This window comes from Eschrichtius robustus, chromosome 5, assembly GCF_028021215.1.
Source record: "Eschrichtius robustus isolate mEscRob2 chromosome 5, mEscRob2.pri, whole genome shotgun sequence".
Classification (NCBI taxonomy): Eukaryota; Metazoa; Chordata; class Mammalia; order Artiodactyla; family Eschrichtiidae; genus Eschrichtius; species Eschrichtius robustus.
In genome coordinates, this window is record NC_090828.1 from 70,830,577 (window position 1) to 70,968,921 (window position 138,345).

At 34.8% G+C, this 138,345-nt stretch overlaps 1 protein-coding gene across 1 annotated transcript; it reads right to left on the reverse strand.

The window, feature by feature from the left end:
- Positions 1-3,097: 3,097 nt before the first annotated feature.
- On the reverse strand, positions 3,098-93,804 carry PSMD14 (proteasome 26S subunit, non-ATPase 14). Its single transcript, XM_068545008.1, has 12 exons — positions 93,505-93,804; positions 87,033-87,167; positions 84,699-84,750; positions 42,449-42,520; positions 42,101-42,220; positions 39,945-40,015; positions 38,799-38,949; positions 24,856-24,963; positions 18,577-18,651; positions 15,584-15,709; positions 5,957-6,019; positions 3,098-3,513 (listed from the first exon to the last, which is right to left on the reverse strand). The coding sequence occupies exons 3-12, from the start codon at positions 84,744-84,746 to the stop codon at positions 3,415-3,417; spliced, it is 933 nt and encodes a 310-aa protein (XP_068401109.1). The 5' UTR covers positions 84,747-84,750; positions 87,033-87,167; positions 93,505-93,804; the 3' UTR covers positions 3,098-3,414.
- Between the last annotated feature and the right edge of the window lie 44,541 nt (positions 93,805-138,345).

Below are 138,345 nucleotides of genomic sequence, written 5' to 3' on the forward strand. Positions count from 1 at the left end.
GGCTCCCCGGCACCCTGGCGGTCCCGAGAGGGAGCCGCCCGCAGACCCCGGGAGCGCGGGGCGAGCGGCCGCTGGCGCGGACCCCGGGGGCACACACTCTTTCCCTGACGGAGGCTCGGCCTGGGCGCCTCCGCCCGGTGGAGCTCGTACCTTCCTCCGAGAGAGTGCATCTGCCTTCCTCGGGCCCCGCCGCTCCCTCAGGGAGAGCGGCGCCGGGGACATTGGGTGGGTCTGGCGCTTCGCAGAGAGGGGCTAACCCGACTCGACCTGCGCCTAGGCGGGCGCATTTTGAGAGCGCCGCCTCTGGGGGCCGAGCGGCCAGCGCTGAGCCCGTGCTGCGCCCCCGCGGCGGGCGGGCGCCTTGGCCGCAGAGGGCACCAGCCGTGTTAAGGCCCGGCGAGGGCGGCCCAGGGCCGGAAGGGTTGGTGACCAGATGTCCCGGACTGGGAAAAACAAATACAGCCAGACCCCATTTTCCTTTCGAAAGCAAATCTCAGCTCGTGGCCAGGAAGCTTCACTAACAAGCAGGGCCTTAACTGTTGAGGCGTTGGGGTGTGGGGGGAGGGGACAGTAGCTATGACATTATTGGACGCTTGGTTTTCTTTGCCTTTTACCTTTCACCGCCATTTCTCCCGAGAGCCTTTGGCCTGGTTTTGGCTACTCTTGCTTTCCCCTTTCTTCCATCATTCACTTCTTTGTCCCCGAATGCCTTTCTCTCCACCGCCTCCGAAGTTACCCACCTCACCCCCTCCTCGGTGGGACAGAGCCTTCAGTGCGTCGCAGAAAGGAGAGACTCTACCTGGGCTCTTATTCGGGTTTTGTTATTCCCGGTACCCTGAACTGGCTTTTTAAAAAATGAAGAATGCTAAAAATGACATGTTAAAGTAGAGGAAAGGGAGAGTGCCTCCTCCTCAGAGTTTCTAAGGAATTGGATTAGGAGATAAATGTGCACTCTCACTTAGATTACCAGTACTGAATTCAGGGATTCCTCATATACAGGCTACGTCTTTAACATATATGCTCAAGAAGGAAAACAGGCTTTTCTCAGAATCAGCACATCAGCTCTTGAATCATACTTCTGTAGAGCTGGTCTTCTCAAACTTTAAAAGTGCTTATGCACCACACCAGGATTCTTGATTCGGATTCAGCAGGTCTGTATTTCTAATGAGCTCCCAGAAGACTCAGGTGCTCCTGGTCCAGGCAGATGGCACTGAATAGTGAGGCTGGAGCTTTTGATGCCCCCATACTAGTCTAAGTGGAAAGCAGGAACATCTCTGTATTTAGAGGCAAGAGTTTTGGTTCTAGTGCTGCTTTAGTGCTGCAGAGACCAGTAAAGATGCTCACACACACACACACACACACACACAACCCCTGAAGTGGCTTACTGAGCTTGTGATTAAATAAGTTGTTTCAGTGCCTGCCTGGGCCTGGGTTATCAGGCTGCTGCTAAAATAGCTGTGCATTCCAAGAGAAAGGTGTTCACTGAGCCTTCTTAAGGCATCCTCATTTTGATTGACTCCACATCTACAAAACTGTAGGTTTTTGCTAGGAGGGATTCTGGTAAGATTTTGAAATTGGGAACGTCTCCAACATGAACCAAGTGGGAGAACATGGTATGTGACTGTGGGAAGTCCCGGAAGATGAGGTGATCAAATAAGAAGAGCAAAAGGCAGGCCTTGTGTAAGCCTTCTCAGTCACTTTACTCACTCAGGAGCTATTTTTCAGGGGACTAAAGTGAAAGAAAAAAAAAAAAAGTAGTTTCCAATGGAATGTTGAGAATAACCCTTGTATTATTGAGGCCTTCTTCTGCGGGCATATTGTACAAAAAAAATCTTGACTAAGCTTTTCACAGTATCTGTGAAAGAAGTCACAGAACCTGATTTATGTAAAGGGGAAAATCATGTATTAAAAAAAAACCAAAACACTTGCACACAAGTTTAAATCAGGCAAAAGGAAAATTTCTACGAACTTCAACTCATATTTTAATTGTAAATGGTTAGCTGTTGTAATCCCAACAATTAAATTAATACATATTACAAGTCCTACATAAAATATACCATCACTATATTTAAAAGAAGAAACCACAGGACAATCAAGAAATGCTCAGAATACCTTATTCCACCGAAAAAAGAGACTGTGAAACATAGTGGGAATTTAAGCCACTTCCACTTTTAGTTTCTGGTAGCTTTTCATTAGGCAACCAAGAACAGCCTAGAATTATTCAAATAGGAGAGTAATTTGGTTCACCACATTATTCCTACTACCTCTATCAGAGACTAAATCTCAATTCTAAATCCCCAAGTAAATTCCCTCTTTAATGAAGCCTTAGAAACATTCTTACCATATTTTCACAAAGGGAGAGACAGAATTAAATCTTTGTCTCCATGTGTTTTGCACATTCTCTGGTGTACCCAGTATGGTGCTGTACCATGAGTGAGTACTTATGTACATCAGGTTAGAAAGAGGCTGAGGGACGAGGTCATCTATGAAAACTGCCATTAGTCAAATTTTTGTCTTTATCAGAAAACTGGGTACTTCTAAGTTAATTTAAGAAAGATGAGAGAAAACAATAACAAAATTATTGCTTATGTGCTCATGATATTAAATTCACATTATGGCTACGTTTCTCGTTTTGCTTTGAGGACACTGCACACCTTCTATGGCTGTCTCAGCTGAAAGTCTAGTGAAGTTTTGCAACAGGCAATTCCCAGACAATCGCAACACTGTTGGTGGAATGTACTCTTTAAAAAAAAAAAAAAATCATCAAAGTCTAAATTTAAATTGCCTCCCTTTTCTCCTTATATGTACCCCTCTGAAATACTGAAAGTATAATCTGTTAACAAGATATTGAGTATTCAATATTAACTTGTGACAAATACTTTTAATAAAATATGTCAACATTTTTCTGGGTTACTCACTAATGAGGTAGCCACTCATTAATGGCAGTCATTTTACATTTGTGAAGTTTTGTTATCACACTGATGTTTTATGTGTTATCTTAAATTACAAAGGAAAACATATCTTGGTGTGAGATTTCTAGTGCACTGTCAAATGTTATTCTGTCAATTCCACCCAGTGCCAAAAAGACCTCAGGAGACACAGACTGTAAATGTATTTTATTTTGTAAGCAACAATCAAAATATATTTGTGTTACTGATTTCTTCAAATATTAAATGGGATCTTAACAAAATTTGTCCACTTTGATGTATTCTTATACAACTTTGGAATCTGCAAAGACCCTGACTAAAGAAACAGAAGTAATTGCACAACGGAGACTGAAGGTGTTACAGTGCTGCAAATGATGCCAGATGTCTTACATTTAACCAAATACACCTTCAGAGGTCCCTTGATTTTGAGCATTAGGAACAAGAGGACTATACACTGAAAGTATCACTAAGAGCTTTTTGCATTGCTTTATTTAAATACAACAGTATCCAACATAGCTGCTAAACACTGGACAATATTTGAAGTCATAAGTACATCCACATGTTCCTCCAAATGACGTTTGGGGTCCTAAAAGAAAAAAGGAATAAGGAAAGAAAAAGAAAAAAGAACCATATTACTGGTAGATGAATTATTTAGATTTTTTTTTCAGTAGCTGATGAAATTGGTAAAGAAAGCCAAAACTAAATTTATATATATTTTACAATTTAACTTTCCCAATATATTGTTACATTTTCAGGATTTCTAAATCTGTTAAAATGTTAAGGAGCTGATAAAATAAAGATCGATTTACACAATCAATGTTATGACTCTGCAGCAGAAATGATAAAGTGTCACAAGGAATTCTATACAGTCCGAAATCATCTGATTTTTAAAAAAAAGCATAAGCATTTTATCTGTGTGTATAAGCCTGATTATGTGTGTATATTTTCTGCCATTCATATATACTGAATGTCTGAGGGGGTACTTTACTCAAAGCAGACATACCAAAAGGAAAGAGTTCAATGTGAATTCTCATCACTTCCTCTGTAATTTTAATTTAATTCCTATATAATTTTAATATTTCAGGAATAGTGCTTTAAATGATTCAGGAAATATTCTTGGATCAAAAGTCACTGTTAGTAATTTAAAAATTTAAATACAATTTGGATCAATTCTAAAATGTTAAGAATAAATATTTTGTGTAGCTATTTTGAAAAAATGTATCACAGAAAAGAATATAGGTACAATCCGTTAACTTAAACCTGATCAAATCTGTATTTGAAACATGCGAGTTAAAAACAAGACTTAAAATTGCATTGTAATAAAGGAAGTTAAGTTTAAATGCTTAATATACATTTATGTTTAAGGCTGAGCTGATTGAAATATTGCAGCTAAATTTGAAAGCTTTGAAATAAAGGATAGATATTGCACACAATAAAAAACTTTCAATTAAACCATTATTTTCTTATATGTATTGCTAAAATACCAAGACTCCTAACTTTAAACAAATGTTCACCACTGAAATTACTTCTTGGCTGTTCTTTTCTAAACTACAATTTCAATACGCTTGATTTCTTTAAAATACCCAGAGATACAACACGCTACAAATAATTTCAAATAACTAGACCACAACATTAAATTTTCTTTATTTCAGAAATAAGCCTTAGGACATTTTAGGTGACAGAGACTAAGAAAGACTGACAGGAGAAAAAGATATTGGTCTGATTCCATCATAGGCAGTTTTGCTTTTGCCACACAGGAGGCCAAACTAGTGAAGTACTATATTTTTAAAAAATGATTCTGATGATTATTAAACTTTGCCAATTATATATATTTTCAGTTTCACTTTTAATTTCTTTGCTGCTAACTGTTAAATAGAATCTACATCAAGAAACTATAGCATCAGAGTCATTTATTCAAAAAATAGTTACTGAATGCTAGGCTCCAAGTTGGTGATCTAATATTACATATTAGACTAAAATAAGTAGTGGGAAAAGACAACAAGGGTGACTGTATCACACAGGATGAGAGAATAAGATGAATTATATCTCATTTTCGGTTTTGGAGGGTTCCTCTTGTTATTGAAACTGTAATATTCAGAATGCAGTGAGATTTGACTTCACCAATTATGATATTTAAGTCAGACCTTTGCCCCTACTGCTCTATTGAAGAAACTAGTTTTGCGGTGAATTGGTAACACACTTCCCTCAGTTATCTACATTACTTCTTGTGGCAGCTGGGTGATTCTTAGAGATTTCCCATCCAAGAATGGTCCTGGCCCAAACCTACATAGCTTGTGAGATGTGATGGGATCAGAGCATATGGTAGGATGGCTGAAAGCAAAGACAGCTTAGTGTCTTGCATCTGAAATATCAAGATTCTGCCAACATCAGCAATATGATAACCATGTTCCATGAAATGAAAAAATGTAATCAACATTCTTTAAAAAACAGTCTAATTAATCTGTAGATTCTTTTAATTGGTTGGTGTGTTCCCCCCAACCTTCAGAAAAATAGGAACTAAAATATATATTTCATCTTGGGAAAAGTGAAAGAGCAAATACTTAAAACCTTTTCTCTTCACTCAGTAGAATCCAACAGGGCTCTAAGCTTTCTCAGGAATATTACCTATATATTGAAGCCTACATGTTGATAAACTATATCATTTTTAAAACTGTTACATATGAAATAAACCTACCATTCTATTATCTTCATGGACAATATTATTTCAAGTAAAAATAGTGCTTGGAAAATGAACTCAGGACACAAGTTTCCTACTTTATTTCTACAAAATTGTTTTCACTAAAGATAGTATCTCACAGGTATATTGTGATTTACTTCTCTATAGATGGCAAAAAGAATCTGACATCAAATAATTCAGGGACCTTTAAAATTAGAATCACATTTACATGACAGAAGAAAAACGTACAGTGAACAGACAGGGAAAAAAAATCACACAGGCTCCAAAATACTTTTAACTCTACAAGAGTATGTTATTATGTGACTGCATAACCTATTACAGTACACCTCACCTGCTTGCCAACATTCTTTATTGCCAGCTGTTCAGGTGTCATCTTATCTTCTTCTTCTACAGCCTGTCAATGAAACACAAAGGACAGAGTTTCAAATTCTAAATGTACTTTTCCCACTGCAGAATAATCATCAAAGATAATGATGATCATAATTTTCATTCACAGAACCTTTTATTCAAGTAATTTATTGCACAAAAAAGCAATTTTGCTAATCTTCAGAACAGCCTTCAGGGTAATAAAAACTATAACCACCATCATTTTGAAAACAGACTTAAGAAATTTGTAAAAGACATTGAAAATATCAAATTGGACCACCAAATGGAAGTGGTAACCATTTGAAAACTGTTATGGAATTATCTGAGGGATGGCTAAACTGGAGGATGGAAGAAACTAAGGGAGCTGCTTGTGGCACTGGGGTACTAACTAGTCCTATTCTGTCTTCTTTTTCTTTTCCTACTTTCACTATGGTTCTCCCCCAACTTCCTATTATCTTTGTCTCCTTTTTCTTGTCAACCAAACTGTGCATACCCAGTATCTAACTATCAGTAACACTTAGGATCAAAGGACCTGCTACTGACTTTTGATCCACAGTTAACAAATCATATAGTGTAATCCCTTAATACCTTCACATATTTAAATCTCTAAAAGTAATAGATGTACTCAGAAAAAATTCTCACTTCTCCACATGAATGATCTTTAATAATCATGAAGAAATAGAGTAATCTGAAGTTTTCAACATCAAAAAAATTACTTGAAATAAATGCCAAATCAAATAAAAATTAAATCAACCAAACCATATATACAAACCACTTTCTACTATTTTCAAAGCCAGCTACAAACTTTTATGTGTATGATCATAAATTTTCTAGCAGAATAATTTTGAAGTAATTACAGCATTTAGATTAGCTACCAGTATTGCCCTCTACCCTAATAATGGCACCACTGTGTAACGTCTTTATTGAGAATTCTAAGTTTAAGCAACTTCTTTCTTAACAGCTTTGGGTATGCTACTGCCTGAAGCTAGGACTCTGCATCAGGAGAACTCCTGGTCTATGATTTATTCACAGCATTTGATAAATGGAAAATGAAGAAAATTTAAGTATCACCAATCTTAAGAAGTAATACCATAGCACTTAATATGGTTACAAAGGGGGTGAGAGGACAGGGGCAGAAAGCAGGAAGCCAAAATCCCAGTGAGGGTTAGATTTGGATACTCTAAACTTAATCATCTCGCAGCTGCCAAATTTCTTCATGTGTGAACAATGAACACGTAGGAAATGCAATCATCAGACATTTCACATAAACTGGGAAGTTTGGCTGCATTTCACACATTCTTAATAGTTTTGTAAACAGAGAACTTGAAAATGAGCAAAGATGGCAAGTATCTAATTTTATAAACGGACAAACTATCTGGAGAATTTTCCGCAGTAGAATCTGCCTAAAGAGAAAAGACAGTGAATAAGTATTGTATCTACTGATTATTACAGGATACTTATTTACAACACATCATTAGGAAATACATTTATGACTCATAAAACTAAAAAAGGGAAAATAAGTTAATAACACTCCAAATCTAGAATTCCCTAGACAGAGAATATATTCATTTTCAGAGTCAGATGTCACTCCTATTATTCGCAGCTAGTTAAAAAAGTATCTTCTAACTGGGAAATTGCTTCTCCTACTATCTCAGTGTTTTACATATACGGAAACACTGGCAACGCATAAAAAGTTTGTCTTTCTAAATTACTTTTACAGATCATGACACTATACCTTACCAACCTGAAAACATATTAGATAAATGGAACAATTCACGTTAAGTCTGTACTCTATATCCATTCAGTGTTAGTTGTTCTATGCACACGCCAACAATAGTACTTTACAGTATTGGAAGGAGGTAAGGGTTTTGGAATTTGGCTCAAAATACCAGTCCATGTACAAAATAGTTATTATGGAGTATTTTGGAGTGTTGCAAATATCAAAGATGGCAGACATGCAAAGATGAAAGTAAAAAAGCACTTAAAGCATTGATCTTATTTGAAAGGTTAAACAGAATATAAAAAGCTCTAACTCAATCTTAAAAATCTTTTATATCATTTAACCACTTCACCAATTAGTTTTTCCATTTCCTATAATTAAAAGAGAGAGTTCACAAACTCTTTGAGAAGTGCAGATGGTAAAAAGTACTCCCAGCCATAGATGCCATCTGGAAAATGAGGAGCAGCTGTAGATTTAGGCATATACTAAGGTTGCAAACCCCCATGACAAAAGAGTAAGCACATCTCTTACATTCTGAGATAGACCAGATCATCACATTAAACCCCTAAATATTTTCTCCATCTAGCTAAGTTACCTTTATCTCATCTATCATCTGGGCAAGACCAGTTTGCCTTCATTCATAGCTCTAATCTGGCTAGTCACCAGGAAAAATTAAGAAATGGTAGCAGCAGAAACAAATGAAATTCAGGCACAGGCAGTGTCCTTACTAGGGGAACTTCTGTGTTTATGGCAACTTCTGTGATTTGGCATCAAATTTTGCTTTTGCATTCGTGCTCTTCGGTTTACTCAACCAACAAAAAAGCACTGAAAATGTTTGTGGCTATTCACACTAGAAACGTTTTTAACAGTTTATCAACAAAGACCCCCAGATGGCTATCCCATCATGCACGGTCTGCACAGTTCTAAGAAATTCCTGGAATTTGGTCTGTTATGTTATCATAATCCCCTCAGATGTACCCCCTATCTTAAAGAGGCTTTTACTAAAGCCATTAACCTCATTATCTTTTTCCTGGTAATGGTCAAATTTCTCAAATGGAAAACCTGTGTTTCAAATTTTACCATTTTATTTACCCTTTAACAAACATGGATTGGACCCTTAGCACTTCATGAATACTCTTTTAAGGATCTCCACCTGGCAAATTCCAATGGACTCAGTTTACTTGAACTTTCTGAACACCTTTTCCAATACCCCTTTTCTCTTCTAATCCTTTAACCTCTGCTTTCATGACACCATGTCTCTTATTTCACTTTATATGTCACATCTATTCCATTCCTTGGGCTTCTTTTTTTCCCTTTGATATGTTTGCGGTGTTCACTCTTAACATGCCATGCTTCCATTTAAGCACATGCTTTGTAAAAGCACCTATATGGTATATTTTTTCACCATTAAACAATCTCTGCATAAACTGCTAGTGAATGTAATACAGGCATTTTAGTTCTTTCTTGATTTTCATAAAAAGTCAATGCATTGACTATATAACTGAAAATCACATTATGGGTTATGGGTATAGAGAATAAGTTTAAAGAAATGCCTTTTATAAAACATACTTGGGAAAGCAAAATTAACAAACATGAAACAATTAGAAAACTATCTGAGAAAGTATTACATGTGTGAATATGGAGAACAAAAAGATGGGTTTCCTACAACCGTCAGTAATTAAACATTAACATGTACATATTAATTTACTGAATCCTTAAAACATCCCAGTGAAGTAATCTACATTTTACATAAAGAAATTAGGCACTATCTCCTATATGTTAATTCCAGCAATACTTCTACTATAAATTTTTTTTCTAACTCTTCTTTTGAAAGTACTTATAACACTCTAGTACATTCTATGTATGTCCTCAACAGTAGAATTTTCATCATTTTATACATTCAGTAAATAACTATTAAGTACTCACTATGAGTAAGACAGTTCTTGCTCTTCAAGAACCTTGCATTTGGGCTTTACTTTACCTGCCTGTAAATCTCAAATTATAATGCAATATGAAATATACAAAAAAGGAGTGTGCCCAACGAATGATGGGGACACTATATAGCCATACAGCCAATAAGCAATGAAACTGTGACTTAAATATAGTCTTATCTATCTCCAAAGACCTCAAAGCAACATTCATGGTAATTCGGGAAATCATTACTTTTTAATGACACATCCTGAATAAAGCCAAACCCATGATTTATTAAGTGACCCTGAATACGTAAATTCTTTCTAAAAATATTATAAGGAATCCAATTTTAAAATGTAATTATATAAAATAGAGATATAAAATAAAGATCATGTGTGTGCCCATACAAGTGTGTGTATGTATAATAGAAACTGTAGTTTAGACAGTTGAAAAAAATTTCTATGGCAGAGTCTACTGCTAGTTGCCTACCTAATACACATCTCTTTCTTCTTTTATAATATAGCTCTAATTTTATTAAAGGCAGTAAAAGACCATATAGCCTTTCTCAAAGCAAAGTATGTCCACTTGATTAAGTTCTGCCAATGAGATATAATCAGAAGTGCTGGGTGGGACTTATACAAAGGATCCTGAAAAGGAATTGATTTAGCTGAGAGGTCTCTCTCTTTTGCCCTTGCATTTCTTCCTGTTGCTTGGAACTCAGATGGGATGGCTAAAGCTTTAGCAATCACCATGAATCATGAGGAGATCTAAACGATGGAAGCCAATACAAGGAAAGTGGAGCAAAAGACGGAGATATCTGGGTATGCGAATGTAATAACTTCAAAGTTTCACATGGCCTTGAATTGCAAGAGATATACATTCCTATCCTGTTTAAGCCATTGCTACCTCAAGCTAACACAATCTTAGATATAAATAACACCTGCTTAGTGCAAAAACTAAAAAGAATCCAGGATTTACGTAAAGTATAAAATTCCCCCACCTTCCACCTGAGAGGTGACACTGTTAACAGCATAATACGTTGAGATATATGTGAGACAGAGGTATCATTGAAAAATGGAGGGAAGGTAACATAGCAGGGACTTTTCATATTGTTACACAATTTTGTTTTATACACATAACATCAACTTTTAAATATTTCTCTAAGTTGGTACTTGTAGAATTTCATTCTTCATAATAAATCCTTAAAAGAGAACATGTTGGCTTAGAGTTATATGCACTTAAAATTTAAAGATAAAATGGGAGATGGCCTTCAAAAATGTCATATATCACTTTTTTATTTTCCCACTAGTGGCGCATTCTCCCAAAGCATTTTTTATAATTTGAAAAGAAAAAAAAAAAAAATCTACTTATACTTTTAACTTTTTTCTTTGAATACTTAATAAGGTTGAACTCTTTTTCATGTTTATATGCCATTCATCTTCAGTGAATTTTCCAGCTCTGTTGTCCAATTTATTATCGTTTCTTTATATTTTATAGGAATTCTTTGTCTGTTATGTACTTTTTGGATACTAGCCTTTTCTGTGTTATAGGTACAAATATTTTCTGCCAGTCTGACTCCTAATAAGCATTCAATAAATGTTATTTTTATTGCAGGTGAACTTTACTGTCAAGTTATCAAAATTTAAAAGCTCACTGATATTCTTACTAGCACTAAAGTAACCTTTGGGAAGCTTGACCACAGCTTTACAAATACGAAGTCTTCCTTTTTGGAAACGGGAATTTATTCACAAATGTTTTTAGTATTTTTCAAAGAAGTCACATATACATATTTATACATTTACATTTTTATGGTAGTTATTCCTAAATACTTTGTAATTTTGGATGCTTCTGTGAACTGATTTGCCTTTTATATTTTTCAACTGGTTTCAGCTTATGTAACTGCATGGCTACGTAATTCTCAATCATGATAGTTCTAATAGTACTCTAGTTTCATGTATTTCTATGCTTGGTTGCAAACATATCCTATCATACTTAAATAATGATAATCTGGCCTGGTTTCCCAATATTTATATCTTATTTTGTTTTTCTTATCTTATTGCACTAGCACAAAACAAGACCTTCTTATTTAATACAGCTACTTTAATAAACCAAATGTAATCATATAATTACATATTTTATATGTAATTACATAAAAGTTGCATCCAAACCTTCTTTCAGGTTACTAAGTAGGCAGTTTTCTACCTGAAAAGTAAACTGTCAGATCTCTGAATTTACAGGGCTACATGCTTGAAAACAAAGCAAATTTTTATATGTCTATGCTATTTTTAAAAAAGTCTTTTACAATTCATTTTTTCTCTGGCAGATTCATTTACAAATATCCAATCAAATGTTATCAATATTAAAATATTGATGCATCTTGGCACAAATAAACTAGGAGATTTGGAATAAAAGAGTTGTGGGTGCTAAAGTTCAGTAACTAGAGAAATCAATGACTAATAATCAAGCAGAACCTCTGCGTAGACTTCAGACTTGAAATTAAAAAGTTGGCACAAAGGAATTTAATTATTTTCTAACCTTCTTTCACTTTAGGAGCTAACTGGCACCTAACAGTAATTACCTTAGTTTAAAACACCAACCAATTAAAAAGAATACTATGAAGAACTGGTTGTATGGGCCTTTCTTTTTATATTTTAAGTGTTACTAAAAACTCCACCACATTCTCTTTCAATCACAGAGGGAATTACAGTCCCAAATTTGGACTCCTTCATATCACAGCTTATACATTGTTTTCACTTTATAACCAAACCTTACAAATTTTTGAGTACTTCAGAGATTTTTTAAAACTGTAAAATAGCAAAAACTTCTGTGGATGGGCAGCAGTAACCATAAATAGGTTATTTCCTGGCAGTAGTACCAATAAGAATTTACTTAAACTTGTAATGTTACAGAGAAATGAAAACCATTCCTACAGTCTGCTGAATAATAACTTAAATTTCTTTAAAGGTTAATTTATAAAAGGTTAACTGTTTTAAATATGATAAACTATTTTTTTCTCTTTAATCTCCACAGCACGAAAACATACACTAGAAAGATTAATATATATATATATATATATATATATATATATATATATATATATATATATATATATATATATATTACCTACAATCCAGAAGAAATGGGAATTTCCAGCTGGAACACTACATATAAATCAGGGCATGCTCTTCAAAACCATACCTAATTCTGCTGGAATTTAGCTTGTATGGGCCCATCAACATTTTTTCAAAGCTCAATTCTCTCAAAAGACTTGTTAACACCTGGCAAATCTTATACACTGTCTCTTGGTTAATATTTATTCTGTAAGATGTGCTTAATTTAAAAAGTAAAATATTACTTTTTTGGTGTGACAACCAATATCAACTTTAACTGTCTCCAAAAGCTCTAGCCCCCACCATTAATTTTTAGTCCCACATAGTAAACTGCTTGTTTCAACTCTTTTTTTTTTTTTTGGCCGAGCCATGATTTTGATTTTGGGATCTTAGTTCCCCGACCAGGGGTTGAACCAGCACCCTCGGCAGTGAAAGTGCAGAGTCCTAACCACTGGACCGCCAGGGAATTCCCTGCTTGTTTAATCTCTTTATCTTCTTCCTCAATCTTTCTACTTCTACTTAAATTGGAAATGTTAATGGTACCAACATACTTCTAGTCACCTAGGCGGGAGACCTTTAACTCATCTTTGATTCCTTCTTCTTTTACTTTATCTATCCAACTGGCACCACGTTTTATTTTATTAGTTTATTGATATCTCCCTTCCCACTGCCACCACAGTAATTCAGACACTTAGTACCTTTTGTTTGGGTAATAGCAAGCTCCTCCTAAATATAGAATCTCCATTTCAAATCTCCTCTTACAACACTCTTTCTTCTATAGCCTTGTCAAATTATGTTTCTAAAGTCAGGTTCTGGGTATACCATGCCCTTGATCAAAAATAACTCTATCCTGATTTTCCAAACTCTGTTACTTGACTTCAGTAACTTTAAAATTCTTTATTCCCCACTATTCACCCTTTTATGTACACCCTTCTCATGTACTCTAGCCAAACACAGTTTCCTAAAGATGCCCTTGCTCTTCTGTCTCCTAGTCTTGCTCACGATGTTCAGTTGGCCTAGGGTAACATTTCTTTGTACGTCCAAATCTTATTCATGCTTTAAGGTCTAGTTCAAATGTTATTCTCTAAAGACAGCATCCTGGGTCTGTACCAGCTGAAAGCAAAAGCCTTTGAACTTCTACAGGACTTCACATGAACTTCTCTATGGCAGTGTTCTCTAACTTCTAACTTGAATGAGTATACAGATCTCTTGGAAATCTTGTTAAAATGTTGATTCTGATTTAGTAAGTCAAAGACCTGCATTTCTAACAAGATCCCAAGTGATACTGATGCAGCTGGTCTGTGGACAATCTGAATACTAAGGTGTTATCAAACACACGGATTTTGGTCAAGTACTCTGGTTATGAACTTTTCTTAACGCCCCTGTTTTCCTAAAAATGAAGGAAGGATCCCTGTTTTCCACTGCAAATTGTACAGAAGATATTCAATAAATATCTGTAAGCATAACACTGTATAGTATGTATACATGTTTTACAAATTGCAGGTTTTCAACCCATTAATAGGTTGCAAACGATATGTCTATGTATATAATACGTATGTATATAACTGAAACAGTATGAAATTGAGTCAAATGAGAAAGAAAATAGAATATAACCACTTGTAATAAGGGTAAATATTGCTTCATAAAACTTTTGTTGCAATATATATACACACATACATATACATTTGCAGGTACTGGGTCAAATGTAAAATCTACTCTTTATATGGGTTTTGGTCAAGAAAGTTGAAAAATACATGTTATGAGTTGAATCATGTCCCCCCTAAAAGGATACATTGAAATCATAACCCTGGTTAGAGATTAGAGTTATGCTGCCACAAGCCAAGGAATGCCTGGGGACCAAGAGAAGCTAGAAAAGAAAAAGAAGGATCCTCCCCACTAGAGGCTTCACAGGGAGCATGGCCCTACCAATACCTTGATTTTGGACTTCTAGCTTCAGAATTGTGAGGGAATAAATTTGTTGTTTTAAGTCACCCATTATATGGTAGTTTGTGATGGCAATGCTAGGAAATTGATATAATACAGAAGATACATTTTAGTCTTGGTCAAGTATTCTCTTAATTTCAGAACTGTAAAAGAACATAAATCTATGAACAAAATGTTATCATGGCCACATATACTTTAGCATACAATAAATATTTTCAGGAGATTGTGAAAAATATAACTTTTTTTACATCCTCATATGAAGTGGTCTCCCTTTGCTACTCTTTACATCATCCTGTTTATTGTCTTCACAGCACTAATTACAATGTATTATGTTGTGTTTATTTGTTTACTTTCTGTTTCCCCTACCAGAAAATAAATTCCATGAGGATAGGTCTTATTTTTTACCATATCCCCAGCACCTGGCGCATAGCAGGTTTTCAATAAATACGTATTAAATGAAAAACAGAGAAGCTCATAAAATAAGTTATATGTTATCAAGTATTAAATGCTGTTGTTGTTGTTCACATCTCCTTGTTCCTCCTTCCCTTCCAAAAAAAAGTCCTCTGAATAGTGAAGAGATTTCAATTGTAAAGCTATTTACAACAGGGGTTGGCAAACTATAGGCCACGGGTCAAATCTAGCCAACTGCCTGTTTTAGTAAATAATGTTTTACTAGGACATAGCCTCACTCATCCCTTTACATATTGTCTATGGCTACTTTTACACTATAACGGCAGAGTTGAGTAGTTGCAACAGACTGGATGGCTTATAAAGCCTAAAATATTTACTATCTGGTCTACAAAATAGGCCACTCTACTCTTAACTATTTATGTTTATACAATGCCTGATATCTAATCATATATATTCCAAAGATTATAAGAAATAAATGTTGAAAGTAAGTTTTCACCTTATTGTAATTTTTGGCTAATTCCAACATCTCTTTTACCACTGATTCATTGTGTTTACAGTGTTCACTGTAGTCCTGAAGTGTCAAACCTTCCATCCAACTCTTCTTATGCAAATTTAACAACATCTAAAAAATATAAAGAAAAATTAATTATTTTCCTGTATTGAGGAAATTTCCTTTATTTGTCTTGAGAAACAACTTTACAAACAACTTTTGGAATTAATGAATTTAAGTTTAATTTTATTAATTTAAATAAACTCTAATAAGTATCCTCCTAAATTTATATTAATAAAATCTAAGGAATACTCCAACTCATGGCCTTTGCATTTGCTGTCCCTTTGCCTCAAAGGCTATTTTTCTTATCTTTGTATGGCTTACATTTCTCACTTCCTTAGAGATAGCTGCCATTCCTCACCACTATATAAAAAAGCCACCCCCTACTATCTAAACATCTTTCTTTCCTTAACTTGCTTTATTATTTTTATAACACTATAAACAGCTGAAATTTTTGTTTTCTTGTTTAGTGTATTTCTCTCCCATTAAAAAGAAATCAAGGCAAGGACTCTGCTGTTTATTTCAAGATCACCAAGGTCTAGATTCTAGAATCTAGATCATAATCTAATCATAGCAAATACTAAATAAGCATATGTTGAATGAATGAAACTACTATGTTACACACAGGATTTCTAATAGTTCATATAGCCCAGCTCTCAAATGCCAAGATAAGGAGGTAAATGCCTCCATTTACTGAATGACTGTGTCAATCTTTCTGAGTCCCTGTTTACATATCTATGAAATGAAGGCTTGTATTAGATAATCTTTAAGTTTTCTTCAAATTCTAATATTCCATCTTTAATTTAAAAAATTTAAACTTCTTTATACCAGAATGAAAAGTCATAAAACTGGGAAGGAAATCACAGATTCATCCACTTTGGAATCACATCAGCAAACTGGGATCAGACCCTATTAGTAGTGATCATGGAACTAAACACCTTAGTTCATTATTTCTCAAACTGGACTCCTAGTTCTGAATACATATTCTTCGGAGTTCATAAGTTTTCAAGTTCAGAGTCTTAAGACAGTTTTTCTTAAAAGTTCTACTCTATAAATAATGTCCTTCAGTTGAGGATAATCATTGAATAAGAAGAGTTTTCTAAATGATTGATACAATTATGCAATGTGAAAAATAAATGGTACCTACAGAATGACTATTGTTCTTTTGCTATGAGAACCAGTATACTTTAAGTGAGATCCACAAGCTATGAGGATCTAAAGACATAGTCGGAAGTGTATGAGTTTAGTTTAGAACAATTATTTGTTTAGAGGTTTGCAGCTAAAAGCGGTACAAAGTTTTCCTTATGCTGGAGAATAAGCTGCATGTTAAAATCACCTATGAGAATTTTCAAGACACACAAGATCTATATTCCTCCATGCCCCTCCTAGGGCCCATGGAGGCAAGAGTAGTTTGGAAAAAAACTGGAAAACTCCTGCACATGTAACCCGAATTTCTTGGATTGCTTCCCATCTTCGCCAGTGACAGTGTTTTAGAAAATACATCCTCGGGAAATTTTGGTGCAGCTGCAACTACCTATGCTATAAAGCTACCTATAATTAAGTGTTGAGAATTGGATTTTTCTAGACTTCAAAAGCAAACAAAGAAAGTTCCCACAGAGCAGCAGAATAATTCTACCATGCCTGGACAAAGATTGGATTGGGCCCCTCAGGTAACACTTGGAGTTAAGTATACAGGTTGGTGAGATAAGAGTAAAGGCAGGGCTTTGGGTATCAAGAAAGCACCTGAACTGAGCTATACTAGGAACATAAATATAATATTAATTAATTTATGTAAGTATTTATATGTGTGTTTTTTATACCAAGGATGGTGGCTAAGTTTATGGGGTACCATAAAGGAAAAAAGGAAAAAAAGAAAAAGAAAATTTGATGTAATTAGATGGATATTTCCAAATAGTTGGGTGTCAGACTGATAAAGTATTTATGTATCTGAATGAATTTTTCAGTTTATGTCTGAGTGGTACCCTTTTAGCCCACAGCCTGTACCTATTCTACATAAAATTAAAATAAGTGTTGAAAATGTACTTCAAGCTATCAACTAAATCTACCACAGCTGATATGAACTTTGGGACGAAAGCAAGCAGATGGAAGAGAACTTTATGGCTCTGTGTCTCCCCTCAGGTCAAGGAAAAACTGGTCCCCTGCAGCCCCTCACTCAAAACCATGCTCAAGCACCCAGGACCTTTGAGTGAGTTTACTGGTGGCTCTGAACTTTTAAAACAATTGTTTATCAGACTTCAGAAAATCTTATACAGCACATTCTCCCCACAATATATAAATAAGACTGAAAATGGAGATGATCTGGTGGAAAGAGGGAGTAGTATGGAGAGCCCTCTTACTCCACCTCCCATACACCATATGCACTAGAATCCCTTCTAAGGTAACTTTGTGGGGAACACTTTCAACTAGTAAGAAAGGTCTTGTTTACTACTGATTATTTATGTTTGGATTTCAGAGTGCATGTAGAAATCAAAACTTAGGGGCTGTCAATAGTACTCATGTTCTTTCAAATTTTTTTAAGTCTTTCTCAGAGAGAAATACAAGAAGCTTATTTGGAGGATGACTAATTGTAATAATAAAGAAAAAAAGCAGTTCAGATTGTAATTTCAAAAAACAATAGGCAGACTTAAATATTTCGAATTAGTTGAGAGAAAAGATTTTTATAGTTGATCATAAAACCAAACTGGAATGTTTGTTTCCTACTTCCTCTCCTGCTTTAGCGCCTACCAATAAGGTAAAATATCTCTCAATTTGTCCAATAAAATATTCCTTTATTTTATGCTATAATTCATCAGGAATGAAAAAATATTTGAAAGCATCAATGAAAGAGGTCAACAATTTAAATTCAAATATACCAGGTAAAAGTTTAAATTGTTTGAAATAGATTTTTTTCCACCTCTAAGATAAAAATTTAAGCTTACCTTCTGTTCCAGTTCATTTTTCCGATAGTTAATAGTAATGGAGTAATAATGTCTGTTTAGTCCATGAATTAATGCCTATATAGACAATGATTAGAAGAAGGACAAATTAGTATTTTTCATCTAATAAAATAAATACAACTGTTTGAAACTGTTGACATATCCTGTAGACCTTTACCATCTTCTAAAAATAACTTTTTATCCTAAATAAATATTAAACTATTTTTTTCTCAGCTACAAGTTTAGAAGTGAGATTTAGAGGTGCAGGGCACACATTCTTTAAAATATGACATAGAGCTGCACAAATTCAAGTTTTAGTAGCCTTGCTCAGAGTCAGAGATATGATTTGACCTCATCATAATCTAACCTATAAATTAATTATTCATAATTTATAAATAATACATAACTTATTAAGTCTGATTTTATGATTATCTACACAGGGGGCTCTTTCTTATTTCAGAAGAAAAGCCTAAAAAGCCATAATAATATAATTATTCCTTCACCCACAATATTAATCTGGAGTTTCCATTTTTCGTAATTCAGTTCTAATATATTAAAAATAACTGTGTCTGCATATGTCTCCAAATTAACGAAATGGAGTTTGTTTTTTACTGGGTCCAGTGACAGGCAATCTCACTAAGCAGAATTTTTTCCACTGTACTTGATCGCCAAGACAAACCGTCAAATCATCATAAAGACTGAAGCTAATGGCATGGCTTTATTAAGAAACAATAATCCTGCATGTGCTGGAATCCATTCAGAGCTGCTCAAATGTCTAACTCTAGCTACACAGGTTCAAATGAGGTCCAGAACAGTTTCTGTGGACCCCTCTATCAGCCTTCTAAGACATTAAAGTACAGAAATACACCTTGGACATATCTTCAAGTACAAAAACAAAAAGGGCTTTGAGGTTAACGCTCAGGAATCTAAAGATACAGCTAACTAAAACAACCACCACACTAATAACTGGATTTTTACAATGTAGTCTTAAGGTGTTGAGGTAGAAGAAGAAGGGGTGGAAAGGAAACATTTGATGAGCACCTGCACCTGCTTTACACAATAAGTCTTCTAATCTTCACAACAACCCAGTAAGGTAGGCTGGTTCCATTTGTATTTTGACAGATGAGGAAATAAGACACAAATCTCAATTTGTCCTAGTTTACACCTAGTAAAAGGCAAAGCTGGGATTTGAACCCAAGTTTTTCTGACTCCAAAGCCCATGTTTTTTTCTATCATATTATGCTACAATGTATCTTAGGAAATTCTTAAATTAAGTCTTTGTACTTCAGGGATCAGAATGAAAACAAAGCATAGTCTTATTTTTAAACTTTGCTAGCAAAAATCGCCCCACCAAATACTAACCCATTTTAGGTATATACTATAACAATCCATTCTTATATTCCTAACATCTGCTATAATAAAATGGTTGCTATATGCAATTAAAGTACTAGGAGTACCTATTAAATCCTTATTCATTTCAATAATAATCAGGAATAGTGAATTAAATTTCAGTGCCTGGATACGCTGTACTGCATGGGTCAAAAAGTGGAGCTAATCAGTGCCTCCCTTAATCTGTACTCACCTTTATGCAAATGAGGAAGTGCATCCTCTGGGTGGAAGAATTAGAAAAAGGTGCCCAGTGCTCCAAGCAAACTCAGCCTGGCTGGAGAGCGAAGTTTACGCTAGATTTCAGGGGCCAACTGCCCTCTCATCCAAGCACCTTTATGCAGTGCTCCAACTATATAATTCTACATAGTGGCCATAAAGCTAATAACAGGTATGGTCAAGAGATACAGAAGTCAGAGAAATGGGCACACAGATAGGTCCACATTTTGGAGATTAACTGTACTGCTGAAATATACAGTTTGGAACTTGAAGGCACTACCTACTTGATTTTCAATTACATTATTTAGGTGAAAGTAGTACAACTAACAGGCAGCATAAAAGATTAGCAGGGACAATAATAAAACAAATATAAATTTAAATCAAATGGTATCCTCAAGCCATTTCCCAATTTCACTTACTCACTTGCTGTGTGCCCCCAAGTACATTCATCCCAAATCATAGGTAAACTGGCAATGTACAGTCCTCCTTCCATATAAACCCAAAGGCACAGGCTCTTTTATTTAGCTCAGTGAAAAATAAATTCTCTCAAATTCCCCATTCTAGTTGACATTGAATTACAAGTTGTGGCAGCATACACCAAATATAAGATTAGCTTTACCAAGGGGGAGACTAGCCTTTTGACAGGGTCAAATTGCAAATTAAGCATAACATACTAGCAAATGCCATAGTATGTCAGGCAGACAAAGAAGTTACATAATCAGGAAATTTCTCAAAACATCAATACTTAACTTTTAAATTTACACCTAACAAACATATGATGAATTTAGGAAAATTTAGGCAATTCTTCATTAAAACAGGATATTGTCCTGAAGCTCATTCATTAATTATTTGAAATCTGCAACAGTTTCTCATAGAAGCACTGTTAAAAAGCATGGTTCTATTCTATAGTGTTTATATTGTGGGCTAAATAATATTTCAGTGGCTGACCTGGGAAGCTAGCCACCTTTTAGAGCACTGTTTCTGGGACAATACTTTTTGGAATTACTAACAGGACTTAGCTTATTGGCTTCTTGGATATCCTGACCCTTGTTTTCTTTGCTCAAAGGCTGCCAACCTTTCAAATAAGGAAGTTCTTCCTAGGTTGGTACTATCAGTCTAAGATGCTATTTATTCTAGACAAAGAGTGGTTTGAAGGAGGAACTAGACAAAGCAGAGTTTTGAGATCCCACTGATTAACTTCCAGGTTATTTCTATGTTTCTTTAAGCTAATCTTTAGAGTAGAGCTTTATAATTTTGTTGGTATGACAAACTCAAAGAAAAGCACACAAATAATCATTACGGTGAAATAATACTTCATTGGCATTGTCCAGACTACTGAGAAGAGGTTAGAAGTTATAACTCCATTTGCTCACTGCTGTGGAAAAGCAGGCATATTATAAAGTACACAGCTTATGATATGTAATAACCTATTTATAGGTTCTTGATAGGTTAAAAAAGTTTCATGCTCTTAAAAAAGGCATATTTACTTAGATCTAAAGGTATATCTGTTTGCCTTATTTTACATTGATAAACTGAAAATGTGGTGCTAAATATTATCCAGGAAATCATACTTCAAAATGAATCTTTCTTTATATAAATATAATAGCTCTGAAAAGAAACAAAACATGTGCTTTGTTCCCTTTAGGGTGGAGAACTGGGTCACAAATGGCAAAAGAAGAAAAGAATTTTTGCTAAATACCTTTTGAATTTTGAGCTGTATATATACATTATCTATGCCAAAATTAATGAATTAATGAAACTTCCAAATATAGTATAAAAGAATGAGGAGCTCTGGTTATGTACTAGTTCCTACAGTAACTCAGTGGATAACCTAGGCAAATCACAAACTTGCTGGGCCTCAGTTTTCCTCACCTACAAAATCATCACAATGGTTCCTTCTAGTACAACTATTTTATAACTGTTTAACAACTACCAAAAACAATGTTTTTCAAATAATTTAACTCTGTTAGACAATGCAGTTGTACTCAGGGCTACACTTAGAGGCTCATAACCCTAGTATAATGCATCTATGCATCAACAGTTACTAAATTTCCATTCAGTTGACAACCAATCTTCATATACACCGTGGCCCTTAAGGATCTGAAATGTTGTTGAACAATTTTTAGTGGAATAGTTTTACATTTTTAGTTACTAAAATAAATGCTTGCTAACTCTCAATTCTATACATTTGACAATAACGGTCAAATGTTCCAAGTACAAAATAATACAAAGTCACATATATTAATAGAAAAGTCTATAGTACAGGCATTACACTTTTCCCTCTCTATCAGGATTATTAATGACTTCTCATTTAAAACATGAAAGTTCACATAAACTTTGTCTATTAGCTTTGTCTTGTGGCAGATACTTCAACATTGTTATTAGTGCTTTAAAAATAACATTTTCTAAAAGCAATATATGTTTCATTGTAGAAAGTTTGAGAAATATGGAGAAGGAAAAACAAGAAAAAAAATTCAGTAATCCTACAACCCAAAGGTAATCAATACTAATATCATATTGTAAATATATAGGCACAGTTTATAAAATATATATTTTCAAAAAGGAGAACTTGCATATGTGATTTTATAATCTTTTTCTTAACATATTTTGAACTTTCCTCAATATATTAAATAGTAGTCTACAGTATAACCCTAATATTGCCCCCCTACTTTAAGTATGATAGTAAAAAAATCAGTGTTAGAAAAGCATTAGTAACCACCCACATGAGTGCTGATGGTACCTGTTAGGTTCCTATTCCTACCAGTAATAAGCGGGTTTAGGAACAAGATCCCTCTAAATACAAACTAACTTTCCTTCAAAATAAAAGGCATGGCCTTTCTGAAAGGCTTCTGATCCCTGAGGTAAAGATTCTGCTAACACATCTTAAAATTCTATTATGAATATCACCATTCACTTCAAGCTCTTCTGGGTTGCTTTCATTCTAGCTTGTCTTAGAAAACTAAGAAATTGTTTTAAGGTGTGCCTTTGTTCTGTCACTTTTTGGCTTGATCCCATTTGAGTGTTTCAGTATTGGAATTGTCTCAAAACTGTAAAGCACCCAGATAAATGTCCTCCTGATGGGCGCTATAAAAACTGTGAAATAAATATATATACAGATTTTAACTGGAAGCCAAAACAAACTAAAATGAAGTGGAAAACAATGATGCTGTAGCTGTTATATACACAGGTCCTTTTAACTTGGGTTTGGAACCTGCTTCATAAAGTTCACCTTAAATTACAGACTATAAGGTAAAAATACAAACCGGACTGATGTAGAAAGAAACAGATTTTAATTATTTAATTAACTCAAATTTTAAGGTTAAAAACCAGTGCTTAAATGTAAAAGATGAAATCTGCAACAGGTGGCTGTTGACTTGCAATTAGTAAAAACTTCTGGCAGAAACACACCATGCAGTAATCACAATGATCTTAGACTGAGATGCTACTTAACAAAAAAAATAATATTTGCAAAAAAATAATGAAGCAGTATGATGCTATGGGGGTTATAAGAAAGGTCATTATCACAGGCTAAACAGGTCCAATAATATATTCTCTTGGAACATGCAAGCATGGGCTTGTCTGTACCCAATCAAAAACACTAGTAGCTTATTTCATACTCACTATACTTTGCAGTTTTCCCTGGCTTCTAAGTAACTTTTTCAAAAGGAACACACCTCAATCCTTTGAAAAACTTTTTCACTTTGATGAAGATTTCAGATGAGTGACTGCTGAAAAAGTAGGCATCTAAAAGTATAAAGTTATCAAAGTATAACCAAGCTTAACCATGGTTAAGTGTCAAAGCCACAACTCCCCAAAGACAATTATATGACAGAGCAAGGTTTCAGAAGGGGAGCAGCAATAGCTACTATGATGTCTCTGTACTATGTGTTCTATTTAACCAAACACGGTATTTCTGTCCTTTTAATTAATCTTCAGAGAAGCAATTAACTATATAGACACAGGTTATGGTGCATTTAAAAACACATTTAAAATAATTTTTGCAGACAATAAAGATCTGTATAAAAACAATGAAGCATGTGGATGATACAAAGAAAACATTAATCACTCAGGAGAATATTAAGTGTCTGAATAACTGTAATAATGGTGGTTGACATCACTAGAAAGAACAAGATATAAACTCTAATCAAAAGAAATATGTAGTTGTGTTTTGTATGATTTGTTTTAAAAGTAGGGATTAATCCAAAAAAAGAAAAAAGAAAAAGGTAAAAATATTTAAGTACTATTTAGGAACTGCTTCTGGGGACCTCTTAAAGTATACAACAATTTACCATTATTTACTACTATAAGAAATATCTACTAACCAAATCAATAATCATACCATGATACCTAATGCACTCCACCTAAAACCCCTATCAGTCCTTTACTACAGTGTTAGCCGTGCAAAGCTGTAAGGTACTCTCAAGATTAAGGCTCTACTATGCCCCCCCAAAAAGGTGTCCTCAAACTATGTTAGGAAAGTTTAAAGACTTCACTGAAAGCAGACTCATATGTGAGCAAATCTAACTTTTGCAACACTATTTCCATAATCTCCTTTTAAAGCACAAGAAAAATTGCAAAACAAATTAAAATGCTAAGTATTGGATCTTAAAATGGTCATTTATAACAGGCTTTTAAAATGTAAAACAGTTTTAACACATTATCAAATACAGGCATTACCTGGATAGATGGCTTGTTTAGGTGACCCAGATTTGAGGTTGTTTGTCTTGGTTCATGTCCTAAGACCATCATATTAGCATTGATCAATCTGAAGGCATCAATAACAACCTGTAAAAAAACAAGGTGTCAGGTCATTTCTTTTTTAAAAAGCAAGTGATGGTGCCAAGCAACACTGGACAAGGCATGATCAACTTGCATCTGTTTCTGGCCTATTTCCAGAAAATCATTTAATTATAATATTAATAAAAAAGAACCTCCTGCTGACTGCGCCATCAGCACACCACCCTCTATCTTGTAATGTAAGGTGACACCAATTATTGCAATTTTCATGAAGCAGTAAAGGGAAATATTAACTTTGCATCTTTATTATTGAAATACGTCATTACTAAACTTACACCAAACAGCCTTCATTGGTGTGCATATGTCTGTCACCTAAATTTTACCTAATCAAAATGAATGACAAAGAGAAACTAAAACTGAAAGTGAGCACAAGCTAAGGGACCACATCTAAAGCCCAGCCCTGTCACATCAATTATACCACCACAGTACTTGAAATGACAACAAAATTACAACCAGCAAGGCACTTGCTCCATGTATTCTCTTCTAGTCAGATACCTTTTACTTCTTGTGACTATAAAAGACTTTGTACCTTGTCTGATGGCCTTAAATGTCCAAGCCACTGTCAAGAATACGAGGCACAATACAAGAAAACCAAGGTCATCCGTGCTTTAAGCCAGGAACATGGTGTAGAATGATACAGCCCTAAGTTCATAGTAAAGAAATAGCAATAGGTATCCTCTTTTTGCCTAGGTGTATTCAAAATTTCTGTAGAGAAACACTTCAAATTCTTACATGATACAAATCATCTCTTAGCTCATATATTAAGAGATTTAACAAGAATCACATACTATCTGAATGCTTTTCTCTGTTCATTATCATGGATTTGAAAGAACTTGTTAAAGCTTTTAAATGTTGTTAAGTTTTATGTAAAGAACCGGGGATCTTAAGACAGATGCCTCTTTCAGGGAATGTAAATCAATTACCTAGAGAATAAACTCAATACATTCTTCACATAAAAATATCTTAAAGCAGGGTAATAAAGTTATTTCTAGATTTGCCTTTAAAAGTGCTAAACAACTGAGATTTATCAATGTTTTAAAAGCTATTGTCAACTAGACTGTTTCTCATTTGTATAATTATTGTTTGAGGATACTAAGGGATTAAAAAAAATTTATTTCCAAAATAAGCCAACTGGAATCTAATCAAGTCTGAAAAATCTGTAATAAGTATTACTAAATGCTATATGCTAAAGAATAAGATTTAAAGAAAGAAAGAAAGGAAAAATCACCCTTTCTAAAAAGCTGCCATGAAGGGTCAATGGTACTAATGAATACAAACTTACACCAAAGCACTATGACAAGTGACTCAATCTAAGGGCCTCCATCTACTCTGGCAATCCCCACCCCCGCCCCAAAACTTTGAATTTTGCTTTTATTTCTAACAGTTTGAATTTCCCCAAAGATTCCTCTTGCCTTAAAATAAAACCAAGTATCCCCAGAACATGCACGATTTAATACTTTGTGAAAACTTTTTTCTTTTTATACAGTAACTATAATCGACTTAACTTGTACAATTATGTATAAATAAATATGGCCTAGGTTTATACCTCTTGCTTATACTTAAATTTTTTTCTAATCACATTTTCATAAAGTAATAAGTACTACTATTAAACATGCTTTAATCAGATATTATCATAAATAATTTCAAACAATTATTTAAAAACATATAAAAGTAAAATTTTCTAAAATTTTCTACTAAAAAGCACATAAAAATAAGATAAAATGTAGGCTAAAGAAGGGAAAAGAGACCATTTTGATAGACAGATGTACAACTTAAATAAATACAAAATTAAGAATTGCTTCCCTAACCAATAGCAGTAAATATTTAAGAGCAAAGCATCATTTTGGTCCAATTGTTTTTAGAATACTTGGATTCCATTTAAAGATTTCAGTATCATTTGTAGAAAAAGAACACTTCTACAAAACTATGAAAATTCCACAATATATCACAAAATATCTTTTTTATAATGAATGCTTTCAAACTAGAACAGGAGACCAGCTATTTTACACAAAAAAAATCTCTGTAATACTTCTCTGGAATATTATTAACAGGTGTGAAACTTCGTAAAAGGGAAATGAAAATACCAGCTAAAGAGATATCATGATCAATTAAAAACAATCTGAAATTTAGAAATTTTAATTCTATTTAAAATTAAGAGAAAAATCCAAGAATTTAATATACTGTTCAACTAGTAAATGATGGCCTATACGAAATGAAATGTTTAGAATGACGATTTCTGAGCAGCAACATGAAAGCCAATAGAAAATGAACACTTTACACCAAGATTAAAGGAATTTGCTGCCATCACTATAGCAACTGTCTTAAGGAAACTAACATGTTCAACAACCTGCAGACCAAAATTAGATTTAGTACACAATAAAAATATAAATATGGCAATATAGTCTACATTTTAATTTCTGTACAATTTTATAATTGCTTTTTGTGCTGTAAGAATAAGTGGGTTTCTCCTTTAGAGCAGCCTATCAAAATAGACTCATTAATGTCCAGTGCACTAATGAGCAATGGGTGAAGAAGGTGTTAATTATGCCACAGTAAGATTCAAGAAAAAGCCTTGGTGAGCACTTGGAGGTGTGTATAAGCTGAAGGCGTTTCTCCATGCTTATGTATTTACAGCATGATGCAACAGAATGACAGCAAAGTGGTCACTCCATGGATGAGAACAGAAATCTTAGATACAATATACTGAACAAAGAACCCCCAAGGATTAATTAAGGTATGGGAGGGGGGCAGGGGAAAAATTCATTTTTTTGAGCTACATGAATTTTCTAAATGGTTTATTTTAAAGTATATATACATTAAACCAGTTCAGCTTATGTCTTATAAGGTTATAAATCCAAAAAGTAATTTAGCCAAAAAACTTTGCACAAAAACTACCTCCTTAATATGTACTAACAAAAACTTCCAAGCTAAAGTATGACGAATATTTTCAGGAATATGAAGCTAGACTTTTATATTTCCTTTCCATGATGCAGTCCTACGCACCACATTGAATCTCTATTCACCAGCCTGACCATTTAATTTTTTCTGGTACAAGTGCCTTGAGACTTTTCAGAGGTCACTGCAACAGTAGACAGCTTATAACAAAACCATTAGCAGTTTGGCTAGCTTAGGGAAACCTCTTACTTTCCTTTTTTGTTTATTATCACTGCATGAATCTGCAGCATATGATAGTTTATAATTTCTCAGGCTTGTTAAATTCATGTTAAAGGTCTGTTTTCTTGTTGAATAAATTTTGTTCATATAACGCTGCCTATTTCATACACTCAGTCTTTAATAGCACCTTTGGTCTATGCGCAACTCACAGATCAAAACAGAGGACTAAAATAGGGGTTGATGATGCTATTTACATGTGTGATTCCTGCTGTCTTCTTGTTAGTAGCTTTAATATAATAGAAGACCTTGTCTGTTTTGTAATTAACACATCTTTACTGGAGAGATATTTGGAAGTGATTGCTGTGAATATACTGGTTAGTAAAATAAACACAATCACACACCACTTTCTGTTATCAGACAAATTTGTGAATTGTACACATTATACCCCAGATCAACAAACTGTGATATAACAGCCAAGTAGAAGACACATATTTATATAACCCTTTATTTTTCTGAAAATATGTATTCACTCTGACCTTGCAAATATAATTAGCTTGTGGGATGTGCAGATTTCAGTACCATGGTTGCTTTACTAATTGCAACTCTTGGAAATAGATACTAAATATTTGGAAGCTGCCAATACAAAATAAAAACTGCATCTTTTTTGTACATCTGTCTTAGCTTATAAAAGCAAAATAGTTTTAAAAACAATACTGTGTTCCACATTTATTCCAAGCACACCCAAGGGTCAAAGACCTATCATTTCATTTTAACAACGAATCTGGTTTAGGACACAAAACTGTAATTATTTTCAAATTCGGTTTAATCCATAATTTTTTGGCTTCTTTCATGAGTATGGTACAGTTTATCCAACATGCTATTTATTTTTAAATTCATGTTTTCATATCAACTGCTAGGTCACTGAAAGACTAGACTAAATTTCTAAAGCACCAATGTATGGTTCCCAAATTTTACACTCAAAGGAGACTAATTTTTAAGTAAAGCTTGTAAAATTAATTTAATACAAAGGTGTTTGAAAGAAAAATGCACAAGCACTTCTGGCAGTAGATACTGTAATTCATAATTTCTCTCCCTCCCTACCCCCCTCTCTTTTTTTGTTTAACAGTAGCTGCCTTTGGCATTCCCAGCTGCCCTTATATTGAAGTCAATGACTATGGGAAGTGTTTATATATAAAGTGAGCTGGAAGAAAAAAAGCCTGAAAAAAAAATTCAGACCTCAAAATCAATGTCAAACATCAAGAAAAGAAAAAAGTTACAATTCAGTGACCAGTTAGGTTACATATTTAAACACATATAAACCCACCACCATAAAAAATAAGTCTCTAAATGACTATAAAAATGCTAGGTGTGGAAATCAAATACCCTTTATCACCTAGAAATGACCTGTTATCAGCTGCTTAGGTTGTTTCTAGATTCTTTAAAAATTAAGGGTGCACGTGACCTGGGAAGTACTGCTGGGGTTTGTGACCCGTTCATTACTTCTGCTGCCGTGCACTGCCAGGCATCTATAAGAGAAAAACATCTTATGTCTCTTGTAAGCCCACAGCATAAAAAATTCAAAGAAATCTTACTTTTTATGCCATTTCCAATGAAAAGCACTAAGAACTAAAACTGACTCATGCCAAATGCATATCACTGAATTGCTGTGATTTCTTAGTCTCAACTTTGCAACATGGAAATTATTTATAAAATGTCAATTTTAGCTCTGGAAAAGAAATTCCTATGTGTATGTACATTTTCTTTCTTCATCCTTGGAGAATTGCTTATTGTAGCTAGAGATCTGTAGTACAACTTCAATATATTGGGAGAAAAGGGGATGGAGTATAACTAGCATAATGTACTTTTTTTTGACAAGTGAAGACATGCATCAAAATTCAAACAGTAAAGCCACCGTTCTGGATATATATACTTTAATAAAAACAAATCGATCTCTAAAAACTAGTATGGTGAAAGGTAATTAAACATTTTTAGATTCATGAAACTTTCTAAAAAGAATATAGTTATGTCATAAAATAAATTTAGCAAAATTTTTACAGTGTATGCATGTACTCAGTATGGTATAGGTATTTAAATGCTTAAGACACTCTGCAGTCAGAAGCCTGCCTAAGTTAGAATTCTGGTTCTAACACTTGCTAGTTATTGAGCTAAGATAACTGTTATTTAACTTCTCAATGTCTCCATTTGCTCATGAATGACACCATTTAATGATAAGATTAAATGAAATAATATGTGTGTACCTACCACTATAGTTCTTAGTGTTTTTAACTGTGGCGCTCATGGACTTGCCTAGCTCAGATCTCCTTTCAGTAGAACCTACTGTAGAGAGCATAGCTGACTCACAAACTCCAGATGCTACACTTTTGGATCCTCTGGGGGTTCACCCCAGGTCAAACCTCCCTTGGGCTACTCCCAGCCAATGTCTGAGCACAGCAGGGGTACTAAAAACCTAGCCATTCCTGCCAAATAAGGGCTTCTTCTAAAGGACAACTGTCTCAAGGACTCCCCAACAGCATGGCTGAAACTTTCTTAGGAACATGCTGCAGTCTGATGCCCTTCCTACCCAATCCTACTTTCTCTTTCTCCTTCCGCACAGTCAGACAGATTGAATCCCATTTTGGCGTTTGCTTCTTGTAGCACTCAACCTGACCAGTAAACTAAGCAGAATACTGCTACTGCAATACAGTGTTAAAGTTAGAAAAAAGCCACCCCCAAAATCAAATCAGAATTATAAATTTGGTATCCACAGACATTTGGCATATGAAAATACCAACAGGAAATTAGGGAGAGACCTTTAAAGACATATTTCCCTAGGAAAATTCCTAAATAAAATAAAGAAAAAATGTAACAGTTATACTGAATATTATCTCTTTTAAAAAATGACAATATGCCTAGAATTTTGATACTCCTCTATGATAGGTATTACTAGAATTATGTGACGAATAAACAGTGAACTTAAAAACTGAACTCTTCAGGGACTATTAATGAGCTACAAGATACTAGCATCTTTGGGTCACTGGTCAGATAACCAAACTCAGACTACCAATCCTATCTGGTGGCTACCCTGTCAGCCAACACAAAATGAGCAAGTGACTTCAGATTCCCCTCTAGTAGACAAACGAAAGCAACACAATTGGTATGCTTATTGACAGTCCCACATAAAGTAAAGGAATAAAAGGCTCTAGAGACTAAGGGCTAGGGCTCACCCATGTTAGAAAGGCAGTAAGGAGGGGCTAAGGGAAATAAAAGACTTACATACATTTCTTGTGCTTTAACATTACCTTCAAAGAAAAATACAAATATATCCTTCAGACTGCCATCTCTCAAAAAATATAGTCATTTTCGTAGGAAAAATATGCAAAGGTCAGTTACTTTGCTATGTATGACTTTTACATATTTTTATTGGGCTGGTTAAAATATCATATAGAAATTATATTGTCTAATACTCAACAACCAAGAGGTAGGTATTAATATTCTCAATTTATGGATAAGGAAACTGAGGTTCCGAGGACTTGAATAAAGTAAGTGAGATGACAACCAGTAAGTGACACCACTATCATTTGTACACACACAGCATGCCAAAGCCAGTACTCTTCATCACCAAGCTATTTGATGTAACAGCTATCCTAACACAAAAGCAAGAAAAGATCACTCTTAGATTCAGTTACTTCACAGCAAGGTTTGTGTTTTATTCACCACTGAATATCCATTCCCCAGCAGAGTACCTGGGGCACCTAATATGGTGCAGAATAAATATCTATTAAAATGAAAAGCTCCAAGAAAGCAGTTTTGGTTATGTTTTTTTGGGCCACACTGCGCTGCATATGGGATCTTAGTTCCCTGACCAGGGATCTAACCCACACCCCCTGCAGTGGAAGCACGGAGTCTTAACCTCTAGGCAGACAGTGAAGTCCCTTTGGTACCTGTTTTATATAAAGTTTTACCATTGAATGCCCCCACAAATTCATTACCTATAAAAATCTAATCACTAGCTTTACAAAATATATACTTCCCATTTCCTTATCACCGCTCAGTTTTGAATTCATGAAACACTCAAATATCACAAAGCACTGACTTGTTTTTAATTAGGAATAAAAACTGCATACAGAAAAGCTATTTGGAATGTAAAAAGTGGCAGTGGGCACCTACTGAAAAGCTTACTAGTAGTCTAAGAATAATTACTGATTATTAGAATAATAATCAACTATGACTTAAAAGAAAATTTACTACCATAATCAATTCTACCCTCTTCAGGAAATTACAGTGATAACAGACTAAACCCGCCAAAACGAAGTCCCAGGCCCAGAAACATCCTCACGATCAACAAGGGTTAATGTCAAATCATTTGAATATGATCTTAAACAATTAATATACATGGGCTACGCAAAGGCCTTTTATACAAAGTCATAGTTTCCATTTTCCGGTACAACACTGGCATTAAGGACAGGGAGGAGATCTTACTCTCCTGTGTGTCCATTGTATGCCTGGCACACAGTAATGATCAATAAATGTCTGTTGAATGAATGACCAGGGATCATTAGATTGGGGAAAGAAAAGCATTCAAGAGGCAAAAGGGTCAATAAATAATATTCTTATAGATAATGGGACATTGTTTTAAAGGTTTTCCTATATCTTTACAGAAACCGCTGAATTCAAACTAATTTGAAGCAGATGTCTATCACTCAAATGTATAGCAATTACTAAACAATAATAAATTCGCTCAGAAATTATATTACTAATACAGAAGCTCTAAATTAAAAGAACAAAACTAAGAACTGTTAGTTCTATATCAGATTTATGCTTCTTAGAATTTTAAACATAAAATTGCTTTAAAATTCTTAGCTGACAATTTCTGATTATATCAGCTAAATTAATGTTATAAACTCTTAAGTCTATCAGGAATAGTACATGCATATTAGCACCTAAAATATTTTCTTAGACATCCTCACAGATTATGTCTAAGAGTGTTATAAAACTTCAAATTGATACTAGGAGTAAAAAACAGGACGCAAACAGAAGATAATATAGTAACTAACCTTGTTCCAAGAGTTGGGTGAGTATGCTCCCAGAGCTATATATTAGGAACGGAAATAGAATTTTTATGTGTCCTATTTTCTATTTTTCTCTTTCAGTCTGAAAAACTAGGCAAAGGAAAGGTATGTGTATGTATACAATTTGAGATCAGAATTATTCAGCCCCAATTAACCTTTATGGGATACTGATTAACAGAAAATCTTATGAATGACAGCTATTCTAAATATCTTCCACTACCTTTGGAAGACAAATGACATGATAAACTTGAACTCTAGCTCTGATTACACAAGGTTCGGATTCATCAAGGTTAATGTCTATGAACAAACTGGCTCACTGACCTTGTCAATCTCATGTTTCACTCATTTAATAAGTGATCACCACTAATGTATACAAATTACTTACTAAACCTCACAAAATTAGCTGCAGTTTTCTTTCTAAAAGTCTGAATTGGTAACAGCTGACCAGTGAAACATTCATTCCTGATTTTACCTTATAAACATTTATTTTTAAAAAACTACTTTTTGCAGACACTGCATCAATTCCAAGATATGGAAACATTTCTCCCTTAAAAGAAGCTCCAATCTTGTGAGAGAGACAACATAGAGACAGGTGAATGAAACACAAAATGGTTTTAATCACATCAATCACTTCAAAGGCCAGAATTTTAAAGTAATATATTCATTTTCTTTTTCATCAGCATGCCCCAAAGAAATATGTTGGAAAAATAGTAAGTGCTCAATAAAAAAATCAGCTGAATCAGAAGAGTATTCCTAAATTAGTCTGAACGTACAAAATATAAACGGGAAAGTTTTCATTTCTTTTGTAATTATTACCTTCATCTTCCTAAAGTGAGCAAGTTAGTAATTAATTTATAGACTTGTTCTTAACAACATTTTCAGAAATACTCACATTCTATTTTTTTAAATATGCTAGTTGTTTTTCCTGTTAAGTATCAATTATTTTAATCTTCAGAATAATAAAGTGATATTTATTGCACACCTTCTATATGCATGTGCACTGTAATGATTATATATATCACTTCATAATATTCATAATATAATACTATGAGATAGTTACTAAAATCCCTGTTTTATAGATGAGAAAACCGAAGCTCAAGAAGATTAGGTAAGTTGCTCAAGGTCATGCTATAAAGAAGAGATAAAAATTGGATTCTAATACAGGCCTGATCCCAAAGTCTGTGCTCTTTACTTTATGCCCAGCCTTTATGGTATATAATTTTTAATAACAATAAGAAAATGTTAAAACAAAACTATTAGTGGAGTAGTTTAAAGTCTCCACCATCTTAAAACTTTCGAATACAAAATTTCTTGGGTAAGTAAAATATTTTCCCTTACCTTGAAAAAGACATGACCTTCTAGATATCTGAAAATAAAAGGTAAGCTCCTATAACATTCATTCCCTAATTCTTTCCTCCTATATTTGTAGTTACTCTTCAGAGTCCTACCTTTTCTGTAAAACGCTGATTAAAAGACAACAATAACAGAGTGATGTCCTTAAAATTCAGTCCAAGCTTCATTTACTTTGTGCAGTCTACACTGATTTCTGCCTACTTTTAATCTGCATTTACTATGTTTGCTATACAAGTACTATTTTACTGCATATTGACACATAAAAGGTTCTAAATAAGTATTTGTTGAATTATTTGTCACTAGCAACCAATTTAATACTTAGTTACAGAAACAAAGCAGTATCAGTATAATTTGTATTATGTCAGTATGCAGTGTAGGATTACCAGCACATAACTAGCAGAATGTTATCTGGCTCACTAGTGACACTAAATGTATATGACTTATCTTCTCAAAAAGACTAAGACCATTTTTTATTTAATTTGTATCCCCAAATCATTAGCATACAGGCATATCAGCTGTACTTAAGAAATACCTGATGATGAGTTGATCTGAAACTAAACACCACATTTTCAGAAGCCCATTGAATATTTCCAATCAAAGTAAATAAAAAATCTTCAAGAAAATCCAGCCAGTGTGAAGATTTATTTGGGATAAAGGGTTTTTAGTGATTGTTTTGTTTTCAAAATAGAGAACAGACACAAAGATTGTTTGGAGTTAGCAGGTAACATGTGAACATTTTACTAACAGGAATCCTGACAAGAAAATTAGTTCTCAAAAGTAGTCATAGTTGTAGGCCAGTTTTCTGACTTTGCACAAAGTGACTGTTCTTTTTGCCCTAATGAAGAAGTATAGTCATATTACAAGTTGAATTTACTTCTAAATTTGTTGCTGGATTAAGTCCAGTTGTAGGCTGAATATACAGGATAACAAAACATTAAGCAAGAGGTTGCCACCATGCCACTTGAGAACTGAAGTTTAAAATATTTTAATGCGTGTTTTCTTTACAAGTAAACTAAAACAGAATCTTAAAAACTATTTCACTGGTAAGTTTTGAGTGGAGTTCACTGGTAATTTCTATAAGCTTACACTCCATTTAAATTACAAATGTTATTATCATTGATTTTTCACCTGTATCATTTTTAAACATTTCCAGGATTATGTGATATACAGAGTGATATGGATTCTTTATCATATAGCACATTTTATTTTTTATGTTGGTCTCAATGTTTGGTCCTAGGGATGTCACAAAAGCTGACAGACATGAGTCTGTCTAAGCTGTTTTTAATTAATAGAAAAATACTATATGAGAAAATCAATTAATATATAATACCTACTAAAAATAGTACACAGAACTCTCGAGAACTCTGAGAAAATGTGCAGCTCCTTCCTCTTGACTTATGTTGAAGGGAATGACATCTACACACGTAAATAAGAAAAGGCCCTGCAATGACTTTGGTACTCATTTTCCATTCCTGAGTTATTCTAATTACATTGTTCATAACTGTCTAATATTAAAGAGCCAGTAAACAGCTTGAGTTCTGAAATTTTATAGACCTAGATTTGTATCCTTGTTCTGCTGCTTAATACATAATTGTATGATTTTGGGCAAAGTAATCTTTTTGACCCTAAATTTTTATACCCTTTCATTGACAAATGGAATAATAGAACCTATTCCCAGAATTACCGAAAAGAATAAATGAGACAAGTTCAAATGATTATTGCCATAATACCTGGCGCACAGCAATAATTCCATAAAGATACAGTCAAGTCACTATAAAAGGAAACCAAACAGTTTGAATCAACTGAGATTACAAAGAAAGAATCCATTTTTACCTAATCACTCAAAAAAACAGAGATAATACTGGGACTTACAAACATGAAAATATAAAAATATACAGGAAAGAGGTATTAAAAGAACAGACACCCACTTAAATCCTTTATATAGAGATTGTCATTTAACTCTTGATCTAATCATTGCCTTACTAAATATTTTGACAGCTTTGATAAATCATGTGCAGGGAAGGGGAAGGGAGAGTCCTATGTTATTCTTCATTTTCCTGTAAGTTTATATTCTTAAGTATAATGATTTAACTAGAACACTCTAGCCATGGATTTACTAACATTTAATTTAATTCAGTTTTGAGACACTGAAAGAACTATAAATTATAACCAAACTCAGACACCTTATAAATGAAGTTACATTATTGACAAAAAAAGGGATCCTTATTTGAGGTGATATAATTGTATAAATCTCGTTAGGTACAACAAGTGATGCGAATCATCAGTGATAGATGCTTATACTAAATTTTTTCCAAAAAATTTTTTTCATGACATAGAAAACTAGACAGTGATACATGTAATTTCCTAAAGTAATTTTTGAGATATATTTTTAAATATTACATTTTACCACATGACAACAGAGTCATGTGATACAAGTATATTTTTTAATGAAATGCATTCTTTGAATCATGGTTAATTAGAAACAAACAATGCAAACTCCACAGTTATATAATACCTAAACTAGGTTTGGAAACTAAAACTGCCATTTAAAATACTATAAACAAGATAACCAAAATACATATTCATTTATTTACATTCTATTTTGAAAATGCTTTCTTTCATTGTATTTAAGTTTATATTTTCCTTTTCAAAGCAGCCACCATCACATGAGTTAAGTATCATAAAAAGTCACACCAAAACTACAAAACAGAATTCTAATTATGTTTAAAATTAAGCTTCAATCATTAGTAGTATATATTGTGGCGTGGGAATTTAATCAGATAATTCTATTATGTTTCTAAAATAATAATTATTACTTAAATGAGTTACTTATTGTTTACTTTTTTATAAGGTATCTTAATTATCAGAGGATTAAACTTAAATATTATACTGTACTTTAATTCATAAAACTAACAAAAGTCAAAGATTTTCAACTCCTTTTATCTATATCAGTTAAATAACAATACACTTAGTAAAAAAGAAAGTAAATAAATTGAAATGTCATTATATAGCAAGCCTCAGAAGTTATGCATTCAGAACTGCCTAGTATATCAGTTTCTATTATTGTTTTTGTGGCTAGTTTCTGCCTCTAAAGAGCTAAATCACATCTAATAGGATCATGATTTAGAAAAGACCTCAATTTTTATTCATCATAATAATATAATGTCAGAAAGTGTTCAAATTCATGACAGATAAAAACTCCATGTTTAAACAGCCATATTTAGTCTGAGCTGGTGAGCAGATGTAAATGTAATCTGCAATACTATCAAACTCCAGGTCTGATAGATAGCAAGCTAATATTTATTTTTAAGGGCTCCAAAAATTATTTGTAAAAGCTGCATAAAAAGGATTCCATAAATGTACTGTGATTTTATTTTAACAATTATTCTACACTACAATGGACGTACATGCTCAAACAAGACACCTCAGCAGTATTTTAAAGCAGTAACCACCTAGCCAATTTCTGTATGTTCTGTAGTTTTTCTAATCCACTCTCCCTGTGGTTGAGCAAAATCGAATTGCCTCTCACATTTGCAGACAGCTCTGTGAAGGTGATAATAGAGCTGCTCCCTGCTGTCATGAGGCAGGAAATAGGAAAATGGCATATGGGGCTAGAAAGAAAGAAAGAAAAAAAAAAAAAAAAAAAGAAAGAAAGAAAGAAAAAAGAAAAAAAAGAAGGAAAAAAGAACTAAACAAGGACAAAAGATTTCAACAAAGAACAACTATAACCCAATATGCTTTGCAAGTTAATCTCTTTTCAGAATCATTTAGCATATCTAATCATTCATCTGTGTCCTCACTCCAAAAATGCAAACGGTTGATACCAAGTGTTTGGGGCAAGTTTTCACTGTCTAAAATATTTGGAACCTACAACTGCAGAATATGTCCTGCACAATGTCTGCAAACAGAGCTCTTTAGATTTTTTAAATGTTGTGCCGATCCCAAATTCACCATTTTAAAATAAAAGAAGGTAGAGCAATGTTTATTAAAATATTAATAAAATGTGTATAGAAGGCTTTCAGTATGATTTAACATTCCTAAATCTATGAAAGAAAAAAAAATTAAAGATAAACATTTATAATTAGACTAATTAAAGTAGAAACAAATCTCTAAATAGGTAAATTGCTAATAATAATACCAAGACACATTTATTATCTTGTACAGTTTTTTGTTTGGTTGGTTTTTTGTGTAATTAAGAAACATGCTTTAAACAAAACAGATTTTTATGTAATGTATCTGTAAACAGAATGTGGCAGGAGATGCTAATAAAGATAGAATCCACTCTACCTTTCCTTTTACACTCTGAATGGGATCCACAACCACTGCCACAGCTCTCTCCGACAAGGCTTCAAAGCTCTGCTGAGTGTTGATATCCACACCAGAAAGCCAACAACCAAAGCCAGGGTGACTGTGATACCAACCAACAACCATCTCAGGCCTGAAACAAAGAGGGCGTTCAGCCGTTCAGAACAGAACAAGTAATACATTTATGATATGAAAAGAAACAACACACTAACGGGGTATAAATTAAGAAGAGATGAAAAACACACAGGTGTGAAAAAGCACCATTAGAAACACTGAAATCATACACCATATTATCCAGAAAACATGGAAACGAAAAAGTGTGACAAAGGAGTGCTATCATTAACAGATGCACATTAGCAGTGGTAGATAAGGCTTTCAGTTTTTCACCTTGTTACCACACTTTCTCAGAGCCAGTTTTTACCCTTTCAGCATTCAAGTAAATATCTACTCTTTAACTCCTTAGCTCTGGGAGTTGGATTTTCCAGGCAGAGTACATTTTTAACAATGGACACCAGGATCCACTGTTGTGAAAGGATTAAATATCAATTAAACCAGCAGTAGAACTAGGAACTCAGTCAAAAACCAATTTGCACTGTTCTGCTCAGCTGCTGAGCCTTTTGCTAACATTAATTTTGAAGTTTTTTCCACAGTAGAAGAATTTGAGCAAGAGAATGACAACTATTGAGAGATTTAATCTGGGGTAAAAAACTTGAACAATATTTGGATTCTACTTTCCCTGTCTTTAAAACTCAATATGACTACAAATATAATTAAATATTCAGAATTTTATTTAGCTGCAACTCTCAAATTTTGGAACATACAAGCTCTTTCAATTATAAGTGACTAGAGAGTAACTCCATATGCTAAACGGTGGGAAGCTACAGTCCAAATTTACTATGTAACAGTTGAGAATTTTAACATGAGGCAGTTTTCTAACTGGCAAATTTCTATGATTCTAGAGGAAAGAGATACTAGATAGGTGGTGCAGAGCACTGACAGTGATACTTTTACATTAATTACGTGGCTTTTTTTTCCCTAAGAATGATATTCACGAACATGTAAAATTCTGAGATACATTTCTGAAAATATTTCCCATCATTCCATTATATGATCATTTGAAATACTTACCTTCCTGTCTGCTTCAACATATCCAACATCTTGGCTTGGAACACTGGATCGACTGCCTCCACACTGACACCCTGATTTAGAAAGAAAGGAAAATGATTAGCTTCTATAACAATGAGAAAAAATTTATATTACAAGGTAAACGAACAAAAAGCTACTGCCTAAAAACCTGTGTATATTATTTTGGGATACCAAAATAATTTAATAGGTTTTGATACCCATATTTGACACCTACTCATGTCATTCAATTATAAACCATACATCAATAAAACTTTTTAAATTGCCAAGTACCAAGAAAACAAAAAAATTGCCAAGTACCATACTGCTGTTAGCTAATGAGTTAAGATAATTTTTAGGCTCCTTTAAAAGAGTTTATGGCCATGACTAATGTGTGTGTGTATATATACACACACCAGAAATACCAAATAAGTGAACCAACTATTTTGTGGTTAGATCGGTCTAGGCAAGCATACTTCCTAACATCATCCTCTGATAACTGATAAGCACTAGGCCTCTTCCATCTCATCCAAAGTTCTACAACTATTCTGCTATTATAATAATCAACAGTTCAAGTCGGTTTTTTTTTTTTTCTTCAGTAATGTAAACACCTTGAGGAAGGAAAATAATAGTTTCCCAGAGTTATTTTTATTTGTTTTTTGGTTGGCTGAGTTAGGAGGGGAGGATGTTCAGTGCTTTAGTTAGGACTACTTGGTAGATTAGGCAATTGGAGGGGAATATATACATTTGAATATTACCTCAAGTATAACAGCATTCTCAAAATATTCCCCACAAGAGGCAATGTGCAACCAAGTCTTTTAAATGCTGCATTATTTTGCTAGTTCAACCAAAAGAAAATTCTAGGACATGGAAGAATTAAAGGCATTCATATTATCTCTCCAGTGACAGATCACTGCCATTATAGCTCCCTCAAGGTCTTCCTCTAACATGAGGAATTTAAGTCTAATCTACTTAAACAAACCAGTTAACATAAGCACTTCTTCCCACCAAAATAAACAGTATTTTGAATTCTAATTGAGAGTGCATCCTCAAGAACAGGGGTACACAATCTACTGCCTACAGGCTAAGAATGTTTTTTAACATTTTTAAAGGGTGGTTAAAAAAACAACAACAACAAAACAAGAATATGAGACAGAGACATATGTCTTTACAGAAAAAGTCTGCTAACTCTTGGGCTAGAAGAAAAATTTTCCAACTCTACTACACAGAATGAACATGGGGAATCAAATATTCTATTTTATATTGTCAAACAAGCACTTGTAGTGCAAGGAAATAAAGGATATTAAAACTTAAGAACCCTTTACTATAATGGATATCCACGTAAGGACATTCATCAGACAAATATACGTATTATATTTTCTTAGGCAAGCAGATGAGAAAGATATATGTGTTATTTTTTGGAAGGTAAGTAAATGGTTATTGTTTTTTGGCCATCAAAAAAAAGTCTAAATACACACCTATCTACAAGTCCAATGCATTAAACAAAACAGCAAAACAAAACAAAAAATTCCCACAAAGAACAATGCATTCTAAATGCATTAAAGTAGAGGACTTTCAAAATGTGTATGCAGTATGGTTCGTCTATTAACAAATTACCATGCAAAAAGGCAAAAAGAACTAAAGTTTGTCATGGTTTTTTGAGTTTTTTTAAACTTAACATTTTGAATAGGAAAAGCTTAAGAGTCATTTATCACCATATACAGAACATTTTAAAAAGGGCGATATTTCAAAACAATAAAAACAAAACATGAGGACTAGATAATGTAGGTGAGTTGAAACTCTAATTAAGAGTGTCTCTGAAATCTTTTGAACCATGTGTTCAAACTAATCAAACTAGTATCCTACTATTTTAAGGTAACTAACTTATAAATCCAGTACACTATGCTAGTTAAAGCTGAAAGAACAAGTAAAGGGATTAAATGTTAGCATCACTCAATTTGTGGATCTACAGGGAATTCATAATGCATTTAAAAGATCAATGATTTGATTCAATACAGTCTAAAAGTTTCTATCATTAATCTTATAATGAATTTTTCTATCAGGAAGAGAAAATTACAATATGATGAGAGTTATTTTGCACAGGAAAAGAAAAGAGAAAAGTAATACGTTTACTTGCATCAGGCAACCATAAAAGTACTCACTGTTCCTGACTGTGGCATAGCAAACACGTCAATCACTCTGACGGTGTAATCATCAACAAATTCTCCAAGCATCAGACCCATAACTTCCATTGGAACCCCAGCACGACCATGTTTTAACATCTGTAAAGAGGAAGATATATAGACACAAAGCTTTGAGATCTTTGGACCCCCCCCCCCTTTTTTTAATTAATAACTTAATTGTGTTTCAGTGGAAATAAAACACTCTATTTTATACATGCACCTAAAACAACAGCTTATGTGTGAGAGGGTTAACGTGAAAAATATTCCAAAGTAAAAGAGAGAAAGCAGCTGAACTCTCTAAAGCAAGTAACTCCATTCAACACTTACTTTTAACAGTGCCAGGGAAGAGATATAGACTTGTTCTGCTGTGTCCACTGCAGGAGCATCTGTAGGTGGCCCCTAGGAACAAGCACACAAATCATTATAAACACAAAGAACTTATTAGTTTAAAATTAAAGTTACAAGTTATTTAAACATGATTTTTTTAAAGAGTTTAGGGGAAACATGTTAAGTATTCAGCTACAACACAAACAATCAGAACAAACTTGTAAATATCAAACCTGTAGAAAACATCAAACTTAGTACTCAGGTAAGTGTCCAATGGACACAATGCTTGAATCTTTCAGGGATGCTAATTTACTTCCACTACAAAATAACTATAATGCACCAATTAGCTATGTTTCTTACCCCAATGTGAATGTAAACTGGTTAACTGAAGGACCAACACAAACAGTAAATTCTCTGAGCCTGATTTTCAGCTAAAGACAGCATGTAGATTAGGGCTATGGGATCTCTGCAGAAACTTAGGTATGGGGGGGCGAGGGGCGGAGAAGACTTCTAATCCCTAGGTTAAAGAGCTGTGAACATGCTCTGCACTTCACCTGATGAAGTTGTTCCCCTCCCCTATACAACATCAAATTTAACACAACTGCCCCAGATGTGAACAAACTGGTTGAGACTGGTGTAGCTAACATGAAAATACTTCCAAATCCTGACAACTACCTTTAAAACAAATATTACTATTAATCTTATTACAGCCTAAGAAGATACTATGTTTCTCCCTAAGGATTCTACCTTCTTCATCAAAAGCACCAAACCACTTTTTACTGTAACATTTTGCTACACAAAGTAATTTACATATAGTCCTTACCCTCAAGATGACTACAGTCTTATAAATTTAATTCTGCCCCAGGCAGTGCATATAGAAAGCTTCTTGTTTTTTAATACTGAGCAGTCTGGGAAACTAAAATGAGATGTGACTTTTAATTGCCAGGTCCTGTTTTGCTTAAAGTTCCCTTTCCTTAACAATAACTCTATTACAATTACAGAATGAACATGTTAGCTATCTAAATTGTAAGTCAATATTCTATCTTGCTTTTATGGATTTGCTTATTACTAAAATTAAAAAATTGCTTTACTCATTACATTTCACACTTATAGGTCTGTGTGTACTTTGTGCTTCTTGTCTGTTTATATCCCAAGTTCTGTGATTTTTTTTGGTTTTGTTTTGTTTAAAAGCTCATAATACTTACTGGAAGCACTGAGTATAAAAAGTTCTAGAATAAGTTTTCTCTAAATATAAGCATCACATACAAAAATAACCTCTATTTCCTTATACACAAAGTGGTGAGAAAAATAAAATCCTTCAAATTTTATGTTTAAAAATACATGTCAGATAACATATTTTAAAAAGAACCGAATTCTTCATTATTATCATTATTATCACCTAATGCAGCTTTACTGCTTGCCTTTCAAATAGATATGAAAATTCTAAGGTAAGCTAAAGTGTTATCATGCCAAAACATTCATTGAGGTCACCACATAAAACAAGATAATTTTGTTGATATGATAATTTTATTCATCTAATTAAGAAAGTTTAAGAAAAAAAGAGAAGAAATAGTAAATTAGTTGTCACAAGATGTTTTTTGGGAAATAATACTCTAAGGTCAGGATAATGAACACTGTATTCATAAAAGTTATTTCCTGATTCAGAGCAACTTTAAAAATGCCCATGACAAAAGAAGTTAAAACTGGTATCTAGGCTACAGTTATTAATACAGCCTTTCTCAACTTGCCAGGAAATACTTAATAAGAAAAAAAAAAAAAAAAAGAATAGGGAAATAAAACATCACATCATCACCAAAATGCATTACTGACAAAGTTCAGAAAATATTTCTGCCATCAATGAAAGAAGAAACACTCTGTTTTGTTCAGCATTATCCTAGCAAAGTGCCTGGCACATAGAACTCACTAAGTATTGGTTGAAAAAAAAAAGAATGAACAAGTTAAGGTAGTACAAGCCAATGGAACAGGAAGGGAAAATACCCACCAGTTACCCTGGGAGAGAGAACAAGCCATATGCAAGTAAGTACAAAGATCGCTAGCTCCTCTCTCACTATGTTCTTCTGGTTCAGAAACATACTAACAGAAAACCATGTAGCTGGCTTCTCTATTGTTGCTTTTTGAGACAGTAACCAGTGATATTTCCTGTTACCCTTCTCACTCTATTACTACTCTGTTTCTTGATCTAGTTAGAATAAACTTCCCAGAAAACAACTTGACAAGAAGTAGAGAAGGATTTGTAGCAGTGAACTGCAACCTAAAGAAAAAAAAAAAAAAAAGAGTAACCCATGTAAAACACTGTCTATGGGACATGTGTTAAGGATCTCTGGAGCAGATGCTATCACTTTTCTATCATCATGCTCACCTGTTCAGAATAGCACACAACCAGGCAATGAAGGTGAAGAAAACTCCATTAAATACCTTGGAAACTGAACTAAAACAGTTATGTAAGACCCAGTACAGCTGTAGATCAAAGATGACCTGAGTTGAGAAAAATGTGGAGCTATGGACAATTTACATACATTGCCTTTCAGCAAACACTCCTGAGGAATAGCATTCAGATAATTCAAAGAGAGGAAAGTCATTTAAAAATAGGAATCATATACAAAATTCTGGAAAACTATTTGGCACCAGGAGAATACAAGACGATTTCTTATCTTTGAAATAGAACGTTGGAGGATAGACCAAGATGAAAAGATGAAAAATAGTTAAGAATTAAAGTTACACTGGAGTAAACAAGGGTAAAAACACTATGACAAGTTTAATTCAGTGATATAGAACATAAACTTTTGAAGATGTCTTAGAATGTACAGTAAAAAAGTTACAGATGAAAACTATTAAAAATACAATACTAGAGGATAAAGGAAGGAGATGTAAGCTAAGAAATACAGTTGATCCTAAGAATAAAATAAGAAATGGAAAGCATCAAAAAGACAAAGGTGAAGAAAACTTTCCTGAATGAAAAAAAATTCAACTTTTGCATCACTAAATGTCAGGCAATAATCAATGAAGAAAAGTGTTATATACCTTGTAAAGTCTTAGGTAAATCTTAACTACATGAATAAAGCAAAATTTCTAAAACCATACAAATAGAAAAACTACATAACCTGAAGAAAAAATGCAACTCAGTTGACTTTGGATTTCTTTGCAACATTAAATGGCAGGAAACAATGAAACAAAGTTTCAGACTTTTAAGAGAGAAACCCTGTGGAGTCAAAAACATTACACTCCACTAAAAAAAATGTCTGAAGGCCCACAAATATATTACTAAATACACAAGGGCTCAGAAAATATGATTCCATGTATCGTCCTTCAAAGAACTTTTTGAATAAATGATCCACTTGAGACCCCACAAATCAAAAACAGAAAATTAAAAATGGAAAAGCCATTATATAAAACAATTTGTTAAGACCACTGAAAGCAGTTAAAAACAGAGAGAGCTAAATAACATAAATAACCAGGGTTCAAAACCACAGATATCACCCAATAACTATATAGGGCGATGGAGAGAAATGAAGTATACAAAACTCTCTGTTTGACATATAGGAGGGGAAAAAAGAGATCTGTTTAAGTGTTGACTTAGACTATTACAGAAATATGGATTTGAGAGTCTTTTGAACAAATTTAAAATAACCACAATAAACATTAAAACTGAATATACACCTTACCAAATCTCTGGAGAAGAAAAAGCTAACACAACACTGACAATAAAAAACAGGGAACAAAGAAGGGAACAAAACAAAAATAGCAAACAACATAAGGTAAGACCAAATATATTGGTAATGAAAAAATATAAATGAGATAAAGTCCCTTGTTAAAGGCCTTTTATAATGGGTTTAAAATGGAAATTCATGTATATGTTGCTTACAAATAAGAATTAAAACAAAACAAAAGGATTGGTGAGATTTGTCAGTGACATAACTATTTCTTTTTTGCAAAAGAAGCCACAATGGCCACTATATTTTACTTACCTTGCCTTTCTTCAGTGATGTATTACATTAATAGATTTCCTAGTATTAAATCACCTTTCTATTTCCAGGATAAATTGTTCAAGTTTGATTTACTATTTTTATATTAAATTTTTAAATATATTTATATATAATTTGTATTTATATTATTATATATATTATTTTTATGTAAGTGAGATTGACCTGGCATTTTCTTTTTTTCTGTTAAATTTGTCAGGTTGTGATATCATTATGCTAGATGTATAAAATGAATTGGAAAGTTTTACAACTTCCCATTTTCTATGTTCTAATAAAATGTATATATACTAAATTATCCATGTCTTAAAATTTAAATTTGGACAAGTTCACTAATGAAACATTTGGCTCTGAAGCTGATTTTGGAGCTAATTTTTATAACATTTGCAGTGGTATTACTAAATTCAGGTTAACTGTCTTGAAACTAGATGGAATATTATATTGTTCCAGAAAGTTTCATTTCATTTATATTCAAAGTTATCACCATAGAATCGAACATATTCTATTTTATCTTTTCTTTTTTAACTGTTCAATATGGAAAACATTTAAAACTAAATTTGTTTCTCCATATCACATTATCACTACCCAGACAGATCAATGATTTACATTTTTTTTTTTAAATTAATTAATTTATTTATTTGGCTGCACCAGGTCTTAGTTGTGGCATGTGGGATCTAGTTCCCTGACCAGGGATCGAACCCAGGCCCCCTGCATTGGGAGCGTAGAGTCTTAACCACTGGACCACCAGGGAAGTCCCAATGATTTACATTTTTAAAAACTCAAATCATAACCAAAACCATGATAAAAATATTGGTGAAGGGAACACCTCCTAATTCATTCTATGAGGCCAGCATTACCCTGATACCAAAACCAAAGACACTACAAGAAAAGAAAACTACAGACAGACCAGTATCTCTTATGAACATCGATGCAAAAATCCTTACAAAATACTAACAAACAGAACTCAGTAGCATATTCAAAGGACTACCTATACACATGACTGAGTGGGATTAAAACTTGCAAGGCAAGGATGGGTCAACAAACAAAAACTGGCCAATGTAATACACCACATCAACAGAATGAAGGGGGAAAAAAAAAACCACATGACCATCTCAATTGATGCAGAAAAAGCATTTGACAAAATTCAACACTCTTTCATGAAAAAAACACTCAACAAACTAGGTATAGAAGAAAACTACCTCAACATAATAAAAGCCATAGATGAAAAATCCACAGCGAACATAATATCCCATGTTGGTGAAAGACTGAAAGCATTTCCTCTAAGATGGGGAACAAGGCAAGGATGCCTGCTTTCACCACTTCTATCCAACATAGTACTGGAAGTTCTAGCCAGAGCAATTAGGCAAGAAAGAGAAATAAAAGGCACTCAACTTAGAAAGGAAAATTACCTCTGTTTGCAGATGATATGATCTTATACAAAGAAAAGCCTAAAGAATCCACAAAAAGGACATTAGATCTAATAAGTGAATTCAGTAAAGTAGCAGGATACAAAGGCAACATTCAAAAAACCATGCATTTCTACATACAAATAATGAACAATCTGAAAAAGAAATTACAAAAATAATTTCATTTACAATAGCATCAAAAAGAATAAAATACTTGGAATTAAACAAGAAGATGAAAGTCTTGTACAATCAAAACCACAAAATATTGCTGCAAGAAATTAAAGAAGACATAAATAAATGGAAACACACCCCATGTTCATGGACTGGAAGACTTAATATTGTTCAAATGTCAAAACTACTCAAAGTGATCTACGGATTCAAAGCAATCTCTGTCAAAATTTCAATGACAACTTTTGCAGAAACAGAAAACCCATCCTAAAATTCATATGGAATCTCAAGGGACCCTGAACAGCCGAACAATCTTGAAAAAGAACAGAACTGGAGGACTCAGACTTCCTGATTTCAAAATTACTACAAAGCTACAGTAATCAAAACAATGTGGTATTGGCATAAAAACAGACATACAGACCAATGGAACTGAACAGAGCTCAGAAATAAACCCTTGCATATATGGTCAAACGATTTTTTAATAAGAGTGTCAAGGGTGCCAAGACAATGTTTGTAAATTATACACCCAAAATACATAGCGAACTCCTAAAACAACCAAAAACCTGATTTAAAAATAGGCAAAGGATTTGAATAGATATTTCTCCAAAGAAGATATATAAATGGGCAGTAAGCACATGAAAAGATGCTCAACATCACTAATCATTAGAGATATGCAAATCAAAACTACAAGGAGATACCACCTTACACCTATTAGTATGGCTACTAATAAAAAACAAAACAAAACAGAAAACAAGTATTGGCAAGGATGTGAAGAAATGGAAAACCTCGTGCACTGCTGGTGGGAATATAAAATGGTACAGCCACTGTGAAAAACAGTATGGTGGTTTCTCAAAAAGTTAAAAATAGAATACTGTAAGATCTGGCAATTCAACTTCTGGGTATATAACCACCCAGAAATGAAAGCAGGTTCTCAAAGAGATGTCTGTGCACCAATGTTCACAGCAACATTATTCACAAGAGCTAAAAAGTGGAAGCAACCCAAGTGTCCACCAATGGATGAATGGATAAGCAAAATGTGGTATACTCATACACCATGGAATATTATTCAGTCTTAAAAAGGAAGGAAATTCTGCAATATGCTACAACATGGATGAACCTTGAGGACACTATGCTAAGTCAAATAGGCAATCAAAAAAGACAAACACTGTATGATTCCACTTATATGATGAAGTACTTAGAGCAGTCAAAAATCATAAAGACAGAAAATATAATGATGGCTGCTAGGGGCTGCATGGAGGGGAGTATGGAAAGTTACTGTTTACTAATGGATAATATTTCAGTATAAATAAATAACTAAATAACTAAATAAATAAATTTGATCTGGGCGAGGAAATACATTCTAGGTACAAACCCAACTGAACAAAAAAATATATATAAAACTGACAACATAATCTAAAATTTCTGAATACAGGCATACCTTGGAGATACTATGAGTTCAATTCCAGACCACTCCAATATAGTGAATATTACAATAATGCAAGTCACATGAATTTTTTGGTTTCTCAGTGCATATAAAAGTTATGTTTACACTATACTGTAGTCTACTAAGTGTGCAATAGCATTATGTTTAAAAAAACAAGGTACATACCTTAATTTAAAAATACTTTAGTGCTAAAAAAATGCTGACCATCATCTGAGCCTTCAGTGAGTCATAATCTTTTTGCTGGTGGAGGGTTTGAAATATTGAGAATTACCAAAACATGACACAGAGACACAAAGTGAGCAAATGCTGTTAGAAAAATGGCACCAACAGACTTGCTGGATGCAGGGTTGCCACAAACCTTCAATTTGTAAAAAAACAATTATCTGCAAAGCACAATAAAGTGAAGCTCAATAAAACGAGGTATACCTGTACTAAAAAAGTTAAAAGGAAAAAAAAAAAAAACCTGAAAAAATAGTTGCCCCATTTATGACAAAAAGTCAATACCCAAGTTAATGAAATACTAAAATCTTAATGGAAACATGGGCAAAGAATATAAAGCAACTAATTACATAAGAAATAATGAAATAAATATGAAAAATATTCAACCTCACTAGTTGACCTCCTTTAATTAAGAAATGTCAATTAACACATTAAGACATTGTTGTTGCTGTTGTTTTCCTATCAAACAAGCTTTACAATGCCCAATTTTGGAGCGGGTGTGATAAAAGAGACACTCTCAGCACTACTGGTGGAAATGTGAATTAGTACAAACTATCAGAAAAGCAACTGAGCAATGTATATCAAGAGCCTTACAACTGTACAAACTTTTTAACCCACTTCTGCACTCCTAGAAATTATTTAAGTAAATAAACAGAGATGTTTGCTTGAACCAGAATATTCATGATAGTTCTTTTAATAATGCAGATAAACCTAAGAACAAATAACAACCAATAATTTAAAAATATTGTTGAAAGCTCCTTTCTCTGAGATCTCAGATGGCTCTAGCCATCTTAATCAGCAATATTACCTTAAGTTGAAAGTACCCTAGCCTGCTGCTATATTGAATATTTTTAACTTACAATATTGAAGGAACCTTCCCTTAATTTAAAAAGAAAGCTAATAAAAAGGAGTATGGCTGTGAAGTACATTCACATGGAGGCAGATTCCTCTCCCATCCTGAAGACCATGATAACAAACAGAGGTAAATTAGGAACTAACCTATAAGACACCACACAAGTTTCAACATTTACCAGTGCAAAGTATTTTAGAGCACTGCACCATGAGGTCTTTTTATGGTTGGCTCCTGACTGCATGTAAAGGATTCTCCTTCAGAGTTCTTCACTCTCAGAATCTGAGCTACCAAGTATGGAAAAGTGACTTAAAGTCATGATATATAGGAAATATTCAAAAGAACTTTATAAAGCTTGGAAAAGACAAGGTACAAAACAACTATCTTCAAATATATGAAAAGCTGTCAGACAAAGTTCAGACTAATAGCTCTCAAAGTGCAGTCCCTAAACCAGATGCACCAGCACCACCTGGGAATTTGTTATAAACGCACATTCCTACTGAATCAGAAATTCTGGGGGCAGAGCCCAGAAATCCTGGTTTTTAGAAAGCCCTCCAGGTGATTCTGATGCTTGCTAAAATTTGAGAACCACTGATTTAGACTATACAGTTTGTAGAACTATGGACTAATGGAATGAAGCTATGGGGAGACTGGATTTGGGTTCAATGTAAGAAAAATCTTGTATTGGTCCAAGCTATCTAAAGAAGAGCTCCAGTTAATGAGTTCCCTGTAACTGGAGTTATTCAAACGTAAGTGGTTCATATTGGGGAAAATGTTACAGAGGGGTTTGAATATTTGATGACTAATTAAATCAGATGATTTTTTTTTAAGGGTTCCCTCCTCACTTAGTAATACTACCAATCATATTATTTCCTAAGGGAGACATCTCAAATTAAACATCTTCAAAAATCAAACTCACCATGTTTCTCTACAAACTAACCTTCCCAACTTATAATTATCTTGAGTCTCAAACTACAAACCTAGGCAAAATTTTCATTTACTCTCCTTCAGTCCTTATAGTCAATATATCACCAAGTTTCATCAATTCTTTGTTATTCTGCAGTGTGACAGAGATTTTTAAAATACTCATTTTTGGGAAAAGAGTTTCAAGAAAATACCATCCATAGAGTTCACTCCTAGGTTAAGTAAGTTTGGAATATAATGAATATCCACCCTACCCCCCAAATTTATGATGTATGTTAGGATATTAGAGGCTCTAAGAAAAATCCTGGAGTGGAAAAAATCTGTTTATCTTTGTTTAACCTGATGTTTTCCAATTCATTCCATGGTCCACATGGTCTTCTCAGAGAAAATCTGGACTTTCTTTTTCAGGCTCTGAAAAAATTTATCATTTTTTCAAATGTGAGGCAGAGATCAAGACCAGGCTCCAAATAATATTTAAGTATTTATCATGTGCCTAGTACTACAGCTACATGGTTAAATGAAGGCTTCAAGAAGCTTATAATGTAAATGGAAAGGCAGACGAAACACACATTGGCACAGATCATCAGGACTGAAATGTAATTTCTGACTTCTAGCAATGTGGCCTTTCCACTACAGCATACCATCCCTTTTTCATATGCCCAAATATACTTTTATTCTGGAAGCTTAGTTCCTTTCCACTGTTTACAATTTTAGAATCCTCTTCCACCTGGAGCCATTTCCTACTAAAGAAAATGGAAATAAGTCTTGGGATGCTCTTCCTACCCAAAAGCAGTTAGTATGCCCACTAAGAACGGGGAACACTTCTGGTCCTCCCTTTATTTTCTGAAGTCTAGATGGGCACAGGGGGCTTGGCAGACCAAAAGGCACTACTGAATTTACTTATAACATAGTACGTACACTACTATGAAAACAAAAATATGCCTTTTTATTAAAATATACTGTAGGAAACAAGTCACACAACATTTGGGGCTTTTTTTTTTTAAATCACAGCATTCAAATGATAGAAAAATAATAAGGCAAGCACAGTTCACAAACATATCACCTTATTCAAATAATTAAATCATGGTTGTACATATGTAAGCACACCAAATTATTTGAGTATTACTTTAATGTATTTTAAAGAACTGAGTAAATATGCACAACAACAAAAGTAGGACACTAGTTCATTACAGAAGCAGAGATATCAAGTAAGAATTTTCAAGATACTTGAGGTGCAAGATGGCTATACCCTAGGCAAATAAAGATATCGAGGTATAGCTCTATATCAAATGTTAAATAACTTAAGAAAAAAAACGTGTGAGTCAGGGGATTCAAGGTGGAGAAATGTACAGAGTAGGAGCAGTCAGGGTAATGAAGTGGTAATGGGCACAGAAAGGGACTTCCAGGATTGGGAGGTGCCACCCAGGAAAAGAGATTTAGGATGGTTTTTATTCCTCACCCACAGAAAGTTTCCACGTCCCTTTACCCCTGCCCTCATGTCTCATATTTACAATCCTATGACTTTAATGAGAAACAAAAGATTTCACAAGTAGAAAGTGATACAAACTTTAATGTTAGATTTAAATCAACTACTGTTAGTCTATGTTTACATTCAACTAAAATGGACATATGGTGATCACATACAATGACAAATTACATGTGTTCCATTCACAGGATGAAAAAAATTTGAATAAATGTACAGAATTTGAATTACTTTCAAATATCTTTCATTTATTGAGAATTTATTATGTTTAAGAAACTAAAAAAAAAAGAAACTAAGCTAAATGCTGGGTAAACTAAAGTAAAAAACTATACAGTGATATAAATCAAATGAAAACCTGGGCCCAAATATTTTTTGAATTTCAAAAATTGGCTTAGGCTGTTACTATTCTAAAAAATAAACAATGAAGAAAATGTTTCTTTCTGATGTTTAATCAACAGCATAGCTCTAAAATTACCAATTTACATGGTGTTTGAACTAGTCAAGTTAACTCTGTTGACCTTATAACTATCTAACCACAATAAACAAGTACAGAAAGTCATTTTTTTTAAAAGATTGAACATGATGTAACTTAAACTCCAAGGTTCTTTAAAAACAACTATGAGAATAACTGAAGGTACTTTTATAACTAAAGTGGTATTAAGCAAAAGAAAAAATAAAATAAAAAACTAAAGAAAATTGGTCTGTATTTCACAAAAAGCACACACACACATCACTGACAACAAATAAGTAAAATAAGAAATATCTGAATGTTCTACAACTTTATAGTCTACTGTTAAAACTTAAATGAATGTAACAATTTGAAAACTGGAATATGATTTAGTTATATATTTCTGTAAAAAAACATGGAACTAAAATGCACATACCCCTCATACAAATAAGAAACTGAAATAATTACTTTTGCTATATAAACCCACAATGCTCAAATCCTATAGGCACAACTTTGAAATCACTTAAGTAAGTTTGACTCTTTAAAATAAGTTTGTTTAAAATGAGGTAGGGGGGAATCCATACCTTTAAACTGACTAAGAGTATAAGTTAGCTATCTAACAGAACTGCAGGGTAAAATAGGTGAGCCATAGGCACAAGCAGTGTGACTGACCTTTATACGTACATGAAAATCTACCTAACCAGTGATATAATACCTATTAGGGACCCCACAAGGGCATCAAACTTACCCCTGTACGAGTTTTATCTGTCACATTTAGTAAAACAGAAATTATCATCCAGGTCCACAAATTTTAAATGTGGTAAAATTAAATGAGACATGAGTTGTTTTTTTGTGTTTTTGTAGGTTTCCCCCCCCCCCCCATTTAGAAGGTTAAAATCTGATCCAGCATAAAAGGCTGTGACTTTTACTTGGGCAGCCCTTGTTGACTAAGTGTTAAAAAAAAAGGCATTTGCCATTATAACAGGATAAAAACTAATGCCTCAAAGTGTTACCTACTCAGGCCTTTTAACAAATATGTTAACACTATTAGTTATATTACTCCACCTTTCTCTTTGTGTGAACTGGTATCAATTATTTAGCCAATTTTATAATGTTATTAAAGTACCTGCTGATTAAACATGAACCAAAGTGTCACTTAAAAAGAAATGTAAAATAAGTAGTATCACTGAACTGCAACACTCCAAAAAAACCCAAAAATATAAAGTTACCTTAGGAAATGACATAAAGCATTTCAAAATTTATTAAAAAGTTATTCTAGGATTAAAATATTACCTGGACTTATTTATTTTTATAATGGCTGTTTTAAGGTGTGTATTTGGTCCTGCATTATAGAATTATTTTTAGAGGTCTGTTAAAATATTTTTCAACAAAGAGAAAACAAGTTTTATTAACAAATGAAGGTGACTATATTTTTAAAAACAAAATAAAACCTAAACATATAATATATTGGAAAACTGACAGAAAATAATTCTTAATTTATGGTATGCAACATAACCCTCGACAAATTCTGTCAAAAAATTTAAAATTTGATAAAACCACCACCACCTTCAGTTTCCTCAGTTAATAACCCCTGAAGGGGAAAAAAAAAACCTGAACAGAAAATAAGCAAATTCAAACATTCACAAATAACTACCACTGTACTGTTTATCTCTTACCCAGCAAGGTAAGAAACAATGTTTTAATACTTTAATTTTGTGAGTATTAAACGACTAGTGTGAAAAACAAGCTGCATGTAAACTATTTCTACTGTCTAAGCTTCAATGACTAGCTGAGGCAACCTGTAATAGGAGGTGTTAATTGGCAATAGGAGTACAAGTCAGAAGCATGTTCCCCATAGTCCTAACCCAGCAAGGCTAGGTCATTAAAGTGGAAATGAATTCTTTCATGTCGACTTAACCCTTTCAATGCATGCTTTCAGCTGTTTTCTCTCAATTAATTTTAAAAACTTGTTACTTTTTAGAGTTAAAAAAAAAAGTTCCAAATAAAGGTCCTTTGGCTGACAGTTCCAATGACTACATTATTCCAGAAGAGAAGAACAGAGCAAGTTAATTGCATGGTAATACTGCAACTCTCCCCTCTGAAAAACATATAAACTAAATGTATTCTTATTTTAACACTGAAAAAAGATATAGGATATAGTGTTTAAAAATAGCTCAGAACCATTTAGCCACATAGGGTTTTGATTTACATTTCTGTTTAAGATCCAAGGACTACTTCATGATGATAACTTAACCACCTTAACCCTGGGATAGAGTAGTAATAATTTTTTTATTTCCACAATGTCCATACAAGAATCCCCATTAGGAAAATGTTTTGGAACATATATGAGATAAACACCTTTCTAATTAAGTTTCATTATTCTGATAAGGTGCACAGTCACAGCATATCCTGATGACTGGTTGCCAAAAAGCCAAAATTCCTTTTATAGCATGATCTCAGAGGTTTCCAGATGGCACATTAATTCTTTAAAAAAAAAAAAAAAAAGAGAGACAAAAAGAAGGAAAGAAGAATAAGAATAGAAATGTTAAAATAATGATGCATTACTTTTGAAATGCCTTATTTATAAATACTAATATTCCCATATGAGCATTAGAGATATTTAAAACTCAACTATATAAATAATATTCTAAATATTACAATTTAAAAAATTAACATACATATGCTACACCTTTCATCGTTGAGTAATCTTGGAAGTATCTCCTTTAATAAAAATATTATCAGAGGACTTCCCTGGTGGTGCAGTGGTTAAGAATCCGCCTGCTAATGCAGGGGATACGGGTTCGAGCCCTGGTCCAGGAAGATCCCACATGCCACGGAGCAACTAAGCCCGAGCACCACAACCACTGAGCCTGCGCTCTAGAGCCACGAGCCACGAGCCACAACTACTGAAGCCTGCGCGCCTAGAGCCCCTGCTCCGCAAGGAGAGAAGCCACCGCAATGAGAAGCCCACGCACCGCAACGAAGAGTAGCCCCCGCTCGCCACAACTAGAAGAAGCCCACGCGCAGCAACGAAGACCCAACGCAGCCAAAAAAAAAAAAAAAAAAAATTATCAGAGTAAGAACTAAACATTAGAAAATCTATAATGCTTAAAATTATGCCTTGTGATAAATCAATAAAAAAACTACCAGCATGACAACAGAGACATAATTTCATCCACTGTTGTAACATAGCTGGGCTCTCAAGTAACTATAACCAACAATACACTTATTAAAAACTTGATCAGCAAGGGCTTAGATAATAATGGGAAATTTAATGGTTGAGGATGTCAAAAAATGGGAATCATACATGCTATATTCCTACATCCTATTCTTTATTCTTTTCCTCCTTCTTTTCACTCGTCTCCTTCTTTCAAGCATTCCAATTATGACAAACTCAGTTCCTCCTCTCTGAAAACTGACTTTTTTCCCTAGCCCTACTTAGCTCCTCCAATACAGCAAAGCTAAGTGGCCACCCTGGAGCCAATATTTTGAGAATATAAAAATTTCAGTGGGGAACAGGCAGTGGGGTAAGGCAAGGTAACAGTCGGGGAGAAGGGGAGATGACACCATTACTTGGTTAAAAAGACACCTGATCAAAATAACATAGGGGCTGGTGGCCTAGTGAACAATGAATGCCCAGCTGTGACATTTCTTTCTCTTTAAGACCGCCCTTGATATTCACTTTGAAACGTTTTCACCTACTTGAAAATGTGTGTGTGTATGTGTGTGTGTAAAACCACTTCAGACATTTTTGTGAAATCTGTCTTACCAGAACAAGGACCTACTGTCTCCCACTCTGGGTGACTTTCACTCTGTCCCATAGCAATGAGGGAGGAACAAGCACAGTGTTTAACTACCTCTGCTATAAAGAAGCATCATCCACAGAGGTTCGATTAGTCAAACTTCAGAAGCTGTAACTACAAACATTTAGGAGTGGCTAAAACATGCTATCTTTTATACTGGAAATAGGGTCCCAGAATCAAGCAGAACCTCGAAAGTCTTACAACAGAACATTAAGGCATCAGAACTGTTGCACAACAGACCCTACAACTGGCTTTGACTTTAAAGTTCTTACAGTCACTGGTGGCCCTTTCTCCTTTTATACTGTTCAACTATTTATGTATTTAAATTACAAAACATGTAAAATATAGTCAGCCACAAATAAACGGGTTATTTTGGGAAGCATTCATAATTCACTAAGTAGCTCATCTTTTAAAGTATAGTATGCAAAGTCATGTATGGAATGTTACACACACATATACAAAGAATGCATGTTTTTATTTATTCACTCAACAACCACAGACCTGAGAGCACACTGCCATGTACTGGTTATACAAAGGTAAACAGGCCCCTGTCCTCAAAATGTTTACAAACCAGAAGGCAGGCAAGAAAAACTATAAAAGCACCACAAAAGCATGTATAGGGGGCAAAGAAGCCAGAGCTATGTATTTGATACAATTTTACCTTATACTAAGAATTGAAAAATATGTATAACTTTTCCAAGCAAAAAAAAAAAAAAAAGAGAGGAGAGTGGCAAGGAAAGAAACTGACATCTAAAGGCACAAAGACATGAAACAGCAATCATCCTGTACATTACCATTCAAAGCTTTTTAAAAAAATGAAATGGGCTGACTGAAGCATGGATTCTTAAGAAGCCAAACATGAGTTAATACTGCTTCCATTTCAATGGGTGTTTTACAGGGGATGTGACTTTTTTTAAAGGTCATTTTTTTTTCTTATCCACACTTTGCCTTTTATGAAAAATATCCAGCACTTCAGAATATAAATCAAACAGTTTGGAGTTCTCTGACATGCTTAAAAGAAATACACAGTTACAAGACAAGAGAGAAGATGGCGTGTTTTCCATACAAAATGCTTATAGTAATATGTAGTATCTCTTTGGTTTATAGAAGTTGTACAAATATTATATCTGACTTATAGTCTTGAGGCCAAGGGCTATTTCTCTTTAACATATAGTTCTCAAAATAAAATATTTTTTCAACAAATATTTATAAAAAGCTGATTACCTGACATCCAAGCAATGGGCATCCCTGGAAGAGAAGACAGAGCTCAAGACTAGCTGGATCACTGATCAGAGGAGCTGAGGGTTAAGTGGATGCTACTGTGACCAGCTTATTAGAGCCACTAAGCAGCCATAAAAGCCAGGCCCTAGAGGTGTTAACACAGAACACTTTAATAACCTTGCCTGTTTGGGTGCATCTTGCTTTATATTTTTTCAAATATGTTATTTATCTCATCTAATGAAAGAAGAGAAAGACCAAGGAACCATGTATTATATAAGAAAAAGTACCATACAGAGTAGAGGGAATCCAAAAATTGTGGGCATGGCTAGGGAGAGAAAAAGGAAAAGAAGGACTTGGGGAAACTGTATGTGCTACATACTATGACATGAACTAGGTATATGATGAACCAATGACATGTGGTGCTAGTCCTTAAAATGTATGTAGGAGACAGATAATTATACAAGTAAATATAAAAATATATATATAATTGTAATATGGGTTTGGTACCAAAAAAATAGGCAAGAGAATAAGCCTTGGGGATATAATAAAAATAAAGCCTTATTTTCAAAGGGCCTCCCCAAAAAGCAAACAAGCAATGAACATGGAAGCCAGTGGTTCTTAAACCCTGTTTATTCCTCAGAATCACCTGGCGAGCTTAAAAAATTCTGATGCCTGGACCCACCCTCCGAGACTCTGATTTAAACTGCTCTGGGGTGAGTGATTCTAAAGTACAGCCAAGGTTGAGAACCACTGTTGTAAACTTATAAAGCAAAGATTTCATTATTGCAAGGTTAATGAAATGACTGAGGTAAGTCTGCCCAGCTACCTGGCTAGGAACTTCAGAGGTCTAAAGCCAACTGCCAAACATATCACATTCAATATTACTATAGGGTTTTATTATCATTTCAACTCAGTGAAATACAAAGGTTTTACACAGTGTCACAGAAATATGAAATGAGAGATTAACCAGGTTTGGAGACATCATGGGTGACAATTACTGCTACAGCCCTTCTCTCTGGAACATAATAGAACTGCATCTCCTTGATTGAAGTTAGATGTGAACATGTGACTTGCTTTAGCCCATGAGATGTAAGCAGAGGTGACCTGTCATTCCCAGTCAAAGCTTTTTAAGAGCCAGTGCTCAGTGATGATGTTCTATCAGCTTGAGTCCCAGAGTAAGGATGACACCACAGAATAGTACCCAGCCGACCCAGCGCGAACAAAAAAGAAAGCTTTGTAGTTTTAAGCGGTTGAGGTTTAAGGGTTGTTGCTAAAGCATACCCCAGCCTTCCTCACTGACATACCATAGAAGACTTCTGGGGAAAGGGGATTATCTAAGCACTGTGGAAGGAGAGTAAGTAGTAATTCATTAGACAAACAATGGAGGCAAAGGACATTCGTTTAGAGAGAATTCCTTATACAAAGTCATGAATGAATGAGAAGAATGACATGGGACACTTGAGGAATTACAAAAAGATGCTCAATAAATAACTCTTCAATTTCTTCATAAATAAATGCAGTTTTGGCTTTTATTTTTTGATCACTATCTCACCCACAAACATGCCAAGCAAGGCATTCTGATGTCTCTGTGAGCCAAGCACACATGAAAATGCCAAAGGCAATCCTATGCTTGTGTGGTCTCCGTTAAGAACTTTAGATCCCTTCTCCAGGAGGATAAGTATATCCAAAAGGCCGAATAAATGAGAGGCTAGAGAAAAGGAAACTAATATGCTTGAAGTATACTTAGAAAGAGAACAAGAGACTGAGATAGTAAACCAATTAGGCAGCAGACCGGACACGAGGGTTATTGTTTAGGGAACTAATCTGTTTTAGGCCTAAGAGTAGAAAGTTGCCTTCCTGGGTGTCAGAGAGGCCAATGAGGCAGGTGTGTGAGCAGTTGAGAGAAAAAGAGAGCCAAGTGACACCTATCCACAGAGCAAACAACAAATGTTTTTTTCAAACCAACCACTGTTAATTTCTTTTAAACTCTGTTTCTTTTAAACCTTATTATAAAATATTTAAGAGACACAAAAGACCTAATAAATAATACACTCACTAAACAGCTTATGAAATAAAACATCACCAAAAGTTAGGCTGAAGCTCCTGTGTCATCCTCCCTGATTGACCGCATCTTCTCCATACCCCCTGTTGTACCTACTATTCTAATTTTTGGTGATATCATGCATTTCCTTATACTTTCACTATGTAAGTACACATAGGTAATATATTTTATAGTATTTGTATGTTTTTAAATTGTATATTAAAACTTAGAATGTATTATTCCTCCACTTGCTTTTCCCCTCCAGCATGTTAGTACAGATTAATCATGCTGATTGATATGTGTAGATCACCTACTTTACAAAAGTCCACTGTTAAGCAAAGTTATGTACACATTCTCCTACTGATGGACAATTAGGTTGTTTTCAATTTTTTGATATTATAAACTAGAGATCAGCAAACTAGGGCCTGTGGGAGAACCAGCTGACTGTTTTTAAAAAATGAAGTTTTACTGGAACACAGGCAGGCACATTCATTTTGTATTATGTATGTATGGCTGCTTTAACGCTACAATGGCAGAGTGAAATTGAGTGGTTGCAACAGAAACCATTTAGTCCACAAGTCTAAAATATTTACTATCCGGCCCTTTAAGAAAGCAGTACCGAAGGGTTATAAACAATGCTGTTGTGAATGTTCTTGTATCCATGTGGGAGACTTTCCCTAGGGAATATAATTAGGAAAAGATCTTCTAGGATGTAGGATAAGCAAATCTTCAACATTACTAGATTTTACCAAAATGTACAAGGTGGTTGTATACTACCACTAGCTTATACATGTTTATAAACCATTTGTGTTTCTTCTTCTAATGTTCCTATCTTTCGCCCATTTACAAATGTATGTCTTTTTCTTATTGATTTTGTAGAAGCAAAATATATATACTGATGACTAGTGCTTTGTCCATTATACGTTAGATATATCCTTCCCAATCTGCAGCTCCCCACTTTGCTTTTTACATTTCTTCATGCCTCAGTTTTATCTGAAAAAATGAGGACTCTTAACAATAACACAACTTCATATAGTTGTTGGAAAGACTGCATGAGTTAATATATTTAAAGTACTTAGAACAGTGCCTGGCACATCTAAGTGTTCCACAAATATTAACTATTTATTTTATAATCACGTTTATAAAGGAAAACGAATTTTAAATTTCAATGTAAATTTAACAGTCTATCCTGTTAGTATTTGTGCTATCTATCCTGTTTAAGAAATCCTGCCTTACACATTAAATTTTATGTGTCCATAAAGCAATAACCTATCTTGTTTATTTACTATCTCTGAACGCTAAGAAAGAACAGCACTTTCTGTTAATTTGGTTTCAATTAACTATTCAATGTCAGCATATTTTCTTAAAATCTAAGTACAATTTTAACACTGATCTCTCTAAAGTTCCACTAGAAAAGAGAATCCATCTAGAATATCCAGTCCCACACAAATTTTTCTTATTAAAAAGTAAATAAAAAAGACATCTGCTTATGTCCAAGATAGAGTAACAGGGACTAAATTTACGTTCTCACCAGAAACAAATAAAAAAGATAAAACTACATAAAACAATAGCTTGCAAGACACTGATCAGGCAACAGTGACAGTGATCTCTGAGAACCCGGAAACAAAGGAGGTGAACCCTGCTACTACCCTAGCTTATTGCCTTGAGACAGTTTCCAGGCTACGGTGCAGGGGAAAGGAAACCAGGCAAAGACTACTGGACTCTCTAAATTGGGATGTTAAGAGCTGAGATTACTGGGATACCAAAGCAGCTAGTTATCAGGACAGACTACCAGAGAGAAAATAGCTGCAAAGGGAGAAAAACCTTGGGATCTTCTGAGGGTCCTCCTTGAATATTCAACTGAGTACTAATCAGTGCAGGTATATGAGGAAACTACTTAAGGCTGGGTTAAGAACACCCAAAAAGATTAGAGGGAGGAGTACCTACCTCTCACATAGCACTGGTAATAATGCTTTTCCCATCAGCCAAACAGAAAAACTTTAAAATGCACAAGGCATTGATTAGACAGAAAGGTTCTTGCCTCAGTAGTGGAAATAATGAGCCCAAGACTAAGCACTGTTCCAGTCTCACCTAACAAATTTTAAAAGCAAAATAGAAAGAATCAAACAGGTTCCAAGTAATTTAACTGTATCCCATAACAAGTATCAAGAATATTCTATAAAAATAAAAAACAGCCAACATACAAAGTAAAACTCACAATGTCAGGCACTAGTAAAAAAATTACCAGGCATGCAAAAGAGCAAGAAAATATGACCCACAATGAGGAGATAAATCAATTAATTGAAACCAATCTGGAACCAACATAGATGTTAAAATTAACAGACAAGGACATTAAAGTCTTATTATAACTGTCAATAAGTTAAGACATGAAAGACATAAAAATGACCCAAATTAAACTTCTTACGATGAATGCCACAATACATCAGTGGCAACAGGATAAAATATGCGGTGAATTTAGAGGGGCTTGGGGGAGCTCTATCTCTAGGGTGTCCATGGGTGGCCAAAAGATAGAAAAAAATGCTGTAAGATGAAAAATATATTGGATAGATTTAATGAAAGATCAAACACTGCACAAGAAAAAATTGAGTGAGCTTGAAGACACAGCAATAGGAAATGAAACACAGAGACCAAAGACATTGGAAAAAAGTTAACAGAGCCATCAGCAGGGACAACTACTGTAAGAAAAATATACATGTCATCAGGATCCTTGAAAGGGTGGGAAAGGTGGTAGGAGGACAGAAAAAATATTATAAAAAATAATTTCAAAATCTGTTGAAACTTGATGAAAATAATAAATCTACAGATATGGGAAGGTCAACAAACCACAAGCACAAGAAATATGAAGAAAACTATACACTGCATATCATAACTAAAAACCAGTGATAAAGAGAAAAATCTTTAAAGTATTACAGAACAATAAGGAGAGATACTGAGATCAATGAAACAGATTTGAAAGTTCAGAAATAAATCCCAACATTTATGGTCAATAAATCTTTGATAAAGGAGCCAAGACAATTCAATGGGGAAAGAGGAGTCTTTTCAACAGATAGTGCTGAGAAAACTAGATATCTATATGCAAAAGTATGACCTCACACCATGCACAAAGTGGATCACAGAACTAAATGCAAGAGCTAAAATCATAAAACTCTTGGAAGAAAACAGAGGAGTAAATCTTCATGAACTCTGGCTAAACAATGATTTCTTAGTATAACATCAAAAGCACAAGTCATAGGACTTCCCTGGAGGTGCAGTGGTTAAGACTCTGTGTTTCCACTGCAGGGGGTGCAGGTTCGATCCCTGGTCAGGGAACTAAGAGCCCGCATGCTGCGCTGTGCGGCCAAAGGAAAAATAAAAAAGCACACATCATAAAAGAGAAGGCTGATCACCATCAAGAAAGTGAAAAGAGACTGGAAGAAAATATTTGTAAATCATATAAGGAGGCTTGAGTCCACAGTATATAAAGAACTTCTACAGCTCAATATTAAAAGAAAACTAGTCCAATTTTTTTAATGGGCAGCAGACCTGCATTACAAAAAATGTTATGTCCTTCAGGCAAAGGGAAAATAATACGAGATAAAAATATAGATCCAGGGCTTCCCTGGTGGCGCAGTGGTTGAGAATCTGCCTGCCAATGCAGGGGACACGGGTTCGAGCCCTGGTCTGGGAAGATCCCACATGCAGCGGAGCGACTAAGCCCGTGAGCCACAATTGCTGAGCCTGCGCGTCTGGAGCCTGTGCTCCGCAACGGGAGAGGCCACGATAGTGAGAGGCCCGCGCACCGCGATGAAGAGTGGCCCCCACTTGCCGCAACCAGAGAAAGCCCTCACACAGAAACGAAGACCCAACACAGCCATAAATAAATAAATAAAATAAAATAAAATATAGATCCACACAAAAGAAAGAACACAGGAAATGATAACTACATAGGTAAATATATGATTTTTTCTTATTATTTAAATCTCTAAAAGATAATGCACTGCTGTGAAAAATAGTATGGCAGTTCCTCAAAAACTTAAAAACAGAATTAACATATGATCCAGCAAATCCACTTCTGGGTATATACCCAAAAGAATTTAACACAGTGATTAGAACAGATATTTGTACACCAATGTTCACAGAAGCATTATTCACAATAGCCAAAAGGTTGAAACAACCCAAATGTCCACCATCAGATGAATAAACAAAACATAGTATATCATACATGGAGTATTATTCAGCCTTAAAAAGGAAGGAGGGACTTCCCTGGTGGCGCAGTGGTTAAGAATCCGCCTGCCAATGTAGGGGACACGGGTTCGAGCCCTGGTCTGGGAAGATCCCACATGCCACAGAGCAACTAAGCCCGTGCGCCACAACTACTGAGCCTGCGCTCTAGAGCCTGCAAGCCAGAACTACTGAGCCCGCATGCCCTAGAGCCCGTGCTCCGCAACAAGAGAAGCCACCACAATGAGAAGCCCGCCCACCACGATGAAGAGTAGCCCCTGCTCACCACAACTAGAGAAAGCCTGGCAACAACAAAGACCCAACACAGCCATAAATGAAGGAAGGAAGGAAGGAATGAGGGAAGGAAGGAAGGAAGGAAAGAAGGAAGGGAGGAAGGGAGGAAGGGAGGAAGGGAGAGAGGGAGGAAGGAAATTCTGACACATGATACAACATGGATGAACCCTGAAGACATCATGCTAAGTAAAATAAGCCAGTCACAAATCGGCAAATATTGTATAAATCCACTTACATGAGGTACCTAGAGTAGTTAGATTCATAGAAACAGAAAGTATAATGGTGGTTGCCAGGGGCTGGAGGAGAGGGGAATGAGGAATTATTGTTTAATGATAGGTACAGGGAAGATGAAAAACTTTTGGAGATGAATGGTGGTGTTAAGTGCACAACAATGTGAATGTACCTAAAGCCACTGAACTGTACACTTAAGAATGGTTAAATTGGCAAATTTTGTTACGTATATTTTACCACCGCCACCAAAAACAAAGACTACTCAGACAAAAATAATAAAAACATACTACAGATTTTATAACAGGTGAGACTAAAAATTATAACAACAGTAACATACCAGAGGAGATACAAAATATACTATTTTAACATTCATATGCTATAAGTGAAGTAATATAATAACACATGAAGGAGGTAGAAAAGGAAAAAGCAATAAAAGAACAAGTGAGAAAAATACTAAGTAAACAGCAATATAATAGATTGAAACTTAATCATATCAATAATTGCATTAAATGTAAATAATCTTAAAATTTCAATTAAAAAGCCAAGATTATCAGAGTGGATTAAAAACAAACAAGACCTACCTATATAGTGCCTACAAGAAAGTTACTTCAAATAGGAAGTAATAAAGACCCAAATATATTAACATGAAAAAGATAGGAAAAGATACACCACATTAATAGTAATCAAAAGAAAGCTAGGATGCTATCAATTTCGTAGCAAAAAACATTACAAGGGCTAAAGAAGGTCATTATATAATGATAAAGGGTCAATACACGAGCGTCTCAAAAGATGCAGAAAAGAGACTTGACAAAATCCAACATCCATTCCTGATGAAAACTCTGACAAAGTAAAAATAGTAGAGAACTTCTGTAACCTGATAAAGAACATCTATTAAAAAACATACAGCTAATATCATATTTGATAGTGAAATAATAAATGCTTTCCCCCTAAGATCAGGAACAGGATAGGAATGACTACTTTTACCACTTCTATTCAACATTTTACTGACATTTACAGTCAATTTAATAAGGCAAGAAATAAAAGGCATCCAGATTGGAAAGGAAAAAGTATAACTGTCCTTTTTTTATATATACTAATTCACTCATATTGAGTCTAAATTTCAATAGATTTTTTTTTTTTTAATTTATTTTTGGCTGCATTGGGTCTCTGTTGCTGAGCGGGCTTTCTCTAGCTGCAGCGAGCGGGGGCTACTCTTCCGTTACAGTGCGTGAGCTTCTCATTGCGGTGGCTTCTCTAGTTGCAGAGCACGGGCTCTAGGCTCATGGGCTTCAGTAGTTGTGGCTCGCAGGCTCTTGAGCGCAGGCTCAGTAGTTGTGGTGCACGGGCTTAGTTGCTCCACAGCACGTGGGATCTTCCCGGACCAGGGCTCGAACCCATGTCCCCTGTACTGGCAGACGGATTCTTAACCACTGCGCCACCAGGGAAGTCCCCTAAAACTGTCTTTTTCACAGACAAGATAATCAATGAAATAAAAATACTGCTTATAATAGCATCAAAAATATGAAATACTTAGACATAAACATGACAGGATATAAAAATTCTGTACACTGAAAACTACAAAAAATTACTGAGAAAAATTAAAGAAAATCTAAATAAATAGAGAGATATACTATGTTCATGCGTTGGAAGACACAATACAATTAAGATGTCAATACTCCCCAAATTGATGTGTAGGTCTTATATACCATCAGCCAAAACCCCAGCAGATTTTTATTTTATTGAAATTGACATACCTAATTTTTAAATATATATGAAGATGCAAAGGACCTAGAATGGCCAAAACAACGCTGTTAAACAACAACAACAACAACAACAACAACTGGAGGACTAACACAACCTGATTTCAACACGTGTTATAGAGCTGCAGTATTCAAGACAGTGCAGTACTGGCTTAAAAAGATAAATAAATAGATAACGGGACAGAATAGAGACTCCAGAAATAGAGCCATACATATAGGGACAACTGATTTCCAACAAAGGTACAAATGCAAAGGTAGAGAAAAAAATAATCAACAACTGATGCTGTAACAATTTGATATTCACATGCAAAAAATGTTTTAAAAACTGAACATGATCCGTATCTTGCATCATATATAAAAAATAATCCAAAATGGATCACAGAACTAAATATAAAACGTTAAACTATAAAACTTCTAGAAGAAAACATAAGCGAATATCTTTGTGACCTTGGGTTGGCATAAATCTCTTCGATATCACACCAAAGTATAATTTATAACAGAAAAATCTTATAAACTAGACTCCAAAATTAAGAACACCACTCTTTGAAAAACACTAACAGAATAAAAAAATAAGCCATAGACTGGGAGAAGATATCTGCAATCACGTATTTGATAAACGACATATCTAGAATACATAAACAGCTCAGAAAACTCATTAATAAAACAGCCCAGTAAAAACTGGGCAGCAGACTTTAACAAAGACCTCACTAAAAAAGATATATAAATGGCAAATTAGCACACGAAAAAATGTTCAACATCATTAGTCATTAAGAAAATGCAAACTAAAAGTATAATCAGATACCACTACCTTTTCGAATGGCTAAAATTTTAAAAATTTACCATACCATGTACCAAGTGTTAGCCAGGATGTGCAGGAACTGGAACTCTCACACTGCTAGTGGGAATGTAAAACAGTAAATCATTTTTGAGAAGTTTGGCAGTTTTTTAGTAAGTTAAACACACACCTACCACATAATCCAGCCATTCCACTTCTAGGTATTTACCCAAGAGAAATAAAACATGTACAGAGTGTTCATAGCAGCTTTATTTGTAATAGCCCCGAACCAGAAAACACTAAAATATTTATGAATAAGTGAATGGATAAACAAAGTGTGGTATATCCAGCCAATGAAATACTACTTAGTAATAAAAGGGAACGAGCTATTGATAAACACTCAGAGAAGAATCTCGAAATATAGTAATGAGAGCCAGACGAAAAAGAAAATCTACTGTAAATTCCATTTGTTTAACAGTCTAGAAAATGAAAACTAATGTATAAAGGCAGATGAGTTGTTGCCTGAGGAATGAGGAAGCGTGAAAGGAGAGGGACTACGAAATGGCATAAATAAATCTGGCAGGAGGGGGGAGACGGATGCTCACCACCATGATTGTAGTGACAGTTTCACAAGTGTATGTATACGTGTCAAAACTTACCCAAGTATGTGCTTTAAGTATGTATAGTTTAGCGTATGCCAATTATATCTCAATAAAGCTATTAAAAATAAAACAAAAATAAAAGGCTTATAAGTATTTCTATCCTAACTTCTTATAACTCAAGAATATTGTAAAGTTATTTAATGCCCAAGTACCTCCTTTTGTGATCTTTCTCAAATGGAGTGACTACAAAATAAAACTCTTTTGTAAGCATAAAATTGAAAAAAGGCCTACAAATAGGGTAGATAATACGATCTGCCATAGCAATTCAGCAAATTCAGGCATCATGGCAAAAATAGCATTCATTCAAAGATGCCCAATTAAAACTTAAGAGCAGTTTTCTTATCTTTCAAAAAAAAACAATCAACTCCTGATTCTACCTACAATGTTAAGTGGTTTACAGCACCTGTGTTTACTTACACACACACACACACACACACACACACACACACACACACACACTCCCTCTCTCTCTCCCTCTCTCACTCCCCTTTCTCTCTGCAGTTTCCAAACCTCCTATCTCATAATTTGTAGTTCCAAAGACAGCTCCAAAAGTTAAGAGAAATTATGGTCTTAGGAGACAATCTGGTTTAGGGATGCTTCATCAAGGCTTGACAACTCACCACAACGTTATGTGCTTGGAGACAGCCAATATTTTAAAGTATTCGTTGAGTGCTGTATGACTTTACAAAACATTTTTAAATCCTCTCATCGTTTTTCTACTGATCCGTAAAACAACGAAGTGGTCAAAGAAGTATAATCACACTTTTATTGAACATACAGATAGGAACAGATACAGACAGGAAAGTAAACACAGATAATTTAAACAACTGTGCAATCTACACGTCAGAACCAAATCTCCTGACCCACAGTCCAATCCCTTTGATTCAGTGCATCATTTCAATTAACACAAATGTACCTTACTGTTTACACACTGAAAAATATTATTACTTACTGCTCAAAATCATCTGCAGAGGTAGCCCTGAGACCATCACCATGAACAAAGAATAACCATTTGCACTGGGCAATTCCTATAAAGTCAGTACATAAGGAAGATGATGATGCTTATCAACAATTTGATAAAACTCCTTCCCAAACTAAAATATTGTAAACAGCATAGATATTTCGGAATCAGAAAAACTAAATGTGAGGTTGAATCCTCACTACACAGCTTAAAGCTAAGGCTCACTTTCCGTTGTGAAATGGGGCTAATCATACCCACACTACTGGTTACTATGAGGATTAAATGGTATCAACATATGTACTGCATATAATACAGTGCCTGGCACACAGCTGCTACCACTCCACCTACTACTTTTAACGATAAACTTCTAATACTTAAATTACTGATGTCTATCAAAAACTAGCAATTCTAATTTCAATATAATATATATATGCTTTAGAAATAAATACTAAATTTAGATAGAAAAAGGCTAATACTTTGTTTTTCCTTTAACTGAGTTTCACTCACAAACATGCCATTTAGGTACTCGGATTAAAAACAACAAAAACCTGCCAGCACATTTCCTTTGTAGTATACACAGACATAGAACATGCTTGAAATTGGTTCTTAATCTGTATACTTGTGAAAATTTTGATTACTGCCTTTAAAAAATTAATCTAACTTTTCTTTAATAACTTTGAATAAGAAAACCATTCATATGAAGTGCAAAGGTGTTGTTAACAGATCTTAATGTTTATGAAGAGTGAAGTCAAGGAAAACTTAAAACAAGTTTATTAATAGTTGCCAGAGTATTAAGAATGAAAAACTCACCTGTGGTCAAGGAATCACAATGCAAAAAGTTTACTCTTTCAATAAAATTCTAAGGGTTTTATTTATAAGCAACATCACTGAAAATACTAAAGAAAAAAATGATATCTAAACTCATAGTATACTTCCATAATCCATATAATTTTATGGCTGCTTCTAAATAGTATAAGCATCTTTATTTTCCTGTTTTCCACCAATATTCAAATATACCATAAAATATCCAAACACAAGCAATGTTGTATTAAAACAGTGATCTTGCTTAAATTTAACCATTGGCTGACAGGCAAGGCACCATGTAAGAGCTTTAAATGTACAATTTTGCCAGTTGATATACAAAAGTTCTAAATTAGGATATGAAAAGTAATCTACAGATGGCTATGTACAATTCAGAGAAGTCAAGTGAATAAAAGGTAGAGACTGTCTATACTTACAAACCTAAAATGGGCTAAGCAAAGCTTTCTCAATTTTCTGCCACAATTCAACACTAAACATCAGCCTCTGGGGTTGTTATGGTCTCATTATTAAAATAATAAGTAACAGTAAAGCTATTATCTACTACATCTAATTTGAGCTCCTAGACCATTCTTGAGTCTTTTACATAAATTATTTCTAATAATCACATAATCTTGCGAAGTGGATCCTACTGCGCCTACTGTATAAATGAGGAAGCTGAGGCTCAAAGTCAACCAATGTGTCCAAGGTGATCAAGGTAAGTGGTGAAGCCTAAATTCAAAGCTGCCAATGCTGTAGTAAATATCCTTGTGAAAACATTAAGATAGGAAACAACCTAAGCATTATTGAGAGGACTGGTTAAATAAATCATGGTTCATCCACAAAAAGGAATAGCAAACAATCATTTAAAGAAAATGAGGCAGCTTTATATATATAAGTATGCAATGGGACAATCTCCAGAAAATACTATTAAGTATGTATACTGCACTGTCTAATATAGTAGCATTGGCCACATGCAAGTTTAAATTTTAAACTATTTAAAATTAAATTTAAACATTTAGTTCTTTAGTCATACCACCCACACTTTAAGGGCTTGATAGCTACATGGCTAGTGGCTACCGTATTAGGCAGCTAGCTATAAAACATATCTACCCTCACGGAATGTTCTATCAGACAGCATTGATATAGAATATCTTTGGAAGAACAGAAAGAAACTGATAACAGGTGTTTCTAGGGAAGGGGACAGAAACAGCAAGGACACATTCAACATACGCACAATTAATTTCTTAACTCTGTAACATGTCATATACTACCTATTTTAAAACAACTATTTACCTTTTTTAAAAAATATCTTGTTTGGTTCTCAAAAAAACTCCTTGATTTATGCTCTTGGAAGCATAAAAGGCTCAGAAGTTCTAAAGCATAACAGCTAGAGGGTAAGGGACAGAAATCACCTCTCCAAGACTTCTTAGAAATACTCTTGCCCACTACCTTAACTTCATTAAGCATTCATCTATTCACAATACTATTTGGGATACCATGCAAAAGATTACCAAGTTGCTATTTCTGAGGAATTAAGGAACAGGGACAGAAAAAACATCAGGAAAAAAATGCTTACAAGCTATGAAAGAGTAACTATGGTCAAAAGGCACAGGGGAAAGTTCTATTCTTTTGGAAAGAAAGGCACAGGTCACACTGTCACATCTCTCTTCTTTTCTTTTACTTCCATTTACTGCTCTACAGAGGAGCACTTAAAAGCAACAGTCTTTCAGTTCTGCTTTGAAGTCACTTTTTTTTTTCCAAATGTTGTATTTCTTCAAACGATATAGTACACTGAACAAGTGAGTTGCTATATGCCTCAATTTCCTCACCTGTAAAACAGAAACCTGTTGCCTAATCAATGTTATTCACTAACTACTGGACATTTTTGCCTAGGAGAGGGAACAGCCAAACCTTTGAGAACAAAAAAGGCACAGTGGTCAGATACTCCCAAATAACAAACAACAAAACATTTGAATTGTTACTTTTCTCTCATTGGGGGATAGATGGTCCACTCCGGGAGGCTGAAGTACCTGAGGATGGTTCAAATATATGAAAATCTACCCTGGAAGAAAAATGAATAGGAACAAGATCCCAAACCACTCACTTCCCTGCACACTGACACAGCATTCTCATTCTCTTCCTCTTCCATGGAGCTCAGCCACCGTTTAGATCTGGTCTAGCTCCAGAGCGTGCCTTTCTTTCAGCATTGCCCAAAACATACTGCCTTTCACAATGAGTTTAGGCAGGTCAGAGATCTGTGCCAGGGCAGACAGAAGGGCAAGCTGGTGTCCACAAAGTGACAAGGACATGAATTTGTCCCCACACAGACTGGTGACCAGGAAGCCTGCCCAAATTTCAGGAATCTGGGTTTATGGGAAAAGAAAAGCATGATACAGGCCTAACAGGCAGGAATGTCATTCAGGGACTCCAATAGCTAATCATATCCACAAGTATTCAAGGAAGTCAACTTACTAAAGAAATCATCCTATAAAATATAAGACCAAGCAAGAAAGATATAGTATTGTGAAGAAGGACATATGACAATTATTTCCAGAAATTTATATTTCCAAGTTGTTATTAAATTTTTAAATGTAATAATTACCAATATGTAACTTAAATCCTTAAAAATGTATAGGGCAGATGTTAAATTCACTTTATACAATTGCTACATAGAAACCTCAACACTTACATAGCTTAGACTATTATACATTTACTTAAGGGAGTAAGACATTTGAGAATGAGTTTATATTAATGGGAAAGTGCAAAGAAACTTGCCAACATGTGCCAGTTCCATGGCCCACAGGTAATGAGCATTGCCTGCCTGTGCCAGTCAGATCACCAACCAACATTACTGTGAAGGCCATGAAAGAAGCTGTTAATACTCTGGTTTAATCTCAGCACAGACCAGAGCAGCAGATTAGGCAGAACTTTACATCAGTGGCAGGTCTCCCAAGTTCTCTTGATGCCACAGAATTCATAAGTGGGATCAGTATGTTCTAAAAAAACATGGTACTGCAAAAGGAAAAAAAGGTTCCACAGCATCAAGCAGTGTAATACTTGAAACCTCATCATCAGAGTGACAGTTTTCAAGTGCCATTTATGATGCCCTAGTCTGGAAACATCCCAGCTAACCCATCTGATCAACAATTTCACAGATGGAAGCACTTGATGGCTAATTGGCAAGTCTATTATTCAAATAAAACAGCTCTCTGTACCTCTTCTTTCATTATTACAAGTCAAGGTACAACAAGATTGGTCATTCAAATTAGCTTAATAATAGAAGCCTCTTTCCAAAAATAATTTTTTTAATGAAACCACACATTTTGACAATTAGTTTAGAGCACTAATCAGTTTCTGAACAGTAAGGAAAATGTTTTATAAACTAAAAGGAGTAAGAAATATAAACCTTCTTTAAAAAGTTGTACTATTTGTTTCCTCTGTCTTCATCAATATGTCAAGATATACATTGTCACAGGGAATAAAATGAATGAAATATTTACTCATTCCTTAAATATTTGAAAAACATTGGCCAAGTATTACACGTCATAATGAAGGAAAACCCTCTCAAATATTTTAGGTTTCCTAAAAAATTGTAAAGCAAGAATCTTCTCTTCACCTACATTTTACAATAAAAATTCCAGACTGTTTAATGTTTTTTAATTTATGAAGCAAGTAGCCAGTGACAACATTATAGATATTATCTACCTGAGGACATGTTGTTGATGTAGATAGGCTTTGGCATCAGAAGGACTTGTGTTCCAACTCTAGCTCCACTTCTTGTTAGTTCCGTGACTTGACCCTATAATATGGAAATAATTATCCCTACCCATATAGGATTGTTGTGAGGATTAAACGAGGAGATTATATACATAGAACATCTCACATTAAAACACGGGAGCCCTCAGCATTCGTCCATTTGGCTCTCATCCCTTTCTCCACACCACTGCTATAAACTCTAGAGGGGAATCCTGATACAATTGTCAAAATATGTGAGTTCTCTTTACAGATCCATACATTTGCTCCAGATCCCACTGAAACTTACATTCCCTGTTTAGAGTATCTGGCTATCTCCCTATATTGCTACAATTTTCATAGATGCCAAGGAAATCCCCAGGAAGAACCTTGTAGAAAGACTGAGCTATAAAATATTTGAAGACCTCAGTTAGCCTATAAAATAGAAACTAGGAAATGCATATAGTAACCAGAACCTGCAAGTGGGAAGGAAATAGTAGCCGGAAACTGTGGAACTAGTTATAAGCTAAAGTAAAATCAAAATTAACTCCCTATAGTGATATAGCAATATAATGGGAACAAAAATGTATTTTACTAGGTAATAAAATAAGTAGTTTCCCATGATGTAAAAGAATACCTTTTCTATAAAACAGAAAGGAGTGCTTTTCCAAAACTAGGTTTTGTCATTCTACTATCTACTTTTGATAAGCATTTTGCTTCTAATTACTCAGGCTCTTGTGTTTACAACACTAGGTAACAAAGAACTGATAGTTAACAGAGAGATGCCACAGGCAGGTAAGAATGTAATCAAGTAAAAACAGAGGAAATGAATATACAATGAATGAGAGAAAAGTATAACTATCATAGTCATTACTTAACTCTTCATTGTCCTTAAGCCTTCCCTTTGTGCCCAACACAGGCATTCATTCAGTCTCCTGGAAGGAAGAGCCTGTGAAATCACTGGCAACAGTTTGAAAAGCAGCACTGGGAGGCTGCCCACTGCAGACCACTGCCCTGCTCTCGTGGCATGCTTCCAGGATGCTCAACCCAGAAAATATTCCACAAAGAACCACCCTGAATGTATGTTGTGGGAGAGAACACTGGCCATGTCTGTCCACATTTTTAGTGAGTATGATAACCTAAAGAACTGTCCAAATGATAATATGAACTGAAAAATTAGAAACTATGTAACACAAGTTTAAGATAGGAAACCCAAAGATCAGTGTACCAAATGAGCATGGTTACCAGTAAATCTAACACGTAAAACAATGTTGAGGGTAGGGAAGGAAAAGACATAAATTGGATTTTTATGATCGTAACATCCCATACATTTGGAGTACTAAGATTATGCTGTAACATCTTAGTTTCCTATATTAGACAGAGGTATCTTCTCTTGTTTCTCACCCCATATACCCTTCCTAACCAAAAGCAGTATCAGCTGTCATGGATCCATCATATCCTTGACTTTAATTTTAAAATCTTAACATTTCATTTTTCCTCATAATTTTGATTTTCTATTTCATCAGAATGTGATTAATTTTGGAAGACAATTTCACTATAACTGAAAACACGTCACTGCTCCCCTTATGTTCTAAAGAATTCAAGCAACGTCATTTACAGTAATTTCATATCAACACAGAATTTAACATTCACAAGTGTCAAAGACCTTTCCCGTTGAAAGACCAGTCACAACTAGAATGTTCAAACAAAAGAACACAGATTAACTATAGTGCACCCACCAGAGAGTTGGTTTTGTTTCCCTTTTACTTGAGAACTCTCAAGAACAGATTTGAGACTCCTCAGGAGCACATTTTTCATGGGGTCTAATAACTATTCAGAAGAATTATACTACAATGACACCTAGAAAGAGTATGCTCTAATTAGCTTGTTTTTGACCTGACCTCTTTCGAATTTTCTACAGTAGAAACATCAGCTCAAGTATATGAATAGAATAATTAGGAACTATACTTTTTTAAATAATAAAATTATTACATGACAGGAGCAGCAAATGAAAAAAAAATTAAAAGCATTTTGTATTTTTCCTTTGTTTCTAAAGCAAAATCACTATTTATTTGTAGTTAAGCAAAGAAATAAAAGAATTAAAATTTCTTGACCCTTCCTTATTTCTCAATAGGAACAAAAATGGCCAAATTAATCTAACAATGTTTAGAAAGGCTCTTTGTAAATGTTCAGAGGATCACATCAGGATACTCAAAGAATCAAAGGGGGGAAAAAGGTAACCAGAAGCACCCATCAGTATGTAAAAACTGTCAATACAGACAGGTTACAGAGCTCAGGAACATAAAGAGAACTCATAAAAAGCCTTTTGTAAACACCTGCTCATTTTCATGCTACTGCACCAGCAGTAAATAAAGGTTTTATTTCAAATGTGGCTGAAGCTACACCAGAATCTCTCCAGTAGATAAATACACAATAAAAATAAATCATAATCTGTAATTTATTTTAAAACAGTACCGTAGTAGCTTCATGTCTCCGCTTCCATTCTTGCCTTAAGTCTCATCTCCAGAGTATCCAGGTTCTTTAAAAATGGAAGTATGATGAGCATAACTCCTTTGCTCAAAAATCTCTAACAACCTCCCAACTCACTTGGAAGAGAATTTTCTACAAGGCCCTGCATGATGTAGTCTCTGGCAACTGCTATAGTGTTACCCTCTTCAACTCCAAGGAGAATATGGAATGTCTAAGTAAGGCATGAAAAAAAGTACTGAAAAATAAAATGAATTTCTGATTATGTTTTACTTGGCAGCTTTTTAAAAAAAGTTTTACTAAAGGAAAATGTTATTTAATGTTATTCACTGACTTGTTCTTTTGCTTTAATTTTTGTGGTTGTTCATTAAAAAGAGAGAACATTATTTATGAAGTGGAAATTCCTTTTGTCTCCCTCCCTTCTCATGAATTTGGTATGAGTTATCCAGGCATGTGTTATGTGTTATACAATATGGTAGCCACTATCTACATGTGACTATTTAAATTTAAGTAAAATTAAAAATTCAGTTCTTCAGTCACACTAGGCACATTATCATGGACTCAACAACTACATGTGGCTACAAAATTTAAGTTAATTAAAATTAAAATTAAATAAAATTTAAAATTCAGTTCTTCACTTGTTCTAGTCACATTTCAAAGGCTAATAGCCACATGTGGCTGATAGCTATTGTATTAGCACAGATATAGAACATTTCCTTCTCAGCATAAAGTTCTATTGGACAGTGCTGCTATAGAACTTGTAATACTTTTACTAAAGTTACATGCCCTTAAAAAAAAGTTATTCTATGTTTTTAAAATTAGCATTAATGCTTTCATATCGTATGTATATATCTACAACCTGAAATTTTCTCTTAATATGTTTGTAAGGTCTATTATGCATATTGAGATATAGAATCTAGTTCATTTTAACTGCTGCATAATATTCCATCATAATGCATTTTGGCACAGATAGACACTTAAGTACTTTGCAATTTTTCAGTAATCCAAACTGCCACACCCACACCAACCCTAAGGAAAAAGGCTTCCATGAGAATTCTTGCTTCTCCAAGTCTTCATTAACACTTAAAACAACAAACTTTTGTTTAAAAAATTAATCTAATACTTGTTTTACTTTTCATTTCCCTGATATACGGTGAGGTTGAGTATCTTTTCATGTTTGTTGGCAAATCTTGTTCTACAGATTATCATTTCAGGATCTTTTTTCCTCTGGGTCCTTTTTGTGTTACTGATTTATGGTTCCACTAAATGTGTTGTGAATGAACGTGTCGCAAACATCTCCTCTTGCTCTACTACTTGTCTTTTAAGTTTGTTTCTATTGTCTTTGTTAGGGCAAGAGTTAGTAATGTATTGAGGTAGTCAAATTACTAATCTTCTCTTTTGAGTTCTGCTTTCCTATTTTGAGGTCATAAAGGACGAAATTTTCTTCCAAAAAATATTTTTTGGGGCTATGTACTGTGTGTCTGACATGGTCACGGGTTAGTTTATTTAATCCTTATAAGAATCATCTGAAGTAGATATTGTTACTCTCATTACAGAGATATGGTAATTGAATTTCTTATTGTGGTAAAATATACATAACATAAAATTTACCATTTTAACCATTTTTAAGTGTACAATTCTGTGGCATTAAGTACATTCACATTGTTGTGCAATCATCAGCACTATCTATCTACAGAACTTTCATCTTCCCAAAGTGAAACTCTGTACCATTAAACACCAACTCCCCATTCCACTACAACCCCCAACTCCTGGCAGCCACCATTCTACTTTTTGTCTCTATGAATCAGACTACTCTAGTAACTCATTTAAGTGGTATCATAAAATATTTGTCCTTTTCTGACTGGCTAATTTCACTCAGCATAATGTCTTCAAGGTTCATCAATGTCATAGCATGTGTCAGAACTTCCTTCCTTTTTAAGGCTGAATAATATTCCACAGTTTTAATACACCACACTTTGTTTATCCACTCAACCATCAATAAATACAAGTTGCTTCCACTTTTTGGCTATTGCAAATAATGCTGCTATGAAATGGCTGTACAAATATCTGACTCCCTACTTTCAATTCTTTGGGGTATATACCCAGACATGAATTGCTGGATCATATGGCAATTCTGTTTAATTTTTTGAGGAACCACCATACCATTTTCCACAGAGATCACACAATTTTACATTCCTACCAGCAATGCACAAGGATTTCTCTACACTCTCACCAACAGTTGTTTATTTGCTACATACTTTTGGATAATAGCCATCCTAATAGGTGTGTCTTCCAAAATTATAAAGTTTAGTCTTCACAGGTAGGTCTTCAAAACATCTGATATACATTTTTTTTTTTTTTTTTTTAGACAACACCTTTCTTTTTTTTTTTTAATTTTTATTTATTTATTTATTTATTTATGGCTGTGTTGGGTCTTCGTTTTCTGTGCGAGGGCTTTCTCTAGTTGCGGCAAGTGGGGGCCACTCTTCATCGTGGTGCGCGGGCCTCTCACTATCGCGGCCTCTCTTGTTGCGGAGCACAGGCTCCAGACGCGCAGGCTCAGTAATTGTGGCTCACGGGCCCAGTTGCTCCGCGGCATGTGGGATCTTCCCAGACCAGGGCTCGAACCCGTGTCCCCCTGCATTGGCAGGCAGATCCTCAACCACTGCGCCACCAGGGAAGCCCTGATATACATTTTTGTGTACAGAATAATGTAAGAATCTAATATTAGTTTCCCCCCATATAGAAAGCCACTTGCTTCAGCATCATTTAATGAACAGGCCTCTCCTTCCCCACTAATTTTTAATACCATCTCTATTATAAATCAAGCTCCCATATATGCATGAGTCTATTTCTGGACTTTCTGATTATGCTGATCTACCTGACTATTTCTATACCAGTATAACACTACTTGAGTCACACAGCATTAAAATATATTTTGATATTTGGTAGAGCAGTTTCTTTTTCCTTTCTAAGAATTTATTTGCTATTCTTGGATTTTTTTTCTCCTATATGAATTTTAGAATCAGTTTCCTAATTCCATGAAAATTCGGGTTGATATTTTTATTGGAACTGCATTGAATTTATGATTAACTGGAGATAACTGGCATGTGATACTGAGACTCATCATTCATGAAAGTTTATTATTTCTTCATTTATTCCAGGCATTTTCCCCCATTACTATGTTAAATTAATTCTTTATATAAAATGTTAGACCAGAATCTGATAGACAGATAACTGAAAGAACATTTCTATTCCAAGACTCATAACAGAAACCAAAAAAATAGTTATTGGTTATAAATATAAAATCTGTATACTGTGTGGATTTGGGAGTTATAACAAATAAAATAGATCATATCCAATTCATGAAGTTATTTTTTTAAGTCTAGCGACCTGAAATAATCCTTCAAAATGTAGCTTACATCTCACCACTTTCAGAAAGCCTTCTCTGACCACTCACATACAGTATTTCCCTTATTTTTGCATCTGAAATTTACTGAGGTCTGTGTTAGAAAGGTACAATCTGATAACTTATAGGCAACACATATGTTTTTGGTTTGTGCTTAGTTTGGCCTATATCGTGTTTCTTAAAAACCAGAGACTAAAAAAATTAGGGAATTTCACACAAAAATCATAGGATTTCTGACTTGCAGGTTGTATGTCACTCTCTCTCAGTTAAGGGAGATTCCATTTCCATGCTTCCTTGATTACCAGGGCAGGCAAATCACACACTGATTCTTAAAGCTTCCACCTAAAAGTGACCTGTTAATTTCCAACTCACACTCCATTGGCCAAAGCAAAATCACGAGCAGGCTAAGTTCAAAAATGATGGAAAAGTATAACCCTCCTATGTACCTAGAAGGTTAAAGGACAAAAATATTTCATATAACTGATGACTTCACCTTCAAACTCTTTCCTCCTACCTATTCTTCAAACTACCACTAGAATTACTTTTCAAAAACACAGATTCAGTTATCCCACAGCTCTGCTTAAAAAAAATCTTCATTAAAGTACAACACTTACTGGGGAAAAAGTAAAAATCACTAAAAATGGCATTCAGTACCTTTTATAATCTACTCCAAACTCCCTTACCATCTTCTTTTCCCATTATTTCCCCTCACATCACCTACTCTCCAAGCCTTTCTCAATATGTGTTGGCTATATTCCAAAATTTAGCTCAAGCATCATTTCCTCAATTCAGTCTCACTTTCCTTTTTTGGGAAAAAAATTAAGTACCACATCCTCTACAAATCACATTATTTACAATAAGCACTAGTATTGGCTAATTCAAAGTAGTTAATATGTGCCAGGCACTTGAAACATAACTGCTGTGTGTCTACTAGAATGTTAGGTCCCTAGATTAAGTAACAATGTTCTTGTTTACCTTGGTGTTCCCTATAGCATAACATCCAACACATAAAAACTCAAAATACTGGCCTAAAGAATGTAAATACAAGACGAGATAATAAATGTCATTGACATTTTACTTAAGTTTCATTTACTTTTAAGCTTATCTTGACTCTTTCTAAAGCTAAAATGGACCAAGAGACTTAAACAAAAACTTTTAGATGGAATTCCCTAGCGGTCCATTGGTCAGGACTCCAAGCTTCCACTTCAGGGAACACGGGTTCAAACCCTGGTTGGGGAACTAAGATCCCGCAAGTCACGTGGCATGGCCAAAATATAAATAAATAAAACAACTATCATTAAACTATTAAAAAAGAAAACTTTTAGATACTGCAGACTATGCTTTGGCTAGGCCCATCTGTTGGGTTTAGTCTTGACTGCTTTTGGAAATAGTTTAGTTGCCAAGACCTAAGTTGGGATAGTTATGAAGACAACCGAGCAGTCAAATTACAGCAGTAAATACTTTTAATACAATCATCTCACATCTTTCAGTAATTTCAAGTTCAAAAGCACTTTAGCAAACTAAATAAAAACACACATTTGAAATAATAGCTATTTGTTTACAAATTTTAATAGTTCTAATAAAACATCTGTTTCTGCTTCACTACTGATAAGTTAGATTGAAGTAGGGGATTGTGGACAGATTTAATGATTTTAGCCTGCTACTGTTCACGTATTAACATTTAAAAATGTAATATTTAAGAAAAACTTTAAGTTGTTTTATAGGTATGCATACCATAATGAAGAACTAGGAAAAAGTACCATGATAAAGCTAATGGAAGAAAAAGTCTTAAGAAAGACATTGTGAACAGTGTGATATATTAAAGTCTAGTGAAAAAAGAACTAAAAGTAGGCCAATAGACTTGGCAATTTGAACAATTCCAGTACAGTAATGAAGGAGGAGGCCAGAATATAATCTTATGAGAGTCAATGGAGGTAAGGAGGTAGAATATGTGAGTATAAGCTATTATTTCAGGAATTCTTGAAATAAATGGAAGAAAAGGTTTAATGGCAGAATGCAGTGAAGTTCTGTTGTTTTTGGGATACAGGACACTTAAACATCTTTGTAGGCGGAGGAACGGGTCAGTGGAGATGAGCAAGGTTTCAAGAGAGGATGGGATCAGAGAATAAGTCAAAGCATTAGCCATGGAAAAGAGAAAGGTCATTTCTAGTCAAAGAAAGTTGAGTCAGTAGAATGGATGGAAAACCCTGTTCTGCTACTATTTCCATGTCTTAAAAGAGCCATCTGCAAAGTTAACAGCAAGTAACCTGCCCCTATTTATGAGGAAATTCTCACTTTTATATTATATGGTAAGATAGTAACATTTCCCATTGATTTTTGGAGGGATAAAACAACTTCTATCTCCTTTCTACTTTTATTGGCTGCTACGCATTATCTAATGGAAAGAGTAGCTATTATCAATCCAAAGATCTTTGACTTTTTATTAAAAATAAACAATACACTCGGGACTTCCCTGGTGGTCCAGTGGCTAAGACTCCCCACTTCCACCACAGGGGTGCAGGTTCGATCCCCGGTTGGGGAACTAAGATCCTGCATGCCATGCGCCGCGGCCAAAAATTTTTTAAAAATTAAAAAATAAACAATACACTTAACTTTTTTCCTGTTTATTAAAAAATAATACACTTAACATTTCATGTTTTAGAAGTAACATCGTATCCATTTGTCAAATTAGTTTAGAACAAGAGTAAAATAAAATTTTAAGAAAAAAATGTAATCATTGAACACCCAGTATTTGATAAAGGAGGTAACACAGAAATAAGAACCCCATAAATCATTCTCTTGAGAGTCTGTCATCTAATCAGGAAGATGAAACACATGAAATATCAGATTCTCAGGCAACACATTTTTAAGTTCAAATAAGAATACAAACTGAGGGGGGGACACGTGCTGATAAAATTATCCGAAACCAAGGACAGGTTATTGAACCAACACTTAGTTTTCCACTCAATGCAAAGGTTTGCAGTGGTCATTGAGATATGATGTAACTCAATCGGTGGTCAGTCAACCCATTATTTCATGTCCAACAATTTCCCAGCATGGATTTCTGGCATGGATATATAATTTACTGCATCTACTACTTAAGGAAAAAGTTATTTTGGTATTTAAATTTGATGCAACTTCCCTTAAGAATTCTACTAAGGCAACATCTTTACCTGTAATTTGCAGGTAAATGTGCAGTATCTACATACCACCTCAGTTCACTTCTGACACTTTCATATGCCTACACATTGTTATTGCTAATTTCAGAATGAATTAGGGAAATTCTAGAAGCTACCTAGAATGTTTGCAAATGTATGGAAGCAGCTTTAGAAGGGTCAAGTTCAGAGAGGCTTAGGCCTCTTAAGAGAATGTATTACACAGATCTTACAAAAATGAAGAATCATGAAGAAACACGCTTACAGTAAAGGAACATGAGAAATATTCAAAACTAACAAAAGTAGGGGCTTCCCTGGTGGCACAGTGGTTAAGAATCCGCCTGCCAATGCAGGGGACATGGGTTCAATCCCTGGTTAGGGAAGATCCCACATGCCGCGGAGCAACTAAGCCTGTGCGCCACAACTACTGAGCCTGCGCTCTCGAGCCTGCGAGCCAAACTACTGAGCCCGTGCCCTAGAGCCCGTGCACCACAACTACTGCGCCCACGCGGCACAACTACTGAAGCCCGCACACCTAGAGCCCGTGCTCTGCAACAAGAGAAGCCACCGCAATGAGAAGCCCGCGTGCCGCAATGAAGAGTAGCCCTCGCTCACCACAACTAGGGAAAGCCCGCGTGCAGCAACGAAGACCCAACGCAGCCAATAAATAAATAAATAAATAAACCTCACTGCTTAAAAAAAAAAAAAACTAACAAAAGTAAACGAAAAATAACTGAAGTCTGTGCAAGGATGCAATATAGGATCACAAGATGATTTCAACTTTCTAAAAGGAAAAGGTTTATTAGTCATAAGCCATGATAGACCCTTGTAAAAGTACCTACAAAACATTGAAAATTTCATGAAATCTCAAACAAAACTATTTCTTAATAGTCAAAATATTAGACTACTTTGAATAAAGGAAGACAAGTCATTGACAGTGATATGGAAATAGGAAAAAGCTGACAACTAAAAGTGTTCTTAAGGTGGGTTATAAAAATAGTCCCAAAATTTGGACATAAAATACATTACATAAAAGTCTAACACAGTCATCTCTTTTGTGAATGGAGGACTGGAAAGATAATCAGTGTAGAATTCAAAAGAGGCAGAAATTTCTTCTTTAGCTGAAAGCAGAGAGAATATCCTGAGATAGAAATCTATCTGGAGGCCATCTGCCCCAACAGTATGGAACAAGACAGATGATAATATTAAAACAACTGAAAATTCACTTAATTTTAATAAGAATGTAAAAGAAACCATATATACCAAATTTAAAGAAAAGAGAGGTATTACTTATTAATTCATCCATGTATCATAATTACTAGAAGGAATTTATCAGTGTTAAGATTGTACATACAAACATTCTATGGGTTTTCTGGATCTTGCCAAGAGTATGCCATGTTTACTTTTTCATGTGTTACTTTTAAAGTCTACATTGTAAACCCAGAAATAAGATACTTTGAGTCTTTTTTTTTTTTTTTAACCAAAAGGCAAGTTTGATAATCTCGCATATCCCAAAAGTTTAAATCAAAGCAAATAGATAAAATTCTTATTCCTAGGAGAAAATTAAATTAAGAAAATAGAACATTTTCTCCACAAGTTATTTAGTGTTGGAATACAGTAACCAGCAGTAAGGGAAGCTTCTTACCATAAGGTTATCTGTGAGGCGATTTTCTTGGGACTGATTTCTTTCTCTTTGGATAACTAGTGAAAGGCTTATAGTTTACACACAAAGAAACACTTAGAGTCTATATACTAACCTGGCCCAGTCCAGGCATACCTCCTCCAAGTCTAAGAAGTCTGTCCATATTTCTAGAAAACAGAAACAAAGAAAAACGTTCCTAAGCACAAAAGTGTTTACTCAATTGCTATCTACATAATTCACCTTCAGTCACTCAGTATGTCAAAAATATTGGTGGTAATTACAACACAACATCAGACTTCCTGTTAATTAACACCACATATTAATTCAAGAAGCTGTCTTCCATGCTAATTAACAGACCTTATTTTACTGCTTTGGTTTTGGGTTATCCCCAGTTTTAAAGACAAGCAATCTTAGCATACTTTCAAAACTTTGCTATCATTAAGTTAATTATATTTTCTTATTGTTACCTAATAAAGTACCTGAATGAGGAAAAAGTGCCTGAAATGCTTATCATATGTATGATTGAATTTCCTTCAATTTGTCCAGAGTGTACAAATAAAAATCCTCACTTTTAAATTAAATTTTAACATCCTCATTAGTAAGTTCTGTGCTAATTAACTTACAGCTTGTCAGTTATCATCAAAACTACATGTGAAAGACATTGTGAGCAGATTATGGATCTCTGAATTAGCATCAAAGGCTTTTTAAAAACGAACTCATTATACTAAAAGAAATATAAAGTAATATTGCATTAAATGCATTAAGATAGTGTTCTAGAATCCACACAGATAGTTTGCATTATTTCAGATACTGTAAAGATATACACCTTTTTCACTAAGGAAATTTGGCTGCTGTTCTCAATTACAATTTTAGAGTTAATCAGTACAAAGAGAATTAACTTTGAAATATCAATCTGATTTGTTTTTTATGTCTGGAATAACTACAGAAGATATTCTTATAAGCTTGAAAAATTCACAGAAGAAATCAAAGGAAAAAACAACAAGGGTACTAGTATGGCCACAAATACACAAAAAGGAGTAATCAAATTATAAAAATTAATATTAGTACAACTAAATACTTTAAACATGACAATGAAGCATTTTTTTCTACTTAAAAATTGCTACTATGCCTTAAAATTCCTCTTCTTCCTAGGTGTATGCTTTAGAAAATGGTATTACCACAAATTATATTCTAAATTAAATGCTAACAGATTACTTTAGTCATTTGTCCATGTTGTTTTACTAGTCAGAACAGCTATACAAACTTTTCAATAATGTACTTATGATCATTACATTACTGCCTAATTATATTTGTTGAATCCTGCAAACAATTTAATCCTGTGAATATTTAACACTGTTGGTACAGCAAACTTCATTCAAGTCCATGTTTAGAAAAGTGCACAAATGATACAGCCATGGAACCTGTACAAAGTGAACACACCACCATAACCACCACCAAGATGAAGAAAGAGAACCTTGTCCGCACCTAAGAACCTCTCATATCCCCTTCCTAGTCTCTACCACCCTGCAAAGGTAGAATTCCAACTTCCAACAGCACAGATCACTTCTGTTGCTCTTGAATTTTATGTAAACAAAATAATATATGTTGTCTGGCTTGTTTCACTCCACAAGTTTGTGAGACTGACAACAGCTAAACTCATTTTAAAAAATGAAAAGGCACACAAGAAAACTGGATAGTCCAAACAAAATTTCCACTTTATAACCTTACCTCACCCTCCTAATAGCAACATTTACAAATAAAATCTCCATCAAATTCTTATTAAAATTCCTCAACTCAAATATGGCATTCGATACATGCCACTTTTTAAAGGCTGTAGACTGAAAACAAAACAAAACCCTGTGTATTTTAAAATATAAAATACGTTTATTCCTCTACAATACATTACCCCCTTCAAAAAAATTCTTTTGGCCTAGTTCAAGCTTACAAACGTAAAGAACAAATGGGAAAAAAAAACTTTAGACATTCTATATATTCCAGGCCAAAGTCAATTCCCAGCTGTGTTCAGTTTATCTATTCCCCCTGTGTTGTTTCTGATAACTTTACACAGACTCCAGATGCTGTGAATATACATGAGCAATGTGAGGAGCAGAGGGAAAGAAAATCTGGCAGGTCAAATTTGTGTTTTTAACAAAATTAGATGTCTCAGCAAACAAGAAAAAATTTAACAAACTAAATATTTGAAGATAATAAGGTTCAATAAAAATACTAACATTTTGAATGAAATACATCGATAAATGTTCTAAATCATACTACTTTAAAAAAAGTTTCTAGAAAGCAGACAAGGACAAAAATGCTAGTTATCTAAATGACTTTCATGAGCCCCTCAATCTGGGCTTTTGATGTGTGCTAAAACTGATACATTTTCATAACATCTTTATGACATATCCTGTAAGGATAGATAAAAGTAAAATATATTCTTAATGCTCACCTGGTCAGTAACTACAACTCTTGTGGTGTTAAGCTTCAATTTGTTGAGTTTGACAAATTTCTTCTTAACTCAAGCTCTTGCTAATACTGGCAGGTATGGTTTTTCCCAAGTTTTTATTTTTATTTTTTTTCTCTCCTAAAAAAAAGTAAATAAAATAAGATACAATTATTTTGAGAACTAAGGAGGGAAATACACCAAGAGCTTTAAAAGAAGCAAAATTCCTAAAAACAAAATAGAAATCAAAATTGATTTTTAATTACCATTTCCTGAGAGTACAGAATGAAATACCATCCAAGGGAGCTATAGAGCATAGTGATTACCCCTATCCAAATTTTGTTTCTAAAGTTTCTTTTCTGTTCTAATTATATGTAAAGATTGACATTTCATGACTTTCAGTCTTTCTAGAGGTGTTTTAAAGAACAAAGAAGATTTATTCATTTTTTAAATAGAACAAAATTCATTCTATTGAGCAATTACCATATAGGTTCATTGCACATTATTAGAAATCTATAACATATTGTGGAATCTTAGTGGTTAATTTTCCTATATCTTTAAGGTTTGTTATTTCATTATCCTAGGAATTACTTCGTCATGTCTTAATCAGTTATTCCCAACTATGCCAAAAAAGACTAAAATAATAAGAAAATGGAAGAATGGTAACAATCATCCCAAATGATGCAAGAGTGAAATAAATTATAGCCCTTGCATCATCCTTCAGTTTTTATTGTGCTGCCCAAAGCACTGCTTCATCTTTCAAAAAGATATAAAAGACTGGAGACATCATCTTTGTAGTCTTTTTTTTAGCTTTCATTGAACACAGTTGAGAATTCAGAATTCTTCATTTTCCTCCCATAATGGCAAAGAGAAAACTGACAGAGAAAAAAAGTTTCGCAATTATTAGAGAATCACAAGGTGAATGTAAAGAAACAAGTAACAGCACTCTAATGATAACAAACCTGACATAAGCCAAGGTTTCTTTGGCACTACTGACATTCAGAACCAAATAATTTTTTATTGTAGGGGGCTGTCTTGGGCATTATAGGATGTTTAGCAACATCCCTGGCCTCTACGCACTGCATGCCACCAGCCGTGATAATCAAAACTGTCTCCAAAGAGGGAACCCTCCTACCCTGTTGGTGGGAATGTAAACTGGTACAGCTGTTATGGAAAACAATATGGAGGTTTCTTAAAAAACTAAAAATAAAGCTACCATATGATCCAGCAATCCCGCTCCTGGGCATATATCCAGAAAAGATGAAAATGCTTAATTAGAAAAGATACACGTACTACAATGTTCATAGCAGCACTATTTACAATACCCAAGACATGGAAGCAACCCAAGTGTCCATCAACAGATGACTGGTTCAAGAACATGTGGTACATATACACAATGGAATATTACTCAGCTATAAAAAAGAATGAAACATTACCATTTGCAGCAACATAGATGGACCCAGAGATTATCATACTAAATGAAGTGAGTCAGACAGAGAAAGATAAAAATTATATAATATCACTTATATGTGGAATCTAAAAAATAATACAAATAAATCTACGTACAAAACAGAAACAGACTCACATAGAAAACAAACATGGTTACCAAAGGGGAAAGGGGGTGGGGGAGGGATAAATTAGGAGTATGGGATTAACAGTATAAACTACTATACATAAAATAGATAAGCAATAAGGATTTGCTGTATAACACAGGGAACAATATTCAATATCTTGTAATAACCTATAATGGAAAATAATCTGAAAAATATATATTTATATAACTGAATCACTTTGCTGTACCCCCGAAACTAACACAGTGTTGTAAATCAACTACACTTCAATTTTAAAAAAATGTCTCCAGACATTGCCAAATGTCCCCTAGAAGGGAAAAATCATCCCAGTTCAGAACCACTAATATAAACAAAATCTCAGACCACTGACAATATCCTATATCAATTTTCTCGAACTTAAAAATTAATGACTGTTGGAAACAGTTTGAGAGCTCTTCAAAAAGCTCAACACAGAATTACCACATGACCCAGAAATTCTACTCCTAGGTATGTATCCAAAAGAACTGAAACAGGTATTCAAAACAAGAACATGTACATGCATATTTATAGCATCACTATTCACAACAGCCAAAAGGTGGAAACAGCCCAAATGTCCATCAAAGGGGGTAAGGATAAACAAATTCTATATATACATACAATGGAACATATGGAATATTATTCAACTATAAAAAGGAATGAAATACTGGTAATTGTTACAACATGGATGAACGTCAAAACATTATGCTATGTGAAAGAAGCCATGCACAAAAAGGTCACATATTGAATGATTCCGTTTACATGAAATATCCAAAATATATAAATCCATAGAGACAAAATGCAGGTTGGTGATTGCCAGGGGCTGAGGGAGGGAATAAAATGGAGAAACTGCTTAATGGATTTTACTTTAGAAGAATGGAAAATGTTTTGGAACTACATAAAGGGGGTAGTTGCACAACATTATGAATGTACTAAATGGTATTGAACTGTTCACTTTAAAATGGTTAATTTTGTGTTATGTGAATTTTACCTCGAAAAATTACTTTCTAAAGGATCAATGACTTGAACAATATATTTCTAAGACCAGAAAGGAAATATGACATTCCCATCCAGTTAGTATTCAACAAGGACTTCATTATACACTATTTTACAACAAGAACCTGTTTTGCTAAAGAGATGACATATTCTGTTATCTTTTATGATGTTAATACAGTTGATAAGTGGACAAATGCTGAAGTGTACACAAAGGTGAGTAAAAGGAAAGAATGTAGAAATTTTAAAAAATCATTGGATTAACTCTAATTGGTGTTTATAAATCTAAAAATAAAAATGTTTCATAAGCAAAGATGATGGACATCTCCACTTCAACAAAATTATAAGCTTGTTTTAAAAAGTATTGCATCAGGGAAGATGAAAAAGGTCTGGAGATGGATGGTGGTGATGATTGCACAACAATGTGAATGTACTTAATGCCACTGAACTGTATGCCTAAAAATGGTTAAAATGGTAAATTTTATGATATGCATATTTTAACACACATACACACATACAAAGTATTGCGAGTGCAAGTAGAACCAAAAGAAAAGATAAGCTGGGGCCTATTAGAGTAGAGACACATTTAAAATGTGGAACTGATCTTTGTAAGATGGATATGTTCCAGGTTCATGCATGATGGATGATGAGCAGTTAATTACATTCCAACAATGTTGTCCATTTCAGGTACATACACCTTCAAATGACTTAAAGGTGTAAGAAATTTTAAAAGGTCTACTGGACCCAGATGGTAAATGGTGATGACTGTTTTTCTTGGTATATGAGGTTAAAAGCTATGAGTCTGCAGTCTAAGTGCCAGGGTTCAAATACTGGCTCTAACACGTTTTAGCTCTGTATCCTTGGGTCAGTTTCCTCTCTCAGGCTCAGTTTCCTCATCTGCAAAATAGGGATAATGATAGTATCCACCTCATAGAGATGTTTAGATAATTAAATAAGATAATGAACATAAACAACATTTAACCAATGCTTGGCACATAGCAAGTAAACAATGAATGCCAGCTGCTGTCATCAGCACCAACACCCTGAGCATAGCTACAGTTCATCCAGCATGGGTTCTTCTTCCCATAGAGTTTGCCATTTAGTGAATTTCAAAACACGGCATGTTTCACAGTACTAAATGAATCACACTGGAGAAGAGGGACTTGCATTTTGCAGAACTTCGCAAAGGGGTTCATAAAATTAAAAGTGTTACACTAGAACATAAAAGAATACTTCCAGTGCTTAGAAATAAAAGCAATGCAAAAGGTCTATGGATCTAAACCAAGTTTTTACACCTATCAAAAAGCAGAGGACTCAACAGCTTATTCATGATCTGATTAACTAAAACATTAAGAGATAATATGAATAAAGTGTTTATGCCTAATATGTCACACATAATGTTGAGAATCCTAATTGGTAAAAAAAAAAAGTGCAAAATAAGTATCAGTACTTTCAAAAGCCTGATGATTTTCCACTTCTTCACCTCACAACTGAGCTAACAAAATCATGAAGCCCTTATCTGTTCAGGTTTTTCTACTGTTTCCTACCTCATTTTTCATTTTTTACTCCTCAACCCATGCTGCAGTTATATACTATTACTTCTCAGATTGATGCTAAATCCTTTAACTACTCCGTATCTGTGATCTCACTGTATTTCTAATTCCTCTACTGTCTGATTTGTGGAAAGTAATTAGGAACTTCTTTCTCTCACTTTCTTAAGGGCTTCCTTCAGTGGAAAAAATAGTCAACGTTAAACTTAATTATACAAATAAGGTTTTGAAAGTAAGATTCCCCCCATTTAGAACAGTGAGGATGGAATTATCATGAATATCTTCTTGTGCTATCTCCTAATTACTGCACTGAAGCAAAATATTTATTACATACTACCTTGTTTATAAGGTGATACGGAAACAGAGCCACAAAGGAATTTAGTGACTTTCACTGAAAGAATTTACAATCTACCTGGGGAGGCACGATATAAACCCATAGAAAAAACATAGAGTGAAAGAATAGTAGTATTGAGCCGGAAAGGCTCTGGAGGCAATCAGACCTAGATTTGAATCCTGGCTTCATCACCTGCCCTCTATATGATGTGAACAAGTTACCTTCTTTTAGCCTCTAGACTTCATCTATAAAATGAGAATAATATCTTCCGTTCAAGTCTGTTGTAAGAAAAAAATGCAAAGCACCTAATATAGTGCCTGAAACATTCATAGGTACTCAGTACCTGTTGTCATTGTTATTATCTTAGAGCCAGGAAAGATTATTTAATCCAATTCTCACTTTACAGATGGGGACACCAAAATATCATAAAACAGAATATGAGTGTCAAATGAGTGCAACAAACTGGGTATATGACAAGTTCACGAGTACTAAATCACAAGTATTCAGGTAAGGCTTTCACAGGGGGACAATGACTTATGAAACAAACATTGCTATAACATTTAAAACAATTAAATAGAAGCACAATTGCTCCTTGTTATTGATTTTCAAACATGGGTTCTGAAATTAGATATTAAACACAAGGGCTACAGACAAGTATAAAAATAGAATAAACCCATGTCAAACAGGTTAAAAATCCAGCTTTTCAATTAGAACAGCAATATAATATTTATCAAGCCCCTTGGGGGAAAAAAAAAAAATCTCCCAAACTCAACAGGTGAGGCTTCATTGAAAGATCATGACTTCAAAACTTTCTTCTGCTGGCCAGATGCAATTCTGTCCTGGGACGAATTCTAGACAATATTCAGGCTTCTCACTAAATAGCACTTCACTAAACACATCTTGTAGTTAATTCTGAGCCACCACGTATCTTAATCTCTTCAAATGCACAATAACCCATTTAAATTTATATGTTTAAAAGAAACATAATTTAAACTTTAAATGAGCCAGTTGCTAGCTTTATAGGACAAGACTAGAAGGCCACCATTAATTATATTAATCATCTCCACTATAACTGTATTCAGTTCTTTTTTATTTCAACATTATCGGTGGCTGTCTTCTTGCTTACTCACAAACATTAAGTCAGCAGCACTAAATACTTTTGTGAGCAATGAAAAAAAATGATTTTCACTACAGAAGTGCATTTCTTGCTAATTTTTAAAGCCTCTTCCTTGCCTTTCCCAACTTTTGGATACCATTTTAATTTCAAGAATTTTTCCTTAGGTCACTAGGTTTATATTCAAACTCCTTCGAGAAATTTACATTTTTCTTCTTTTGCCTGACACAATGCAGTGACCCCAGGAAAATTAAGTTCCAAGATGTAACACACAGTAGCAGATTTCTGCTTTACTGAAAACAGGAAATGTAATCAATTCATCAGCAACTACTCAAGTGGGACAAACTGAAAGTTAAAAGGCAGAGCAGGAATAACCATACTTTGTTTTAAAGAGTTTCAAGGTTAAAAACCAGTGCACCTCTGGGGTTTTGTTTGTTTCTGAAAGCAGTTGAAAACCTAACACCATGAGAAAAGGGGTCAAGGCCTAAGGTTAGCACAAGTGATAAAGCAAACATGCATTCAACGGGAAAGTTAATTTTATTCTCTCGCCCTTGTTTCCTGTCTGGCGGGAAGTTTTTCAACACAGGGGTAAGTTTCAACAGAACACAGACAAACAGAAGCCAAAACCAAGGGTCCTCTCTGAATAGAGAGGAGAGGCTCCCAAGATGTGGTGAATTCAGCGGAGCAGAAACGCTTGGAGGAAGGAGACCACATCCAGACCTAACTTAGTCAGAGACCCGGGTAGACAGCGTGGAGGACGAAGGAACCTGGACTCCACCCTCACCGCCCGGGCCCCCAGTGGAAACTCGGCTGAGCAACGTGACTCAGGAAAGCACGGCGCTGGCAGCGGCCTAGCGCGGCTACCTCCGCGGACCGCTGGGGCCTGCGTTCCCCGTCTTACCTGAAGGCGGGCGGAGCAGGAGGCCGCGGTCTGGACCCTTGTCTTCCAGCAGCGGTGACGCAACGGCGGCGGCGGCGAGAGCGACAGCAGCAGCTCCGACTCGGCCGGGCTCTGGCTCCGCGAACCGGCGATGAATCAGCCCGATTCCATTCAAAAGAGTCGCCCAGGCCTCCGCCGCGAAGCACTTCCGGGTTCACTGCTCCGCTTCGGCTTCCGTTTCCCCAGCGGCCAATTGAAGACGACTCGGGAGGCGAGCGGGAGTCCCAGGAGGAGCGCCCGGGACAGACTACGCGGGCCCCCTGCTTCAGGCGTCCCGGCTTGGAGGGCGGGGCGGAAGTTAGCGCTAGGGCCGCTCCCACCCCTCCGACATCCTCCCTTCTCTGCCCGCACCTCTCCCTCCCCAGTTCTGCGCGCCCGGCTGGCGCCGAGATGGAACTGCAGGAATGCGAAGGCCGGAACCCTTTCTTCGTTTTGGTGTTCACCGCGGCCCTACTTCAAAACTAAAAGGTTCACTTGGACTAAGATTAACTTGGTCATCTGAGAAGCAAGAGAGAAAAGGGAGAGGTGTGAAAAGAGCGGAAATCGGTCGGATGTTCTTTTCCATAGTGCAGTCTACCCACCTTCTTGTCTTTACCAGTTTGCAAAGGTTGAATTTCAAGGAAAACAAACATTTCCCTAATGGTAAAACCAACTATTTTAAGCCCAATTTAATTTACAAGGTTTAAGAAATCATATACTCACGTTTCTCCAGGTAATTATCATCACCAATAGCGTTTCACCCATTATCTGCTCTGCTAGGTTTTCAGAGAGCAAAACCGCCCAAGAAATGACTATTGACAAGTTTATATCACATTCTGTTTAGGGCAGCACGTTTACCAAGTCCCTCTCACTTTGTCAGATATGTTCTAAATGACTAGCATCTTTAAAGCATTCCTAAATCAAGAATGGTGATGAATCTACTGGATGGAGGGAAAGGAAGGATTGTGGCATCTGAATCCAAAACTGTTTGAGTGGCACAATTACACAGAATTTCCCACTCAAAGATCTTTATCTAAAAAATACATAAATTTTTTCAATCACAGGTAATGTTAATTATATTTGGATCCATGTCTTTATGTTTTCCCTCAAACCTGTGCCTCCTCCCTTTTTTTTTTTTTTTTTTGGTAGATGACCCCATCCTCCATTTAGTGTCCCTAATCAGATCTGAGAATAGACAGACCTTACCTCTGATTTACCTGTTCGCACTGGCCTCCCAATGAAACACCCTGGAAATCACGAAGGGTCTAATCTGTAAATAGCTTTTCCAATCCACCACTCCTCTTTCTCCTTTCTCTCTACTACAACCTTAACTCAAGCCTTCATTACTCTTTTCCTAGAATACTGCATTAATCTCCTTGATCTCTCTGCCTCCAGTCTGTCCACCCATAATTCATTCTCCACTTCATTGGCAAAGGTTCCTTCTGCTATACAAATACAGTCGTGCTCCTTCTTTGCTTAAAATTTCACCAGTGGCTCCTCATCCAATACAGAGGTCAAAAATCTCTCATCTTTGTTTGAAGCACCCTTGCTCCAGCCATACTAAAGTATTTAGCTGGGGAATGTCATGTCCATAGGGGCTTTGAAAAACTCTGACATATTTCAGGGAATCCAGGTAATATGCATGCTTAGGATTGTGTGAATGCCTAGGGCTGTGTGAATGCTCAGGAAAGACCTGAGAACGCTCTAAGCTCTCACCTCTGGCTAACCTTGAGGCTCTACACAAGCAAGAAATGAATACAAAAATAGACTTGTAAACTCCCTGGCTAATTGTTGAAGTCACGCCCCAACACACATACTAAGCCCCTCCACAAAGACTAGGAAACGTATTGGTTGAAGACATTTAAGGAAATCCCTGTCCAGTCATCAGATGACCACTAAGCTAACTGAGCAAAGACATCAGTGGTTATGCACAACAAAGAATACAGACTTTAAGGAATGAATTCAGAAAAGTCACTAAATCAACAATAAATACAACAAATAAAAACAGCAAAAACCCTGGGGAGAGGGTAGAATATGATTTCCAGAGTGGCCACACTGTATTATTCAAAATGTCCAGTTTTCAAAATAAAAAAGTTTAAAAGGATGATATATGCAAAGAAATAAGAATGTATGGCCTGTACACAGGAGAAAAAGCAATCAATAGAAAATATTTCTGAGGAAGCACATATTACATAAAGACTTTAAGATATTTTAAATATGTTCACAAAGCTAAAGGAAACCATGTCTAAAGAACTAAAGGAAAGTATGATGAGAATGTTTCACCAAATAAATAACATTAATAAAGAAATTGTTTTGAAAAAAAAAGAAACAAAAATTCTGGAGTTGAGAAGTATAATAACTGAAGTGAAAAATAAGAAGGGCTCAGCACCTTGAGGAAACTGAGGATGTGAAAACACAGGATACTGACCCCAGATAACTGAGGTACAAAGGAATCAAAGGAATGATTTCAGTGAGCCTAGACTCTTGCATCTTCCCATACATAGAAAAGTGCTAAATTCCTTAACTCGGGATACCTGGTTTTCTTTAATTAACAGTAATCTTTTGATGTTCCAACTACCTGCCCTTTGTTCCAAAACTCCTATATATCCTAGCTCCCTCCTCGCTTCCTCAGAGCAGTTCTCTCAGGGTTACTTGAGATGCTGCCTCCTGGGCTTGAAAGCCTAAAAATTCCTGCCAAATAAAACATAACTCTCAAAAAAAAAAAAAAAAAAAAAAAAAAAAGAAGAAGGGCTCAACAGCAGATTTGAGCTAACAGAAGAAAGAACCAGCAAATTTGAATATATGTCACTTGAGATTATCCAGTCTGGGTAACAGAAAAAAAGAAAAAGAATAAAGATGCATGAACAGAGCCCCAGAGGGCTGTCAGACACAATCAAGCATACCATGTATAACTGGAGTCCTAGAAAGGAGAAATAAAAAAGGAAAGAAATAATATTTGAAGGAATAATGGTCAAAAATTTCCCAAATTTGATGAAAAACATTAATCCACACATCTAAGAAGCTTAATAAATTCCAAGTGGGATAAACTCAAAGAAATACACACCTGGACACATTTTAATTAACCTGTTGAAAGCCAAAGTCAAGAAGAGAATCTTGAAAGTGTCAAGAGAGAAGCTACTCATCACATAATCCTAAATAAGATTTACAACCAAAGCTATGGAAGCAGAAAGCAGTAGGATGACATATTCAAAAGGCTGAAAGAAAAAGACTGTCAACCAAGAATTCTATATCTAGGAAAGCTATCCTTCAAAAATGAAGGAGAAATTAGTACATTCCAAAATGTATGCATAAACAAAAATAAACAGAATTTGTCACTAGGAAACTTGCCATACAAGAAATTCTAAAGGGAGTCCTTCAGGCTGAAATGAAAAGAAACTAGACAATAACTCAAATCCACATGAAGGAATAAAGGAAACTTGTAAAGGTAACTATATAAGTAATTATAAAAGACAGTATATATTTTTTGTTTATAATTCTTTTTTCTCCTATTTGACTTAAAATACAGCTGCATAAAGCAATAATCATAAATCTGTGTTGATAGACATATTATGTATACAGATCTAATTTGTATCACAACTGTAGCACAAAGGAGGGGGAGGGAATGAAGCTATATAGTAGCAAAGTTTTTGTATACTATTGAAATTAAATTGGTATTAATCCAAGCTACATTGTTCTACATTGGTAATTGTAATCCCCAGAGCAACCACTAAGAAAATAATCAAAAAATATATAACAAAAGAAATAACAAGCAGTGGATATGGCCTAGCCATAGTAGGTACTAAAAATTGTTGTTGAATATTGGAGTAATATTTGTTCAAGTACTTTGCTTGCTAAGAATACTCAAAAGGATCAGAAACATTTAAAATGCAGTTACAATCCGTCTTTTTTTTTTTTTTAATAAAGCTTTTATTTATTTATTTATTAATGGCTGTGTTGGGTCTTCGTTTCTGTACAAGGGCTTTCTCTAGTTGCGGCAAGTGGGGCCCACTCTTCATCGCAGTGCTCGCGCCTCTCACTATCGCGGCCTCTCCTGCTGCGGAGCACAGGCTCCAGACGCGCAGGCTCAGTAATTGTGGCTCATGGGCCCAGCTGATCCGCAGCATGTGGGATCCTCCCAGACCAGGGCTCGAACCCATGTCCCCTGCATTGGCAGTCAGATTCTCAACCACTGCGCGACCAGGGAAGCCCCTACAATCCCTCTTGAAATAATCAATTCTTTAAAGTTAAACAAATAAACAACAAAATTTATAGAATTCAGGCCACATATCTGATATGAATATTACATCTAATATTTAAAACATTCATTGTTTGGGTTAGTCCCAATGTAGCTTTGGAGAACGCTATATGCACAGAATTGTGCATTGTTTGATATGTTTCCTAAAATCATAAGTTGCCAAAAAGTTCACCTTATTAAATACATAATATACATGTGTCAGAGTGAGACTTTCCTGTTCATTTGGTATCTTCTGAACCTGACAGGTTCGTCAACTGAATGAATAACTCTGGCTATTAGCATTAATACATACCTGTTCAAAATGCATCAACCTTATTATAAAAATTCCTTCCTTTTTGTAAAGAGCAATCCATGCATATACATATAACTCCTTTCATACAATGTCTAACTATGTGTCTAACAAGAAATTGTAACAGTAGGTTTTCAGATAGCCTAACTTTACAATTATGAATATTAGAAAAGAGCTATTGCCATTTGAATTTTTAAGAAATGTTTGGGAAAAATTTAAGAAACACGATGTTTTCTGTTCAAAATTTAAAATCAGTTTTAGTTGTTATATCTACTTATAGTTTTTGAATTATGCAGTTTTTGAATATTATAAATATAGATCTAGTACAAGAAAAAGAAAAATAGGAAAATATTTACTTTTTAAAGTACAGTGATTTAATTTAATGTATAAAGCCAATAGAATAATTGTTACTTCTGCCAGATGGTATTTTACATTTTGATAAAAAGATATATTCTTAATCATATATGTCAAGAAAAAGGGACCATATGTTGTTAAACACTTCCAATTTGTCATTTAATTTAAAAGGCACTACTGATATTGCCATAAATTTTTTTTGGTGATGTGGCCTAAGTATCCGTGGTGTCAATAAAATTTAATTTTCTCAAGTAATTTCCTTATTGCTCTTTGACTGTTTGAGCAAATAATTCAACAAAGAATTTTTTTTAGCATCTATAAAGAAAAGATGCCATAAAGAAGGTAAATCAGGGACTTCGCTGGTGGCAGAGTGGTTAAGAATCTGCCTGCCAATGCAGGGGACACGGGTTCGATCCCTGGTCCAGGAAGATAAGCCCGTGCACCACAACTACTGAGCCCATGCACCACAACTCCTGAGCCCACGCACCACAACTACTGAAGCCCGCGCACCTAGAGCCCATGCTCCACAACCAGAGAAGGCACCACAATGAGAAGCCTGCACTCTGCAACAAAGAGCAGCCCCTACTCACTGCAACTAGAGAAAGTCTGTGCACAGCAATGAAGACCAAACGCAGCCAAAAAAAAGTAATGTGCATGTTACCACATAATGAAAAATAAAAGAGAGGATAAATCAGAATCCAGAGTCTATATTCAAGTTACTACTGGGTAAAAAAGCATAACCTCTGTTTCCAAGAGGCCTCTAAAATTTAATTTACTGTATTCTAGCAAAGTAAGTGAAATATACAGAGTAACTCAAATGATTCCACACTGATGTGCCTTAAGTTCAGAAACCCAGTATATTCTAAAGATTTTAAAAAAAAGAGAGAGAATTCCCTGGCGGTCCAGTGGTTAGAACTCCACGCTTCCATTGCAGGGGCCCCGGGTTCAATCCCTGGTGGGGAAACTAAGATTCCACAAGCTGTGCTGCTGGGCCAAAATATATATATATATGTATATGTTTTTTAAAAAAAGGATAATTATTTATACTACAAAATAATTTTGCACAATAAAAAAAGAGTTTCTAATGAAAGAAACTATATGGAAGACACAGAAAATAGCATTCAATCTATAATGGGAAAAGCAAGTTGGTATTAGATGAGAATTAAAACAAAGGTTTTATATGCCTTTGTTTCCTCTGCCTTTTGAAAAGAGAATTTGTTGATCCCTTTTCCTCTGCCATTCTCCACCCATTTCTCTTTTCATTCTATAGGGCTTTATGTATGATTTTATTCAGGCTGAAAGTTTTAATTACCATGTACCTTCTGAAGACTTGCAAATTTCTGTTGTCTGTACATATCTCTTGTCCAGGTTTTTCGTTGTTGTATGACTATATCACTATCCATTCTCCAGTTGATGGACATTTGGGTTGTTTCCAGTTTTTTGTTTTCAGTTTTTTGCTATTATGAACAACACTGCTACAAACATTCTATGTATTCCCTGGTCTATCTGACCAAGAGATTCTCAAGAGTATATACCTAGAAGTAAAACTGATGGGTTCTAAGGCATGCATGTTGTCAATTTTACTTGATAATACCAAATTGTAATCCGATATAATGTTCAAACTTTCTTGTTGCTCTAAATCATCACTCTCATTTAATTTTGTTGGACTTCTTAATTTTCGTCCAACTAATGAGAATAAAATGATATATCACTTTGCTATAATTTGCATGTTCCTGATTACTAATAAGGTTGAACATCTTTCAAATGTTTGTTGTCCATTTATATTTACTCTTTTCTGAAATGCCAATTCATGACTGGCACATTCTTTACTATGAAGTTCTTCTTCTTATTGTTTTGTATACTTTCAAACTCTTCATTTTGCACTTCAGTAAAATGAAACCCAAAGAGGATACCTTGCATGGGAAAGGTCATGTAGCTAGTAAGTGGCAGAGTCAAATTCATAGTAACCAGTTATTTTTTTTTTTTTTTTTTTTTTTTGGTGGAAAAGCAACTGATGTGCAACTAACATGATTTCCTTCTATGTTATCATTTTATTTTTCTAAAGCAGAAACAAATATAATATTAGATTTCTATGACACTTTAGACTGCATGTGACTACCTCCTTTCTAAGCCAGGCAGATATATGGGCTTAGCAGTCCACTGAGGTTGGAATGCTGCTCCAAGGAGCCTACACCCAATAGTGAAACTTGAAAAGTCATAGGTCTGTTCATTATAATCGCAAGTAGCAGAGGAAATTGGTTAACAACTATCCTGGAAACTCAAATTTGGGGGATAGAGTGAGGGAAGTGTGTAGTGTAATAAAGACCCCCAGATGAGGCTGATCTTTCTACTCATTGTGATCTATCTACTCATTGTTTAAAGTGATTGAGCGGTAAAATCAAACTACAGTGTATTTCTCATTGTTTATCATGAATACCACAGGTGGTACCCAAGATGATTTTGGACAGTCTGTGGACATTTTTTACATTAATAGGTATGTACTTATTTTAATGTATACTAGAAAAATATATAAAGAGCATATCAGACCTTTAATTTAATGGCTATTATTGCTTAAGATAACACTCAGTTTCTTTTAAAAGCATCTCTTTAAGGAAAATATTAAGTAAACAATAATGCAAATAGTAAGTGGATGGGAAAAATTGTGAGAAAGGCACGTAAATGACCAAAATTTGGGAAACACTGGACAATGATTATGGTCATAGACAAATCCGGGTTTATACATTGACTCCATGACTGCCTATGTATATGAACGTGGGAAGTTATTTACTTTCCTTGGCTGTATTGGTTAGTATATTAGTTGCTTTAGCAAAGACCAAAATAGTAATGGCTTAAACAGGTTATAACATTTCTTTCTATCTCACATGAAGATCAAGGTGGTGAGGGGGTCAGAGTGGCACTGATCCATGAGATTCTGAGAAGCCTGGGGTCCTTCTACCCAGCCGTGCCACCATCCTCTCATATTACAGCATGTGGGAAGGGGAAAGAGGAATTAGGGGGCAAGCAGCTTTTGGTTAAGAGCGTGAATGAGAACTTACACATATCACTTTTGTTTACACTTGGCTAAAGAGACTATCATCTCTAGTGGGAAGGAAGGAAACAATGGAACTTAAGACAATGGACATCAAGCAACAAAAGACAATGAACCCTGAGAGATGGAAAACAAGTGAATGGAGCCCTCTAGTTCTCCCAGTTGTCCCAGCTTACTGTCTGGAGAAAATTTCCAAGCCTCATCACAGGAAGGGAGAACGTAGGCAGAACCCAGAGGCCTACCTGAGTTGAAGAGACAGACGTGGGAGTCTGGAGAAACCAGGCTGTTAGAGTTCATAGGGCAGAGAACCAGAAAGGAGAGAGATGCACAGGGAGAACGCCAGAGATCTACGGAGAGACTGTCTTGAATATTCAGTTGATTGGTGATCAGTGCATGCGTGTGGCTGGGGAAAGAACCATGTGAAAGGATTAGAAGGAACGGTGACCAGTTCATAAGGGCCAATAATAATGCCTGTTCCCAAGAGCTAGCCTTGGAAAAAAACCTCATAATTAAAGCAGCATCAGTAAGAGCACCAAGAATGGTATGCTTCAGTAATGGGGAATAGTTAACCATACACTAAAAGTGGGTCCAAAGGATCAAACTTCTAAGTAACTGACCAGATTTAATGCTGGGATATCAATTCTCCCCAAGCTGATTCTAAAATTCATATGGAGGTGCTTCCCTGGTGGCACAGTGGCTGAGAATCCACCTGCCAATGCAGGGGACACGGGTTCGATCCCTGGGCCGGGAGGATCCCACATGCGACGGAGCAACTAAGCCCGTGAGCCACAACTACTGAGCCCACCTGCTGCAACTACTGAAGCCCATGCGGCTAGAGTCCGTGCTCCGCAGCAAGAGAAGCCACCACAATGAGAAGCCTGTGCACCGCAACGAAGAGCAGCCCCCGCTCGCTGCAACTAGAGAAAGCCCACGCACAGTGACAAAGACCCAACGCAGCCAAAAATAAATAAATAAGATAAATAAATTTATTAAAAAATAAAAATTAAAAAATAAAATTCATATGGAAATGCAAAGGACTTAAAATAACCAGAACAACTTTGGAAAAAAAAAAAAGGTAAAGGACTTACACTACCTGACTCCAAGACTTAATATACAACTCCAATAATCCAGCCTGTGGTATTCGACAGTTCTAGAATCAAATCCTGGTTCCACCTCTTACGTACTTTGGGCAAGTCACCTAATCTCTGTAAGCTTCAGATCTCTTATCTGTAAAATCAAAATAGTAACAATCTGGTAGGATTATGTGACTAAATGAAATAGTGTATATGATGCACTTAGCACAGTACTGGGCCTGTACAGAGAATGTCAGCTTTTATTATCCACTCAGTCCCAGGCTCTATAAGACAGGGACTGTATCCGTTTTGATTATCACTGTACACTTAGGGCCTTAGAAGGAAATTGAGGTTCAGCTATCTCAAGCAAAGAGTTAACAAGAAAATAGTTAACCATATAATTAAAAGAACTTTGGCTTTAGGATACCTTAACATTGGGACTTCCCTGGTGGTCCAGGGGTTAAGACTCCACGCTCCCATCCTGCATGCCGCAACTAAAACGTCCTGCGTGCCGCAACTAAAAGGTCCCGCCTGCCGCAACTAAGACCCAGCACAGCCAAATAAATAAATAAATAATTTTTAAAAATACTTTACTTCTGATAATCCCAAATTCAAGGAGTAGATAGTATTAATTTTAAGAAAAAGCTCCAGTTTCAGAATAGTATATTTAGAATAGCCATGGTGGCCTATAAGCTGAATACACAAGTGTAAGCAAATGATATATTTTAAAATTTAGCATGATATTGAGTTATTTTGCATAGAATTTAGTCTATAAGAATTTCAAATTTAAATATCTAGTGACCACTATTTCACAATATCTCCAGAGTCTACACCTTTCACTTTGTAGCAAGAAAAAATAATAAATAAATAAATAAATAAATAAATAAATTGAATCCTGCTTATCATACTTCAAATGCCCAACACAAATGCCCCCAAGAAAATCCTTAAAACCACTACCCAAACCATCTGACCCCCTGTTAATGGTTTTACATAGTCCTGGGTCAATCTTTTAAATCTCTTCATTGTTTTTTACTTCAAAGTATTCATGTCCTATCTTGTTTTGTGTTATTAACTTTGTATAAATATTCCCAAATTTTGACTTTTTTCAATGATGTTGAAACTGGCATGTAATGTAATTCTGCCAGTATACTCAGGAAAAATGACTATGGTAATCCACAGTTAAAAACTGATTCATCATGCATAATGGCTGATAAATAATAAATTTAATTTTAATCTTAAAAATATTTAATTTCCATTTTGGTGGATTAATCATCTCCGTCATGTTTTCTCTCAGCTGCCCCTTTCCACACAATGTTCTACTTCTGGCCATTTTCATGGGCACATTCAGTGCTTAGGATATATTTCTCTCTCCTTACATCTACCTACAGTTATGAAGTTCACCAAAATCTCCATCTTTTTCATTTATATACTTCTTAACCTCCCCTCCCCATTCTTGTTCAAATAAGCACGTGCACAGAGGTAATTTCTTCCTATTTTTGGCATTGACTAGGCCCCTTTTAGAATCCTATATCTAGCTTTTATCACATTTTAAGAAAAAGAACAAACAACAATAATAATTGTTTTAATAATAGAAAAATGAGTGAATAAAGATGAGAGTAATTTGGGGTTTTTAACCTAGAAAATAAAACTAACGGATGAATTCAATTGAATGTTACTTTGAGAAAAATACTGAATGTTCTCTATTCCATATAAGACATAGAATGACAATTTTGAACAGCTTTATTAGCTATAATCAAAGAAGGCTTTATCGTCTGTAAGGATAGTATCAAATATTTCAAGTTCTTGAGAGTTTTAAAATAAGATGCACAGGGAGGTACCCAATTTTTTGATTGATAATGTCCTATCTTCCATTTACCACTTGGGGAGCTTGTAAATGAAAGAAACTAAAGTTCCTCTCCTAAAATTGTTAGGGTACAGATTGCCCAAAATAAAGTAGAAGAGTGAAGACCTTAATGGCTCAGTATCTCTAGATTATGACCTTTTTTTGACACTATATATGTGTATTCTCACTTAAGGCAATTGGCTATATCAGATCACTACTAAAGACTCAACCGCTTTTCTATCCCAGGATTCAAGAAGCATAGTATTGTCATTTGTTATTTGTTTCGATGTGCAGTATGTTGTTTGCATAAAATTCATTCTCTTCTTAAGAATTAGAAAAAAATTTTTTCTTAATTTTATAAAATCCAAAAACTGACACTTAGCTCCTATTTTAAGAGTAAAAATATTAGTGAATTGTTGGTTAGGACTTACATAAAGCTCTGAACTTTTTATAAAATAAACTTGATCCACTTATAAATAGGAGAATTAAATTAAAAATGTGTTAAATATCAGAAAATATTGCTCCATTTACACTTCAAAAGCTTTCTTAGCCTCTAATGAGGTAGCTTATACAAGATAATCTTTGTTGGATGATATTAATTGGGTCTATAAAGAGTCCTTTTATTAGAGTATAACTATTTTCATAACGAACTTATTTGATTTGCAGATTAGTTCACTATAAATCCTATTAATCTTTATGTTAGTTTTCTTAGCATTTTGTGATAGCTTTCTATAATCATTGTGTATTTAATAAATTAAGCAATAACCTTAATGCTTTAAAATGTTAGTGTAATAGATGAATTTCAAGCAATTCGGGTGAAAATGAGCTCATTCATGAAGAGGATGTAATATTCATTCACAAATGACAAGAATTCTCTATAGGCAGATGGTAACATTCTAAATAAACCTCAGCCATTGAGTGCAAGTTTCAAAAGTGGTAATTTTGAGAGTGCAAATAATTTGATTAAGAATTAAATAAAGGCAGATTATTTTTCCTTAATGAGAGATAATTTTTAATTTTATGTTTCAAAACATGATTGGACTATCAATACTTACAAGTGCAAGTGAACTATTAATCATTCTGACCAAAAAAAAAAAATTGAAAATAATATTCACATGAAACACAACATCAAATCATACACATATACACATATATCAATATAAATTCTATTTTATATGTATTTATATGAAGTAACTTTATGAGACTAGCATGTAAAAAAAGCTTGCTGGAGTTGTAATACTAACCATGGTATCTGTGCTGTGGAATTGCCTTGAAGGTGACACCTCTTTATAATAAGATACTTTGGACATTTGGCATTATGTCAATTTCATTAGGTTGTAAGTGTTTCTAATGATTTTTTTTGTAATGAAGTACATTTGTTAGGAAGATAAACTCCAAATAATCACAGGTAGTTCTCTCGCGCACTTGACAACTGCACAGGAAAAAGATACCTTAACAGAGTCCACAGGATTTTGCTTACACCATAAAAGGGGTTTTAAGGCAGTTCTAATGAATTTTTCATTGTTTGGAACAAGCACTTTATATATTTCTTTGAAAAGTCTATTCAATTTTTTCTAATCTGCATAATTTTTAGATTATTTAATTACTTATTAGACATTGCTAATAAGTAATTAAATAATCAATAATGGGACACATGCAAAAGATTCAAAACCAGTCAAAACTACTACAAACTAAACAAACTGAAAAAGTCAATAGGGGCTTCCCTGGTGGCACAGTGGTTAAGAATCCTCCTGCCAATGCAGGGGATACGGGTTCGAGCCCTGGTCCAGGAAGATCCCACATGCTGCAGAGCAACTAAGCCCATGAGCCACAACTACTGAAGCCTGCGCACCTAGAGTCCGTGCTCCGCAACAAGAGAAGCCACTGCAACGAGAAGCTGGCACTGCAACAAAAAGTAGCCCCTGCTCTCCGCAACTAGAGAAAGCCCGCGCGCAGCAATGAAGACCCAACGCAGCCAAAAATAAATAAATAAATAAATGTATTTCTTAAAAAAGGAAAAAGTCAATAGGCTATTTAATTACTGCAAAAGAGAATTATTTTCATGGCTATATAGTATTTCGTTAATCTTAACAAAAGGATAGCAAAAAGAAAAAAACAAAACAAACAACAAAACAGCCCAAGTCTAGACCAGATTATGCTGCTAACTTTGTGCCTTTAACTGCTCTGGGCCTCAGTGTGCACAACTAGAGAATGGTTTTCAACTTCTTCCTCTTCCTCTTCTTTTTCTTATTCTAGCAATAGAACATTTTGTCAGATGGAACCTTACATGGAGCACCAATATATAAAACAGATAAATGCAGAACTGCTCCGTTGAGGTGGTGGGTGGGAAAACCTGGAGCCCTCTGCAGATTTATATTTTTCGCTGTATAAAACTTTCAAGAAAAGTTTGCTGACTTTGCTTTTGCTTCTGGGTTGCCTAGACTCAGAAAAGGATTTCACAGCATAAAAAATTTTAAACAATCATATCTTCCTTCTTCAGAGACTTTTACATTTAAATTGTTGATCTATCTGGATTTCATTTTTGTGTATGGAGTAAAGTAGGTCTCTAAATTCTCATTTCTCAGGATTACTACCTAATTGTTCCTCTGTTTATTAAGTAATTTGTCTTTATCCTACTGATTTGAAGTGCTACCCTTCTCCTGTAATAAGTTCTCACATATCATCAAATCTATTTCTATTGTCCAGTACTTTAGTTTTAGGGATGCTTCTAGCTCTCTCCATCCTCCACCAATTGCCAAGAACAAATGCTTTTTTTGTTTTTTTAAACTAGGAAGACTTACAGTTTCATATACCAATTGTTAGCATTTTGTATATCTTTTCATGCCACATTTACTATTCTTTATTGTCACCTGTGTAAAATATGTTGACATCTATTGCAATTGTAATCAAATAAAGACATATATAAAACATTAGCATTAGTGGTTGAGAGCATGAATTCTAGAGCCAGAATGGGGACAATTATGCTACTTGTTAAATAGGCTTGTTGTGAGGATTAAATGACTTAATATTTGTAAAGCACTTAGTAAACGTTACGTGTTTGTTAGTTATTATTATTATGGTTATTGCATATGACCTATAGTTATTGCATATGACCTATAGTTACTGCATATGACCTATAAATCATGTTTGTACATGATATTTTATCTTTTTTTAATTGCTACCCTTACATTTTAACATGACTATTTAACTTAATGTCTACATTTAGTCTTTTCCAACACTACTTCTCCAACTCTCTGATTCTCTGACACCATCTGGGTGTCCTATAATTCAATCCTATTCTGATACCAACTACCCAGAGCTAGTGTCAGACTTCACAGGTTTAAGGGCTCAGTCTCATAAGACTGCCCTCACTCAAACATCAGGCCCAATACCAGGTTCTCAGGTTACCTATGCTTCTGTCTAACTTGGCTACAAATTCCAGGGTTCCTATAACCAATTCTTCCTCCAAGCTTTGATAATTTGCTAGAATGACTCACAGAACTCAAGAAAATGATATGCTTATTATTCCAGTTTATTATGAAGGATACAAAAGAACAGGCAGATGAAGGAGTACATAGGGTAGGGAGGGCACAGAGCTTCCATACCCTCTCCAGGTATGCCACCCTCCCGGCACCTTAATCTGTTCATCAATCTGGAAGCTCCCTGAAACTCATTGTTCAGGAGTTTTAAAGAGCTCAATATCCAGCCCCTCTCCCCTCCCTGGGGGTCAGTGCATGGGGGTGAAAGTTCCTACCCTCTAATCACTTGGCCTTTCCGGTGACCAATCCCATCCTGAGGCTATCTAGGGACCTACTCTACGTTATCTCATTGGCATAAACTCAAGTGTGATCAAAAGGTGCTTATGATGAATGACAAAGGTCACTCCTAGCACTCAGAGAATTACATGGGTTTTAGGAACATTGTGCCAGGAACCATGGACAAAGGCCAAATATATTGCTTATTATACCACAGTGGCAGGTATTCTATGTCCTTTTTCCTTCCTGAGCTCGCAGAAGACCATAGTTCCCAGCCCTGTAGGAGTTGGCCAGGGCAATCCGGTCAGTAGACTAAGAGAAGAAGTGATGTGTTTTGCTTCTGGGCTGAGGCAGTAAAAAGCCACCATGCAATTTTCCAGTTCCCTTTTCCCCTGCAGCGGCAAATGTGGATGTCTTGTGGTAAGAAGTTGGAGCCAGAAAATCAAAGAAGATGAGATTTCTACATGACACATGAATGACAGCTGCCCTGAAGAACTGTGTCAATGAGAGTGATCTCTGAGTGACAGAGAAATAATATTTTATGTGTGAAACCACTATTTTAGTTCTTGTTCGTTACCACAACATAAACCTAGCCTCTTCTGCCTAGTCTCTCCTGCTTAGTGTATATTCCTTTTTTATAATCTTCTTGCTGGGACTCTGGCTAGAAGCCTTATACCAGTCAGAATTCCAGCAGGAAACAGAGACACATTCAAAAGATATCATTAAACGACAGTTTAATTAGAGACGTGGGCCAGTTTAAAGGGACTCGACTGAAGAACCTGCCAACATGAAGCCATTACTCTCCCTAAACTTGAGGGGAAGGGAGGGAGGTGGTAGTAACCAGAGCTGAGATGAGAGCTTTAGCTGTGGGGAGGAGCCACCGGACAGGAGATATGGCCTTAGGGGAATCCAGGCATTCTCAGACTAAGACCGGCTTCCGGATGATTCAGTCCTCAGGAGCCAGTCTCCCAGGGCAGAGAGCAGGGTGAAGATGATGAAGAGCATAAAGTATCCAGCACAAGCCTCATCAAGTCATTGCATATCTTGCTGTAGGATACTGAATTAACAGTGACATCTAAGGAGGACTTTCATGGCCAAACTGCATCTTGACAACCACCTTGAAAGTTATAAGGGTCAGGAAAAATGCGCTGACATTAGGGACCACCCTGGGATAGTCAACCGAAAGAACTACACACACTTTCCCTGTGATTAGTGCATGAGAATCTGAAAATTAACACGAGAAATAAAACATCAAATGGATATGTTTATGGATAAACTGAATAAAATTCAAAATAATTTTGGATACCCAGCAAACGTTTAGTTTATTATGTGCTCTTTCAGTACAGGGACCTAATCTTATCAGTCTTTATAACCCTAATATCCAGCACAGTTTCCCCTACTGCCTATCATATAAAGTAAGTCTTTAAGACAGAATTCCTTACATGACCCTAATGACATTCTTGTTTTATTTCTTTTTACTTTCCACATTTACCTCTACATCTACATGCACCTCTACATCAATACATCATATTAACTTTCAATTTTATGCTCCTAGTTTATATGCCCTTTTGCTCCCTCTTTGTCATTTTTTACCTATCACTCTGTTCTAGATCTTACTCAAAACATCTTAAATCTTTCCTTGTCAAAGCATACCCCATCTAAAACATTTCCTTTCAGTTCTTGTTCAGTTTTTACTATCAACTAACCTTGCCTATCTGTATTAAAGTGTCAAAGAATTAAAGGAACTGTATATCTACCATAGCCAGGAAATATTACATATGGTTTCACATAATTGACATTATTAATTCTTTTTAGAATAGAATATAGTATTTATGGTTGAACATACCTGTAGAAGAAATTATAGAAATATATGTCAGACCAAGTAATGAGCACACACAATAAACTTGTAATAGAGATGTTCTCTCTTGGGCTGGCACAAAGCACCAGAATAAGCAGGTATGCCCTTTCTTGAACTTTGATTGTACAGTGGTTATAGGTTTTGAATGCCTTTTAAATTAATTTCCCTACTAAATATTTGCTGTTGTAATTAATCTCTTGTCATTTCAGCTGTATTTTGTTAGATTATAAACAGAGACTATATATTTTTTCAATCTCATTCATTCCCCAGAACGTGTTTAGTTATATAGAATACCTATTTAATAAATATTTGTTGGTTAATTATAATTAATCAGAAAATCCAGTTTTCCTCACAATGGGCTAATTTTGGAATGTATAATGATGCTGCTTGTAACCACTTTCATCAGAGAAAAGAGAATTCCACTCCATATTAATAATTTTTAAAAAGAGCTCGGAATGTAAGAAGACCATTCTTCATAAAATGTATGTATATAATAAATAATATGTCTATAATCAATATCCAATAAAGTTTTTTCTTAAACTCTATTTGTATTGATTTTCCATTTTATATTCCTATATCTTTACTATTTATGTTGACACGACTTTCATCATCTTCAACCTCTTCCTGACTCTGTGATTTCATTAGTCTGAATTCTTTTGAAACTAAATAAATAATTTTCAGTTTAATCTCCACAATTTAAGACATTTTTTAAGCCTTTAACAAAACCTCTATATGTAGCCAGTTCCATATTGTCCTAATCCAATGACAAAACAATTACCCTGAAACTACCGTCTTTTGCCACTAGATGGCGCCTATGTCTAAGTAACACTATTCTTTAAGTTTAACTATTTGGAAAAAACCTTGTCTTCCTTTGAGGTAAATCCCACTAGTGAATTTTCATGTTAGGTGAAATTTATCTCTTTAAGATTTAAAGAATTGTTTATTTTAAACAACCCAGATTAAAATCTTCCTAAAATGGGCTATACATTTCTCTCCTTTCTTAAGCTAGAACATGTAAACCTGTTTCCTGATGATTGACAGTGATCATCATAAACATCAGTTACAGTACTACACAAGCATATACAGATTATTCTAGTTTTAACCCTACATTAAATGGTCCCAGATAACTATACTTTTTGAGATCATTTTTCACAGTATTTTTGTATAGTCTGATATTTGGGGGGCTTATTTTTTAATAAGCCTTTTAATCTTCTTTATTCCAGATACTACTTCATAAAAGTAATTGCTAGCAGCAAATGTCTCCTTTCCTCAAACTTTGTTTTGAAATATAGCTAATGTTTTATGATCAAATAAACCAGATAGATAAAATTATTAGAATTGGGTCAAATATAAATGCTATTGATGAATTACATAGACCTTAGTATGTTTTACGGCATCTATTTTGAATAGTCTATGACATCTGTTTTGAGTACGGAGATGTTTTGATAGTTGAAGCAGCTTAATAAGTGATATATTTTAATATATCGATTATATTTATAATTAATAGTTGAGTTCTAGAGCATTCAAACATTTGAATGCTATTTACTATATTAACACTTCCCTTGGCTTCTTTCTCCTTTTAATTTTAGCACTAATAATATTATTGATCCCATTAAGGTGACTCCAGGTCTGAGAACTTATTTCATAAAAGTAATTGCAGGTCTATTTTTTACTATTTGGAAAAGTATTTTCTTATGCCTATTGAAAAAATAATCTCGCCTATGAAAAGGAAATATTTGATGATAATAAATATTTACTAACAATAAAGTCATTCTTAAACTTTAGTATGCATCAGAATCAACTAGAGATTTTGCTATGATTGTATACAGATTCCAAGTCCCCACTTCCAGAGACTGTATTTCAGTTGGTATGAGGTGGAGACCAGGACTCTGTATTTTAAATAAACATCCCAACTGATTCTTTTACCGCTCTGTGTTTCAGAGTTCTCAGTTGGCACTAAAGAAGAAATTCTCATTTGAATGGATGTAACCTTGAGTGTTTTATTTTGGGTTCAAAATTAAGGTGTGTTATACAATTGTAACTTACAGGAAGGAAATTAGTTTTCACATCAAAGCCTCTTCCAAAGTAGGGCAATACTGGAAATGTCATTTAATACTTATTTTCTCAATAAATAGTGTTTGAAGACATCTTTTCATAGTCCAAGTCACATTTGAAGATCTAAACGAAATCTAAGCTAAAATCTAAACTAAGATCTAAACTAAAATCACTTCAGATTATTATTTACTAGTAAGACTTTCTAATATGCAGTTATGAAAAATTAATTAATATTAACATAATGATCTCAGGGTATTTTAAACACTGATCTTTACTTTTTTAAAAAATGCTCTTTCTAAAAATCAACTTTTTCCCTTCTTACCTTGTAGTAACACTTTTCCATGTCTCTTAAGTGACCCTGTTTTGAGCAGTGTTAACACTTCAGAAACATCTCCAGATATGTGTCATGTATCTTTTGGTCTACGTTAATAACAAAACAGAGTGTCCTTGTTATCCTCACTTGCTCAACCAATGCACATTCTTGCCCCTGTGTTTATATAGTACATTCATTAGTGGTTTTTACTTGTCTAGTCTTTTGGGCCATAAAACTAGAGTTTATTATCCTCCAGGTGATGAATCTTCTTATTTACAAATTAATTGCAGATCATGTGTGGGCAGCGTGATTGCTGATCCTGCCTAACGAATACATTTAGTGTTTAATTTTTTTTTCTGTTGCTATTTTCTAACTTGAAGTGGGTAGACCAAAACCAATTAATTCTATTCCGGTTTTTCAGTACTTTGTTGCATGCTTCTTCTGTCACTACAGATGCTTATGACTCTTAATGTATGGCTTTAAATAACATCGATATTAGAGATGTGCTGATATTAAACTACATGCTCCTGATAACTGCATCTTTCAGGTAAACCAGAGCTGCTAATTACTTAAGAAATTTTAGGTTACATATTCATAATTTGGATTAATTTATCTTCAACAAACTGCTTATATTTAGATTGCTTTAATAATAATCATAATCATAGAACTAGAAATTTTTAGGAACATTTAAAAACATAGCAGGGCTTCCCTGGTGACGCAGTGGTTAAGAATCCACCTGCCAATGCAGGGGACACGGGTTCGATCCCTGGTCCGGGAAGATCCCACATGCCGCGGAGCAACTAAGCCCGTGCGCCACAACTACTGAGCCTGCGCTCTCGAGCCTGCGAGCCATAACTACTGAGGCCCGCACGCCTGGAGCCTGTGCTCGGCAACAGGAGAAGCCACCGCAATGAGAAGCCCGCGCACTGCAACGAAGAGTAGCCCCCGCTCACCACCACTAGAGAAAGCCCGCGGGCAGCAATGAAGACCCAACACAGCCAAAAAATAAATAAATAAAATAAATAAATTTTTAAAAAAATAATAAAAACATAGCTCAAAGACGATAATAGGTAGTTGAATGCAATTTTACCAGAGGGTAGTTTTGTGGGTTTTTAAAATATCTGAATATAAAATTAAGAAACAGACATGTGAGATATTTTAGATGTAGAAGTTAGTAGGTTTTTGTACTCCTCAATATCTAGTCAATCAAGACATGTGAATGAAGCAAAAAAAGCAACCTTGTATTTGTGAAGACAAGCATTATTGAGGCTATTATAAAATTTCTGGTGAACTTTAAATCTCGTGATGAAATTTTAGCATTAGTGAGTGAGTGGAAAGGTAAATTAAGTGAACAGGTAAATACTTATGTAAATATAACATGACATAGCCATTACCCTGGCTAAAAAAAATTGTGACCTGGTTCTATATCATAAGATTAGTCTAATGACACTTCAGTGACCCTAACCTTAACATAATAACAGACCACCAGGTACCACAACCCCCCCCCCAAATTACGTGACATTACCAAGCACTAGACACTTGAAACATAAAGAGTAGTGAGTGTGATATAAATAAATTTAAATATAACTATTTTTTAGTATGTATTATATTTCTAGCACTGTGCTAGGCCTGATCATATAGGTTATGTCATTTAATCCTCAATTGTATATATCTTCTACAGATGAAGAAATTGTAATTTATTCCTGACTTCTTAGTTTTCCTGTTCTCAATTATATATGCTCCAGCGGAAGTAAGCATTACCATCACTAGAATTATTAATGCTAAGGCTGTGTAAGTACTTGAAGAGATTAAGGCATCAAATGGGTGCTTGAACTGGATGAATTTAAAATTCATCCAACCCTAAGATTCTATAAATTTATGTAATACTGCTCTGTTTTAGCCTTAAAAACCATACAGCAGGGTTAAAAAAACAGCAGGATAGTACAAATATGAGGAATCAACCATGTTCTGATGTTCATAGATAGGCCATATTCATGGCAATCTGTCCAGGAGAGTTTGGAGCTGATTATGCATACAAAATTAATCGTTTGTCCTTAATCGTCCACATCATAGTAAAACAATCACGTAATACATAAAACATGAGAAAGAATTGGTTAGAAAGGACTCCCCCACCCCAATTTTTTAAGCAGTCAGCTTTATACTCTCACCTACAGAATGAGCAGAGGTTAGAACATTCTAATTCTATTTCTCTGTAGGACACCAAAAATAGAAGCAGTTTGCATTGAAATAGTACTGTGACTAAGCCTAGCCTCACTGTTGCATGTTTCTAATTGCATGCACTTCAAGGTTTGAATTTTTTTAGAAATCTATTAAAAGTTAGGAAAGTAGGCCCTACAGTATGACTTATAGTTTACTTTTAAATATTTCAACTACTTGAAATTCATTAGTATTTAAGGCAGTGTTATTTTTTCACTTCTTTTAACTTCATTCCTTTTCATTTTTATAAATAGTCATACAGATAAATTATACGCTTATGTGCATGGGCTTCAAAAAAATAACCTGGAAAAAAAAGATGGCCAGTTGTAAAAAATATAGAATAGGGACTAAAGAATATTTGATAAACTTTGTCTTACTTTAATATTATCTTTTGGCTATTTTACATGATAATTTGTGTTTGAATAAACTCCAATGGCAAAGAATTCTTAAGTGTTTGCTACAATGAATGGGGACGAAAAGTTTGGTTTTCCTGCTTTCATATATGTTTATATCTTTTCTGCAGTAAAATTGCTTTTTTGTTGGGCAAGTAGGTTCTTAAGAGTCAGTCCCTAATTTCTAATTAGAGTCAATTTTAACCTCTACTTTTTTATTGTGGTAAAATACACATAACATAAAATTCACCATTTTAGCCATTTTTAAGTGTACAGTTCAGTAGCCTTAAGTACATTCACGTTGCTGAACAGTCATCACCACCATCCATCTTCATCCGCCCATCCTGTTTTTTTTTTAAACCTTATTGCTACAGATGCAGAATTGGACCATTGCTGCAGCTTTTCTGACCCCCATTTTCCCTTCCTTAGCTGGCTTCCACAAGATAAATTTGCCAAAGGCCTTCTCACCTAAAGGCTGCGTTTGTTTGTATTTACTATCAACAGATACTAGTAGCATGAGGTAGCTAAGGAAAGTGATCGCGTTAGCAAGTAGATGGGCCAACACAAATTATGAGGAGTAATAAGAATGTTTACAGGCTCCAAGATGTTTTGAACTTTCTGTAAAATTACAATCGTATATTTGAAGTAAAGAATTTTTTAAAAAACTATAAAACTAAAAGCTCAAGTTTAAAGCTATGAAATCCTGTAGCACAGACTTTTCCCTCCAGAATATGAAATACAGCTCACAAGATATGAAATTATATGATATTGGGGATAAAATCTGTGAAAATGTCAATGCTTTGTACATTAATTATTTGTATATCTGAACATATTACCATAGATATTGAACCTCCAAAATAGCTTCATACAGCTGTTCTCAAAACATATGTGTAAGATAAGGCCAAACTCACTCTTCCAGTATATCTATTCATTCTATAATGTAGTTTTCAATTGAGCCTGAACATATATCAGGTGAAAATAAGATGATCCAGGTCTGTCAGTATTGGTGTATATGTAGATGGTTCCTCTATTATAATTTGCGGAATGCTTGCAAGCGCTCTTGGTGAGCATTCTCACGTGGAGAGAGATAAGAAAGATACACGATGGCAAAGGTCAGTCAAGTTGTGCAGTTTCGTGAAGTGATCAAGTACAATAAGTTTTAAACAAACAAGGCAAATTGTTGGCTTATTCAAAGGTGAGGTGCTATAGTACAGTATTTGAGTGCAAATTATTTGATATCTTAAAAGCTATTTCTTGTTATTTCTTTTCAGTCTAAAGTGACTGACAACACTTCTGAAATCACTTGCTTCCATTTGAGTGGCATTTCATTAAAAATCCCAAGCTAGGATCCCTCTTATTCCTTTATTAAGTACTGCAGTCTACAACAAAACTGTCTACAACCATGAGTTGCTTGTGTTTATGTCTTTGCATTAACTGCCTTTCGAATATATTGAGAAAATCACTTTTGTTTTTCAATTACTTATTAGATTCCAAAAGAAACAGTTGTCAGAAATAAGCTTACAGTGGCGGATGGCTGCCTCAATAGGTGTAAAATCAGATTTTGTAATTTTTATTTAAGAAAAGGGACCTGCCATACTATCCACTGTTCCTTTGCTTACCGATTTTTGGTAGTGATGGTATACCTAATACCACAGAGAAAATTTTGTTTTTTAAAAAACAAGATAGTGTACTTTACCAAGCATATCATGAGCTACCTTGACATTTTTCAGGAAATGAGTTTTTTTAAGCCTTCCTTCTTTATATGTCTTAATTTTCTCCCTGAAAGGATACGATCATCTCTTCATCCCACAAGTAAATCTATTTCAGAATCAAAGTGCACAGCAGAGAGCCAATGATTGAACATATTTAGTGTAAAAATGGAGACATGACAAAGACTGCAGAGAAAACTAAAGGTCCACCAATGCAAGTAGATGTTATGCTAAAATAAAGTTTATAATTTTGGGTTTTTTTACCCTTTACATTTCTCTTAAGGTCAACTTCTGCACTTCAAAATCAATGACTAAAGTAGCATAAGCAAGAACAGTAGGTAGATATGTTGTCTGATAGGGTTATGTTGATGCCAATACTCATTTGAGGTAAAAGAACCACTGCTGATTTGCAAGTATGAAAACGAGGCCACAGAAGGCATTTAGGTTCTTGCTTAAACCCATCAAACCTTGCAATGAAATTGCCACGTGGAAGATTTTGATGCAAATAATGACTACAGAAGTATAGTGCTTGCAAATACTCAGAAGCGAATTTAAAATTACGAAAGGCAAAGAATGAACGGCCTGGCTTTGAAAACAAAACTGTTGCGTTGAAGTGTAGCCAACTAGGCAAAAACAAATGGTTGCTGGAGACCCCGTCAAGTGGATAAGTTATTTTGGGTGTACCTGCGGAGGGACAAAGATGAGAGAAGCCATTTCAGAGCAGTTCTGCTTTCTGCCTCTTTTGTTCTTGCCAGGGTGCCCATTTTTAAAGTGTTCAAACAAAGAACCACAAACCGCCAGTCACACCATAATACCAGCTTGTGTTTACATTTTCAGCTCTCCGGATCGTGATCCTATTCAGTGCACACAGAGCGAGTGCTCGTGTACACGCGCCCGTCCGCCATCAGGAGGACTGAAAATGTAAACACAAGCTGGTATTTTGGTGTGATCACGCTAATATGGCGGCTTGCGAGGTCAAGGGGTGGAAGGTGAATTATGGATCCAGAATTTCCTTGCTTTTGTCAGTTTAAGTCAGGCTGCTTACGTAGTAGCTGCTTTTCCAACTTGAATAACTCGGCTCTTTTAAAGAAATGAAGACCTACCTTAAATAATTAGAGGGACTGCACTGGAGAACTGTCTTCCCAGGAAAGTAGTGGAAGTCCCATTCCTCAGAACCTATAAAATTAGACCATGAAAGGTGTGTAACAGTCTAGTTCAGAACGTAACCGTGTGTTGGTCACGGCAAAAAGTGTTGGGTAAAATAATCCAATGTGTCCTAGAGAATGGCCTTGAGGACACAGGGAGGGGGAAGGGTAAGCTGGGACGAAGTGAGAGAGTGGCATGGACATATACCACTACCAAATGTAAAATAGGTAGCTAGTGGGAAGCAGCCGCATAGCACAGGGAGATCAGTTCGGTGCTTTGCGACCACCTGGAGGGGTGGGAAAAGAAGGGTGGGAGGGAGATGCAAGAGGGAGGGGATATGGGGCTATAAGTATGCATATAGCTGATTCACTTTGTTATACAGCAGAAACTAACACAACATTGTGAAGCAATTATACTCCAATAAAGATGTTAAAAAAAAAATAATCCAATACCTCTATAGGACTTCATATCTCAAAAGAAAACCATTTAGGTGGCTTGTTTTACTGTGAGAAGTTCACTTAACCAAGAAAATTGGGGGGGGGGGGAAAGTTGTTTAATTGTTCAGTGTACCCTATAGAGAAATGGACCAAGTTTGAGACGTAACTCAGCATACTTTTCCCACCTTATTCTTGAACAAAAATTTGTTTTTGCCATTCAATTTCAGGTAGATAATATATCCTTAACCAAAATTATGCTAGATGGGATCTTCAAGATTATTTGGATTTTGAAGTACTACAGAAGTATCGTCAGTACAAAAAATATCAGAAGGGTATCCCAACTCACCCCAACAAGGACAAGAAGAAAGATCATTAAGAGCAGATTTGTTGGAGCTCAATTCCTATAGAAACATATGCTAGTTAATAAATAGATAAAATTATTTTTATAGTCTCATTAATTTCTTCATACAGGTACAGGGAAATATAATCCTTTCAGTCTGTTATGTTTTTTCAAAGTATAGAATTACTAAAAATCATCAATGTTAGAAAGATGAATGGTGGTTTCAATACATGGGATGCATTTATCTTGCTCTTGGCTCTTTTGAGTGAAGGTTACATGAGGACTGGTTATATTTTTAGTAAAACAATTTAAAATTTCCATTCCAGCTGACAACAGACATTTCTTTCAATGTGTATTATTTAGATTTGTGTGAAAAATAATCCTAAAGTAGAATTCAGTTATCAAACTGTGTTTGTTTGTTGCCTATGTCTGTTGTGCATGTTTGTTGTTCTGTGTACAGAAATGGAAAACAGATAATTTTCTTCTTTATATGTGAAGTTATTTCCAGTTCATTAGAAACAAAACTTTGAAAAAAAGCTCAAAGAAGGGAAATTTTTCATCTTAAGGTGAACAGGCCAATAATAATAATTGTATATAATAATTTTCTATATATTCAATATATATTTTTTAGTTGTTCCATAAGGAACAATCATTCCTGTGACAACACTGCAATTTCTAGAAGTAAAAAGTTCAGGTAGTCCTTTGGTCCATTATAATCTTAAAGCTTTCCATAAGCATGAAATTATCAGCCAACCATATGTTGAGATATGTGGAGTTCCCTTCTCTTAAAACCCATTTCTGATTAATGCATAACAATTGACCACTTCCTCCTTTCGTGTGCATGTGTTCATATGTAATAATATATGTAATGGATGTATATAAATAGCTATATAATAAGCAAACCTATAAAAATAACTAGAATAACTAATTAATCCATACTAGCTTATTTTAAGTAAATTCATTTTGGGCTTATCTTGTCTATCCTGTTACACCATCAACTGTTTCAAAATCTGAACTACATTTAAATGAAGGTTCTAGTTCCCACAGTATCATTTATTCTGCTGGCCTCAGTCAGTAATGATTAAAAATGGAGGTGGAGGGAGGTAAGAAAATAGAATGTAAGGAGAGGCCAATGTCCTGAAGGACTGTAAAGACCTCAGTAGGATTTTCCATATTTTTAGAAATCATTAATATATCTCTTATTACTTGGTCTACAACAACGTCTTCAGTTTTCCATTGATTGTAGACAACGGTTTTTTTTTTTTGGCCGTGCCTCACGGCAAGTGGGAACACCAGACAGAGAAGTCCCGTCATACAACTCTTTTAGGAGGAGAGGAGAGAGAATTAGATTTAAAGAATAAAGAAAATAATATGAATGATGAAAAACAAACAAAAAGCCACACTATTTCTTGCTGTATTTTCCTGCTTTAAGGGTTTTACCTGCCTCTTTCTTCCTTGGAATATTTTAATAGAAAAATGTATGAAAGTAGCTTATTTTCTACTTATTTAGTTAAAATTCTTCTCTTCTTGATAAAATGGGTGGCTATTTCTTAATTTGAATAGTTAGAGCAGAAGAGGGTAGCCATCATTAGATTTTGTATCATTTTACTACCTTAATGCCTTTTAATTTGAAAAACAGTGATAAGTTTTATGAAATGATTATTTGGCTAGTGGTTCTTCTACTGACTAGATCAGATTCTGTAGAGGCTAAGGGGACAGGTGATGCCTAAATTTGCTTCTTAATAATCTTATGTTAGAAGTCAGCTCAAAAGATCATTGAATGAGACAACCTCAGGCCTCAATCATGAAAAAATTTTCATCTCTTCAAGAAAGAAATCTGTTCAGATTAAGTTAGGCTTCAGAGAAAATAATGAGAGACTTGGTTTAGATATTAGAAGTTTTAAAAAGTGGAGATCAAAACCTGTAGCTGAAATCTAAGTGAGAGTTTACATAGAGCAAGCATAAGTTTAAGCATTTATAATGCTTAAAATGTTTACCTTCTTTCGAAGGCAATTTCTCATTATATGTGAGAATTTCTCTTCCTTATTCATTGTTTAAAATATTTCTCATATGAAAATATAGAAATAGGAAAATAATTTTATAGCAAAACATTAGATTGTATACAAGTAAATGTAAAAGTAGAGAATAAGAAATGACAAGCGATAAGTAATGCTTTTGTATTTGAATTACAAAGGCATGGACAAGACTTAGTCTCAGCAATAAATACCATGTGTGAGGCAAATAAATAGGAAATAATATATCACAACGGAACATACATTAATAAATATTAATACCTAGTGGGATTAAAGCAATGTAAGATAGACTTAAAGAAAAATATTAATCTAATCAGATATTAATCAATATAAGACAATCAGATAAAATCCTAACATGGGATGTATCTACTCGTTCAAAGAACTATTTAAGAACTATTCTATCTTTAAATCTTGATAGAAATGATCAGCTGCGTCTCCCTAGAAGTTTACCAGGAGGGACCAACACTCCAGGTTCACGGTGGTCTCAACACCACATGTATGAATAGTATCCATTGGATTAAATAGAAATTTGTTATTTTGCCTCTAAACAAAGAGGGGGACATAATCTGTACAAGGCATTTTCTAGGCATATCTTGATTTATTTCTCTTTTTTATTTTTAAGAGATTTTTCTTTGTTTACTCTTTGTAGCCTTGTAATGGGTGGGATGTGTGAAAAGAGGAAAGGCAGAAAAGACAGAGCTGTAGAGAATAATTATAAATACATCATACTTTAACCATTGTTTAAGAAGGAAAAGTTTCTTTGTATAAAAAAGTATTGTTTAAAAAAATCACAGGTTTTATTTAATTATTGAATATACAAGTGCATGCTCGTTGTTAAAATTTAAAACAATATACCAATACATTAGAGTAAAAAGTGAAAGCACTTCTCAGCACCTTTAAAACTTACCATTTTATTATCACTATACCTCCCTATCCCAGAGGGAAATAAGATTAAAAGTGTGGTGTCTATCATTTCAGAACATATTCTTATGCATTTGCATCACATAAATTGTTTGGAGAGTTTTATTTGTTTGGTTTTTTAACTCTCAGCAATACATCTTGTAGATTTTTCCATGTACTTATATATAGATATACCTCCTTCTTTTAAAACTGCTGTGTAGTGTTCCAAAGTAAAGATGTACCCCAATTTATTTAACCCTGCCAATGATGAACTTTCAGGTTCTTTCAAGTACTTTCTATAGAAAACAATGATTCAGTGAGTAGCCTTGTATACCTATCTTTGTGGCTATGCTTGAGTATTTTATAAGGTAGATTCACAGAACTGGAAATGCTGGATCAAATGCATGTGTATTAAATTTTGATAAACACTGCCAATTGTTGACCATAATGAATGAAAATGCCAGCTAAACACTTTTAAACGGTAGCTTTAAAAACAACAAAGTTGTGTAGACGTTCAAAGAACCAAAGGGCCAGTTTTGACTATTATATTACATCGTTAGTTCATCCAAGCAACAAATATGTATTGAGTGCTGCCATACCTCAGGTGCAGGCTAGTGGCGGGACAGTAAGTTACAAGGCAGAATAAACATTATCTTCACCCTTAAGATCACAGTCAGTTCTGACAGTGGAGTCCTATGATGCAATTTTCCCTTTGTCTTACAAAAAAGGAATGAATGTTTGAATAAAATAGAAAATAATATAAAACTAAATTGATTTTTCAAATTGAAGTAGGCATCCTACATTATTTCCAACTTATGCATATACATATGCATTGGCAATCTATGACCAAGAGAGAAAGGTTATCACTTTTGAACATACTGTCCTCCAAATGGGTTGATCTCTCTAGATCAAATGCAAAGAAAACTTTAAGGGATATTCAAAACTAACACAGACATCAACACACTTTGACAGCCTATTAGTTATGCAAATATGAAGTTATCAATAGTTGGAAAAATGCAGTGAAAAAAAACATGGAACCCACTGGAAGGCTTTCAAGGAGTGAAGGTTGTTTAATTAGACAGAGATGAGTAAAGTGGTAAAACATGAAAGCAGGCCTTCACTTGGGCCAGAATAAAATCATGGCAAATAATATCAGTAGTTTGGAAAGAATATTTTTAAAAAATTGAGCAAGATTAACTGACCCATTTATAATATGCAAATGCACTGCTTTCTTACATAAAGGTTGCACCACTGAGCTGAGACCTGAGAATAAACTAATATGCTTTCCATGTACATATACACATTTCTCAGAATCATTGGCATATGATTAAATGAAAACAAAACAACTTTACTTCATTCTTGCTTTCTACCAAAACACATTTCTTATGACTGGATCTAAATTAATTGACAGGTTTGTGTTATATTTTTGAAAAATGACATTTATTCTTCCTTAAAAATTCTCATCTCATATATATATCACACACACACACACACACACACACACACACACACACACAAGAAGCAGGCAGTGCCTCATAAGACTAAAAGCAAAGGATGTTTCAGCTCCTCCCAATCGCCTTTTTCCTGGGAATTTGTTGGGTTTTATATTACATACCCCTTTTTAAATGCTTTGAAGATGCCCCCTTTCAAAATTCAGTATTTCGGAACTAGCAAATAACATTTAAGAGGGCATTTTATTTTCAAAACTTGGGTCTTTGGAGGACAACTTTGAATATATGGCTCTAAGCCTCAAAGTGATGCTTAAAAGTACATTTAAAACCATGAAATACATTTCTATGTTATAATCAAGAATGAATGGGTATAGTTTTAGCAGCATTTTATTGGATGCTTGTGTATAATAGCCCAAAATGATCCACATAGCATAACTGATGTATTTCTAATATACTCATTGCTATTTATTAAGAGGAAATAAGAGTAAATTAGACAACTGTGCTATTTTGTTTTATGTTCAAAATGTACATAAATGTGTCAGTTTATTGCTATGATGAAACCATATAATAAATATTTGCGTTAATTCATTAATGGATAATACAGATTAAAGTGTTAGGCAACTTGGGACTTCCCTGGTGGTCCAGTGGTTGAGACTCCGCGCTTCCAGTGCAGGGTGCACGGGTTCGATTCCTGGACGGGGAACTAAGATCCCAGATGCCGTGCCATGTGGCCAAAAAAAAAAACCGAAAACAACATAAACCTCTCAAATGACGTCTTGCTTTAAAAAAAAAATCTTTCTCTTTAAAAAAAAAAAAGTGTTAGCCAACTTGAGATGAATTCATAGGCTCACACTGTCAGAAGAGTACATTTGGTTTGTCACTGACCTTCGAATGACAGTTTTAACCAGACTGATAATTGCTTATTCTCTTACTTATAAAATAGAATATTTGTCTTTCCAGAAATAGAAAATTTTAAATCTTTCTTGGTATTTATCTGTAGTGTTTCCTTGACCTAACAAACAATACTTCCTTATAAAAGTCACATAAAACTGTCTGTTTTAATAAACATCTTTTTCTTATTTAGACATGAAGAACCCCTGCTCAGCATCTTTTCTCTGAAAATAAATCTTACAGTTGAATACCAAGCAAGTCACACCTTAGCCTTTTAAGACTGACTAATGGCAATTCCTTAGCTTTCCTGAAGGACCTGAATGAGATCTTCAGCTATTTCTTTTTGTTGTTATTCTTTCGACTCTCATAAATTTCTCCACATACTTTAAAAATGTGATCCAAAACAGGAAGTAATTTTCAAACAAAAGTATAACTAATACTTGACAATAGGAGAAACTGTCCCTTGCTTATTTAAGATTATTTAGGAAATCATAAAAATTATGTTTGCTTTATCCCACATTGTTGACTATTTGTACTTTGTCGATTAACCTTAAAGTTCTTTCTTCTGTCCTTTTTGCCTAGACACTGTTGTATAATCATATACTGCACTGAACATTTATGGCCATTTGCTTCTCCTGAGTATCATTTGTTATATGATCATTATCCTAAATTCAATTTTATTTTTTCAGGATACTAACCACCACAATTAATTTAATATCATTTGAAAATTTGTGCAGTATAGTTTTGACTTTTTAGAATAAACAGAAAATACGTTGATTATTATGGGTCCCAAGAATAACCCCTCAGCCCTCTCTTGGTAAGGTCCTGAAACAACTTGCTCATCATTCTAAAAGTAGTATGATTGAGAAGATATTTTCCTCAGTTATTAATGAGATGAATATATGTGATGGAATCAAAAGTCTGTTTATTTATTTGGAAAAAAATGGTAGAGAATAGTCAGAAAAATCCTGTAAAAGAAAGAGTGATGGGATAGGAGCTATTATGCTTTTCCACATATTAAAGTATCTTGCAGAGCTATAGTAAGTATACTGTGAAGAAGCAGATATACATTTTTTGAATTACCAGATGCCAGGTGCAATGTGTTTGACATTTATTGTGTATATCATTGAATCTTCACATTAACCACATTTTAACAGTGAGGAACCAGAGATTTAAAAAAAATAACTAGCCCAATCCGGTAGATAGTATCATTTGTTTACAAGTCATCATTTTCCCCCAAGTCCTTGAGCTGTGAAGGCAATATACTTTCCTTTTCTACTCACTTAAAGCTTGGCCAGGTGATTTTTCTCAGACCAATGGAGTGTGGATGGAAAAGAGAATGTGCTGAGTTGAGATTTAAGAAGTGTGGCTAAGTTTTCACCAGCCTTCTTGAACTCCTGCCACTTAATCATGGGAAGAAAATGTTCTAGCGAGCTGTTGCTACTTCAGCTCAAAAAAAGAGGCACGTGAAAGTCATAAACCTGACTTGGAGCCAAGCAAATTCCATTTGTGTCCAGCAGAACACTGCAATGTCACGGTTGGCCCAGATACCCATGAGAGAGGAATAAATGTTTGTTGTTGTAAGCCATAGAGATTTGGGGGAGTGTTTGTTACACAGCACTATTGCAGCAAAACCCGAACAATATTCTCAGAATCTCACTAATACAGATCATGCTAATACAGATGAATAAAACAGAAGATAAAATCTGGACCTAGATTACAATATATCCAAGAACTTAGTGGAGAAAATGTAGGTTGCTCAAAAATGGTGTGGAAATATTAACTAACCATTTGGGAAAAAATATGGTTAGATCTCTACTTACATCTTGGAGAAGAAAGTCTAGATAGGTTAAAAATACAAGTGCAAAATATGAAAACATAAATATAGTTAGAGTAAAACACAGGAGAATTTTTTCTTACTAATGTTGTCATAGGAAATGTCTTTGATACCAAAGACATTGAATTCAGTGATACCTTGTAAATTTGATTACTTAAAAAAACTTTGGCAAAAATGACACAAACAAGGTAAAAAGACTAAAGACATACTGAAAGAAATACATATCACAAACAAAAGATTAATATGTTCAATCTTTAAGGAACTACTTACAAGTCAAAACAGTGAGATATATATACTCCAGAAGAAAAAGAGGAATCAGATAGGTTAATTCACAAATATAGAAATAATAATAGACCATAAAACATATGAAAACACGATAAAATAGACCATAAATATATGAGAAAATGATAAACCTCATTGCTAATCAAATTCTGGAAATTAAAAGAACAATGAAATACCATCCCCCACCTATCAGATTATAAAAGATTTTTAAAATAATAATAACACTCAGCATTGGGAAGGATTGAGATAAAATCACTATGACTTTCTGGAGGAAAGAGAGGCAGTATGAAATCAAAAGTCTTAAAATTATGCAGACTCGTTGATCTAGTATTTCTGTTTCTTAAGGAAATAATGTGTCAAATGTAAAAAGATGTTTTAGAATGTTCATTGTAAAATACTGAAAACTTAACGTTGCTCAGTAGAGGATTGATCAAATAAATTATGGAACGTCATGAAATAAAATACACGTTTCAATGGTAACCACTAAGAATTATGAAGATCTGCATTTATGGACATTAAAAGGCAGCAGAGATTATACATTAAAAGAAAAAAAGAGGCTATAATACAGTAGGTATAGTGTGGTCTCATTTATAAATATATGAAATATATATGAATAGAATTAATTCTTGAAGAGTAGGCAAAATATTGACAGTAGTTTTCTTCTGGATGATAGGGTTATGGTTGATCTTCAAAAAAAGAAAGGATTTTTTCTATGATATTTGAATGTTTTTTACAATGAGAATATTAAATATTTATAGTCAGGAATAACAGGAATAAAATACTATACTTTGGAAAAGAAAAAAATATAAAAAATAGCAGTATGTTCTACTACAAATATGGCAAAAAGTCAACAGGACTCAAAATAGGTCAAATCTATTGTTTCTTCCTTGTCTAGGTTCTCATAAATTATTCATAGAAATCCTATCTATACTCTAATAATCATTTTTGTTCATTACTCCTTTGCATTTCTTTTCAGAAAATGACAGGTATTATATTCTGCAGTCATTTATATTTCAAGGGATTCTTCATAATTGGTATTTTCTCAAGCCATGTTTCTATGACTCAAAAAATCATATAAATGAAAACAATTATATTAAGTAAAATTAGAATATTTCTACCTAAACCAATAATTTTAGCCTGAACTTGAACTGACTAACTACTTTAGGATTATTTTTAAAGTCAAGAAAATTAAAAATCAACCATTTCTTTCATTTAAAGAAAAAACAATTAGAAAATAGTCTTCCATGAGACAAATTAACTTTACAATGGCAATTATGCAATATTATTTATGAAACAATCTTTATATTTCTATATATCAATCAATAGTTATAGATACATAATATACATATAGTTATAGATATATAACTAATAAACTACAGGGCTAAACTAATAAACTACAGGGCTTGTGTAGTACCCATCTGAAGAAAATTACAACTAAATTAACTACAGGGCTTGTGTAGTACCCATCTGAAGAAAATTACAAAACTTTTACTGAGGAACATAACATTTTTTGAAAAGAGTTCTTATATGGGAAAATGACGATATGATAAGGATGTCCCACTTCATTTATAAATTTAATGTATTATAATTCTGTTTAGAATTTCAGGTAAATTTTTGAATACAAACTGCTTAAAAAAGACTACTTTATAGTAAAAAGCAAAAGTTCCGCTTTCCCACAGTGTCCATTCCCATTCGTCAAAGGTAATCACTGTTAACAATTTTTTTGTCTATTCTTCCAGAAATTTTGTACGTATCTATAAGGCATGTACTCACATACACATGGGCATGCAGACACACTTCTACGCTCTTTCTTACTTTTTTTTTAATTCTAGGAGGGATAATACTATATACACTGTTCTACAACTTGCTTTTTTCACTTAATATATCCTGGGCATTTTTCCATAGCAAAACATATGTTCTCAAGTGAATTTTTTAACTTAATAAAGTAATTCTGAAGGATATAAAGAATAAATAGGCAAGGATGACAAAGAAAACTTTCGGGAAAAAACCAAACAAACTACTTAAGAGGGACCTGCAATTCCAGATGTAAAAATATATAAAATATTGTGGGAATTCCCTGGCGGTCCAGTGGTTAAGGCTCTGTGCTTTCACTGTCATAGGCGTGGGTTCCATCCCTGGTCGGGGAACTAAGATCCTACAAGCTGCGCGGTGTGGCCAAAAATAAATAAATAAATAAAATAAAGAAACATACTATTAAATACATCCACAGCACAATGTGGTCCCTCAGATAAAATAATCAAACAATACATACATACACACACACACACACACACACACACACACATACACAAACCGTATGGTAAATTTAAAAAAAATAATAAATAAAATAAAATATTGTGATAAAAGTGGAAGATAATCAGTGGAGCAGAAATTAATCTAAGGATTGGACCCTGGAACATAAAAGCTTTCATCCTGATTCAAAAAGTCTTTTTAAATCAGTAGGAAAGAAGTATTATTCAGTAGCTATCCAGAGACAATTGCTTAACAACTGGAAAAAAATGATCAAATGCTAACTTCACATGATAAACTAAAATAAATTGCAGATTGATTAAAGCATTAAATGCATGAAATGAAAACAAAAAACAAAACAGAAATAAAACAAAGTAATCAAATGTTTCAGAGAAAAATATAAGTGAATAATCTTTGTGAGGAATATTATTTAAATGTAATAAGCAAGGATAGAAATTTTAATAAAAACATTTGAATGAGAATTTTAAAATAAAGTCAGTAACAAAATATGATATTAGCTTAGAAAACTACTTGTAAAATGTATGGAACAGGGTCAGTGTATCCTTATTATATGAAGAGCTATCATAAATTAATTTAAAAATATAAACATCCCAAGAGAACAAAAAATGGATGAGGTTTAGGAAAAAGCAAGCCGTAATGAAACAATATAAATGGCAAATAAACATATAAAATATATTAAATTTTTCAAGTAACCAAAGTAACAAAAACTAAAAGAACAAAATGTTTTTCAAACATCGAATTAAAGAAGATTAAAAACCTGGTAACATTTAGTGCTGGTGAAGGTATGGATAAGTGGACACTCTCATACATTTCCATTTTGAAGGACACTTTGAACTTAAGTATCAAAACTTATAAAAAAAAAAAAAAAAACAGAAAACTTTTTGACCCTGAAATTCTTCTTTAGGAAATTTATCTGTAGGAAATAATTATAGATGTATGCAAGTATTGTCTACAGACATGTTCACCATAGCATTGTTTATAATGCAGGAAAATTAGAAACCACCAAGTACAGTGTCTGAGAACTTAGATAAATTATGGTGCACTAGATAAGCATTCAAAAAAACTCTGCTGACAAATATTTAATGACGTGGGAAAATATTTATGATATATTTTAAGTGAAAAGTGTAGCTCATGTATCCTAGTTATTTTAAACATATGTTAGTGCATAGGAAAATATGCTGTAAGGATATACTCTAAAAAATTAACAGTGGTTCTCTCTCTAACTGGCTAAGTTATGGGTGATTTTATTTCATTATATTAATTTTCCATAATTTCCAAAACAAACACTTATTAGTTTTATAATCAGAAGTAATGTTACAAAAATAAGATACGTTAAACAATTATTGAGGATGTAGACATTGAAATTTATGTTTTTCCTCAAGAGACTGGTGGTTTTGGGTTGCTTTGCGTTGTTTAGGCATGATCCGAGGCCAGCTTCTAGGCATTTCATTGAAAAAAAAAAATCAAATAAATCATTATAATAAAATTATATGTTGATTTTGTAAAAAAATAGGAATCTTTTTTTCAGAGGTAAAATATATTTTCAAATTAGTATAATTAAAAGAATTCAATTAGCATTATACGCCTTTAAATAAAGATTAAATGGCTCTCCCGCAAATTATATTATGTAATTCAGCTTCATTTTTTAACTAGTGGGAACACAAATAAGTATAATTTTATAATTTGACAGTAGCAGATTTTTTAAATAAAAAATTTCTAAATATTTTTCCATATACTATCGCTAGAGAACAAGTCACACCATAAAATATGGCAAATAACTTCTAGGAAAAGTCTTCATTTGTTCTTTCTAGAAATTGCTGACAACTGATTTCGTGACAAGCATATGTACATATATTATACTGAAAATAAAATTAATGTAAACTTAATGAAATATTGAAATTATGAAGGGCAAAGCACTTGATAGTTAAAACTTCATAGTTAAAACGACCCATTCTTGCTCATATACCCTTTCATTTTCTATTTATGTTAATAAAACAAACTTTGCACGATCCTCAAATGGCAAATTAATATAGACTCCCAAATAGCAAATACTGTGCATGATCTTCTTTTAGGATCTGATTTTTAGGTATGACTAATTTGGCTGGCAGTATGATAAGCAACAACCTGAATGACAGGTAAATAGGAGGGGGTAAATTCCAAGCACTGTCTGAATGAGAAGTGCAACTCATTTTCCATATCCCAGACGCCTTTTTAACACATCAATGCATTCTCCATCTGAAAACTGGTGTTGGTCCCAAAGGAGAAAACACTGCCCTCCAGTGGTCTTCACTGGAAAAATGGAAATAGTTCCAGGTACCATGACTGCAGCATTTATGTAAAACATTGTGAGTATTTATCAAGTCTCATCTCTGGCTATATTTCTTAAGCTGAAGCCTATGTCTACAACCGAGCATAAGGACAAAACCTCCAAAGTAAATTCTAATATATAGGTAGTTACTCTAGTTAAATAGAAATATTAACTAGGAGGAATGATTATGGCATATGATCGCCAAAGCTGACCATTTATTTGACTATCACAATTGGATTATGTTAGCCACCTATAGCTTCTCACTTCCCAGATAAGGGAGAAGAGATTTCATCTCTCTGTTTCCCTTGTTGGCCAATTTTTTAGCTAAAAGACATTTAAAATTGTACAGCAGGCAGAACCCCAGGGGACCGAACAGTGTTCCAACATCCTTAAAGGCTTCCCATCACTTGAAAAACCAAATTCTTCCTCCTGTTTCTTAAACTAACCAAACTAGGCAAAAGCAATTTTAAAAAGTCTTTGTGTCTAGCATTGGAACTTTCTCGTATTTCACACCATTATATAAATGTCACTCTAACCTATATGTATCACAAATGCTACGCTAAATTAGGGCCAAATTTGCAACCTAGTTTAACTGGGTTTCCTCTTTTTGCAAATGCAGTTTTTGTGTCTGCATTTAGTAATGCATACAAAACTGTCCGTGTAGCTAACTGCTTCGAATTGCTAAATTTGAGGATGGATGTGTAGATCGCCTGAGTCTTTATGCATGTGCCAAAGCAATCCTGTTCCTAGTCATATAAAGACTTCCCAATCGGATGGACCTTGACTACATTGCTAAATTCTTGAACTACTTCATTGACTCTCTTTGATTTAGGAAAGGAAAAATGGAATTTTAAGAGGGGAGAGAGAGTTTTCTAACCTCCATGCCTCTATCCTTCAGACATCAGAATGGAAGTGCCTTACGTGATGAGAGTGCAGACGTCAGGGTTCCACGGCCATAGGGGCTCATCCACTACTAGCTATTTGATTTAAACTTAGCCTCATTTTCCTCATCAGTAAAATAATAATGCTTGTCTCATAAGGTGGTTATTACGATTGAATGAGGGAACGTATGTGAAGTACCTAGCACAGAGAACCAAGAAATTATTATTATTCTATCACCATCATTTCCTAGACTATTAATCCAATGGCCAAGTAGATTACCTAGAGGCATGATTTCCTAAAAATATTATTCTTTTAGCACGTTGAGTAAAGGCTCCTCATTCAATTTATTACAGAGTCCTCCAGATAAATTCTTCAAAACAAATGCCCTGTGCTAAGATAAAATATTTTAGCATCATAGTGTTCAAATATAGCACCTTTAAATATGAATCAAGTTTTTCTTCCTTTCACTCCCACAGAAGGTGGTGTCTATTATATATTCACCTGGATTCACAAAGTGCTTTAGAGTTAAAAAAAAAAGTCAAACGTAAAAATTATAATTATTATGAAGGTGGTATAGGAATTAGACATATCTGGGTATATTGTAGTGAATTATAAAGTTTCTGGGCTTGAGAATATAGAGTTCCACAACCACACCCGTTCTGGTTATTTAACTCAACTGAGAAAATATACACTTCAGAAAGAAATATTGCTTTCTTTCAGAGATTAATGCACTTTCCTTTAAGATGGAGAAAAACCTACAGACACATTTTAATAAGACTTCTCACTGGCTGTTGTAAAGAGTTTTTACTGAGCCGTGGTCCCACATCTCCCTCTCCTCCCACTGTGCACACCTGCAGCATTAGAAAACAGGATTTCTAGCTGGAGAAATTACTTGAGTGCTCTCCTCACTGTACATGACATCTCACCAATCATCTCATGATGCTCTGTCATACAACATAGAATTTTGATTAATCAATATAGCTCTTATAATGCAAATTGTTTATGATTTAAAATAGTAGGATATATTGAATGGAGAATACAGTGATTTAATAAATATTTTACATCTATCAAACTCAGAAAATTTTGAGATGAAGTTTCGTTTAAAGATGGAGCAAAGTAAGTACAGCTAGATATTGCAGTAGTGTATATGTGTTACACTGAAGCCCATATATAAGCTTGATCTGTATATCAATAAATGCAAAGAAAATAAACTTTGGTTAAAACAGTTATAGCTAATCTAAACTAATCTCAAAATTCGACAATGAAACATATGAATTTGTGACAAACATCTTGAATTTTAAAAAATGCATCATATTTGTAACAGTATCAAAATAATCTAAAGTCAGAACACTTCTTCTGGGTATAATTATATAATTATTATAATTCTCTACCTTAACAGATGACAATTTTAGAAAACTCTAAGTACAGTTTCTAGTATATGTACTAAAATAAAATGTAACAGATAGACAAATCATCATAGTATAAGTAACACATTCAAATTTAGTAATTTATTTTCCAGGTGGAAACCAGGCTTCTTGGAAGACTTCAAACTATGCCAAATGGTCTGATTTTACCATAGAGGTACGCACTAAAGGACTAAATTTACTTCTGTGTAATTTTTGTTAACTACATTTTACATGCAAATGTCTATACAACCATGTTAATGAAGTTATGGAGAAGGAAGGAAAGTTGGCATTCCCATTGTTCTGTTTTATTCAAAAGCAACTTGTCAATTGACTATATATCATTTTAAACCAGTTTTCATTTAGTCATAAGAAAACAGAAAAGTCTAAGAATGCATTCTAACTGGATCACAAGTCAAGAAAAAATAATACTTATGAATAGAATTTAGGCTTGCTAATTTTTCTCCTATACCTTATAATCTCCAGAACACAGGATACTTTTATTGGAATCAGACCAAAAAAGTTCTGTTAATCATAAACATTTAGAAAAGTGCAATCTACCGACCCAGAGGAAAGGAGTTTTGTGCTTCTTATTAAGGGCTAAAAATTTCCTGTACCTCAAATGGGATTGGTTGTTTAATTGACTGTTATCCAAAATTTTTTTCCAAGTAGTATAAACAAACATATTTAAATTCTACATGAGTGAAGTTCCTATTAAAAATTTGATATTCAAACTTCCAAGCCCATATTGGCAATGAAAATGTACAGTATCCTTCTAACTGGAACGTTAATAATCCAAAACTTGCCTCAGATTATAAAAGAAGTGTTTCTAGGGTGTAAGAAAAAGAATGTTTTTAAGCTAAAGGCACACTTGATTTGCAATAAAACTGAAAGTACTAATGCCAGAAGCATAGGTGATAGAAGGAGAAAAAGGCAGAAATAATGGTCGCAATTCTGCGTTTATGGTACATGTTACAGCTAGGACTGATACAATCTCACCCTGAGACATCTTGAAAATAAAGCAAAATAAAACCTACTTCACCCTTACACACTGAAGGGAATCAGGATCCTGACCCAAATTTCAAACTCCCGGAACTTGGAAATATCTGTAAAACCCCCAACACCAACATTTCTGAAACCTGCCACATCCCAGAAAGAGGTAGATCTTCAACCATGGAAATATGACTATTAAGAATTCACAGATTATCTGAAACATTTGCTAATCACCCCACCCCCGTGCTAGAGAGAAAGACTCAAAGCACTGGGAAAAGCCTGCTGTGAAAACGCCAGGCCCTTCTTGGGGTTTAGGTTGTCAACCTATTCCCAGCCACACCTATTGTATGACTGTATCAGGGGAAACAGAGTACTTGTGTGTGAGAATTGGGGTGCAGTGGGGGGACCAGAATGTTAAGAAATTTAACAAATTCATATGATTTTTTTTTTTTCTTTAAACATTTGAGAGTGTTGTGTTTATACATGCTGGGCAACATAAACCATAAATCTTGCTGGATTTCTGCAAACTGCTGCGTGAAGCCCACAAACGGCATTCCTGTCAATGGGAGGAAGAGACAGACAGAAATCAAGACACAGACAGGCAGCACCCCCAGGACGTGAAGTCTGCTCCTACTGCAAGCTGTAGTGGAAAGAGATGATGACATCCAGAACAAAATGTCTTTTCCACGAGGATGCTAAAGCTCTTGCTTTGTGTTCTCTGGGCAGAGAAAGAATGATCAGTGGAAAGGGCTTCATTTCCACCCTTTTCTGGAATCAAAATATAAGGGGTTTTAGTTATTTTTAAACTTCTTCCTTTAGAGTCTATTGTTATGTTCCATGAAACAGACAAAACTCAGCAAGACAACAAAGACTTGATCTGTAGGAGAAAAGGTAATGCAGAGCAAGTCTTCTCCACAGGGTAATTAATCCTTAGTCATTCATCCTAGAAGCCCCAGTTACAGTTAAGGTTAATGTTCAGGTAGCTTCTTTCTATTTTCTTTAAAAAATTTTTTTAAACATTTTTTTTTTTTTTTTTTTTGCAGAATGTTATACTATTAATTGCCAATTTGCATATGTGTGCAGCTGCTGTTTTGGCTCTGAACTCAATCCGATAAGCTTGCTGGAGGTATCGCAGAGCACTTGGCAGCTTTCCTATTTGAAAAGAAAGCCTCTCCCCACTACAGAACAGCTGATCGTCTATCAGCGATAGACCCTGATGGCGTGAATTACAATTACACTACTTTTCACACTAAATCTGGGTGATAGCTACTTGGAAAGAAGTTTCATCATTTTTTACCACAAACTGGAAAAAGAATTACATGGTCATGCTGTGCTTTTAAAGGCAGTTTGGTTCACTTTTGTCTATTTAACACCTAATTCCAAGAAGTCCATAGGCATCCAGAGATCTGAATGGCGCGTAATGAATTCACTGTTTAGATGGAAGATTTAAAAAATCTACCTCAAATTACATTTATTAACAAGGCGACCAGGAAGTGTTAAAGTTGTTAGACGCTTCATTTATTAAATAATTTGTGGGTATTTTCAGTTGTCATATCTAGAGTCATGGGTTTTGCTTATTTTTTTTTAATTAGCAATCCAAAACAATGCTACTGCAATTTAACAATTCATCACATAATCTTGGGCTCTTCAGTTCTGCTGTTAATGTTAGATAGTTCAGATGGTTATTTTGATCTGTTTATAAATGATTGGGGTTGCACTGTGCTGTGAGGGGGCTGCAGCAGCCGAGGCAGGTCTTTCTCATCCTCCTTGCATTGCTCAGGGTAGCTGAGGGGCCTTCCCCAAATGCGTTTGGGGAGTTTAGCATCTAGCAGGAGGAAACCAGGGATAGGGGCAGGGGACACTAAAATAACTGGATTTATTATCATTACTAAACTTCTTTATTAATTTACATTCCCTGTCTGCTTGGAAAACTGAGGAAAGACCTCTTTGCCAAAGTGCGTCTTATCAGATGCAAAGTGCATGTCTCTCGTTTCCTGGGAGGTCAGAAGGTACCTTCTTCCCTCTTCTTGCCAGAACAACCCAATCATCGGAAAATGTAAGAAGCCCCCAAACATCCCTCTTTTTCTCAGTCTCCCCTCAAATCTCTTCCCCTCCCATCTGACATTTAACTCCATTTGTTTAAAGCAAACGCCCGCCCGCCCCCCAAAAAAGGAGTTAAACCCGCCTCAAGCAGCAGAAGTGGGGCACACTCATCCTGACGTCGTGAACCTAAGAGAAAAATAGATTTTGTTTTCCTTTTTTAGTCGCTCGCTTTATTAGATTTCTCACTCTCACAGATTATCCGAAGACTACCCATTGATTGATCGCCCGTAGAGCTGCATTTGGTGTAAAGAAAAAACTCACAGCTTTATTGGCTCCCAGGAGACAAAACAAACAGAACAAGATATTCATATTAATGCAAACAATGCAACAAATGAGGGGAAGAAACGCCCGGCTGAAGCGAGGCGTCGAGCGGCCGACCGGGCCGGGAAGGGCGGGGCGGGGCGGGGGGCCGAGGGTTCCGGCCTCCCCGGCGCCGGGCGCCCCCAGCCGTCGGTGCCCGCGTCGCCCGCCGCCCACAGGGGCCACGGGTCGAGGCGCCCGGCTCTAGGCCTCGCGGGCCCGCGCAGGCCCGGGGCGACGAGAGAAGGCCTCCAGGCCGGGCCTCCGGAAGGGCCTGCGCGGGCCCTCACCCCTTCCCGGGGCGGGGCTGGAAGGACCTAGCGCTCCTGGCTCCTCTCCCTTCCCTTCTTCCCGACGCTTCCAGGGGCCCAATTCCCGAGTCTCAGTTTCCCTTGGCACCTGGGTCAGAGGTTGGAGTGAAGAATTCCCGCTGCGCCTCCTCGCCCACCTGGGCAGCCTGGAAGCAGAGGTTAGCAAGACTCCGGAGAACCCGGGGGGAGGGAGGAAGGCAGGCAATACGCGCCCTCTCTCCATTTGAAGAGCTCACATTATGCTGGAGGAGACTAGATCAACACACACACGTTTCGACACAACGCAAAACATTGTATAATCAAAAGCGAGGAGAGCAGTGTGTACAGCAAAGACTGAGAGCTATTTAAGAGGCACCGAGACTCTCCTTGTGGAATGAGAAAGGAAGAAAGAAAATTCCGGACACAATAGGGGCATTTGCTCTACCCCTAATTCCCTACCCCCGACCATGCACAAAAAAGCAAAAAAGTACGGGAAAATCTGTTAGGTAAGACTTGACTTCACATCTTTTTAGTCAACAAGATATTACAAATAGGGGTGCGTAGGGCAAACTTACGGTAAAAAACAATTATTTGTTGTTTATCTAAAATTCAGATTTAACTGGGCATCCTGTATTTTTATTTGCGAAACCGGGCAATCTTAACTAAAAAATACTTTACTGAGGAAAACTGTACGAGAAGCAAGGCTCTTTCTCCGATGTATGTTAATCAGGATATTCGGGGCATTTTTAATGGGACTTTGCCTTGGAGAGGAAATGAGTCATCCCCACAGCACACTTTCCCAAGCACATGGTGGGGTGGAAGAGGATGAAATGACTGAAACACTTGGAAACGTCCTTATATTTTGGAGGAAGTGGCAGAGTTTTTTGACTTTCGTTGACTCTTATCTGGACAATGGACCAGTGTCCCTTCCCTGAGGCTGGCTCCTTTCCAGGCCAGTCCAGGGTACCACAGCACCGTCTAGAAGTGGAGTGTCACTTACAGTGGCACTCCCATATTGGGATCGTGTATTTTTTTCTAACTATTACTATAGAGCCACATTACTCCTTGGTATTAATTGTATTTCCAAAGAAACTAAGTTGGGACTTGACAACTTTAAAGACGGCGGGGTGGAGCAAAATCTGCTTTGAAATTTATCAAGCACTCTAACCTACAAGTAGATCTTATCCAGGCCTTGCCTCGTAGATGCTGAAGGAAAAGACTTTCAAAATGCCAGTGGGAAAACCTCAGGATATTGGAGTGAGTGTGTGTGTGTGTAAGTGTGTCACAAAGCTGCTTAGCAGAGGAAGCCTGCTGCTTGCATTTCTTCCTCAGTTCTGGTTGGAGAGAGCTTTTTCAAGGAAGCTTTATCACCCTTACTGATACTTCGGATTCCTAGTGAGCTTGCCTTCCTTTTAAGCCAGTGGCTTGAAGTTGTATGAATACACCCACACAGGATGCCCCTTTCTTGCTGGCGATTAGTGCTATTTAACAACTGCAAACGGAGAAACTATTTGTCTAATGAGAGCTGTTTTCAGTGTTGATTCACCAACACTCTAGGGAAGACAGTGTAAAGTTGAGACCTCCTGGTGAGTCTCGGGTCCATAGAGACAAGTGAAGGCCACCTCTTGAAGAAAATGAAGTCTCTGTTTGCTTTAGAGAATGTTTTAGTTCCAGATTAATAGTTTTAGAAAATATATTGGCTCACTTCCAGTTCATACTGGTTTACTTTTTTTTTTTTCTTTCCCATACAAACTATAACCTTTGATTTAGAATTTGGATTATTAAACGGTTAGC

Excerpts from the sequence above, each read along its gene's own strand:
- PSMD14 (XM_068545008.1), bottom strand. The coding sequence starts at position 84,746 with ATGGACAGACTTCTTAGACTTGGAGGAGGTATGCCTGGACTGGGCCAG. Across the intron at positions 40,016-42,100 it reads CTATGCCACAGTCAGGAACA|GGTGTCAGTGTGGAGGCAGT; the intron begins GTGAGTACTTTT and ends TTTCTAAATCAG. Across the intron at positions 3,514-5,956 it reads TAAAGAATGTTGGCAAGCAG|GACCCCAAACGTCATTTGGA; the intron begins GTGAGGTGTACT and ends TTTTTCTTTTAG.